At 43.2% G+C, this 144,179-nt stretch overlaps 1 protein-coding gene across 1 annotated transcript; it reads left to right on the forward strand.

Annotated features, from left to right (window-relative positions):
- Positions 1-19,218: 19,218 nt before the first annotated feature.
- Positions 19,219-78,208, forward strand: BRINP2 (BMP/retinoic acid inducible neural specific 2). Its single transcript, XM_065936955.1, has 7 exons — positions 19,219-19,518; positions 55,194-55,384; positions 56,911-57,119; positions 69,033-69,138; positions 71,888-72,124; positions 74,831-75,053; positions 77,092-78,208. The coding sequence occupies exons 1-7, from the start codon at positions 19,247-19,249 to the stop codon at positions 78,206-78,208; spliced, it is 2,355 nt and encodes a 784-aa protein (XP_065793027.1). The 5' UTR covers positions 19,219-19,246.
- Positions 78,209-144,179: the final 65,971 nt, after the last annotated feature.

Genomic DNA, 144,179 nt, shown 5'->3' on the forward strand with positions numbered 1-144,179 from the left:
CAGATATTTATTAACTTTCCTAAAAGGAAGGAAGTGGGAAACTTGTTACCACATTTTACAAAGGGCTTAATTTGTCAAAAATAGTTTAGCTAGTCAGTAGCAGTGTGAGCCAGAATGAATTGTGAATTAAGACTTTAAAAGCTTTGCTCTAGTTCTTCCTGTGAAGTCTCTGAAAGCTTTTTGCACAAGGATCTCCAGACAGTACCAGAATTGCTACAGTCGAAGTCTAAAGCTCCTCCTTTCAGTGGAGATAGAAGTTGCCGTTAAAGAATGGAGTGAAAGTATTAGTCACTCAGTTGTATCCGAGTCTTTGCCACCCCATGAACTGTAACCCACCAGATTCCTCTGTCCATGGAATTCTCCAGGCAAGAATACCAGAGGGGGTTGCCATTCCCTTCTCCAGGGGATCTTCCCCACCCAGGGGTCAAACCTGGGTCTCCTTCATTGCAGGCAGATTCTTCACCATCTGAGCCACCAGGGAAGCAAAGAAACACCATAAACAAGCAAACAAACAAATAAAATCAGCAGTTACATGACATGATCACCACAAGTAAACACCTTAACTCCTCAGATGATACTGAAGAGACCCTAGATTCAAAGCACCCCTCCTTCTGTACCAGCTCCCAGAGTGGAGGTTTTGGTGATCTGGGTAGGGCAGAGCAAGCTTTGCATCAGCACAAAGGATTGCATGGCAATAAGCCATGTCAGCTTAAGCCAGATGGAGAGAGAGTGCTCAGTAAACTCTTGCAGAATGCTGATTTTAGTGTGGGAATACCCACTTCTGGTAACCTGTCATTATTAATACAAGATGTTGGTAACATATGAGCCACCTGTAGTAATCCTAGCAAAAGAATGCAAATAATTTAGTTTGAGACCTACAGAGCAGACTCATAGTGATGAGTAAGCATGTTTCCCTTAGACAATCTTTCCAAACCATCACTGGCCTCACACCACACTTCTAGAAATGGTGCCCCTTGGTTATAAGTCCCCAAAAACTTGACTAGTGATTTCTTCGTCTACCTGGCAACCTCCCAGCTGGGTCCTGCCACCATACCATACACACTGCTCCCAACCCACCCGCCTTAGTGATGGCATCCACTTTGTCTCTTCATGCCACCCTCCCCCAACTGCCTGCAGTACCAGTCCAAGGCCCGAGGGAGAAAAAAATTGCCTTCATCAAAAAACAACTGAAAAACCACTTAGAGATGGGTTTCTTGGACCCTGCTACAGAAAGGGATAATGATTCTTTCTCAGTGTACTTATTGACATTCATTGAGCAGCATATAGTTTATTTTAGCTAGAGTTTGTGATGTAGCATCTATATTTAATTCCACAAGCTGTTGGGCAACTCATGTATTTACAAACACAATCCCGGAAACAATGTTGTTTGCTGGTCACAGCTGCATCTGTAACATCTCCGGAGCTCTGTGCTGTTTGGCAGAGCTCAGGGCATTATCACTTTACATTCTGGTCTGTGCCAAGGCCCCAGTAGGGCAGAGCTGGGGCTAAAAGTTCAGATTCTGTGACAGGTGTAGCAGAAAGCCAAGAGCGAGAGTCACTGCGAGGGCTGTGGATCACGATGGAGTTCCTCGTCAGCCCACCTCAGTGCTGCAGCCTGAACAGTGGTGGTCAATTTCTGTCATTGGCCTTGACTTCTTTCAGCTCCTCAGTCCTGAGAGAAACACTTAAACTCTCCTATGTAGACAGAGGCTGACTCCTCTGGGAAGTGAGCTGGGGCTTCAACAATGGAAGCCAGACCATAGGGAAGGAGGCAGGAACAGAAAAGTCTTCCTCTCTGGAGGGTGGAACCAGCTGTCTGCCAGGGATGTGGTGGGGATGACGAAGTCGGCTTCAGTAGCTGGACCAGGGAGAGTGGCTGGCCATAGCCAGGGGCAGGCGCCAAATGGCATGACTCAGGCAGTCTTGGTAACAGAATATATAAAGAGGGCTATATCAAGAGCTGGTGGGACACTTCTGAATTAGGCAAAGGGACAGGTAATTCTTGGAGATCTGTCTCCTGAGCAGAGCAAGGGGTGCAGGAGTCAGAAATAACAGAGTATTAAAAAGCAGAGACATCGCTTTGCTGACAAAGGTCCATCTAGTCAAAGCTATGGTTTTTCCAGTAGTCATGTACAGATGTGAGAGTTGGACCATAAAGAAGGCTGAGCGCTAAAGGATTGATGCTTTTGAACTGTGGTGCTGGAGAAGACTCTTAAGAGTTTGTTGGACAGCAAGGAGATCAAACTAGAGGATCTTAAAGGAAATCAGTCCTGAATATTCATTGAAAGGACTAAAGCTGAAGCTCTAATACTTTGGCCACCTGATGAGAAGAGCTGACTCATTGGAAAAGACCCAGATGCTTTCATTGGCAAAGACCGATGGCAGGAGAACGGGCAACAGAGGATGAGGTGGTTGGATGGCATCACTGACTCAGTGGACATGAGTTTGAGCAAATTCCAGGAGATAGTGAAGGACAGGGAAGCCTGGTGTGCTGTAGTCCATGGGGTTGCAAAGAGTTGGACAGGACAGGATTTAGCAACTGAACATCAACAACAGTTGGGTTTGGGGGGGCGGTCTAAGGAAAGAGCACTGTAACTCAGGGCATGCAGGATACTAGCAGTTGTAGGTTGTCCATCAGGGCCCAGGTTGGGGATACACACCTGACCTTATGGTTTTTTAAGATAGCACAAGGGATATATAGCTACCTTCTTATAAGGCCTTACAGACTATCTGAATGGGAGCCACAAAACTTCCCCTAAAGCAGAAGGTTTAAGCATCCTTGTCCAAGCCAAGAAATGGATTTTAGGTGAATGTTGCTTTTGTTCTCGTAAGATTTTTAGGCTTGTCATCAGTCTGTAGAAATTTTTTAAGTGAGGGTGACCAAGAGGAATTTAGGATAAACTTCTGTGACCACAGTTCCCTTATCAGATTAACATCTATGGATCTTAGGTCAGTAGGTGGTTTAGACTGTCCAAAGGACTTTTTGGGGATACCATCACTGACTTCTCTATTCTTGAGTTTCCTCTTCTGTAAAAATGGGCATAATGGCAACATCAACCTCATAAAGTATTTTAAGATTTAAGTGAGCCAATGAATGGAAAGTTTTTAGATCAATGTCTGGCACTTAATAACTAGTATCAAAATATAATTGTCAATGGTGATGATGGTAGCTCTGGAATTCATGGATTTCAGCTTGGGAAAATTTCAGTTAACCTCTGACATGAGTGAGATAAAGACAAAATGTGCCCTAGGCTTAGCACTAAGAAACCCAGGTTCATGTCCTGTTTTTGCCCCCAAATCTTGAATAATGCACTATAACTCATGGAACTTCTATGGCCCTACATTTTCTTATCAATCAATCAATGTGAAGGGGGTTCCATCAGTGGCTCGCACTGGAGAGTTACATCAAAATCTTCTTGGGTGTTTTCCAAATGTTATAAAATATACAGATGCACCCCAACCCGAGATATCAGTTATTCCTCTCTTCTACTCCTTCCTTGTCTCCATCCCACTCCTTCTTCCTCCAGCACACGTACCACACTCACACTCCAGGCCGCTGAGAACACCGGGGCCAGGTAATCTCTAGGATCTCACTCCTTGCCTCTAGTTCCATGATCTGATCAGGTGGAAATCAATCAGAGACCAAAGGCTGTAGGAAGGCAAAGGAAGCAAGTAATCAACACAGAGGCTAGTGTTGACAGGCTTTTTGGAGAACATGAGTCTCAAAGATGTGCTAGATATAGACTCACAGAGGAAAAAAAGACAGGAGTGAGTGTATGGTGAAGCCCATGGTTGGCCTATCAGAGGTCAAGTGACAGAGGCCACAGATAAAGGCAAAAGGACTGTCCACCTCTGCTGTCATTAACTAGAGACTGTTGGGGGAAGAGGACCAGTTAGGCCACTGGAGTGACCTGTAGAGACCCCGGAGGGCTAATGAGGACACATTTTTTGTGGAGATTTTATCTTCCCAGGCTTCTTACCTGTAAACAACGGTGCCCACATTGAATGAGGCGGTGGCTCATTGAATGCGGTGGTGGCTCTGGACTCTTTTGGGCTTCAAAAACCTATGTTGATGCCTTGGAAGAAACAACAGTGAGCACACACACAGCACTCACCAGGGACCAGGCAGTTTTTAGGGGTTTTACAAATGTTATCGCATTCAATGCCCATAGCCCTATGAGAAGGCACCATTATTATTGTTCTTTCCTTTCTTTTTTTAAACAGTTGAGGAAGCTGAGCCAAGAGAGGTGGAGCCAACCTGAGAAGCCAGGCGTTCTGGCTCTGTGGTCTCTGCTCATTACTCCTCCATAGAGGAGCAGCTGATGGGGGCTCGGTGCCTGTGGGAGGAAGGAAGACAGGTTTGTTCTCAGGCCGCAAGGAACTACTGGGGTGTCATGAGGAAGGAGTGTAATGGAAGTGGTTTTGAGGAAGGTTAATCTGCATGGAGATCAGGTTTCAAAGGCTTTGAAATGTGCAGCTTTTCACTTAGAGATTCTGTTTGGTCTGTGTTGCCTTCTCTCTCTTTTCTGGAGAACCCCGTGACCTCAAGGGAAGTTCTGGGTCAGAGGGGCCACCCAGGTCTGCACACGGTGACCCAGGCTTTATCACATGAGGCTCTGGGTGAGTCTGTCAGTTACCTTGTCTCCCCAAGGAAAGTGCCAAGGACACCTGGCAGGCAAGTCAGGAGCCTCTGCCACTGACAGATGAATCCGTTCTTGGTGAGTGAAGGGCTGCTTATCACACAGCAAAAACTTGTAAACTGGGGGCCCTGAGGGGATGGAGCCTATGAGGTCTAATGTCAGGAAAGTTCTGTGTGAGTATGTGTGTGTGAGAGAAAGAGGGAGGGAGAGAACATTATTCTTTTAAGCTCATTACAGGATCTTCAAGTTCTATATTTTTTGTTGCTCCCTGAAGGCAAGTATTGGGTCTATCTTGTACCGTCATCCAGTATAGTCCTTGTGCATAGAAACTGCTTATTAACTGATCATCTATTCCATGGATGGAGGTGAGGGAGGGTGAGGAGAGCTGAGTGATAGGTTTTAGAGTCGAATATGTGAGTTTGACTTCTGCTTTCTTGTGGAATGGTCTCCATCAAGTCCCTTCACCTCTCACAGTCTCTCCTCTTAAAGGTCTCCTATGAATACAAGGCCATTTAGTAATTACTGGGCTGGCCAGAAAGTTCGTTTCAGTTTTTCTGTAACCTCTGATGAAAAGCCCCAGTGAACTTTTCAGCCAACCTAATAGTCATCATGATTAGCAGTTACCTTTGCACACATCATCCTTAACGCTGTTAACGTGATTCTATGCAGGGAGGCTATCCCTATGCTTCACTTATCCTAAGTTTAGCAGTGGGAAAATGCAAAAAGTGTTCCTTGCCAGTTCCATGCCACTTTGGGGGTGGGGTTGGTGACACTGAAAGTCACATCCAGAGCCTGGAGGGGACAGTGGCAGCTGGGGTGTGACATCTTCCCCGGGTGCACACGGGGATTGATGGGCACTGTTGAAGCTCTCTGATGTGCTACCAGGAGTGTGCTATAAGGGTAAAAACACCATGGTTAGGGTCCATCGAGGCTGGCAGATCATCCCAACAAGAGAGGAGAATGCAAGTCATGAATCTGAACTGATAGCACTCCCATCCATCCTCCTCTTTGGGAACCTCCAGTCCAGGATGTTCTGTCATTTTTCTGGTCTCCCCTCCCTTTCTAGTCAAAACAGGAGGTTTTAAAAGAGGTTTTACATCAAGATGCTGTGGATGAAAAGAATAACATTTTCTGTGAGTTTGTACCACAGATGCCCTCAGATTTATTCAAGAAAACATCTCTTCAATAGAGTTGGCCAATTAACCACTCAAATGACTTGAAAACTTATTTAATGTCACTGCCTAATCACTTTATTAAATGTCACTGCTCCAACAGGCAAGAATCTCTGCTTTATCCCTCACTTCTCTTATGCTTCACTCCCTTTCTAAAACAAAGAGCCTCCTCCCAAAGAAGACTCAAATCTCAGAGCCTCATCCTTTATATTTGTCCTCCTTTTATCTGCTTTGAATTAAGGGATTTCAGCATTGGGCAGGATGAGAGGGATTATTTCACAGATGACCAAAGGGAGGCTCCCAGAGAGAAGTGACTTGCTCCCAAGGGAATAAACTTGTAAGTGGAAAAGCCTGTGTATTTTTATAGCTGTAAATCATGTAAGTGGTGCACAAAGTGAAAATACTAGAGAATAGATAGACCCAAATCTGCCATCAACATACACGATCTTGTGTAACTCGCTTATCTATTCCTAGGCTCAGTGTTCTCATCTGTTAAAAGGGGAGCCTAAAATTTGTGAAACAAAGATCAAGCATCATTTTATTATGTTTTGATTCTTAAGCAATAACTATTTGTGTACTCTATTTTCTACAGAAATAGAAAATCATGTCTGCTGGTGTTAAGGATAATTACTAACAAATTAACTATTTTGTTACTTATAGTAAAATAGCAATAGTTTAGCCATATCCTTAACTAGCAATAGCTTGTTGTTGTTTAGTTGCTAAATCGTGTCTATTTTGTGACCCCATGGACTATAGCCAGGCAGGCTCCTCTGTCCATGGGATTCTCCAGGCAAGAATCCTGGAGTGGGTTGCCATTTCCTTTTCCAGGGAATCTCCTGACACAGGGATGAAGCCTGCGTCTCCTACATTGGCAGGCAGATTCTTTACCTCTGAACCACCTGGGCTTAGCCATATCCTTAACTCCTCTAATGTGTAACCTGTCCCCTGCACAGTATTGTTCAAAGAGTCAACTCTGGCTCCCTTGCCAAGATTTAGTACCTGAACAGCTAATGTTCCAAATTCTAATTGTTCTGTAGACACACCTAGCGTGCATGAAGATGGAGACCAGCAGGAGAAGAGAAGAGAGTCCCCATAAGTCTTCAGCTGGGTGACATCTTGGTGGAGATGTGATCCTTATAAGCTCTCCCTGGAGACCACACTGTCCACTTGTCATGTGATTTCATCTGCATCTTATTTTCTCAGTTGACAAAACTGAAACCCATTGAAATCATGGCTTAGTGGACATATCTGAGCTAGCATACAAATGAAGAGTCATGCCTGATTCTACTCATACCTTTGGGCTAAGACCTTACCATTTGTGTCAGTGTAAAATTCTGTCTTCAGTTGTTGTTGTTTTTGTTGTTCAGTTGCTCATTCATGTCTGAATCTGTCACCCCACGGACTGCAGCACACCAGGCTTCCCTGTCCTTCACCATCTTCTGGAGCTTGCACAAACTCATGTCCATTGAGTCTGTGGTGCCATTCAACCATCTCGTCCTCTGTCATCCCCTTCTCCTCCTGCCCTCAATTTTTCCCAGCATCAGGGTCTTTTCTAATGAGTCAGCTCTTCGAATCAGGTGGTGAAAGTTTTGGAGCTTCAGTTTCAGCATCAGTCCTTTTAATGAATATTTAGGATTGCTTTCCTTTAGGATTGACTGGTTTGATCTCCTTGCAGTCCAAGGGACTCTCAAGAGTCTTCTCCAACACCCCAGTTCAAAAGCATCAGTTCTTCAGTGCTCAGCCTTCTTTATGGTCCAACTCTCACAGCCATATCTGACTACTAGAAAAACCATAGCTTTGACTAGAAGGACCTTTGTTGGCAAAGTAATCTCTCTGCTTTTTAATATGCTGTCTAGGTCAGTCATAACTTTTCTTCCAAGGAGCAAGTGTCTTTTAACTTCATGGCTGCAGTCACCATCCGCAGTGAGTTTGGAGCCCAAGAAAATAAAGTCTGTCACTGTTTCCATTGTTTCCCCATCTATTTGCCATGAAGTGATGGGACTGGATGCCTTGATCTTTGTTTTTTGAATATTGAGTTTTAAGCCAGCTTTTTCACTCTCCGCTTTCACTTTCATCAAGAGGCTCTTTAGTTCCTCTTCACTTTCTGCCATAATGTTGGTGTCATCTGCATATCTGTGATTATTGATATTTCTCCTGGCAATTTTGATTCCAGCTTGCGCTTCATCCAGCCTGGCATTTTGCACGTTATACTCTTAATATAAGCTAAATAAACAGGGTGACAATATACAGCCTTAATGTACTTCTTTCCCAATTTTGAACCAGTTTGTTGTTCCATGGCTGGTTCTAATGGTTGCTTCTTGACCTGCATACAGATTTCTCAGGAGGCTGGTAAGATGGTCTGGTATTCTCATCTCTTTAACAATTGTCCACAGTTTGTTGTGATCCACACAGTCAAAGGTTTTAGCATAGTCGATAAGGTGGGGGTAGATGTTTTTCTGGAATTCTGCTGGTTTTTCTATGATTCATCGTGTTGGCAATTTGATGTCTGGCTCCTCTGCCTTTTCTAAATCTAGCTTGAACATCTGGAAATTCTCGGTTCACATAGTGTTGAAGCCTAGCTTGGGGAATTTTGAGCATTACTTTGCTGGCGTGTGAGATGAGGGCAATTGTGTGGTAGTTTGAGCATTCTTTGGCATTGCCTTTCTTTGGGACTGGCATGAAAACTGACCTTTTCCAGTCCTGTGGCCATTGCTGAGTTTTCAAATTTGCTGGTATATTGAGTGTAGTACTTTTACAGCACCATCTTTTAGGATTTGAAATAGGGCAGCTGGAATTCCATCACCTCCACTGACTTTGTTTGTAATGATGCTTCCTAAGGCCTTTTTAACTTTGCACTCCAAGATCTCTGACTCTAGGTGAGTGATCACACCATCGTGGTTATTTGGGTCATTAAGATCTTTTTGGTACAATTCTTCTGTGTATTCTTGCCACCTCTTCCTGATATGTTCTGCTCCTGTTAGGTTCATACCATTTCTGTCCTTTATTGAGCCCATCTTTGCATGAAATATTCCCTTAGTATCTCTAATTTTCTTGAAGAGATCTCTAGACTTTGCCATTCTATTATTTTCCTCTATCTCTTTGCATTGATCATTTAGGAAAGCTTTCTTATCTCTCCTTGCTATACTTTGGAACTCTGCATTCTGATGGGTATATCTTTCCTTATCTCTTTTGCCTTTCACTTCTCTTTTTTTCTCAGCTATTTGTTAGGCCTCCTCCGACAACCATTTTACCTTTTTGCATTTCTTTTTCTTGGGGATAGTTCTGGTCACCACCTCCTGTACAATGTTACAAACCTCTGCCTATAGTTCTTTCTGGCACTCTATCAGGTCTAATCCCTTGAATCTATTTCTCACTTCCACTGTATAGTCATAAGGGATTTGATTTAGGTCATGCCTAAATGGCCTAGTGGTTTTCCATACTTTCTTTAATTTAGGTCTGAATTTTGCAATAAGGAGTTCATGACCTGAGCCACAGTCAGCTCCCAGTCTTGTTTTTGCTGACTATATAGAGCTTCTCCATCTTTGACTGCAAAGAATATAATCAATCTGATTTCGGTATTGACCATCTGGTGATGTCCATGTATAGAGTCTTCTCCTGTGTTGTTGGAAGAGGGTGTTTTCTATGACCAATGTGTTCTCTTGGCAAAACTTTGTTAACCTGTGTCCTGCTTCATTTTGTACTCAAAGACCAAACTTGCCAATTACTCCAGGTATCTCTTGACTTCCTACTTTTGCATTCCAGTCCCCTATGAAAAAAAAAAGGGCATCTTTTGTGTGTGTGTTAGTTCTAGAAGGTCTTGTAGATCTTCATAGAACCCATCAACTTCAGCTTCTTTGGCATTAGTGGTTGGGGCATAGACTTGGATTACTGTGATGCTGAATAGTTTGCCTTGGAAATGAACAGAGATCATTCTGTAATTTTTGAAATTGCACCCAAATACTGCATTTCATCCTCTTTTTGATGACTATGAGGGTTACTCCATTTCTTCTAAAGATTTCTTGCCCACAGTAGTAGATAAAATGGTCATCTGAATTAAATTTGTCCATTCCGGTCCATTTTAGTTCACCATTTCCTAAGATGTCAATGTTCACTATTGCCATCTCCTGTCTGACCACTTCCAATTTATCTTGATTAATGAACCTAACATTCCAAGTTCCTATGCAACATTTTTCTTTACAGCATTGGACTTTACTTTTACCACCAGACATATCCACAACTGGGCATTGTTTCCACTTTGGCTCAGCCTCTTCTTTTCTTCTGGAGTTATTTCTCTACTCTTCTCCAGTAGCATATTAGGCACCTATCGGCCTGGGAAGTTCATCTTTCTCTCTCTCTCTGGTTTTTTTTTTTTTTTTTTTTTGCCTTTTCATGCTGTTCATGGCGTTCTCAACAGGAGAAGGCAATGGCAACCCACTCCAGTACTCTCCCCTGGAAGAATCCCATGGATGGATGAGCCTGGTAGGCTGCAATCCATGGGGTCGCTAAGAGTCAGACATGACTGAGCAACTTCACTCTCACTTTTCACTTTCATGCATTGGAGAAGGAAATGGCAACCCACTCCAGTGTTCTTGCCTGGAGAATCCCAGGGATGGGGGAGCCTGGTGGGCTGCCATCTATGGGGTCACACAGAGTCAGACACGACTGAAGTAACTTAGCAGCAGCAGCAGCATGGGGTACTCAAGGCAAGAGTGCTGAAGTGGTCTGCCATTCTTTCTCCACTGGACCACGTTTTGTCAGAACTCTCGACCATGACCTGTCCTTCTTGGGTGGCCCTACACAGCATGGCTCATAGTTTCATTGAGTTAGACAAGGCTGTGGTCCACGTGATCAGTTTGGTTAGTTTTCTGTGATTGTGGTTTTCATTCTTTCTGGCCTCTGATGTGTAAGGATAAGAGGCTTACAGAAGCTTCCTTATGGGAGGTACTGGCTTTGGGGCAAACTGAGTCTTGCTCTGATGGGTGGGCCATGCTCAGTAAATCATTAATGCAACCTTCTGCTGATGTGTGCGGGCTGTGTTCCCTCTCTGACTGTGGTGGGGGTAATGGCGACCTCCTTCAAAGGGACTTATGCCAGCATGCCATGGCTCCCAGGACTGTTGTAATCAGTGGCCCTGTCAACCCATGCCTCTGCAGGAGACTCCCAGACACTCACAGGCAAGTGTGGCTCAGTTTGTTGCGGGGTCACTGCTCCTTTCTCCTGGGTTCTGGTGCGGACAGGTTTTGTTTGTGCCCTCCAAGAGTCTGTTTCCCCAGTCCTGTGGAAGTTCTATAATCAAGTCCCACTGGCCTTCAAAATCATATTCCCTGGGGGTTCTCAGTCCCCTTGCCAGATCCCTGGGTTGGGGATCCAGCAAGTTGTTCTGCAGTTTGTGGGTCATCTGCCCCATGGCTCTGTGGTGGGACCGTGGCGACCTCCTCCAAGAGGGCTTGTACCAGATGTGCTGCAGCCAGAGCCCCTGTCCCCGCGGCAGGTCACTGCTGACCCACAGGTCTGTAGGCAACACTCAGACACTCAAAGGCAGGTCTGGCTCAGTCTCTTGTGGGGTCCCTGGGTCCTATTGTGCACAAGATTTCGTTTGTGCCCTCTGAGTGTCTCTGGTGGGAAGAGATTTAATTCTAAATAATTTTGCTCCTCCTACCATTTTGTTGGGGCTTCTCCTTTGCCTTTGGATGTGGGGTATTGTTTTTTGGTGGGATCCAAAATTCTCCTGTTGATGGTTGTTCAGCAGCTGGTTGCAGTTTTGGAGTCCTCGCCGAAGAAGATGAGCACACGTCCTTCTACTCCACCATCTTGTAACCACAGTACAAGTTGTTTAAGTCACTCAATTGTGTCCAATTGGATAGCAGCACAACAGGCTTCCCTGTCCTTCACTGTCTCCCAGGGTTTGCCCAAACTCTTGTCTATTGAGTCAGTGATGTCATCCAACCATCTCATCCTCTGTCATCCTATTGTCTTCCTGCCTTCTATCTTTCCCAGCATCAGGGTCTTTTCCAATGAGCCAGCTCTTCACATTAGTTGGCGAAAGTATTGGAGCTTCAGCTTTAGCATCAGTCCTTCCAATGAACATTCAGGCTTTATTTCCTTTATGACTGACTGGTTTGATCTCCTTGCTGTCCTGAGTAGGATCTAAGTAAATGAAATTATTTGGCTTTCACAGGTAAATTTCTATTTTTTTTTTTTTTTGTCAAGAAGCTGGCTTAGCTGTGACTTTGATATACTCACATTTAGCATGGAGTTTTACTTTCACAGCCAGTTTTAGGACTAAATGGATACACTGAAGCATCATGAGGAAGGTGCAAATTGTTTTAACTTGCTGAATATTAGCGGTACCAGCACAAGACGTGAGAATCTAGATATTTAAAATTTGCTTGACAGGTTGCTATTACAAAGTTTCTAGTAATGTTATTTGTGGGCATAAACAGGAAAGGGCCAAAAGCTATTCTCTTTGAGAAGCCCAATTTTTACACAGTTGTCAATGCAGCAATTATTTTGTCTTCTTCTTCTTTTAAGGTGAAGGGACATATTCTAGGTATTCTTTTTTTTTTTTTTTTTTTTTTTAAGGAAAATCTTTAAACCTGTTTAAAACTTTTCTTTCTTAAAAAGGATTTTTTTTTTTTTTTTGTCAAAATGTCTTCAGATCCTGAGAAAAACCAGTGAAATGGAAACCATATGATTCCGAGGCCAGGTTTTTCAGAAGCGCCGTCAGCACTGAATTCAGGCGTTCTTGCTGTGCTCAGCAGACCCAGCCCGGCAATCAAAACTATTTGATTCTAAAGCTGATACTCCTATAACCAGGCAGGTTCCAGCACATTGTGAGCCCTGAAAAAGCATAATTACAAACAAAGACTTACAAGAAGCACACGTTGACTTAATATAGCTCGATTCTTTCAAAGAGCACACAGTTTTTCACACACATGCTCACACCTGTCCTTAGAAACCCTTGATTAGCAGAGGAGGGAGTGGCTGCCACCTCCCATGTTATAGTAGAGGCCACCAAGAGGCTCAGTGACTGGGCCAGGGCCACATGTCACCAGCTCAAATTGCTGTCTCTGTGAAATGCATGGAATTGATTCATCCTGTGTTTTTAAAGACTATGTAAGTGCTAGAGTTTTGTTTTTTTTAATAAAAACAAAGACCCAGCCCTGACCTTGAGAGGTCTTTAACCTGATGAGGGGTGATGTTGTAAGGCTCAATGGAGATGATCAGATGTGTAGGAAATGATCATCATCACTGCACTCAAGAAATTGCCATGCTGTGTTCTTCTCATGCTGAGAATAACCACTAGTCTTCTCCAGAAAGCACCAAGAACCCTCACAGGCATGCAGAATGGGAGAGAGGTATCATTGTCTTTTTTTTTGGCTGTGCTGTGTCTTAGTTGTGGTATGTGGAATCTTCATTATCACAGGGGAGATCTTTAGTTGTGGCATGTGGGACCTTTTTTCTTTTTTTTTCCAGTGGTGGCATGCAAACTCTTAGTCGCGGCATGTGGGATCTAGTTCTCTGACCAGGCATTGAACCCTGGCCCCCTGCAGTGGGATTGCAGAGTCTTAGCTACTGGACCACCACAGAAGTCCCTCATTGTCTTTTATGTGTCTATTGTTTTTCAACTGCTGTGTTAGGAATTACCACAACCTTAGTGACATAAAGCAATATGAATTCACTGTGTCACAGTTTCTGTGGGTTAGGAGTGCAGGTATAGGTTAACTGGGTTCTCTGCTCAGGGTGTCACAAGACTGAAATCAAAGCATCGGTCAGGGCAGCAGTTCTCTTCTGGGGCTCAGAGGTCTCTTCCAGGCTCATGAGATTGTTGGCCGAACTGGATTTCTTGAGGTGGTTCCACTGTGGTTCCCATATTCTTACTGGCTATTGACTGGGGATTGTATTCAGTTCCTAGAGGCTACCCACAATCCCTTGCAGCATAAGCCCCGTAGACCATACATAGCATAGTTGCTTGCTTTCTTCCAGGCCAGCAGGAGCCCGTCTCTCAGACACTTCACTTTCTTTTGGAGGTTCATCTGATTAAGCCAGACTCACCCAAGATACTTTTCCTCTTGATTAACTCAAAGTCAATTGATTAGTAACCTGATCATAGGAAGAGTGTCTCATCATATTCACAGGGCTTGCCTGTACTCAACAGGAGCGGATGATATGGGACATAAACAGAAGGACTCAGGAATGTTGGGGACCATTTCAGAAGCTGGCATTCTGCAGTATCCTACCCACATCAGTGCTTGTCCACCATACTGTGTTTGCTGCCTTGGCCTGCTGAATCAAGCAGCCCCAGCCCCCAGAATGTGCCTCCACCACTATGCCTTTAGATAGAGAACAGTGTTTTATAAGAGGAACTAATCACTGATGGTAGGCAGTGTTTCAGACAATGTAACGAGTACTTGTTTTCATGTTGTCAGGACTCAGCAGAGTGTCTGGCACTTAGGAGTCCTCAATTTCTGTTTCTCACGCAATGAATGCATGGATGATTAAATGAGAAATATTTTGGGCATCCTCATCAGATTACATCCCATAAAAATAAATGCCTAACCGCCCCCCCCCCCCACGTGCAAGGCTGATTCCTCCTTTTAGTTTATAGCTCTTTCCCCATCCCCTGGTTTAAAAAGTAATGCTTGCTTATTATAAAAACACTCTTGAAGATGTTTCTTCTTTCTATGGTTTTATTTTTTATATTTAACTTTTTTAATCCATCTGGAACTAATTTCCCAATATTACGTATAAAATAATCCATCCCCTACCCATTTAATCCATGATGTTTCTCTATGTACATATGCATATACACTAAGTTCTTATGTATAATGAGGTGTATTTCTGAGCTAGCTGTTCTGTTTCATTGATGTGCCCACCCACTTTGTATGTCAGTATCACCTAGTTATTGGAATTTTATTATATGTTTTAAGGTCTGGTAGGACAGGTATTGCCCCACTAATTCCTCCTTCAGCCCCTCTCTCCACCAGTTCATTAAACACAGGCCCATCTTGCCGCCCACTCTAGTACTTTTGAGAGCAAAGCTTTCTTTGGCAAAGTCTGGACATGGAACCAGATTTAGGTTCATAGTCTACCTTTGCAGCTTCCTAGCTCAATGCCTCTCAATCTCAGGAATATGTAAACTGGCAGTGAAATGTTTAGAGTAGAAACTTATTGTCGTAATGAACTGGAATAACATCTAAGAATCATCCAGTACATAGTAGATGGTCAATACCTGCCATCTGGAGTGGAGGAGTGACTCTGAAGGCCCAGGCACCTTTGCTTCTGTCCCTTCATCCTTATCAGCAGACATGGCAAATCTTTTGAGAACCTCTTGTACAAATGCTGAGGCTTGGATCTGTCAGCCTCAAGTCAGCTTTTAGGCTCAGAGTATCCAGGATTAAGACTTGGCCCAGCCTCTGGGCAGCCTCTTCAGGGTTTGCATTGGTCCAAGGGAAGTCTGGTGGTTGTGCTGAACTGGAGTCATTTCAGAGTGATCTGGGTACCTGGGGAGTGGGTGTGAGTTAAGTGCTGAAATCCACTTTACCTAACCTTAAAGGAAATGCCTGGGAATTAACACCCTTTGCTTCATCCCCAGGGAGCCCATCTCTAGATTGGCAGCCAGAGAAAGGCTTCAGTCCACAAATTACAGGTGTTGGGGATGGGAAGTCATTCTAGCACAGACAGGTGGTACTGGTGAGGGGAGATGGGCGAGACTCTGACAGCATGTGCTAGACTTTGAAGGTGGAAGACATGAATTGGATTGCAAGAGCCCCCACAGTACTGAGTTAGTCCTATGCACTTGCCGAGAGGTTTATAAAGGTGACTAGTTATCCTTAGACAAGTACAGGCACTGGAAAGCAAAGGCCTGGGGTGAGTCATAGGGACCCAGGAGTTTTGAAGGCCAAAACTTTACTTCTTTCCTGGAACTTTCCCTCCAACTCAAGAGAGGGTAAGACAGGAATACACTCTTTCATATCTTCAAGAAACATCCCTGAAGGCCTGCTGTGTGCTCTCAGGAACTAGGATAGGAGGATAGACAGCTGTGACCTCAGAGAGCTTCCATACAACACAGTGAGGAGAAAGAGCGTGACAGCCATCCTTGTGTTTCTGGATTTGCTCTCTGATGATGCCAATGAGGCAGTTTGATTTCCCACTCTAGCTATATCCCTGCATGGCCTTCTGTGAAAGAACAGATCAGATGTTCACAGCTAAAATTCAAAAGCTGGACTATTGTCTAGTCAAGCCTTTTTCTCTTCTCCTCTTTTTTTTTTAATAAAAAATATAGTTTAATCCTACATTTTTATTAATTGAAGTATGGTTGATTTACAATGTTGTGTTAGTTTCAGGTGTATGGCACAGGATTCAGTTATCTATCTATCTATCTATCTATATAAAGTACTTATGAAGTGTGTATATGTGTGTGTGCTAGCCACTCAGTCATGTCGAACTCTTTGCGACCCCATGGACTGTAGCCCACCAGGCTCCTCTGTCCATGGAATTTTCCAGGCAAGAATATTGAAGTAGGTTGACATTCCCTTCTCCAGAGGATATTCTTGACTCAGGGATCGAACCCAGGTCTCCTGCATTGCAGACAGATTCTTTACTCTCTGAACCACCAGGGAAGCCATATATATATTTGCTGTTGATCAGTCACTCAGTCATGTCCCTAACAGTCCACAACTCTTTGTGACCCCGTGGACTGACCCCCAAGAAAACAAAGTCTGTCACTTTCCATTTTTTCCCCATCAGGTTTCCCTGTCCTTTGCTATCTCCTAAGGTTTGCTCAAACTCATGTCCATTGAGCTGATGGTGCCATCCAACAATCTCATCCTCTGTTGTCCCCTTCTCTTTATGTCCTCAATCTTTCCCAGAATCAGTGTCTTTTCCAATGAGTCATCTGTTCCCATCAGGTGCCCAAAGTTTTGGAGCTTCAGCATCAGTCCTTCAGTGAATATTCAGGTTTGATTTCCTTTACGATTAACTGCTTTGATCTCCTTACTGTCCAAGGGACTCTCAAAAATCTTCTCTAGTATCACATTCAAAAGCATCAGTTCTTCAGTGCTTAGCCTTCTTTATGGTCCAGCTCTCACATCTGTACACGACTACTGGAAAAACCATAGCTTTGACTATAGGGACCTTTGTCGGCAAAGTGATGTCTCTGCTTTTTAACATGCTATCTAGGTTTGTCATAGTTTTTCTTCCAAGGTGCAGCCATCTTTTAATTTCAAGGCCACAGTCACTATCCACAGTGATTTTGGAGCCCAAGAAAACACAGTCTGTCACTTTCCATTTTTTCCCCATCTATTTGCCATGAAGTGTGAGGGCCAGATGCCATGATCTAGTTTTTTGAATGTTGAGTTTTAAGCCAGCTTTCTCACTCTCCTCTTTCACTTTCATCAAGAGGTTCTTTAGTTCCTCTTCACTTTCTGCCATTAAGGTGGTGTCATCTGTATATCTGAGATTACTGATATTTCTCCTGGCAATCTTAATTCCAGCTTGAGCTTCATCCATACTGGCATTTTGCATGATGTACTCTCATATAAGTTAAATAAGCAGAGTGACAATATATAGCCTTGATGTACTTCTTTCCCAATTTTGAACCAGTTTGTTGTTCCATATCCAGTTCTAACTGTTGCTTCTTGGCCCACATACAGGTTTCTCAGGAGGCCAATAAGGTGGTCTGGTATTCCTGTCTCTTTAAGAATTTTCCATAGCTTGTTGTGATCCATACAGCCAAAGGCTCTAGTGTAGTCAATGAAGCAAAAGTAGATGTTTTTCTGGAATTATTTCGCTTTTTCTATGATCCACCAGATGTTGGCAATTTGATCTCTGATTCCTCTGCCTTTTCTAAATCCAATTGGTACATCTGGAAATTCTTGGTTCACATACTGTTGAAGCCTTGTCTAAAGGATTTTGAGCATTACCTTGCTAGCGTGTGAAATGAGTGCAATTGTGCAGTAGATTGAGCATTCTTTGGCATTGCCTTTCTTTGGGATTGGAATGAAAACTGACCTTGGCCAGTCCTGTGGCCACTGCTAAGTTTTCCAAATTTGCTGACATATTGAGTGCAGCACTTTCATAGCATCATCTTTTAGGATTTGAAATAGCTCAGCTAATTGATATATATGTGTGTGTGTGTATATATGTATATATATAATTTTTCAGATTCTTTTCTCTTATAAGTTGTTACAAAATATTGAGTACAGCTCCCTGTGCTATACAGTAGGTCCTTACTGCTCATCTATTTTACATATAGTTGTGTATATATGTTAATCCCAAATTCCTCATCTATCCCTCCACCCTCCCCATTTGGTAACCATTAGTTTGTTTTCTATGTCTGTGGGTCTATTTCTGTTTTGTAAATAAGTTAATTTGTGTTTATTTTTTATATATTTTATATATAATTTTATATATTTTATTTTTTATATATAAGTGATATATTTGTCTTTCTCTGACTTACTTCACTTTGTATGATAATACCCACGTCCATCCACATTGCTGCTAATGTCATGAATTCATTCTTTTTTATGATGGAGTAATATTCCACTATGTACGTATACCACATCTTTATCCATTTACCTGTCAGTGGACATTTAGGTTGCTTCCATGTCTTGGTTCTTCTTAATAGTGCTTTTGTGAACACTGGGGTGACTGTTTCTTTTCAAATTATGGTTTTCTCTGGATATATGCCCAGGAGTGGGATTGATGGATGATATGGTAACTCTATTTTTTGTTTTATAAGGAACCTCCATACTGTTCTCCCTAGTAAGCCTCTTTATTTTCTTTAAGAGATAACCAAACTTAGAGAAAGGTGGTGATTTGCTCAAGTTAATCAAGCTTTGTAACAGTGATGGGACTTCACTATTCTGCCCACAATTCATCATCAGAAAAGTGGGATTTCTCTTTGCTTTACATCAAGCCTTTAGAGGCAGCACACAGTCTATGAGTCTATCACTGGAACACAGTGAACATTCACATTTTTGAGAGAGGAAGACAAATGTGGATGGTGTCAAGTTTACATAGAAAACAAAGAAGCAACACAGTGTAAGAGTTAGACCACCTGAGGTCAAAATTGTGGTTTCTTCACTTAAAAGCTGCATGAACTTAAGCAACTTTCTTCATTTCACTATACTTTATCTTCTTATCTGCAAAATGAACATGATGGTGTTGCCCATTGGATTGTTTTAAGAATTACATGAAATGTACATGGACACTTAGCTCAAGACCTAGAATGAAGGTGTATCACTAGGATGAAGGGTCTCTAGAAGGGTCCCTGCCCAGGGAGGGTTGATGTTCCCAGGCCCAGGGGGTCAGACCATGGTGTGCGACTGACATCTCCATGTGGCCCTTTTCCAGTTCCAGGAGTCCTGGAGGAGCGGCCCAGAGTGGGAGAGTGTGGCGAGAGAATGAAGACACCAACCGCCCGGGAGAAGCATGAGGTGGCAGTGCAGCGCTCGGCTTAGAGGGCTTCGGCCGGTGGCGGCGGCCCCATGGGCAACTCTGCTGGCACTAGGCCTCCCCGGTTGGGTGCTGGCTGTCTCGGCCACGGCGGCCGCTGTGGTCCCCGAGCATCATGCCTCCACGGCCGGCCAGCCGCCCCTGGACTGGCTTCTCACCGATCGGGGCCCCTTCCACCGCGCGCAGGAGTACACGGACTTCGTGGAGCGCTACCGCCAGGGTTTCACCACCAGGTACCGGATCTACAGGTGAGTGGGGCTCCTCTCCGAAGCCAGCCTGGGTCTGCACGGGTGCCAACCGCGAAGCCAGCTGGCAGACCGCAGATTGCACTAGGAGAGAGCTGGAGGAGTAGCAGGCAGGGGGAACAAGCTTGCCATGTTTTTTTCTTTTCTTTTTTTTTTTAAGCAAGAAGAAAACACATACAAGCTGGAAAACCTGCTGATGCCTCCTGGGGAACTTAGCAAAAGGGTTTCTATTTATAGGTTGTGCTGCTTATAAATTGAGGACAAATCAGGCGGCATGGAGTCAGCATGTGGCCCGTGCTGCTGCGGGAGGTCAGAGTCAAATGCTGGGGACGGGTTTTAACTAATGGGTGAGATACGTTTATGAGTTGTAATTACCTCGACTTGCAAATGAAGGCAGGGCAGCTCCAGTTCCTGCCTTAGAAGTGGGGGGAGCCCCACAGAGGCAGGGAGGGGCCTGCGCTCACCCTTGTCAACACCACAGCCTCAGCTGGCCTTGTGCAAGGAAAGGCGCTGTGTCTTCCTGCCCTCTCTCTGAATGTCCCTCAGGAGCATCAGAGCTGAAAGTCAAACACGTGACCTACCTGGTCCATCTGACTAGGCACAAATTCCCGGCTGCTGGAGCAGCACTTTAAAAGCACAAGGCTCCTGGAAATCCTCACCTTGGTGCCTCAGTGAACCTCAGCACTCCTTGGAGTGTATCCCTGAATTCAACCTTGCCCTTCATCACTGGGCTCAGTCTCTCCCTTAGTTCAACCCCTTTTCCTCTTTACACTGACCTCTTCACATTCAGATAACTCTAGGAGCTTTGCTAGAATTTTTTTTTTTTAATTAAAGACATTTACTTTTCAGTTACAGATTAGTTCCGAATGAAAGGAGTGGAGATGAACTATGAAAAAACACAAAGAGAAACAGAATCAGAAAATCACCTATTCTTTTGCCAGGTAGAGGTTGCTCTCTGTAACCTGAGTGTATGCATTCTTAGTCTTATGAACATGCTAAAGGTTTCACCCTGTCTCTGGATCTAGCAGTTTACATCTACATGCCTTGTGCATGTGAACTCACTTAATCTTTCTAACGGTCCTCTGTGGGAAGAACAATTATTCTCCCTGTTATACAGATGAGAAAACTGAGGTCCAGAGAAGTTAAGGAACTTGTCCAGGGGCACACAGCTGGTAAATGGAGATCGTATGGTATCTGCATGTGCTTTCCATATAAGAAAGAAGATGAACTGTGGTGGGAGAAGAATAAGACTTTCCAGTAGGATTAGAGTACTTGGTGTAGAATTTCACAAAGCTCTCTCCCACAGCAGAAGAGAGGCCCTTCTCTTCTAGCTGTTTGTGAGCATATCATAACAATTACACAAACAGGTTCTAACATTAAACTCCAAATCCTACCTCCTCTTTTCACTTTTCCATTCTTATTTGGAAATCAGAGTGTTCTCTCACTTGGAGGAGATGACTGGTTGATATAAAATAGCTCTGGCCTGTCTAACCGTGGGTCCCCAGAGATTATTGCTCTCTCCATTTAGGTTTGTATTCATGTAGGCACAGGTGCTTCAAAGTGAAGGTTCTGGAGCCAAATGACCTGAACTCTAATCCTGGAGCTGCAGCTTACTAGTTTTATAATGTTGGGATAATTATTTAATTTCTTTGTTCCCCACTTACTTTATTTGTAAAATTGGGACAATTATAGTGCCCACCTCTAATGGACTGATGTGAAAATTAAAAGAGTTGATTGATGTAAAACACTTAGAATAGTGCTTAATAAATACTACCTATTATTAGAGTATCACTCAATAAATATTAACCAATGGAAAAGTTACAATGAGATGAGAGCCATGGGTACTGTCTTTGCGATAACATCTGCTGAGGACGTAGCATTTGACAACTTACATTAGAAGGAGAAAAAAATGTTCTCTTGTTTTTTGTTTTTTTAATAAATAGAGAAGTGTTTCATGCTTCTCTATTTTTTAACTAATTAATTTATTTGTGGCCCTACCCCGTAGCTTGCAGAACTTCCCTAACCAGGGATCAAGCCTCTGCCCCCTCCATCACAAGCACAGAGTCCCAAGCAGTGGAATCACCAGGGAAGTCCCTCTTGCTTTCTTTTTTAAAGTGTATTAACCTTAATTCCTTCTCTCGCTCTCAACTGGAGAATGAATGAATCTTCTCTGGGGCACACTCTTACTGGTCTCGTGGACTACCAGAAGGAGCCAGCTTATTTCCAGCCTGCTTTAGAGTCACCACAGAGAATGAGCTTTCTTCTAAAGTCAGGGGTAGCCAACCGAGCAGGCCTGCCTTGAGGTGTCCTACAGAAGGGAGTCAGTGGGCCCTGCCAGCTCCCTGGTGCCAGGGCTAACATGAACAGTCTCAGGACAGCACCATTATGAGAAAAGAGACAATATACATCCTTGTGAAAACTTTCTAAATAGCTTGGCCATCTTACTCAATATTTGGTCAGCTTTTAAATTCCATTAGCCGACCTCTCAGCAGCTCCTCAAGACCTGTCAGACCAAGATCTGAGTGATCAGCCCACTTCTCAGACACTGTCTCTTAACAGGCTAGTGGTAAGAGCTATGAGAGCAGAGATCCTGTCTCTAATTCCATTTGTGACCCCTGAATGCCCACATTTGCACCACTCTTTAGCCCTCAGTATAATAAACGTTTAAGCGATCTGCCTCTCATACCAGCCCTGTGAGGCAGGTGGGGACTCTTAGGGTTCAAAGCAGTGAGTTGGACTTGTTCAAGGTCAGAGAGCTAGCCAGTCATAGCCAGAAGTAACACTCAGGGCTCCTGACTTGAAGTCTCCTGCTCATAACTCTAGACCACGCCACTTCCTTTTGACTGGTAAATGCATCTTCTTCATAATGCGCAACCTAATCAGGCACCTAAATTGAGCTGATGCAAATGTAAATATGGTTTCTTGAAACACTCTAGTGGTAATGTTCCATTCTCTCTTTGCTACAAATCAAAGTAATGAACAGTCTGGTTTTTTTTTTTTTTTTTAATTTCTTTTTGTATTAAGGCTTTAATAGAGAGATAATCATGGGATTGGAAAAAATCCAAACCGCTATGATGAAACACTTATAACTCGGAAAGAATAAATTAAAATGAAGAGACAAAGCTAGAAATAGTATAGAACAATGAGTGTGATATGGTGGTTGGAAGAAAAAAGCAAGGCCAGGTATAATTCCAAATTATTGACCTTAGTCATTAATGCCTCCATTTCTGTCTCTCTTTTAGAAAAGAAAGATCTGGGGATGTGTTAGAAGTCTTTTGAGAGGACAACAAATCAAAAATTAATAGATATCTTCATTTAAAAAAAACCCCTTTATATTTTTATCATATTCTGGGCAGAGTTTGCAAATTTTGAGAACCAAAGTAGAACAAAGCTTAAAACTAAGAGGTTGGAGTGGTACTCAAAGGTAGGCAGTGTAGAAACAGAAATGTGTTTTAGCAGGTGCATCTGGAAACATCCAATAGGACAAACTGGAATAGAATCAGATGGTGTGTTGAATGAGGTCCATTAAAAGAACCTTTCCACAGGCACCAGAGCAGTTATCGTAAGGAAAGATAATCTGTTTATGATTCATTAGGATGGAAAACAAGGGTTGGCAATAGCTTACCTGAGAAGGAAGTGAGACACAGGCAAAACCAAATATTTTGTCCATGCTGCTCCTTGTGTGGTCTGTGGACCAATAGCATTGGCATTACCTGAGAGCTTGTGAAAATTGCAGAACCTGAAGCCTTGTCCCAACCTACAAAATCAGAATATGCATTTTAGCAAGAGCCCCACATGAACCGTACAGCATTAAAGCTTGATTAGACTAAGTGCTTGGGAGATGGAGAGGAGAGCGGAGTGACCAGGGTGGGGAAGGACAGAAGGCTTCATGGTAAGGCAGCATGCTCCATGATGCACTTGAGGTAGTGAGAATATTTACAGGAGATGCTACAAATAGAGTAGTAGTCATGAGAAATTGAATTTAGGAATTATTAGTGCCAAGGCACATAAACTCATAAGAATAGATCCAAGCAGCTGGGGGGAAAGATGTTTAAAAGCAGAAAAGGCTGGAGGGCCTAGAACCAGCCTGTGGGTGCCTTGTGGGAGATGGAGAGGTGGGGAAGCAGAGAGCAGCTGTGGAAGCCATCAGACAGGGAGCACCAGAGCTGATTTATCATCCAGACCACATCTCACGGACTAACAAACACTGATTTGAATAAACAGCAAACCCTGGGAGAGGCACCATTTCCAATTAAGAGATCACAATCCACATAAATAAACGGCAACCTCAGTCTGCCTGGGCAAATCCCAGTGATTTCCTAGGTGTTCATTACGGCTGCAGAGGTAGAGAAAGGTGGTGTTATCACGCAGCTGCAGGTCACCACAAGGGAAGCCCTGGTTCTCAGGCGGATGGGACAGGCAGGGAAGGAGGTGAGTTCTGCCAGAAACACTACCATCACCTGAGCCAGCTGGTTGATCTCTGCCCTTCTCACTGGGTTTCTATTTTGGCGAGGGAGTTTCTTGAGATGGAAGAAGAGGAAGAAATAGTACAAAAACTAGAGCAAAACAAAGCAAAACCAGAGGCATTGCAGAGCGATGAGCCTAGAGACTCATCACAGGTACTCTTTCTTGGTCCATAGAGGTGAGGAGGTGGGAGGGGAACAGAATGAAGTGTCTAGAATCTACTTTCCTCAGGAGTTCACTGCTGGCTAAATGTACAGCCCAGTATCTGACATAGACTATCTAATCTAGGCTATAGACCCAGCCCAAGGACTTCACCCAAGGAATTTTCTTCCAGAAGTGTCTGGAGGTTGAGCCCTACAAGGGCATACAGGCCCTGGAATCAGGCCTTGCAGACCCTCATCCTTGGACAGCATCTCCTCTCCATCTTAACGTGGCAACATCTGGGACCAGTGGAGCCGACCTATGTGAAGGAGGAAGTGTACTGCCCACTTGGAGAAAGGAGAAAGCACATAAACAGACAAAGGCAATTCAAGAACGTGAGAAGAGCAATATCCCTTCAACCTGTTTTATTGAAGGCCAGCTCTGTGCTTATCCTTCTACAAGATTCTGATAATAAATCATGAATGGGGAGGACACAGCGCTTGATCTGGTGGAACTCACAAGACCAGTGCATTTGGAGAATGTGCTAGATGGCTCTGCACAGCAAGGTTGAGGAAAGCTGCAATGAAGTAATGCCTTGGCTGGACTCTGATGGCTGAGTGGGAGCTCTCCAGGTGGAGAGCTTGGGGAACGGTGCCGTGGACACAGAAGCGGTAAAACCAAAGGTGTGGGAGCACCAGGTGTGCTTTAGACACTGAGCAGCCAGCTCCAGGCATCCAGTGTAAATGCAGGGAAGCATGTGACTGTCCCTCCTCCACCTGTTCTGCCCCACTGCCTTATTTCTGCCATATCTTGTCCCTCCAAAATGCCAAAAGGGTCTCCTAGACACTGATTTCTTTCAGGGTGCAGTTTAAAAAGCCTCTTTCCTGAAGTGGCATGTCATTTTCCTGTATTAGCGATGAGTAAAATGAAGTAGAAGTAATTATATATCTGGAGAAGGTAGGACCAAAGGCAATTCCTTGTGTTTCTACCTGGGAAAAAATGGACTTTGAACATGCACCTGGCGAGAAAATGGTATGCTGTGCTTTGAGATCTTATAAAGCCACCTGTTCAACTGAAAATCCAGTGTCACCCATGCTTTAAAAATTGAATTTAGAGTAAGCTTCCCACACTGTGTGTTTGCTCACTTGGTCCTCTTGCAAGCATTTATGAAACATCTACTTTGTGGAAAGCATTATTCTGGGCACCATAGCAGGCTGTGAAAAAGAAAACAGGATTCTACTGATTTCCAGGAGTTCAGCTGTCCAGTTTGAGTGACAGCACACTCACGGGAAAAGCACATTAGAATGTAGCATCCCAGGCTCTGGGGAGAAGAAGATATTTAGCACATTTTCAGTGAGTGATGGATAGATTTGGTCCATGAATGCCGTATCAGAATAAATTCTCAGGATATCAGTCCAATGCTCCCCAAGGACAAAATGACTCTTGCCCAAATTTTCTCATGTCTTCTGGGGGGCTATATCCAGGTTATTCACGTGGGATTGAAATAGAATTGCACAGGTGGTCTGTGAATAGAAAATGTTAAAAAAAAAAAAAAAAAAAAAAACATGCAAAAAAGGCAGGGAAAAAGCCAGGAAGGCCAGGGGGAGAAAGCCAGTTCAGTTTTGTTTTCAGATGAGATTTGGTAGAGAGATCTTGAGTCAGTCAGGCAGAGAAAAAGAGGATTAATTTTTGCTTTGAGAAATAATTAATTTTATTCATGAATGAATTGCTACTTAGAGGCACATAGATGTAGAAAGGAATGAGGTAGGCTTCATCTAGAAACCGTCGCGACGCAGATGCAGACAGACAGGGACGCTGGCTAGCCACGTGGTCTTTTCATTTTTTTTTTTTCCCCCTCAAGAGAAGAGCTTTTTCTGGGTCAGGGATTCTCCATTTTTTTTCCTTGCTATTCAGCTTCTGCCACATTTATCCCACCTCAGGGCTTCTCACATCTCCTACAAGAAAATTATGTCAGTCCACGTTGTTTAGAACAGTGAGTGGCATGTGGTGGGGCATTTATTCACTCAATGCATGCTTATTATCTCTGTGTGCTGGCCATTCCCCCAGGGCTGGGGGCACAGCTGTGAATGAGATGCGGCCCAGGCCTCAGGGAGCTCTGCCCTCCAGGAAGGCAGACCCACAGGAACAAGTGTTTGGAAGTGGGCTGAGGTCTATACGGGCGACCAAAGCATTAGGTGTGAATTTGGTTCCCAATGCCAGTTATCCATTTTCTCCTCCGGAATTTGAAACAGGTGAGCATGCTCGTGAGGTGTTCAAAGCCAGTGGGACAGATTTATCACCATAAAGCAGGGCTGGAGATGAAGGTTTGGACCCGAGTCTGAGACAGTTGTGAGAATTCCTCTTCTCACAATCTCTCCTGACTCAAAGACAGCCTTCTGGTCTTTCAGACTGATTTGCTCATTCCTACGTGAAGCAACCAGAGAAGGCATCATTGGATACTGCAGATGGGCTGGGCAGGTGACCTCAGGTGGAGCTCTACCAGCTGAGCAGGAGAAAGCCCTGGAAGGGATTGTTGACTGGAGGGTGTGGGTGTACAAGAGACAGAAGCTTTCTGTGTACAGGGATCTCAGAGCATTGACCGTTGTTGTCACTGTTTAGTCACCAAGTTGTGTCCAACTCTGCTACCTCATGGACTGCAGCATGCCAGGCTTCCCTGTCCCTCACCATCTCCTGGAGTTTACCCGAGTCCATGTCCATTGAATCAGTGATGCTATCCAACCATCTCATCATCTATCCCTTTCTTCTCCTGACTTCAATCTTTCCTAGCATCAGGGTCTATCCAATAAGTCAGCTGTTAGCGTCAGATGGCCAAAGTATTGGAGCTTCAGCTTCACTGTCAGTCTTCCAAAGAGTATTCAGGGTTGCTTTCCTTTAAGATTGACTGATTTGATCTCCTTGCTGTCCAAGGGACTCTCAAAGGTCTTCTCCAACACCACAGTAAAGCATCAGTTCTTCGGCATTCTGCCTTCTTTATTGTGCAGTTCTCACATCCGTACATGACTACTGGAAAAACCATAGCTTTGACTATACAGACCTATGTCAGCAAAGTGATGTCTTTGCTTTTTAACACACTGTCTAGGTTTGTCATAGATTTCCTGCCAAGAAGCAGTCATCTTCTAATTTCATGACTGCAGTCACCATCCGCAGTGATTTAAGAACCCAAGAAGAGGAACTCTGTCACTGCTTCTACATTTTCCCCTTCTATTTGCCATGAAGTGATGGGGCCAGATGCCATGATCTTGGATTTTTTTAATACCGAGTTTTAAGCCGGCCTTTTCACTCTCCTCCTTTACCCTCATCAAGAGGCTCTTTAGTTCCTCTTTCACTTTCTGCCATTAGACTGGTATCATCTCAGAACCAGAGATCAAATTGCCAACATTCACTGGATCATAGAGAAAGCAAGGGAACTCCAGAAAAAACATCTACCTCTTTCAAAGGTCCACATAGTCAAAGTTATATATAGCCAACAAGCTATATATAGCTGTATAGCCGACAAAGGTCTGTCTAGTCAAAGCTATGGCTTTTCCAGTAGTCATGTATGGATGTAAGAGTTGTACCATAAAGAAAGCTGAGCACCGAAGAATTGATGCTTCTGAACTGTGGTGCTGGAGAAGACTGTTGAGAGTTCCTTGGACTACAAGGAGATCAAACCAGTCAATCCTAAAGGATATCGATCCTGAATATTCATTGGAAGGACTGATGCTGAAGCTGAAGCTCCAGTACTTTGGACACATGATGAGAAGAGCCGACTCACTGGAAAAGACCCTGATGCTGGGAAAGTGAGGGCAGGAGAAGAAGGGGATGACAGAGGATGAGGTGGTTGGATGGCATCCCCAACTCAATGAACATGAGTTTGAGCAAGCTCCACAAGACAGTGATAGACAGGGAAGCCTGGTGTGCTGCAGTCCATGGTATCACAAAGAGTCAGACACGATTCAGCGACTGAACTGTTTCATTGATTATGCTAAAACCTTTGACTGTGTGGATCATAACAAATTGTTGAAAACTCTTAAGGAGATGGGAATACCAGACCTCCTGAGAAAGGTGTAGACTACACAGTATTAAAGTGTGGGCCACAGGGCAGCAGGCTGTCACCAACCTCCCGTTTCTTCATGGGATGAGAGGGGTAAGGGGGCAAAGAAGGAAGATTGTTTTGAAAGGGCAAATGCATAAATTATAAGAAAGTATTCTCTCTATATTGTGACATAGTAATAACAATAATAAACATTGACTATATATATTGAATATTCACAATGTTCCTAGCATCTTACTAAGTGCATAATAATATGTAATTGTGCATGTGCATGCTCAGTAGTGTCCAGCTGTTTGTGACCCGTGGACTGTAGGCCACCAGACTGCTCTGTCCATGGAATTTTCCAGGCAAGAATACTGGAGTGTATTGCCATTTCCTGCTCCAGGGGATCTTTCCCAATCTGAGATCGAACCCGGTTCACCTGTGTATCCTGCATTGGCAGGCAGGGTTCTTACCACTGTGCCACCTAGGAAGCCCTAAAGCATGCATCCAGTGTGGGGCTCAAACCCACAACCCTGAGATTAAGAGTCTCATATATGTTAAAATTATCATTATGAGAAATGTACCAGGGAGATACTCTTGGTGCACATGTTTTACAGATGAAGACACTGAGTTTTAGAGGGTGTTAATGCAACTGGCAAAAGGAAGAGCTAGCACCCAATACAGTAGAGGATCTGACCATTGTATGATTATTATTGGATCAAATACACAATCTGAACCTGGGATTCTTAACGCTCCAAGAGAAATGGTGCCTTCTCTTATAACTACCTGTGCTCTCTGCCCCTCCTACTCTTCCTTCTGGCATTCTGGCAGATCTTTGGGACGGAGAGGATGGGTCTCAGGGGGCTAGAAGGTGTCTCATCCCACTCAAAGACCCTGTAGTTCTGTGTTTCCACCTGAGCTCTCCATCTGTACTTGGGCTCTGGGGAACCCTTAGTGGGAGGAAGCTACAGATGAGCCTTCCTGGAGCAGCTCACCCACAGAGAATTTTGTATGTGTCGGCTTTGCACTGTGGTGTATTTCTCTAAGGGTGCGGTGTAAATCGAATTTCTGCAAATCAAATCCTCTACTGGAGGAACACTTAATGCCGTTTCCAAAATGCAGTATCTTATTTATTTTTTTTTTCCTGGCAGTGGCTTATAAAAATCCAGTGCTAAGCCAATCTCTAGCCCCTGACTTTAGGATCCAGTAGCTACTGATTCATAAACACATGCTATCCACTTGGAAATGTCTTATATTTCAAGGAATATTTTCATCCAGCCAGAAGAAACCATGGATGATGGATATAACCTCTGCTTATTGGGCCACTTTGTAAATGTGGAGTTTCATGTAAAGACAAGATTGGTATATGCTCTGGGTCATTCCCACTTACCCTTTGTGTCCACAGTGCATCATGGAATCAGATGAAGCCGTGGAAGAGACCTAGAGGCTGGGACTCCCGAGTCAGCTTTAGAATTTGTAGGAATAGTGTGAGCAGATTAGCCGCCTAGGCCGTGGCTTAGAGAGGATGCCGGAATCTGGCAGAGCTCCTTCTCAGTACCGCGTGTTTCCCTCTGTGCTTGTTTAATGCGCCCTAGTTCTGCCACCATGCTGGGCTCTCCCCTGAGCCCAGAAATGTGCCTCTTTCTCCCTTCCCTTTGCAAAAAGCAAACAAGCTGTGGACGTCAGAATGAACACAAAGTCCCACTGGCCAGGCAGGAGGCCCTAGAGGGATTAAAATGAGGTAGCCAGAACTAGCTTTGCACCAAGCCCTTCGTTACCAGCCATGGTCCCTGGGAGAATTCTTGTCTTCCGTGCGTGCTGGCAGTGGCTGCGCCTCACTGGGGACATGCTAATGACGGAGGAGGAAGAGGAAGGAAGACTCTTTGGGGAGTGAGTTCTCCTGGACCCATAGAGGCATGTAAATACCTAATGATCCCTAGACAGGAGTCACATAGTTGGTTTGTTAGTAACGGAGGTAAACTTCAGTGTGATGAGCCAGGCTTTGCTTAGCTGTGTTCTGTTTATGTTCTAAATGGTGAGTCTGATAAAGACCACATGCAGAGGAAAGGAGACTGTCAAGTCCTTGAAGGTCAGCTTCAGTCATCAGAAAACTGATGCTCAAATGGGACTCCATAGAGGAAATGTGGCTCTAGAGGCTGATAATACATTCTTCTGCCTTCCGTTTTCACCAAGTAGGGCGATGTCCATTCTGGTGCCTGCAGGCCTGGAGACTAAATCAAAGAACCACAGATTTAGTGGTTGGTCTAGAGTAAGAGCCCAGAGCTGCAGAAACAGTGTCTGAGGATGTAGGGCAGCCTGGCAACATGGGATGGCAGAATGGAGCCAAGGTGCCCAGAACTGTGAATTAGAAGGAAAGTTTATTTTTATTTTTTTTTTTATTAAAGTTTAGTTGATTTACAATATTGTGTTAGTTTCAAGTGTATAGCACAGTGATTCAGTTACACACACACACACACCCCACACACATTGTTGTTCAATTCTTTAGTTGTGTCCCACTCTTTGTGACCCCATGGACTGCAGTATGCCAGGCTCCCCTATCCTTCACTGTATCTGAGTTTGCTCAAATTCATGTCCATTGAGTCAGTGATGCTATCTAACCATCTCATTCTCTGCTGCCCCCTTCTCCTTTTGCCTTCAATCTTTCCCAGTATGAGGGGTTTTTTTCCCAATGAGTTGGCTCTTTGCATAAGGTGAGCAAAGTATTGGTGCTTCAGCATCAGTCTTTCCAATGAATATTCAGGGTTGATTTCCTTTAGGATTGACTAGTTTGATCTCCTTGCAGTCCAAGAGACTCTCAGGAGTCTTCTCCAGCACCACAGTTCGAAAGCATCAATTCTTCGGCCCTCAGCCTTCTTTATGGTCCAACTCTGACATCCATACATGACTACTGGAGTAACCATAGCTTTGGTTTTACAGACTTTTGTTGACAAAGTGATGTCTCTGCTTGTTAATATGCTGTCTAGGTTTGTCATAGATTTTCTTCTAAGGAGCAAGTGTCTTTTAATTTCATGGCTGCAGTCACTGTCCACAGTGATTTTGGAGCCCCCCAAAATAAAGTCTGTCACTGTTTCCATTTTCCCCCCATCTATTTACCATGAAGTGATGGGACCAGATGCATGATCTTAGTTTTTGAATCTTGAGTTTTAAGCCAGCAAACTTTCCTCTTTCACCTTCTCTAAGAGGTCCTTTAGTTCCTCTTCACTTTCTGCAATTAGGGTGATATCATCTGCATATCTGAGATTATTGATATTTCTCCTGGCAATCTTGATTCCAGCTTGATCCAGCCCAGCATTTTGCATGGTGTACTCTGCATGTAAGTTAAATAAGCAGGGTGACATTATACAACCTTCATGTATATTCCTTTCCCAATTTTCCCAGTTTGTTGCTCCATGTCCAGTTCTAACTGTTGCTTCTTGACCTGCATATAGATTTCTCAGGAGGAGGTAAGGTGGTCTTGTATTCCCATCTCTTTAAGAATTTCCTACAGTGTGTTGTGATCAACACAATCAAAGGCTCTAGTGTAGTCAATGAAGCAGAAGTAGATGTTTTTATGAAATTCCTTTGCTTTTCCTAGGATCTAACAGATTTGGGCAATTTGGTATCTGGTTCCTCTCCATTTTCTAAGTCCAGCTGTCCATCCGGAAGTTCTCAGTTCACATACTGTTGAAGCCGAGCTTGAAGGATTTCGCGTGTATAATTTAAAGAAGCAGGGTGACATATACAGCCTTGTCGTACTGGTAGCCGTATGTTTGTTGCCTATGTCTATGAGTCTGTTTCTGTTTTGTAAATAAGTTCATTTGTATCACTTTTTTTAGAGTCTACATGTAAGTGTTGTCATATGGTTTTGTCTTTCTCTTCTGACTTAACTAAGCATGATAGTTTCGAGGTTCATCCACATTGCTGCAGATGGCATTATTTCATTCATTTTTCTGGGCCAAGTAATACTCCACCATACCACATCTTCCATATCCAGTCCTCTGTTGATGGATACTTATGTTTCCATGCCTTGGCTATTGTAACTAGCGCTGCCGTAAATGTTGGGGTACATGTATCTTTTTGAATTAGAGCTTTTGTATTTTTCTGGGTATATGCCCAGGGGTGGGATTGTTGAATCCTATGGTAATTCTATTGGTTTTTTTTTTTTTAAGGAACCTCCATACTGTCATACATAGTGGGTGTACCAATTTACATTCCCACCAACAGTAGAAGAGAGTTCCATAAGCAAACTTTTAAAATCATTTATTTCCTACCCAAGGCAGACAACCACTTCACAAATCCCCAAGAAAGTGATCAACCAGCCTTGGCTCAGGCAGGTCCAGTCCTGAGTGTGTTCTGAAGCCAATTTCCATCCAATAGCCCCAAACACTCTACAGATCTTTATAAAACTGAATCTCAGTTTTTTTCCTCCATAATTCTACTTGCTGGTTCTGAGTCTGCTTTCTCCTGTTTATCTAGAATAAGTGAAAATGCCTCTTCTTCACAAAAAGGTCTCCAGATACTTGAAAACAGTTATTATTCTCTGTGCTTATTTGACTTACTAGCATACTGAGACTTCCCTCCAGAGTTCTTTTCTCTCTCTTTCCCCTTCTTTCATATTATGTCTCTCAAACTTGCTTCTTGTCCTTGTTTCTTTTCTCCCAACTCTCTCTTTTCCATCTTGGACCTTCATGATCTCATTCAGGACTAAGACTTATATCCCATCACTCTGTCATCACCTTGGGCCTCTGAGTTCTTTTCTGGGTCCTGGTAAACAAGGAAAGAGATAATAAACAAGAAATTGATGTCAACCTAAGGTTTTTTTTCCTGGTTCCTGGAGAGCTTGCTTGCTTAGTCACCTTTCAAAGTGCTCAAGACTTTTGTCACAGATCAGTATCAGTTCACCATTCTGGAGTTTCTCAGACCAAGCACTTTTCCTCTGCACAGATTTTCTTTAACTTCTTGTATTCTGTGCAGTTCTTGAAAATTAGTGATGTAGGTCATGGCGCACGTCGGAAAATGTGGTAACTCTATTCAGGACTGAAGCATCAATTCTACAAGAAAAGTGGGAAATATGTTGTGGGTTTTTGTTGCTGTTTAGTTGCTAAGTCGTGTCGAATTCTTTGTGACCCCATGGACTACAGCATGCCTGGCTTCCCTGTCCTTCACTGTCTCCTGAAGTTTGCTCAAACTCATATCCATTGAGTCGGTGATGCCATCCAACAATCTCATCCTCTGTCACCCCCTTCTCCTCCCACCCTCAATCTTTTCCAGCTTCAGGGTCTTTTCCAATGGGTCAGCTCTTCGCATCAGGTTGCCAAAGTATCGGAGCTTCACCATCAGTCTTTCCAATGAATATTAAGGGTTAGTTTTCTTTAGGATGGACTGGTGGGATCTCCTTGCGGTCCAAGGGACTCTCAAGAGTCTTCTTCAGCACCACAGTTAGAAAGCATGCATCAATTCTTCTTTTTTTTTCATTTATTTTTATTAGTTGGAGGCTAATTACTTCACAACATTGCAGTGGGTTTTGTCATACATTGACATGAATCAGCCATGGAGTTACATGTATTCCCCATCCCGATCCCCCCTCCCACCTCCCTCTCCACCCGATTCCTCTGGGTCTTCCCAGTGCACCAGGCCTGAGCACTTGTCTAATGCATCCCACCTGGGCTGGTGATCTGTTTCACTATAGATAATATACATGCTGTTCTCTCGAAACATCCCACCCTCGCCTTCTCCCACAGAGTCCAAAAGTTTGTTCTGTACATCTGTGTCTCTTTTTCTGTTTTGCATATAGGGTTATCATTACCATCTTTCTAAATTCCATATATATGAGTTAGTATGCTGTAATGTTCTTTATCTTTCTGGCTTACTTCACTCTGTATAATGGGCTCCAGTTTCATCCATCTCATTAGAACTGATTCAAATGAATTCTTTTTAATGGCTGAGTAATATTCCATGGTGTATATGTACCACAGCTTCCTTATCCATTTGTCTGCTGATGGGCATCTAGGTTGCTTCCGTGTCCTGGCTATTATAAACAGTGCTGCAATGAACATTGGGGTGCACGTGTCTCTTTCAGATCTGGTTTCCTCGGTGTATATGCCCAGGAGTGGGATTGCTGGGTCATATGGCAGTTCTATTTCAAGTTTTTTAAGAAATCTCCACACTGTTCTCCATAGTGGCTGTACTAGTTTGCATTCCCACCAACAGTGTAAGAGGGTTCCCTTTTCTCCACACCCTCTCCAGCATTTATTGCTTGTAGACTTTTGGATAGCAGTCATCCTGACTGGCATGTAATGGTACCTCATTGTGGTTTTGATTTGCATTTCTCTGATAATGAGTGATGTTGAGCATCTTTTCATGAGTTTGTTAGCCATCTGTATGTCTTCTTTGGAGAAATGTCTGTTTAGTTCTTTGGCCCATTTTTTTTTGATTGGGTCATTTATTTTTCTGGAATTGAGCTGCAGGAGTTGCTTGTATATTTTTGAGATTAATCCTTTGTCTGTTGCTTCATTTGCTATTATTTTCTCCCAATCTGAGGGCTGTCTTTTCACCTTACTTATAGTTTCCTTTGTTGTGCAAAAGCTTTTAAGTTTCATTAGGTCCCATTTGTTTATTTTTGCTTTGATTTACAATATTCTGGGAGGTGGATCATAGAGGATTTTGCTGTGATTTATGTCGGAGAGTGTTTTGCCTATGTTCTCCTCTAGGAGTTTTATAGTTTCTGGTCTTACATTTAGATCTTTAATCCATTTTGAGTTTATTTTTGTGTATGGTGTTAGAAAGTGTTCTAGTTTCATTCTTTTGCAAGTGGTTGACCAGTTTTCCCAGCACCACTTGTTAAAGAGGTTGTCTTTTTTCCATTGTGTATCCTTGCCTCCTTTGTCAAAGATAAGGTGTACATAGGTTCGTGGATTTATCTCTGGGTTTTCTATTCTGTTCCATTGATCTGTATTTCTGTCTTTGTGCCAGTACCATACTGTCTTGATGACTGTGGCTTTGTAGTAGAGCCTGAAGTCAGGCAGGTTGATTCCTCCAGTTCCATTCTTCTTTCTCAAATTTGCTTTGGCTATTCGAGGTTTTTTGTATTTCCATACAAATTGTGAAATTATTTGTTCTAGTTCTGTGAAAAATACCGTTGGTAGCTTGATAGGGATGCATGCATCAATTCTTAGGCACCCAGACTTCCTTATGGTCCAACTCTCACATCCATACATCACTACTAGAAAAATCATAGCTCTGACTAGATGGACCTTTTTGACAAAGTGATGTCTCTACTTTTTAATATGCTGTCTAGGTTTGTCATAACTTTTCTTCCAATGGGCAAATATCTTTTAATTTTGTGGCTGTAGTCACCATCCACAGTGATTTTGAAATCCCCCCAAATAAAGTCTGTCACTGTTTCCACTTTTTATTCACCTATTTGCCATGAAGTGATGGGACTGGATGTCATGATTGTAGTTTTTTGAATCTTGAGTTTTAAGCCAACTTTTTAATTCTCCCCTTTCACCTTCATCAAGAGCCTCTTTATTTCCTCTTTGCTTGCTGCCATTAGGGTGGTATCATCTGCATATCTGAGGTTATTGATATTTCTCCCAGCAGTCTTGATTCCAGCTTGTGATTCATCCAGCCTGGCATTTCTCTTTCTGGGTTTATAGTGAGAGAATGAGTGTAGATTTTTCATTCAAGTGAAATGGGGGCGGGGGGAATCCTAACTTTTTCCCTCAGCTTCTCAAAGAATTGCACCTCCCACTTGATTTGATTTTGTACACCTAGACTTATTTGTGTTAAAGTCATAACCAGAATGGCCCTCATCCTGTTCTCTACTACAATTATTACATTTCCCATATTATTTGCTGTGCTTCATAGCATGACCAGTCACCTATGACTTCCGCCTCTTCCCCATCTTCCATTTGACTTGTGTGACTTTCATCTCAGCACTGCCTTTCAAAGCCAGGCTCTTCTCTCTTGTCCCAGCTTCATTTACCACTTGGCCTTTTCTCTCTTCTCTAATCCAACCTGCCTAAAATCCTCTGTTGGGCCATCTGTACCCAAAGGATAAAACCCAAGTATGCTTTCTAAACATGAAAGTCTCTTCTAAATCCATCCATTCACTGTTTCAACAGGTATTCATTGAATTCTGACCTTGTGCCACTGATCATGCCTCACCTGCCTATCCTCTGTATTTCTTCTTGCTTATCCCCTCTTTCAGTATCAGTGAGCATCTCCAGATTTGCCCAGATGCAGAAGACTTCCTAAGGTCCCATGTGTCCTTCCATGTCCCATTTCCTCTTCCAGCAAAGCTCTTGCCATTTTCTCTACCAGCTAAGCTCTAACTCACCTTTCAAACCCATATCCAAATATCACCTCCCTATAGCACCTTCTTTGGCTCCCACAGACAAGTTAGTTATTCCTACTTCTGGTTCTGCAACAACTGTTCATATTTCTGCTTTAGAACTTATTTTTTACATTTAGTTAATTATTTATTTGACTATCTCTGTTTGCTCTTCACTTGGCTCTGAGCTCCTGAAGACAAAAAACATGTATTTCACCTTTGTAGCTTTAGATCCCAGTACCATGTCTAATACATGTAGGGATGTAATAAGAGAACAAAGTCACTTACTAAGAGTAGGGTGTTCTGGGGCTGAATTATATGAAGCAGAAAGCAAGCAGGTGAAGTTTCAGACTCTACATTTATACTATGTGGGTTTAAACTGACCTACTACTTCTAGCTGTGTGAACTTGTACAAGTTGTTTTGTGTCTGAGTTTCATATTTCTCATCAATCAAACGGGTAGAATAATAGGACTTTCTCTATAGGCTTATTTGGTGATAACTAAAAAATAAATTTGGTTTATTTCAAGATAAGTGCATATTCTTCTTGTGAGGGATCTCCTGAGAATAAATATGGAAAACAACAGAGTGGAAAATCTTAGGAAGAAAGAGAAAATGAAGAAAGATTCATTGAAGAAGATATAACAAAGAAGGGGAAGCCCTTCAAACTCTTTCTACTGCAGTCTTCATGCATTAATCAAATTTATCACTTCAAATCTACATATGGTTCTCCCTAACTGTATCCTGAGTTAATTTATCCAACGATTTTATAGTTATAGATAGTCCCAAATAAATCCTTAACAGTGACAGGTGGTTTCCCTGTGGAACACAACTTATGCACCACAATCCCACAGCATTGAAGTCAAGGTCTCAAGACCAACGTTTCCATCTGGACTCACAAAGCAAGGATGAAAGATGCCCATATGGGAATGTTACTGAACTGGGGCAATATGAGAGCATGGATGTTTGACCACATAGGCAATAAAGGGACCCTTATCCAGATGCTAGTGGTAAAGAACCTGCCTGCCAATACAGGAAACATAAGAGACACAGGTTTGATCCCTGGGTCGGGAAGATCCCCTGGAGGGGGGAATGACTACCTACTCCAGTATTTTTCCTGGAGAATCCCATGGACAGAGAAACCCTGTGGGTGGGCTATAGTCCAGAGGACTGCAGAGAGTCGGACATGACTAAAGCGACTTAACACACGCAACACATACACTTATCCAGGTAAATAATAATATCAAGTGAAGATTACTTGCCAGGCTGCAATATGAGATTTCAGCCAAGAATATGGTTATAGAAATACTCCCCAAACTCAGTAGCTTAAAACAATAATCATTTTTCTCATGCAGCTCCTGTAGGTTGGTTGAGTTAGCCATGCTACAGGTTGTGCGTGTGCACAAGTTGTGCGTCTGCATGATCAAGGTGGAATTAGAGTTGGCTAACTGCTGGCACAAATGGTCCCCAAAACTCAGTGACTTAAATCATGTTTGTTTATTTTTATTTTATTTTTTTTTTTGCTCATGTCCAGTGCAACTTGTGGTTGGGTTAAGAGGAGACTGCCCCATGAAATGATTCAGAACCAAGACTTTCTGTCTATCCAGTCACTGTCATTACTTTGGGCCTCAGAGTTCTCCTGGGGGTCCTACAAAACAAGGAAAGAGAGAGAACGTGAATGATTTCACGGGCAGTCTTATGGGTTAGATCCTGGTTCATATTCCACTGACCAAAACTCAGTCATGTGCTTATGCTTAAATGCAGAGGAAGCTGGGAAAGGTATCTGTGAGTTCAGGGGGAAAATTAAATTACTTACAGAACAACTTTCCAGTCTCTTCCACAAAGGAGAGAAATGCAAGAAAAGGGGGAAATGGAGAGCCCTAAATTTAAGTTCAAAGTGTCAACTGCACAAATAGAGTACAGGAATCCTGGATTAGCTGTGGAAAAAATGTCTGAGGTTTGAAAAATGTGGAGGTGTCTGGTTCACCATTAGATTACTGTTAGCCCAGAATATTTGTCTCAAAAAAGAAATGCAATATTCAGGTGCATCAGTGAAGGGAATGTGTGTAGGAGAAAGATCACAGACTATCTTCACTTTTGAGAAAATTATATCTATTTTTGCAGGCACTGGGTCTTTGTTACTACATGTGAGCTTTCTCTAGTTGCAGCGAGCAGGGGCTACTCTCTAGTTGTGGTGTGCGGGCTTCTCATTGTGGTGGCTTCATGAGTTCAGTAGTTGTGGCACACAGGCTTAGTTGCTACATGGCATGTGGAATCTTCCCAGACCAGGGATCGAACCTGTGTCCTCTGCCTTAGCAGACAGATTCTTAAGCACTGGACACTAGGGAAGACCTATCCTCACTTTTGGTTGGTTATTATCTTTGATGAAGATACTTAAATTATCTGAGTTTCAGCTAGCTCAACTATAAAATAAGACAAGTTTGTGGTGTGTATCAGTGTATCAGTGAATTATGGCATGGATATGGATATAAAAAGATCCCCCACACTCAGTAGCTCAAAACAATCATCATTTTTGCTCACTCAGCACCTGAAGGTGGCTGAGTTAGCTATACTACAGGTTGTGTGTCTGCACAGGGGCCATTAGGTCTTTCCTCCAATGATGCTTGTTATGGGTCTCAGGCTAAAAGGCAGTATCTTATATCTACATTTTTGTTGTTCAGTTGCTAAGTTGTGTCTGACTTTACAGCCCCATGGACTGCAGCACACCTGGCTTCCGTCTCCTTCACTATATCCCAAAGTTTGCTCAAACTCATGTGCATTGAGTTGGTGATGCTATCCAATCATCTCATCCTCTGTCATCCCCCTCTCATCCTGCCTTCAGTCTTCCCTAGCATCAGCTTCTTTTCCAGTGAATCAGCTCTTTGCATCCGGTGGCCAAAGTATTAGAGCTTCAGCATCAGCCTTTCCAATGAATGTTCAGGGTTAATTTCCTTTAGGACTGACTGGTTTTATCTCTTTGCTGTCCAAGGGGCCCTCAAGAGTCTTCTCCAGCACCACAGTTTGAAAGCATCAATTCTTTAGCACTCAACCTTCTTTATGGTCCAACTCTCACATCCATACATGATTACTGGAAAAACCATAGCTTTGACTAGACAGCCTAGGGATCTGGAAGCTGTATTGAAGGAACTAAAAATAGCTAATCCAAAGAAGAGTGACCTGTATAAAAAGCAAATGCACCCAAATACCAGAAGGGCTTTCTCATTGCAACAGGAATAAACTTGTCAAATAACAGAAGGAACTGCCAGTCAGGGGGATTTCTCTTGGGGTTAAATAGATGATGGGAAGCCTGTGGATGTTTGCTGGGGAGAAGCCTGGCATGAACTGTCAGCTTGCTGAGCAAAGACGAGCACAACAGGAGGTGAAGAGTAGTGAACAAAACTATTTTCTCCTCAGTTAAGAAGATGAGCTGTGGGGAGCAGGTTTAGAGGTCAGGGCAGAGCTGGGGTTTCTGTGCCTTGGAAAACACAGGTCTTAGCTCCCTTTTCAGTTCCTTCTAGTCTCATAGATTCACTGGTCCTTCATTTCAACATGTCTGCTGTATATCCTGTTGATTCTGCAAACATAACCACTCTTAGCACCCTCTCCACACCCCTGAGCCCGGACCGTGCAGTGTGAGGTTCACCAGGGATCCCGTCCTCCTCCTTTAAGCTTGAGTCTCCCCTCCCCATTTCTCCCAATCAGCCTTAATTAAACTGTTTGAAAGCTACAGCTTGATTTTAATTAGAGCAAAATTGGGAAGATTAGAATGAAATTGGCCAATCATTGTTTACGGGCCGTTGTTTGAGAACACAGCAGGCTGCTAAATTACCTCCATGCCAGGCTTCTTGAATTCTTCCAGTGGGTGGACCGGGGGCATGGGAGCATGCGGGGCAGGCTGGCCTGCTTTCTGCTTCCGTGCCTCCTAGAGTTGCAGGGGCTGAGACATTATTTAACCAAATGTTCCTGGACTGGAGATTTTCTGCCTGGGGATTTCTTCCAGCTGCCGTGGTAAACAGGACAAAAGAATTTCCTGGGAAGTATCAACATGACAAAGATGGGCAGTGGTCTTTGAACTTGAACACAGGTCATAGACAAAGGTAGAAAACCACTTGTGCCATGATGTGGGTTGTCACCAAACTCTGCCAGTGATCAATGGAGACTTGGTCCTTTTTCTCAACTTCTGTCTCTTCATTTGTTAACCTCTAAAAAGTTCATAAAAGTCAAGTAGTGATAAATCCATTTCCTCTTTTTTGAAGTCTTTGCATTTCTAAAATTGTTGAACTTGTAAAAAATTGTGGACAATTTTCTTTTTTTTACAAAACTAAGGGAAAGCTGTATACCAATACAAGAGGGTATGGTTTTATTATAATTTCTTTTTATACCTCAGATTAATCATGTCTTATTCATTATAGCAGTAAAGACTCTAATAGCCAAGTACATTATAGTGATCTGTTGTTGAGATGGAAATCTCTTGATGATGTGATGTATTTAGAAATACTGCCTTCTTACAGGAGCCAAAGCATGATATATCCCTCAGTCTCTAAAATATCCACCTTAAGAGCATGAAACCACCTTAACTGAATCACTGAGGTAAATAACAGGCATCCTTCAATATATATATTGGCTTTGGTTGTTCTTTTTCCCGTGAATTTTCTAAGTCAAAGAATATGAGTCCTATGAAAAAGAAAACATGGTGATGTCTTAGATTGATGGATTGAGTTCTGTGAAGAGAGCAATAGCCTGAAATACAAAGTATATTGGTGGAAATATGAAAAAAGAGAAGGCTTCTTTCCTAGAATCCTTAGGAAAATCAACTGTCCAACACTCAGTGTTGACTCATGTCATATTTTCCAGTATCTAGCTAGATGGAAAAAGGCAACTCTCCAGGAGATAGGTGGGCTCTGAGAACAAAGATATTTGCATTCATCTAGAACTGGGTGGTATGTAAGAAATTTTCCCATAGTCATTGGTTGACAGTTTCCATAGACAATGTCAAGTCACAGGAAAAATGACAGGAAATCTATTTTTGTACTTGGCTTAAGGCCAATCCATCTTTTTCTCTCCAAAGTTCCTAACTATTTTATTTAATGACCTGTCCTGTGTCTTCCTTCATTTTTCAAGGAAAATCAGTTATGTATTTTTTCTTACAAGTATGGTTCATATCAAAACAGCCTTTTAGAGGATGATAGTTCAGTCCCTGTTAGCACCGCAGCCCCTTTGAATACTAAAGGTTGGAGGTGGTCACCCCCCAAAAAAGAAGTTGTTGGAAATGGATAAGGAGGGATAAGGACTAGAAAAGGGAGATATTGCTGACCACACCAGCCTCCTGTTTCTGCCATTGTGTTCAAAATGGAGCTGGAGTTGGGCATCCTGGACTTATGGGTGACCTTAAGGCCTCTTCCAGCCTCTCGGGTAGTACCAGAACCTCTTCCTAGAACTGCTGCCTGAGTGAGCAGGTGGTGATCAATGGAAACAGCATTGAATCCCTCCCTGGTAAAACCAGGCTGGATTCTAATTTAGGGAGAACAAATGGGCTCTGGGCACTCAGGGCACACTGACAATGAGACAGGATGGAACAAGCCAGCAGGGGTGCCACAGCGGAGGGGGCTGGGCTGAGCTACTCTCTCAGGATACAGGAAATGTGATTTTCCAAATGGCAGCCATATTGGTGGTCTTGGAAATGAGCCTAATTGTGCTTTCCACGTAGAGACGAAAAGACATGTCTGTGGAAAATTGGTAATAATAATCTGCTCTTAACATGAGGTCTAAGTACTACCACCCATATTGTAGGTTGTGGTATTCATTACTACTAAGTTTCAGCCCTATTGAGGTATAGTTTTGTTTTTGTTTTTAAACTGTGGATTAAAAAAAATATTGGAATATAGTTGGCATACAGTGTTGTGTTAGTTTCTGCTGTATAGCAAATTAAATCAGTTATGAAAGTGACAGAGTTGCTCAGTCGTGTCCAACTCTTTGTGACCCCATGGATTATACAGTCCATGGAATTCTCCAGGCCAGAATACTGGAGTGAGTAGCCTTTCTCTTCTTCAGGGAATCTTCCCAACCCAGGAATCGAACCCCGCCAGAATTGCAGATGAATTCTTTACCAGTTGAGCCACAAGGGAAGCTCACATATGCATATATTCATCCTTTTTTTGGATTCTTTTCCAATATAGCTCATTACAGAGTATTGAGTAGAGTTGCCTGTGCTATACAGTAGGTCCTTATTAGTTATCTTTTTTTATATAGTAGTGTGTATATGTCAATCCCAATCTTCCAATTTATTCCTAGCCCCACTATCCCCTGGTATAATGGGGGCAGAAATAGGTAAGGCTCTGGTCTTCCCAGTGGTCACATATAGTTGTGAGAGAGCTTTACCATAAAGAAGGCAGAGCACCACAGAACTGATGCCTTTGAACTGTGGTGTTGGAGAAGACTCCTTAGAGTCCCTTGGACTACAAGGAGATCCAACCAGTCCATCTTAAGGGAAATTAACCCTGAATATTCATTGGAAGGACTGATGCTGAAGCTGAAGCTCCAGTATTTTGGTCACCTGATATGAACAGCCAGTCAGAAAAATTGGAAAAATCCCTGATGCTGGGAAAGATTGAGGGCAGAAGGAGAGGGCATCAGAGGATTAGATGGCAGGATGGCATCACTGATACAATGGACATGAACTTGGGCAAATTTAAGGAGATGGCGACGGACAGGGGAGCCTGGCATGCTACAGTCTATGGGACCACAAAGAGTTGAATACTACTGGGTGACTGAACAGCTGACCTCTGGTAACCATTAGTTTATTTTCTACATCTTTAACTCTTTCAGATTAAACTATGGATTAAAAAAAAATACTTTCTCTCTTAAGGTTTCATAGGGAGGGAAGCTCATGGGTCATGACTCTTCAAGGGGGCTGGATTGATATTCTCAATTTATAAGAGATTCTCAGATTCTCAGTTTGCAAGACCAAAAAGTGGTTCTTCAGCACATTGCTGCTGGAAATCTCACCTGGATGGAAGCCACCAGCTGTGCCCTTTCCTTCTCTCATGGCTAAGAGTGCAGGACTCTGCAGGGTGGGGGACTCCTGCTAGCAGTTCTTGTTGACCTTGTGTTTACAGAGGGACACAGTACTTCAGGGGAGGGAGAGGTTGGTGACATGTGCGTCAGTAGCTGTGACCTGGGGGCATCCCTTTTCTTTTTTTTTTTTTTTCATTTATTTTTATTAGTTGGAGGCTAATGACTTTACAATATTGTAGTGGTTTTTGCCATACATTGATATGAATCAGCCATGGATTAACATGTGTTCCCCATCCCGATCCCCCCTCCCTCCCCATCCCATCCCTCTGGGTCATCCCAGTGCACCAGCCCTGAGCACTTGTCTCATGCATCCAACCTGGACTGGCGATCTGTTTCACACTTGATAATATACATGTTTCGATGCTGTTCTCTCAGATCATCCCACCTTCACCTTCTCCCATAGAGTCCAAAAGTATGTTCTATACATCTGTGTCTCTTTTTCTGTCTTGCATATAGGGTTATCATTACCATCTTTCTAAATTCCATATATATATGCATTAGCATACTGTATTGGTGTTTATCTTTCTGGCTTACTTCACTCTGTATAATGGGCTCCAGTTTCATCCATCTCATTAGAACTGATTCAAATGTATTCTTTTTAATGGCTGAGTAATACTCCATTCTGTATATGTACCACAGCTTTCTTATCCATTCGTCTGCTGATGGGCACCTAGGTTGCTTTCATCTCCCGGCTATTATAAACAGTGCTGCGATGAACATTGGGGTGCACGTGTCTCTTTCAGATCTGGTTTCCTCGGTGTGTATGCCCAGGAGTGGGATTGCTGGGTCATATGGCTGTTCTATTTCAAGTTTTTTAAGGAATCTTCACACTGTTCTCCATAGTGGCTGTACTAGTTTGCATTCCCACCAACAGTGTAAGAGGGTTCCCTTTTCTCCACACCCTCTCCAGCATTTATTGCTTGTAGACTTTTGGATAGCAGTCATTCTGGCTGGCGTGTAATGGTACCTCATTTAGGTTTTGATTTGCATTTCTCTGATAATGAGTGATGTTGAGCATCTTTTCTTGTGTTTGTTAGCCATCTGTATGTCTTCTTTGGAGAAATGTCTGTTTAGATCTTTGGCCCATTTTTTTTTGACAGGGTCATTTATTTTTCTGGAATTGAGCTGCAGGAGTTGCTTGTATATTTTTGAGATTAATCCTTTGTCTGTTGCTTCATTTGCTATTATTTTCTCCCATTCTGAAGGCTGTCTTTTCACCTTGCTTATAGTTTCCTCTGTTGTGCAAAAGCTTTTAAGTTTAACTAGATCTCATTTTTTTATTTTTGCTTTGATTTACAATATTCTGGGAGGTGGGTCATAGAGGATTTTGCTGTGATTTATGTCGGAGAGTGTTTTGCCTATGTTCTCTTCTAGGAGTTTTATAGTTTCTGGTCTTACATTTAGATCTTTAATCCATTTTGAGTTTATTTTTGTGTATGGTGTTAGAAAGTGTTTCAGTTTCATTCTTTTACAAGTGGTTGACCAGTTTTCCCAGCACCACTTGTTAAAGAGGTTGTCTTTTTTCCATTGTACATTCTTGCCTCCTTTGTCGAAGATAAGGTGTCCATAGGTTCGTGGATTTATCTCTGGGCTTTCTATTTTGTTCCATTGATCTATATTTCTGTCTTTGTGCCAGTACCATACTGTCTTGATGACTGTGGCTTTGTAGTAGAGCCTGAAGTCAGGCAGGTTGATTCCTCCAGTTCCATTCTTCTTTCTCAAGATTGCTTTGGCTATTCGAAGTTTTTTGTATTTCCATACAAATTGTGAAATTATTTGTTCTAGTTCTGTGAAGAATACCATTGGTATCTTGATAGGGATTGCATTGAATCTATAGATTGCTTTGGGTAGTATACTGGGGGGCATCCGTTTTCATTTACAGTTTTCAAACTGGGAACAGCTTATAGCCATTTAGTATTCAAATAGGAGGCCCTTTTTCTTCAAATCCAGAGCTGGCCTACTCCCCAAGCCCTGCTGAAGCTCCCATCGCCTGAGGCTTGGCACTCAGCTGCCAGTTTAGCTCTCCTATCACGGGCCCCTTTGGATCCCAGAAAATCCCTAAACTCATGTACAACCAGAAGCATCATGTATTGGCAATCTGGACCAATGTGTTAAGCAGTTTGAGACAAAGATAACTACAATCACTTCTGCTAGGTCACTTCAGTTGTGTCCGACTGTGCAATCCTAGGGGCTATACCCACCAGGCTCCTCTGTCCATGGGATTCTCCAGGCAAGAATACTGGAGTGGTTGCCATGACCTCCTCCAGGGAATCTTCCCAACCCAGGGGTGGAACCTGAGTCTCTTATGTCTCCTGCACTGGCAGGCAGGTTCTTTACCACTTTGGGAGAAGGAAATGGCAACCCACTCCAGTATTCTTGCCTGAAAAATTCCACGGACAGAGGAGCCTGGTGGGCTACAGTCAATGAGGTTGCAAAGAGTAGGACACGACTGAGCAACTTTACACTCTCTTTACCCATAATACAACCTTGGAAGCCCAGTCTGGATCATATCTTCCCTAAACTTTGTTTTGGTTATTAATTATTGTATGGGTGTGCTAAATCCTTTGACAGAAATATGTGTGATTCACTCTAGGCTAATTTAAAATGCAATAGCAATGGCCTAAACTTCTGTTAATTCCAGCACCTTTTGGAAGTGCTGGATGAACATCTTTGCAGGCAGAGTCCACACTGGAGAGCTCTGGTCACCCTGATTTTGCCCTTTGTGTAACTGCCTTTGCTGCTTTAAGGGTCCTTTCCATATGGGCTTCCCTAGTGCTTAAAATGTTTGCTTTCTCATACTGTTGACTGTGAAACAGACACAGTAGGAGAAGATTTTAGGAGAAATGGCTAAATTGAAATGGAAATTTACTTGATGTCTTAATTGAAACAAAGATGATGGCTTAATTGAAGTAGTATGTGTTAATGTAATTGATATATAGAAAACATCCTTTTCCTAGGGAAAAAAAGAGCCTTGATTATTTTATTATGGGAAAAAAAAAACCCACTACTAAATGAAAAATTGGAAATGAACATTTACTCTTTGAATAGCTCAGGCTGCCTTCCCGTATTGCCTTCTGAGGTTTTCAGATGCTGGAAAGAACCAGGTTAATAAGCTCTGTAAGCACATTTTTTACCACTTTGGCTCAAACTCCATTCACAGATGTTTCCTCCATTATTTTGATTCAGTGAAGGGCCCAAAAGGGCAGGCAGGAAACTCAGTGAAGTAGGAGGGAGGACCACTGGGTGCCCTCGCAGCCTGAGCCTCCCTGCAGCCAGCAGAAGCCTGATGCTTACTTCTGATTCGACATCCTACCGGTTTATGGAAGAGGTTTTTGTTTGTTTGGGGAGAGCATTTTTCTCCAGTGAAATTCTCCTACCACTTACACACACACACATACCTGCCTGCACACATGTGCTTCCACTCACATGTGGAATTTCAGAGGGGAGGTGGTATAACATCTTGGTGAATACTGTGGATCTTGGGGCCAGGCAGCCTGTGTTTAATTCCTGACGTTGGGTATTACCTACTGGGCAAATTATCTGTGCCTCGATTTCCTTGTCTGTAAAATGAGGATAATTATATTTTATCACTTATAGGGGTCTTTTGAATATTATATTGGTTAATACTTGCAAGATACTTGGAATGCCTGGCGCATGCTAAGAATTCATTAAATGTTAACCATTATTTTTTTATTATTGGCTCATAAAAAGCTTCCTAAGACAGTATCATTCATTTTCTAAGTCGTTTGTTATTCTGTGTTATGATATCCAGAGCAGTCACAGGAACTAGATTCAGGCCTTTGTCTCTGACTCCTTGCATGGTACCCTGGGTATAGACTTGATTTTTTTTTTCTGGGTCTCAATTTTCCCTCCCACAAATGCATGTATTGAAACTACCTTTGTCCAAAAAAGGTTTTGCCTTGCATGATGCTTTGGATATATAGTACATCCCTGTTTAGTGTAGGTAATAAAAGGAAGGAAGTGTTCTGGGCAATGAAAATATCTTTGTTAAAAGATAGTAAACACTTAAAAAGAATTAGAATAAAGTAAAATACACTTAATTGAAAGGACACAAAGGAAAACAGTGTTATAGAAACAGCAGTATGGTATTGACCTGGGTTTTGATCTCAGCTCTGCCACTTACTGTGTGACTTTTTGCAAGTTATCAACTTCTCTGGGTCTCATTGCTATGATTGTCATCATAATCATAGTTGCTGTTAATAGCACCAAGAGAGGGATGGGACACTAGATTTTGTTCTGGTTCTAATGCCAAATGGTTATATTGCTTTAGAGCAACTAATTCTGCTTCATGGTTTTCTTATGATGTAAGAGGAATGGAAGAGATGGTCTCCACTTCTGTGCAGGCTGGCATGTGGTGCTGCTACAAATGCATCATGGACAGGTGTGTCCGTGTATTGATGCCCTCAGCCCTTGGGCGACTGGGCAGGGTCTGGGGTAGCAGGACTACCTATGCTTGCCTCCACTGGCCCAAGAAGCCGCACTCATTGATCCCAGTTCAAAACATACAGAGAATTTTTAGTGTACACAATGACATGAAAAAGATTGGCAAATAGTATTCAAATGTTTCTTCTAACGGTCCCAGTTTCCCTCTTGGTAGTCCTGCGACATCAGGCAACTTACTAAGTTTTCTGAATTTCACTATATTCAACTTACATGAGATACAATCAGATCTTTGGTTTGGTTTGGATAAAATATGTGATACAATAAAATACATCAAGTCTCATGTTGGACAGAAGATTAAGACTAAGGAAAAATACAAAACTTCAGGATCATTGCCTCTTTGGGGATCTTTAACTCTGTGAGTATGGCAAAAATTGTTGTTAGACATAGTGTAGAGGATTGGAGCTCGTGATCATTAACATTGAGTATAAAGCACAGCAGAGTCTGAATGGGCGCTCTGTACTCACTGGACTTGAGTGTGTGGACTGTGGACAGTCATCGGAAGTTGTCCATGTCCACTGACAACAATGGAAGAGGACCCAGACTCAGTTTACCAAAGCATAAGAAAATATCAGTGCCTTGATTTATATATAAGAAGTCACAGAAGTATGCCCATAAGTTACGTTTTTATATATCAAATTTAATTTTCTCATTGATAAGCATACACATTTAGAATGCTTTATGTTTACTTCACATCAATCACTAATTGCTTTTTGTTTCTATGTATTCTCATCCTGTAAATTCTTGTATCAAGTTGTCAATAATTTGCAAACAACTGGAGGATTAGGAGAGCTGTGATAAATGAGAAATGATTGTTTATTCTAAGTAAACAAAATAAATGAGATAATCAACAACATCTATTGAATATCTACTGTTGTTCTGTTTTGGAACAGCTAGCATTATTTTATTGCTGCTGGATAAGATAGAATCATTCCTGCCCTCACAAAGTTTATGCTCTAGTGGGAGAGAAAGAGAATTAAAAATATATATTGTTTCAGCTAGTGATAAGTGCTAAAAAGATTTATAAAGCATAGAGACAGAGAGTGAGTGATGGGTGCGCCCTTTTGAATGGGGTAGTCAGGGCAAATTTCCTGAAGGAGATACTAGTCAGCAGTCCTGAATGAAGTGCACTGAGCAAGCAATGTGACCACCAGCTTTTATTTACTAAATTTAATTAAAGTGGGAGCCACCTCTTTTTTAAGATGGTTTAATCTTTCAGTGAGGGTGTTTCACCATTGTAAGGAACCGTGGAAAATAGAAGAGTCCTTGTGGTTTTCACCCTTTAACAACTTAATAGAATAGAAATTGATAGGATAGAAATTCTTTGTTATTTAATAACATCTATGTGTGGTCTTTAACAAATCAGGGACAATTGTTTGGTGCCAGAAACAAACAACATCACCAAGATTCATGTCAAGGAGTTTATTGCCTATGTTTTCTTCTAAGAGTTTTGTAGTATCAAGTTTTAAGTTCAATTCTGTAATCCATTTTGAATTGATTTTATTTTTTATTTTTATTTTTAGGGGTCCAGTTTAATTTGTTAGCATATAGTTATCCAGAGTTCCAATTATCATTTCCATTATCTCAAAGAAGACTATCTTTTCTCCATTGAATATTTTTGGCTCCTTACATGTGTGGGTTTATTTCTAGGCTCTCTGTTTTGTTCCTTCAACCAATGTGTCTATTTTTTAATGTCAGTATCATACTGTTTTGATTACTATAGCTTTGTAGTATAATTTGAAACAAGAAGTGTGATAGTTCTAGTTTTGTTCTTCTTTCTCAGGGTTGCTGTGGCTGGTCATAGTATTTGGGGGTTCCATACTAATTTTAGGATTATTTTTTTCTACTCTGGTAGAAAGTAGTAAAAAATGTCATTGGAATTTTCATAAGGATTGCAATGAATCTGTAGGTTGCTTTGGGTCATATGGGCATTTTAACAATATTGATTTTTCCCATGCATGAACATGGAATATTTTCCTACTTATTTGTGTCTTCTTAATTTCTTTCATCAGTGACTTACAGTTTGCAGTGTTTGAATATTTTACTTCCTTCGTTTAATTTATTCCTAGGTATTTTATTCTTTTTAATGCAAATGTAAATGAGGATTATTTCTTTAAGTTCTCTTTCTGACATTTCACCATTAGTTTATAGAAATGCAACTGTACTTGTATATTTTTGTATCCTCCATCTTTATTGAATTTATTAGTTCTAACAGTTTTGGGTAAAGTCTTTAGGGTTTTCTATTTATAATATTATGCCACCTACCAATAGAGACAATTTTACTTATTTCTGATTTGAGTGACTTTTATTTCTTGCCTGATATTTCTTGATAGTGCTTACAGTACTATCTTGGATAAAAGTGATGAGAATGGACAATGTTGTATTATTTCTGATGCTAGAGAAAAAGCTTTCAGCTTTCTACCATTAAATGTGATATTTTCTGTGGGCTTGTCATTGATGGCCATTTTAATGTTGAGGCTTTCCTGGTGGCTCAGATGGTAAAGAATCCACCTGCAAAGCAGGAGACCTGGATTTATCCCTGGGCTGGGGAGATCCCCTGGAGGAGGAAATGGCAACCCACTCCAGTATTATTGTCTGGAGAATCCTGTGGACAGACGAGTTTGGTGGGCTACAGTCTGTGGGGTCATGAAGAGTCAGACATGACTGAGTAACTAAGCATGCAGGCTTGCACTTGTTCCTTCTGTACCCACTTTTTTGAGAATTTTTATCATAAATGAATTTTGAATTTTTTCACATGCTTTTTCTACATCTATTGAGATAATCATATGATTTTTATCCTTTATTTTGTTAATACAGTGTACCACATCGATCCTTGCATCTTTGGAATAAATCCCATTTGATTAAGGTGTTTTATCCTTTTAATGTACTATTGAATTTAGTTTGCTAATATGTTGTTGAGGATTTTTTGCATCTATGTATACTGGGGATATTGGCCTGCTATTTTCTTTTCTTATAATGTCATTGTCTGGTTTTGGTATCAGGATAAAGGTGGCCTAATAAAATGAGTATGAAAGTTTCCCTCCTCTTCCATTTTTTTGAAAGAATTTGAGAAGGATCAGGTTAATTCTTCTTTAAATGTTTGGTAGAGTTTGCCATTGAAGCCATCTGGTCCTGTACTTCTGTGCACTGGGGATTTTGTTTTTGGTTTTACTAGTAATTTGACTGTTAAGATTTTCTATTTCTTAATGATTCTGTCTTGGTAGGTTTATCTATCCCCTCTAGGTTGCCTAATTTGTGTATAATTGTTCATGGTAGTCTCTTACCCTTTGTGTGGTATCATTTGTAATGTCTCTTCTTTCATTTCTAATTTGAGTCTTTTTTTTGTTCCCCCTTCATTTAGTTAACAATTTGTCTATTTAACCTTTTGAAAAACAGTCTTTAGTTTCATTGGTCTTTTCTGTTGTCTTCTTAGTCACTATGTCACTCATTTCCACTCTGATCTTCTTCTAACTTTGGGCTTAATTTGTTCTTTTTTTCTGGTGCCTTGTGGTATAAAGTTAGGTTGTTTATTTAAGGTCTTTATTTTTTCTTAATGTAGGTATTTGTTGCTATAAATTTTCCTCTTAGAACTGCTCTTAATACTTCCCACAGGTTTTTGTATTTGTGTTTCCACTTTCATTTTTCTCAAGATTTTTTTTTTTTTTTATATTCTTTGATCCATTGGTTGTTCAGGAGCCTGCTGTTTAATCTCCATGCATTGGTGAATTTTCCAGTTTTCTTTTGGTAATTGATTTCTAGGTTCATACCATTGTGGTCAGAAAAGATGTGTGATATGATTTTATGAAGGTTTGTTTAGTGGCCTAATATATGCTCTATTCTGGAGAATGATCCATGTGTGTTTGAGAAATGTATTCTGCTGCTGAATGGGATGTTCTATAAATAAATATCTGTTAGGTCCATCTAGTCTAACATGTAGTTTAAGTCCAGTGTGTTTACTTGCTGATTTCTGTCTGGGTGATCTTTCCATTTTGAAAGTGGGGTACTGAAGTTGCCTTCTATTATTGCATTGCTGCCTATTTTTCCTTTCAGATCTGTTAATATTTGCTTTCCATATTTAGATGCTCCTATGTTGGGTGCATAAATATTTATAAATGTTATGTTTTCTTGATGAATTGATCTCTTTATCATTATGTGATGACTTTCTTTGTCTCTTATTATAGTCTTTGACTTTACACCTGTTTTGTTTTAAATAAGCCACCCCAGCTTTCTTTTAGTTTCCATTTGCATGGGACATCTTTGTCAATCCCTTCACTTTCAGTATAGTCCCTGTGTGTGTGTAGTCATGTCTGATTCTCTGCGACCCCATGGACTGCAGCCTGCCAGGCTCCTCCGTCCATGGGATTCTCCAGGCAAGAATACTGGAGTAGGTTGCCATTTCCTTCTTCAGTGGATCTTCCCCACTCAGGGATTGAGCCCAGATCTCCTGCATAGCAGGAAGATTCTTTACTGTCTGAGCCATCAGGGAAGCCCCACTATTAATATATGTGTCTTTAAAGCTGAAGTGAGCCTTGTATGCAGAACATGGTTGGGTCTTGTTTTTTTTGTTTTTTTTTTTTTAGTAAGCTCCTCTATGTGTTTGATTTGCTGTCCAGTCAATAAGAAGTGAAATCAAGCAACTGTTCATTATACTGCAGTGGGATTTGAGATAGAAAATACTTTTCACAAATACCCTACTTTAATTAAAGTTTAGCATTTCCCGCACAAAGGAAATAAATGATAATGCACTATTATGAACTTGTCTGCTTAGATAAATAAAGCCACACAGTGGGAATTTTAAAAGGTTTTGTGGGAACCCATGAATTATTAGTCATCCCTTTTCCTTTATTTCTCTGGTAATGTTTGGAACATTCCCCCTCTCTTTAGTAGTTTCTGGAATTAGATAGGAAGATTCTATAGCCTCCAATGGACATGCTCTTTATTTATTTATTCTGAATTATTTTTTTCTGTGGCCTTGTCATTTTTGCTTCATAGATTTGGAGGGAAGGTTTGGCACTGTTATAAAGAGTAGATGAGTGAGAATGTTAAGACTTTTCATGTTGTGGTTTTCTAAGGCAGTGGAGCCGATCCTTTCTACTATAATTTGGGAGGCAGTGGATAAGAACTCCTTTTTTTTTTTCTTTTTCTTTTTACTAGTGGATATATTCATTTAAATTTCATCCTTTAAAATACAAATATTTCGGTGAGGAGAAAAGCATGAATATTAACATTCCAGATGGGACTAGAAAGGAACTTTGCCATCATCTAGTATAAAGGTTCTTAAAATGCATATCCCCTTAGTTTTTTCAAGATGTCCATGTTGACATTGCAGTAAATGTGCAAAAGCTATGGTGAATGAAACTGCTGGCATCTTAAATTGAATAATGGCAGTCTTACTCAATGACACGGTAGTCATATATTCATCATTACATACTTGAACCGAAATGCACACACATATACATGCATGTCAGCTTCACGAATGCCCCTGAAGCAGTAAAATCTATTTTTATTGGATCTTGACCATGAGTTCATGTCTTTTTAATATTTTGTATGATAAAGTGAAAAGTACACATAAAAGCATGTTTGAGGTTACTGAATGGTGGTCTCAGAGAAAAATACTTTTCTGATTGAGTTGAACTAGCCTTTTTTTTCATGGGATGACTGAATTTTTCTTGAACAACCAAGAGACAATCTATAGTTATGCAGATTGTAGTGTTTGGCAGACATTTTCTCAAAAATAAATAAATAGAAGAATGAAACAAGCCTGCTTCTTTAAGGGAACCAACTGACAGTATTTATTACCAGTGATAAAATGTAAGCTTTCAAATGAAAATTAGAATTTTGGAAAACTTGTATTTGTCATCATAAGCTTGACAGCTTTCCAATATTTAAGGACTTCTTTGATGAGATTTGTGGCAATATTAACAAATATGTTTTGATATTATATAATAAAATATGTCAAAATATGGAAGATCTGAATAACTCAATGGTCCTATATTTTGCAGATGGATGACCAGTATATGATGTTTCAAAATCACAGAGTAAAAAGATGCATTCACAGTGCAATATAGAACACTGGATTTTAATGTGACTGAGAATGAAAAGTTTATTGGTATAGTTTCAGAGTCCACACTGTAATTAACCTTTAAGAAAGTAAGTTTGTTGAGTGTAGTGTGGTCCCAAAGAAGAATATTCACAATTATCACAACAGATTGAACACAGAGTACAAGATGCAGCTCTCTTCTGCTAAGCCAGAAACTCAAGAGATTTGCCAAAAGGCAAAGAAAATGCCATTCTTCTTACTAAATCTGTTTTGCTTCAGAACATACAGTGATTGTCATACAAATATGTTATTTATATTACTTGTAATGGCTTTATTTCTGTTGTCTTATAATGAAAAAAATGGATTTAAATTTCTCAGTTTCAATTTCTAAAGTGGTAATTATCATTAGATATAAACCACATGAATACAGGGGGCTCTTCATTTTTAAGAGTGTGGTGGTATCCTGAGACCGAAAAGTTTAAGAACTGTTGTTCTAAACCAATCTTCTGACTTTACAAACGGGTAACAGAGGCCATGAGGTGACTCATCCACGGAGTTGCAATTGTGACTAGGTCTTATTTCTGCTTCCCTGGTGGCTCAGATGGTAAAGAATCTGCCTGCAGTGCAGGAGACCCAGGTGTGATCCCTGGGTTGGGAAGATCCCCTGGAGAAGGGAATGGCAATCCATCCCAGTATTTTTGCCTGGAGAACCCCATGGATAGAGGAGCCTGGTGGGCTACAGTCCATGGGGTGGCAAAGAGTCGGACATGACTGAGTGAATGCACTTTCTTTCATTTTCCTATTTCTGCAAACCACTTTCAATATTTTCATCGTTTGTTTTTCCCCTACTACACACTACTACCATGACTGTCTTTGGGAGAAGGGAAGCCACTCTCCAATGAGAAAGCTGAGTGGAAGCATATTCTGGGAGGTCAGCTGGGGTAGGGCTTTCTTATCACCTGGGAACGAGAGGCCAGAGGGCTTCTTTCAGGCAGCGGTGTCTCCATCTGCAGAGATGTGCGCTGAGAGGAGATGAGGCGGTGCTAGTGAAGGAAGAGACACACCTGCTCCCAATTTTATTCCTCTTGTCCCAGAATACAATTGAGCTTTTCCTTGTCTTTCCCTCCAGGGAGTTTGCACGTTGGAAAGTGAACAACCTGGCTCTGGAAAGGAAGGACTTCTTTAGTTTGCCACTGCCTCTTGCCCCAGAGTTTATCCGGAACATACGCCTCCTGGGAAGGAGACCCAACCTGCAACAGGTCACCGAAAACCTGATCAAAAAGTATGGCACTCACTTCCTACTTTCTGCCACCCTCGGAGGTAAGCAGTATCTTGATCCTACCATCCTACACTCACTGGTTGCCAGACCATTGGAAATAGCTTTCTAACACCTGTTGACTACAGCTTCGATACTTTTCCTAGATCTTTTATTCTTCCTGTCATTTTTTTGACTGGGAAATGTTCTCATTCTGGTGCATTTGTCAACAGTATAATCTCTTGACATCCAATTTCATTGCCAGAACATTGCTTTGCTTATAAGCATCCTCCTGGGGAGGAGGTTGTGGGGTAAGGAGGTTGGGGGACAGACGTCTACAAAGCACTTGCCAGCAGGGGGCGCTCTCAGTTTTCTTTTGACTGAGCCATCTAACCCTGAAGTTTCTCCATATCCTAATATTGGCTGTGGCTACAGCAGTCAGTATGTGTGCTCAGCCGTGTCCAACGCTTTGTTGACTCCATGGACTGTAGCCTGCCAAGCTCCTCTGTCCATGGGATTCTCCAGGCAAGAATACTGGAATGAGTAGCCATTTCCTCCTCCAGGGGATCTTCCCAACCCAGGAATTGAACCGGCATCTCCTGCTGGCAGCCCAGGTGGCACCAGTGGTAAAGAACCAGCCTGCCAATGCAGGAGACATAAGAGACCCAGGTTCGATCCCTGGGTCAGGAAGATCCGCTGGAGGAGGAAATGGCAACCCACTCCAGTATTCTTGTCCAGGGACAGATGAGCCTGGCTGGCTACTGTCCACAGGGTCACACAGAGTTGGACACGACTAAAGCGACGTACCACACATGCACTCCTGCATTGCGGGCGGACTCTTTACCGTCTTTCTGAGCCACCAGGGAAGCCCAGACACGTAGGCAAAAAAGTAAATGTTCGTTAAGTCCCTGATCTCTCTGCTTCCACTCTGTAGAGATTAGTAACCAGTCAAACAGAGTCCAATGATTCTGGGCTGGATGGAGGCAAAGGTGGGGTGGAACAACCTCTGGCTCGGACCCAGAGCAGAATTGAGAGCTGGAAAGAGGCAGAGTTCTCTCTGTCCTGGAAAGAAGAAAGGAGGATTTATTATAACATCTAGCTCACTGTCTTCTGGACTACAAAGAAATACTCCAAGGGTTCAGGCCAGCTGCTGACATGTCGTAGGTGTTGAGCGTTTGAGGGGGAGAAGGGAGGTTGAGCTTCAAGGCTTTTGCCCTTTCTTAGGGAGCAGAAATATCCACGGTGATTCTTTATAAACAACTTGAGAGAGAGAATTTTATCTTCCCCATGGAGGTAGATTGCCTGAGACAGAGATCAATAGAGGATGTTAAATGGATACGCTGGAGGGGCGGGGGATGAGCTTTGGGCGCTGACGGAAGTGGGGAGGAGGAGGCTGGCCTCTCAGGCAGCGGTGCCATTATCCTGTGGTGCGGTCTGATGAGGGCGTTGTGGTGGGGATGGGAAAAGGCTGTCAGCAGGGGCCCCAGGCGCCCTCTCAGCTCAGTCTCTGGTGGAGGAGGGTTTCATGTTCTTACGGGCAGGGCTCGGGGAGCTGAAGGCCTCACCAGGGCGCCCGTGTTGCTTGCTGTAGGAGAAGAGTCCCTGACCATTTTTGTGGACAAGCGGAAACTGAGCCGGAAGTCAGAGACGGCAGGAAGTGCCTCTGGGCTCGGGGGCAGTGGGAACAGCTCCGCCGTGTCCCTGGAGACCCTGCACCAGCTGGCGGCCTCCTACTTCATCGACAGGGAGAGCACCCTGCGGCGGCTGCACCACATCCAGATAGCCACGGGCGCCATCAAGGTAAGGGCCTGAGAGGTCCTGGGGGAGGGAGGGCAGAGCGGCAGAGACTCCGGGCGCAGGCCTGGCTCTTCGGCAGCTCCACGCCAGCCAGGCCTGACTGAGGGTAGTGGGAAGCAGCTTTCTGATGTGCTCACAGCCCTAAAGCCTGGGCAGAGGCTTCCTTCTGCAGCAGACAGCCTCATGGCTTCTTCCCTAAGGCAGGCTCTGGAGCTGGAGCTCTGGAGCTTCCCTAAGGCAAGCTGGAGCTGAGGGAACCTCAGTGAAAGGCAACCTAGGCCACTGCTTTCCAGAGCTCACATTGTAGTGGGGAAATGAAGACAATAAACTTGGAAAAACCAGCAAAGTCATTCCAGGTTATGATATAAAAGGAAAACTGAGTCATAGGTATAGGTTTCCTGAGGCAAGAGGGGCACAGCTAGTATTAGCCAGACTGGTCAAGGGGGACGGCACTTGGGGTTTAGACTGAGGTCTGAATCCCTAGAAGCCAGCTGTGTGTAGATCTGAGGGAAGGGTGTTCAGGCGGGGGGAATGGTAAGTGCTAAGGCGCTGAGGCAGGAGCCAGTGTGGTGCCATGGTGAAACCCAGGACTGCTGTGACTGCAGAGAGGTGAGCAAGAAAGATGCTGGTACAAGACGACGTTCAGAGGTAGGCTGGAGCCGGATCACATGGCTGTGATAAGACTTTTAATATAAGTCAAAGTGCAGTAGAAAACAAGCAGAGGAGTGGTGTGATTTCATGTATGTTTGAAAAGCTCAATACTTCCTATGATTTCAATAACTATACCATCCATCCCATGTTCTCTAGAAGACTTCTAGGACAGTTCATGTTGTATAAGGGAAGAGAAGAGTAGTGATGATACTTGAGATCACCGGAGATTCTACTTCTAAATATAAAGTGAGGCTGTTGAGAATCAATCTTATATTCTGCTTTTATCCCACCCAAGACTCACAAAGAAGTTTTGTTCATTTATTCAATAAGTATTTAAAAATTTTTTAAATTTTATATTAGAGTATAGCTGATTCACAATGTTCTGTTAGTTTTAGGTGTACAGCGAAGTGATTTAGTTATACACATTCATATATCTATTCTTTTTCAGATCCTTTTCCCATATAAGTTATTACAGAGTATTGAGTAGAACTTCTTGGGCTGTACAGTTGGTCCTCTTTGACTGTCTGTTTTACATATAGCAGTGTGCATATGCCAGTCTCAACCTTATCGAACACCTATTATGTGTCAGGCACTCTTCTGGGTACACTGAGATTCCAAAAGTGAGTTATGACATATAAGGTCCCTCCCCTCATGAAGCTGAAATTCTAGTGGTGGAGACATAATTAAAGACATAGATAATGTCAGGTGGGATTATTGGTAGAAAGACACAAAGTCTGGGAAGAGTATAGAGGGGTGATGGAAACATGGTACTTTAGGGAAGACCAGATCAGAGATGTGAGTGAGCAAGGGCGTGAGTCACAAGGGTATCTTGAGTGACTGCACTCAAGACAGAGCAGGGAGGGAGTGCAACTGCCCTGAAGTGGGAGAGTGCTTGGTATGATCCAGGAGCACCAGTAGTGTAGTTGGAGTGGGGTCAGAGGAGTGAAGAGGCAGATGAGGCACCAGTGGTTGCAGGGGCCCGATCATGAGGGCATTGCTGATGAGAGAAGGGGGTTCCTGGAGCCCAGTGTACCCATTACTGCACTGGCCACGATGAACAACAGTGACTTGGATGAAGTTGGTGCAATAGTGCTGGTGTGAAGTTCCCAGGTTCAGGTTATACTTGATGGTAGAGCCTATCCAGGGTTAGCTAAGAAACTGGAAGAAAGCAGTCAAGATTAATCACACAATTTTTGGCCTGAGTAACATGATAAACAGTGGTTTCATTAACTGAGATAACACTGAGGCGAGGTGCCGACCTGAAAGAAATAAATCAAGAGTTCAGTTTTAGACATATTGGATTTGACATTCCTATTAGATATCTAACAGGCAATTGACTATACACACCAGGATTTCAAGAGAAAGGTCGATATTGGAGATGTAAGTTTGGCATGCAAATATATCCACAAGTGTAGTTGGTATTTAAAACTATAGTAAAGGATGAAGTGATATCACTTGAGGACTGAATGCTGCTGATAAACTGGACCTAGGGCTTTGGATCATGAAGCACATCAGTTTTCAGCAATGGGCCAAACAAGGAGGATTCAACAAAGGAAGCTGAGACAGAGCATAAAGGTAAGAAGAGAACCAAACTTGGATTACAAAGCCATATGAAGAAAGGGCTTCACAAAAGAAGGAGCAGGCAACTGGAGCAGGCAGATTTCGAATATGACCTTCAACTTGGCAATGTGGAGGTAACTAGTAACCTAGATAAGAGTAGTTTCAGTGGCATGAAAGGTATAAAAGGCTGAGTAGAGAAGGTTCAATAGAGAGAGTGGAGTGAGCATTAGAATCTTGGAGACAGTCCTTGAAAGGTTTTGCTATAAAGGCAAATAGAAAAATAGGTGATAGCAGGAGAGTGATGTGGGATCAAAGGAGCTTGTGGTTTTGTTTTAAAAATGGGAGGTATTCCAAGATATTGGTATGTTAATAAAAATGACTCAGTAGAGAGGGGGGAATTCATGGTGCAGGAGAGACAGGAGATGATTGCAGAAGCAATTGAGGAGGTGAGAGAGGTGGTTATTCCAGGCATGAGTGGTGTGGCAGGTCTCACATGGGAGCACAGACACTTCATCCTTTGTAGCACAAGGCAGTACAGAGCAGAGCACACATGCAGTGAGATGACAGATGTGATGGTGGGAGGATACGGATGTTCTCTTCTGACTTATTCCATTTCCTTGATGAGACAAGCAAAGTCCGTGGCTAAATGGAAGAAGGAATTGCTGAGAAAAGAATGTATGAAGTGGTTTTTCAGAGAGTTAAGGTTATCAATTGACTAGATAAATGCAGTCAATTGTTGAGGGGCACAGAGGCCTACTTGAGGCCCATGGTCATAATTATTACATGAGGCCAGTCAGCAGAGTTGTGAGTTTTATCACCTATATTCAGCCCTTCATGTTCAGACAAGCATGGGATAGATGGAGAGTTGAATTAAACCAAGATATGTGTGTGTGTGTGTGTGTGTGTGTGTGTGTGTACAGATGAAAGAGAAAAATAGGCAAGAGAGTTGAGAGTATATAGAAAAGAGTGATTACAGTGATGGATCAAGGGATTTGAAATCATTAGGGGATGATAGAAAGTGAAAAGTTGACCAGGTCAAAAGATTGGAAGTCTAAGTAGGTTTGATGACTTGTTACAGGGAAGAGACTAGAGGAGGTACAAGTGTGTGATGTTTAATATTGCAGTTACAGAGGGTCGGGTTCTGGGGCATGACCATAGGTGTGGGAGGCTAAGATGGGGTTCACTGGAGGACAAGATGAGGAGGTGGGGAGACCAGGGTATTAAAGGATCACCTACATGGATGCTGAAGTCATCAGGAATGATTCAGATCTGTTTGTGGTAAGAAAGATGGTGGTAAGCAAGCTAAATTCTGAAAATCCTTAGTGAGGGAGAGGGAGTAATGAGAAAAATAGACCATGCCATGGAGGGGTAGTGAATGATAGTCCTGACGGGTCTGACTTTGGAGGGGCCAGAGAAGGTTAGAGAGGAAGGAAGACCATTGGTCCAAGAGAAGACTGCAGGGGAAGACACGTCCTCAGAAGCTGCTAAGTTCTGCTTGGAACAAAAAGGTGAGGTGGACTCTTGAGAAGAGATAGAGGTTATAGATGTTCTTGCTGAGGACTGATCATGAGATTCTGAGGGCATGATGAGGCATAAGTGGAGAGGAGGGGTCAGGTTATGGGATGTCCAGGGGGTCTGGAGTGAGAGTCTGAGAGAGGAGGAAGATGGATGTTCAGGCAGACTTAGGGTACATTTTGGAGGCTGGTATCTTAGCTTAAACTGATGAAAGAAGGACTGTAGTAGCACAGAGTGGATTTTACTAAGAAGACAGAACTATGTAGAAGCCCCCCCTCTCTTCAGCCCTCTAGTGGGCTGTGTTAAAGTTGAAGAAGAATTGGTCTTATCCATTCGTGAAAGGTAGGCCTGAATGAATAACTCCATAGTCCCATTAATGTCCCTTTCTAACCTTTGACCTGACCAACTTTTCTCTTTCAAAATCATTCCTCCAGGGCCTCGTTGCCCATCTTAGATCTCTAGATCCATCACTAGAATCACTCCCTTGCATGTAATATCTTCAGCTCACTCATTGCCTCCTCTCCATGCTCATGGCCATTCAGAACGTCATCAACTCTAACCTGATCTTCTTGCATAATTAGTCTTCCCATCCACATTCTCCCCTCTGCTCCCTGATTCATCATCTATGCTGCTTGCATGAGTACAAATCATATCATTCCACTGCTTAAAATCCTTCAGTGGTTCCTGACTATACATGGGGTATGGCTCAAAACCACCATCTCCCATCCAGGGAGACAGTGTCATGCATGGGAAAGAACCCAAGAGTCTGAGCTCAGCTCATGGCAAGGCTTTGAACAACTTACCAAACTTCTCTGAGCCCCAGTTAGTTCCTTCTAAAATTGTTGAACAATTAGAATAATTTCTACTGTGAAGGATTTCTGGGAAGATCTAGCAAGAAAATATGTAGAAAGCATGAGCAACTGGACCTTGAAAAGGAATAATTCTTCTGTTTCACAAGATGGGAAGGCAATTGAAGACCTACTATGCCTGTTGTCTTCTTAGTTTTAGCTTCAAGCAATCCTTTTACACTCTTCTCAACCCTTGCTTCCCCCTCCCCCTGCCACAACCCTTCATTAGCATTTATACCATCCTCTGTGTCTCCCTTCCCCAGTGCTTGCTCTTTTTTGCTTGCAATGGTTGTCTGTTTACCTGAGTGGCTCTTCCTACCCCCTCTTTGTTTGGCTCAAAAAGGTAACCCTTTTGTGAAGCCATTCCTGACTCCCAAGGTAGCTGGTATTTCAAGCATGCCTGCTTTATAGGGATTGTCATTTGAATTGAGTGTTGGTTAGCAAGAGGACCTCTGAGATTCTGAGGTCCTTATGGGAGGGACTGGGTCTTAGGCATCTTTGGTTCTCAGTAGGAGTACAGAGCTTGCCACATTATGGGTCATGAGTCAAGGTCTGTTGGGTGAATGAGTTACTGACCCCACTTTTCACAAAGGTTAGGCTCTTCTCAGTGTGTGTGCAACTGCATTTAAGCATGTTCAGTTGAAAGGAAGAGGTAGCTTGAATGTCAGGATTGTTTGTTAAGAGGATGCTGGTGAAGGATACCACAGAGCTCTTAAGAACAAGACACTGGATTTAGTGTGGACCCATGGGCATAGTAAAAGGACAGTAACACTCCCAAGATGCTCTGTTTCTTGTTGTAACACATCTCTACATTTTCATCTCTACCTGCTTCATCTTCCTGCTTCTCTAGTTCAAGTTCTTTCCTCTGTTTATTCTAGACTTTCTGTATGCCAGGGACTTCAGCCTACACTTAGTTTTGTCTTGCTCTGAAGCTGGCCCTGGCTGAACGTTACCTTTCTGTTTGTCTTAGTCAGCGCCATCAGGACAAAGACCCCTCTCTCGTTCATTGTACCAGTCTTAGTTCCTGTTACATAGTAGGTGCTTTAGTTACTCTGAATTTCCTAAGTCTCCATAATCACCCCATAAGTTTCCCCTCCCCCACCCAGTATCATAGTTCTGAATTCCCCAGAAAAAGAACCTGGGTCAGGATCCACCCTAGTCCAGCACAAGGGGTGGGGGTTATGTAACCTCAGCCATGGCTCCCTGGACTCACCTCTTTAGCGAGGTCTGTGGGTGACAGTGTGAGAGGTGGGCAGGCACTCAAATCCTGTCCGTTATAGCGCCTGTAGATGCACATCCTAGAACTAGAGTTGCTGTCCATCTCCTCCAAAGAGGGCCACCATCCTCAGAAGCCTATTCATGGAATTCCTCAGTGACAGGTGGGAAGATGACTGTTCAGCTTCCACTGGGCTACTTAACCTGGAGTTATTTCTGTTTGGGAGCACCATGGGTGCTCCCCATGGGGTATATAGTTCAGAGAGCCATGAAAAACAAGGCATTTAGTGTCTTATTCCACCTCTCACTATAACCCACAGTCCTTGCTTAAGGGCATACCCTAGACTACGGAGCAAAGGGAGGTGTTGGCATCCCATCCCATGGCTCTGCTCCCTCCATATGATTGACTTGGCCAGTCCATCCTGATGGTAATGGTGTCCCACTGGAGACACCTCTTTGCCTTAACACACAGCACTTGCAAATCCAGACAGCACCTCCACCCCATGCCACACACCCGCCCCCCACAGTCGCACACCCTTTCGAGCTCAAACTCTGCTGCTGTGCTGTAGCCCCTGCCACCTGCTTCCTCTCCTGAAGGCTCCTTTACAGGGGATGAGCTGGCTTCCAGCGCAGTCATTCTGGGTGGAGGTAGGTGGGGGTGAGGGGGTCTGCCCACCTGCTCAACTTTGGTGAAGGAAAAACCCTTGAGTAAATCTGCCAGTTTCTTGTTTCTGTAAGCAGAGGCACTCTTTCTTTCTGCCCTTTGTCAGCAACTTCTTTTCACTAACAGCAAGAAAGAGGCACCCTACCCTGTATTGTTTATCCAGCACATGACTGAGACCCCACTGAACACCCCCGTCTGGTGCAAGGTTTGCCCTGGGCAGTACGTACCTCTGTTACAGGACGTGTCACATTAGACTGCAGCTGTTTCTACGCCTGTCTCCACCTTCCCACACACAACTTTGGGGCTTAGGCAGCAGGGACTGTCATACGCATACAGTTCCAAGTCTCTTCATAATGTTGGGTGTGTGGTGAGACACTTATTAAAATTCCTGATAGGGGATGGCAGGCTACCTGGTTTAATAGGAGATGAACTTCCTCAAGTGCGGAGACCAGGGACTGGATTTCAACCTTGATATTTACTATTCCTGTGACCTTGAGACGTTAGTTATTGAACTCCATGACCTGGATTTACCAACTATTTGACTCACCTGTGCGGGACTAAGATTCAGCTGATTGGGCCACATTGGTTATTAAAATATTAAATACTTCCATACAGAGCGGTGAGTCATCTTCGCCTGGTCTGCAATGTGCCACTCTAACCACCTTTATCCCTCCCCTGGAGTAGGGGAGGGATAGTAACCCAATAGTAACCAGAGGACTGATGCACCTTGGGATCATTGCAGCTCACTATGGCCCTATAGCTGACACCTCTTCTGATTAGTGAGCACACTCCTGTCCTCCCTGCTGATACACACTGCGGATAACATTGTGAATGTCACCCCTTACTCTACTGTAGGATCGGGTAACACCAGATGATATGGTTCACATGAGAACACTTTGCAAACTGGAAAGGGCTGAATACAGATTCATCCTATCCATAATTCCTGGGAAGGGACAGGAGCCCAGAAGAGGGCAGGGGCATATTTTGTAGTTGTAGCTCGTGTGTGCGTGAAGTCACTGCAGTCATGTCCAACTCTTTGCAGACCCTATGGACTATAACCTTCCAGGCTCCTGTGTCCTAGAGATTCTCCAGGCAAGAATACTGGAGTTGGTTGCCAGGTCCTCCTCCAGGGGATCTTCCCCATCTGGGAATTGAACCTGTACCTCTTCTATCTCCTGCACTGGCAGGCAGGTTCTGTTTGTCACTAGCGCCACCTGGGAAACCCCAGTTGTAACTCACCCTCTACTTAATTGAAGGCTGAGGAAGGGCTTGGTGGGGAGTCTGAGAGGCTCATGAGCTGCCTGAAAAGAGCCCCCACACAAGCTTGCATGGACCTCAGGATGGCAAGAGGGAGCGGTTCTCATAAGCATCCTTAAAGTGACTTGTCCAGATTCCTGCCTGCAGCAGCCTGGGGTTCAATTTGCAGCTCTTTGAATCCCACACACTCTCAGCCGTGCTTCTCTGGCCAGCCCTATCGCTTACAATTAGAAGCCCATTTTACTGGAGCTTAGCTGTGCAGCAAGCCAGCTGCCCCCTCCCCCCCCCCCCAACCAGGTAGGATGAGAGCAGCCAGGGAGTGAAGGGCAAGGGGAGGAGGGCAGGCTCACCCGAATGAGGGTTTGCACAATCCGGCATTTATGGAAAATTGGATGTGCTAATGAACCTGAGATCCATCAGGGCTTTCTGAAGGCAGGACGGTTTCTGTCAACAGACCAATTAGCACACAATTATTTTCTCTTTCTGAAAGCTTATCTGAGGCTCTCTTTGAGCTGCACTTTCCATTACCTCCGCCGGCCCTCTTTATAATCCACCAAAGCTGTCTGCCTCTTCTACAGGGAGAGACACAGGGTTTCCCGGACCAACCTGCCAGGGACTCTGGGACTTTCATCACTCTGCAGGTTTGGGGGTCCTTGACTCATCCTGCTTGTCAAGTCAGTGCTTAGGTGCCATCTGCAAGAGGACCGTCTGCAACTCCCCTCCTGCTTCCCACCTCCTTGCTTCTCTGGGAGGTCAGAGGTGACTCAGGGTAGAGGAGCCATAGAAAGGGCAGTGACTCTGGGATCTGGTAAAACCTGAGTGAACCTTCCTCACTGCTGGAGATCTGGCTTGAATCATTCCCTCTAACAAGAAATGAACAGGGGGAATCGCAGTTTCTGTCTCTTCCTCTTTCCCATCCTTGTGCTGCAATTAACAAAGTAGAGCTACACAACACCCTTTCAATGACTCACCTAATTGATTGTTCTCTTTAGAAATGACCTTTGGAAATGGGCAAGTAAAGGTCAGAAAATTGCATGGGAGCCGGCCCCAGAATGTTTAACAAGATGGTGGTGGGGTTCGGGAAGGGGACAGATGAATTGGTGGTAGAGAGGGAGGGACAGGGGTGGAATGAAAGAGTGGAAAGTTGCGGTGCTCTGTTCACCCTCTCAGGAGTTGTCCTACTTCTGCATAAGGCATGTAGCTTTCTCCCTGCATGGACCTGATGCTGGTGAGTGTTCAACTCGGGAGTGGGTGGATAGAAAAGCCAGTGCAGAACTCAGTGACACTGTGGTGGCCTGCTTACCTGGAGGCGGGGACAGGCAAACCTCCCAAATACCACACACCCCCATCCCACTCTTTCAGCCCACTCCATTCCAAGAGAGACAGGCTTCCCCGAATAGCTGGGCTAGTCCTTGGCCACAGCTCCTATAGGAATTTTTGCACCAAATAGATAAAGAAAGCTTTATCTTGAAATAATCCTGGTTCTGCCTTCCCACTACAGTAGCCAGCGACCAACTCAGTCAATACAGAGACATTATTCAGCACCAAGTGCCCACCTATGGAGGGAGGCAGGCTCGTGTGTAACACGGGGATTATGTCAGTATAACATGTTTCCACTTGTCTGTAAACTCCTTATGGTAGTGACTGGCTCACTGTGAGTTTTGGATTCTCCTGGAATATTTCATAAATGAATAAATGAATGAATGAATCAAATGAATCGTAGCCCTGCAGCTGACTCTGTGACCTTGAAGAAATCACTTAACCTATCTGGTCTTGATTTCCTCATCTGTAATCATAATATCTAAAGTCTTCTGATACAATGCATAAAATAGATAACTTGTGAGAACCTACTATATAGCACAGGGAACTCTATCCAATGCTCTGCGGTGACTTAAATGGGAAAGGAAATCCAAAAAAGAGGGGATATGTGTATATGTATAGCAGATTCACTTTGCTGTACAGTAGAAATTAACACAACACTGTGAAGCAAATATATCCCAATAAAAAATAAAGTCCATATAATTTGTCTTATACCATGTTCACCTTCTGCAGAGAGGGTAGATCACTAAAGTGTTTTGGATGAGCTGGTCTGTTGACACTTGTTTTTTAGAGTGATGTTGTCTATATGCGTTTAATTCCATTGTCTGCAGCCCTTTGATATGCCCTCACAGGAGACACTGGGGCCAGGGACTGAAGTCTGAGGATTCAGAAGTCAAAATCCTATCTCATCTACACAATAGCTCTGAGTCTTTGGGCCCAGTTTCTTCCTAAACGTTGTATCTTTCCCTGAAACATGATAGTAGTTCGATCTGTCTCAAGAGTTAGTGTGAAGGTTAAATGGGATGATCTTGGAGGATGAGCTTGGAAACTGTAGAGGGGTTTCCTGCCTCCATCATAGCCTTGATCCTATTCCCCATCCAGGCTGGGTCTTGCTGCTTCTCATGCACAGGGTCTGTTGCTTGCCCTGTAGTCTTTCTCTTCCCTCTTATCCTTTAAGACCAATTTATGGATCACCTTCTCCATGAAGCCTTCTCATACTACTTTAAGCAACAACATTTTTTCCCTTCTCTCTCTTCAGTGTATTAGTATCACATCATCTCTCATTTACTCTGTTCCATGTGTAGTTTTCAGGACTAACTATACTAAGTTCTCTTTAATGATGTCACTTATACTTTGGAATTCACTGTGATAACTGGCAGAGTGGCAGACACATTACATCTCACACTTATCAAGCCCATATGTTGTAGATCATGCCGCCCCTTCTTTTTCTGAGAGTACTTCCCCTCCATTCTCTTCCTGTCCATGTTTTACTCATCTTGAAGGAACAACTCAGTTGCTCTCTCCTCTGAAACTTCTTCCCTTGCTTAGAACTGCACTTTCCTCAGGGCTCATTACAACATGTTACCTCTTCTCCACTAGGAGGTGTATCAATCAGTTGGATATGTACCTGTCTTCCCACAGGTTGTAACCTCCTGGAGGACACACAATATACCCTGTACATCTTTGTGCCCACCTCTCCACCCCTCAAAGCCCGAAATATATTACACACACTCTAATTTATTGAGTACATATTAGGTGCCAGCCACTGTGTTAATTGCTGTTAACAACCTCATGAGCAAAATAACTATGAGCTTACCTCTGTGGAGCCTTTCATGTGTGGCGGACTCAGGTTTTAAATACTTGCAGGAAAGGATGGAAAACTCCAAGTCATCTGCTTGCTGCAGAGCAGAGGTGCCTGGAGCTAGGAGAGAAGGTCAGAGGTATCAGAGCCGACTTCCTTGAAGAACTCTGAGAAAGGCACTCTATGAAGGTTTGATAAATTGCAGGGAATTGAACAGTGGCTACCCAATAAATACCAGTTGATTGGTTGATTGATTGTTGGCAGAGCCTTCAGAGATCCTGAAAAGAAAGGGCCTCAGGTCCCCATCAGTCTTATTACATAATTATTTCAGTGCATTTAAAGCTCCCCATTTTTCATCTTATACTTTAAACATCAGGGAAAAACCGATAGCCCAACTTTATAATATTTTAAAATGACTCTGTGGTGTTTTGGAATATTACATAGCTATAAGAGATTATGTATATTTAATATACTTATTAAAATATGCAGTAAGCCCGTGGCTGATTTTCTCTAAGGACGTCTCAGTGCCGAGGTGGGACTTAAATGTTTAATATTAATAATAATACTCATAACTCATATTTCTCTAGTGCATTTCATCTTCAGGATCCCTAAAGCCTGTGAGCACCACATCAAGTGGCTACAGCTGGGCTGGCCAGTGGGCTGACAGCATCTGCATCTGGCCTCCTGTCTTCCTCTGGGGGAGGAGATGGGAGAACTCCAGTGTGGAGGCTCAGCTTCCTCGTCCTACACTGAGTTTCTTTTTTTCAGACACAAAGTCCCCCTGGGTCCTCTGAAAGGCTTTCACTTCCGGACAGCTGCTGCCGCCAGCCCCACACCACTGATATTCCCTGTCTCAGAACAAGGGGAAAAGTGGCTTCATGCTCCCAGGGTAGGAAGAGCCATGTCCTTCCTTGGGCCAGTCCAGGACAGGACACCGAGCCTGAGAATGGCTGACCGGAAGACAGAAGTGCAAAGGGAAAGTCTCTGCTTGTTGTCTAAACCCACCCTTCCTTCTCTAGGTCACGTGTCTAAACCCATCCTTCCTTCTCTAGGTCACATGTCTAAACCCATCCTTCCTTCTCTAGGTCACGGAGACCCGGACTGGCCCCCTGGGCTGCAGCAACTACGACAACCTCGACTCAGTCAGCTCCGTCCTGGTCCAGAGTCCGGAGAACAAGGTGCAGTTACTCGGTAAGGTACCCTGTGATGATTTTCACACTTCCCATAGCTAGTTTAAAAAAAAAAAAAAAAAAAAACAAGGTTTAGATCACCTAAAGGAAAAGGTCCCATCTGCCTCATTTGGCTAGACCCTTCCAAAGACAAAAACTACCCCTAGTTCTGGGACCTATAATTGACAACTTTCCGTCACTCTTTGGAGAAAACTTCTGATATGGTTTACTTTACACCTCAACCATTGCTCAAACCACTCGACACCCGAATCCTCCTACCTCCTAGTCCTGCCCCAGATCTCTGTCACTATCCTATAGCAAGAGCACTCCCATCCTTCTGTGCCTTGATCTAGCTGGGCAACCTCCCTTGTTGTCCAAAGAACCCTCTGCGGAACAGCTGATCTTTGCAGAGTGATCATGGGACATCGTCTCTAGCTCGACTAAGAGCTTCGCAAAATGTGGGACTACTGGTTATCCTGAGAATGGTCCCTACTTTTTGTTACTAGTCTGCATCCTTCCATGGGAGATCAAAGCCAGGAGACGAGTTTGAAAGGAATGGGAGCCTCAACTGGGGACAGAACAAGCAGAAACAGAAAAGCAAAAGGAACAGGAAATGACACTAGGTCTGGAGGCTGGGAGATAAGGGGATGCACTCAGGTGTCCCCCAAGCATCCCCCGGGGCAGAGCTATGTAGATGGAGTCAGAGCTGTTTGGCAGTGGGGAATGTTCATTCTTCTTAAGGCCTAACTGAATTGTACTCTGTTTAAGATATGATTGTCTTGGTATTATAAAATCAATAGCCCTCACCTAGGATCTACGATGACAAATTCCAGCCAACCTGAGTTAGACGCAACCCCTGAATGCTTTAAGCATCAAGAAACATAATAAAAAAGGAGGAAAAGCCTCCTTTCTTTAAAGCCTCGCAATGCAATGCAATTAGCATCCCTCTTCTCCTAGGTCCCTGGATGGCCTGGGTTTGTTTCTGGAAATTAGCGATGAGTGAAGTTCAGAGTGTCTGGTGGTTCATTTGGAATGGTTTATGCCATTTAATTTTATAGCCCATCACTCATGCAGACATTGCTCAGGGCACTTATTTTATAGCAATAGGAAATGTTATGGGGAGGAGGAGGGTGCTAATGGGGGAGGTGAAAGGAAAGGGCTTGGAGAGGGGTGAGTGTGGGAAGCAAGCACATGTGGACAGGGTACATGGGGAGGGCTGCTCAAGCGCCACTGCAGGGACATCGTCAAGAAAGGAAAACGTAGGAGCAGTTCTGGACAGGAGTAGATCTCAAACAAGAGCAACAAACATCCACTGCAGCTGCAATTCTAAGTTTTATTTTAAGGTCTGCTGACACCGGGATACATCCTTTGGACTCTCTGATTTCCTGCCAAGGTCAAGGGTGTGATGATAAAGAGCCGGCAGATATTTGATGAAAGGGGAGCCCATCCCATCCAGAAGTCCTCTTGTCTCTCACTGTCCTGTCATAATGTCTCCTAGGGTCCCTATTCAGGGGGCCTCCTGTGGGTCTGATCTCGAACCTGGCCAGCTTGCATCCCAAGGTGTGCCTATGATTCATTCACCTCTTCATAGGCTTCCAACAGCCACCTTGTCTGGCTAGAAGCCAACTAGGAGTCTATCCTGCTGCTGATAAACCAATATCCACCACTCCAGTGGTGCTAGTGGTAAAGAACCCGTCTGCCAATGCAGGAGACACAAGAGACATGGGTTATATCTCTGGATTGGGAGAAGGGCATGGCAACCCTCTCCAGTATTCATGCCTGGGAAATCCCATGGACAGAGGGGCCTGGTCGGCTATGGTCCATAGGATTGCAAAGAGTCAAACATGACTGAAGTGACTTCGCAAGCAGGCACCACAGATGGATAGGAAAACTGAATCTTGGAGTAACTGAGTGGATTATATTCAAGACCAGAGGAAGCTAATTAGAAAAGAGAGCTGAGAGGCATTCATATCTAACTTGGGGCATCTACCACCACCTTGCTTTCAAATCTCCTCAAGAGTGAAAGCCTGAGGTGGGCAGCCAGTCCCAGTTGTGCGGTAGGACCCAAGGGGACAAGGGCACAAGCTGGCTTTACTAGCACTGTGCCTTGGGCAGACCGCTGTGCTCATGAGGATTGGACTTCCTCACCTGTCAGAGCCTCGGTATGACCACAAGTGTTACCTGTGGTCATATATGGGAAGTATTACTTGGTGTCATACCTGGCCACTACATACCCACAACACCTGTCCCTACCTCCTAAGCAGGGCAGCTTCCTTGGTCTACAGGGCTAAGGTGGGAGGCCCAGGAGGGTGAGCATTTAGTAATATCCTAGGAGGCCCGCTGCTCATCTCAGAGAAGTTAGAGATAGAATGGCTCTTGGAGGCAGAGCGAAAAGTCCAACAAGCCTTGATGATTTTCCCCCATGAGGACTCTAAGCTCTTCCTTTATCTGAAATACCATCGCATTTCCATCCTAGAAATGCTGACGTGTAGCCAAGAAGCCCGTTCATATGATAGGCACGTTCTCAATTTGACTGATGTGAGGGTTCAACTAAGCCCTGAGCTTTGATGTACCCCATCTGTCACAGGGATAGCAGTAACCCTCTATCCCACCCAGCTTAGCAGGATCAGGCCTGGGGTGCCCATCCTTGAACCCAGGATGCTCAAGTCAGCAGAACTCCAGCCGGGGACTCTGCAGCCTCGGGTGTGGGAAAGCGAGTATCCACTGGTCCCTCCCGCCCGGCAGTTTTCCCTGATATATCTTTTCCTTAGGCCTGCAGGTGCTGCTACCCGAGTACCTGCGTGAGCGCTTCGTGGCTGCTGCGCTCAGCTACATCACTTGCAGCTCCGAGGGTGAGCTCATCTGCAAGGGGAATGACTGTTGGTGCAAGTGCAGTCCTACCTTTCCAGAATGCAACTGTCCTGACGCAGACATCCAGGCCATGGAGGACAGCCTGCTGCAGATCCAGGACTCCTGGGCGACTCACAACCGGCAGTTCGAGGAGTCAGGTGAGCAGTGGGTTGGCCCAGATTTCCTCCCTGTGAATGGGAGGAGGCCATGAGGTACTCCACGGGACACTCAGCTTGGTTCCTGACTCAGCCACGTCACTGGTCTGTGACCTCCAGCAGGTTATATCACTGCCCCAAGTCTCAGTCATTTTCTTTTGTTGTATATGCAAATAGACCTAATACCTACCAAAGAGATGCATTTCAAGGACCTAATAAGCTAAGGTAAATATAATCAAGCCCATAGATCTCATCTATCTTATTTGCCACAGATACCACAGTACCTGCACGTTAGGTGCACAGTGAATATTTGTTGAATGAGTGAGGTGCATAGTATGTTTCTAGGAGTCACTAGTTCATGCTGGTGATTGCTTAGTGCAAGTATAACTGATATCAATGTCACCTTGAGACTTAGATTCAGAGGACTGGGTTTTGAGTTCTTATTCTGTGATATGGATTGAATGCTTGTGTCTCCACCCCCCAATTCATATGTTGAAAATCTAATGCCAAAGGTGATGGTATTAGGAGGTGAGGGCCTGGGGAGGTGATTAGGTCATGAGAGCAGAATCTACATGAATGGGACTGGCACTCTCATATAAAAGGGTTCCCAGAGAGATCCCTTACCTCTTCCACCATGTGAAGACCCAGCAGGAATTTGGTCATTTTCAGCCCGGGAGAGGACCTTCACCAGAACCTGGCCGCAGCCTCTTGACCTTGGACTTCCAGCCCCTGGAAATACATTTTGGTTGTTTATAAGCCATCCATTCTGTTGTATTTTTGCTGTAACGTCTTGGGCAGACCTGGTACTCTCTATTACTGACCCTTTGTATGACTTTGATGTAGCCATGCAGCCACTCAATGCCTCCATTTCTTCATCTGTAAATGTAGGAAAATGATAGTAATCAGTGGATGGATGACTCATATGGAACAATGTGGATAAAATTATGAAGAACTCTGCATGATATACATTTCACTACTACATGAATAAAAGTTATGTGGATATGTCTCAGAAAACAATATTGGATAAAACAAGACAAATGAAGAAGGCTATGTGTTACATACATATTTATATTTATGTAATACTTATATATAATAATAGAATATAATAAATTATTAACATAATGCATATTTAGTACTATTTACTTGATGTTTAAAACCATACTAGCCAATACTTAATATTTTCATGGATAAATATATTCATAGAAAATGTTAAAAAATATATGATAATGATAAAGAAAACATTCAAGAGAGTAGTTACATCTAGATAAAGACAGAGGGGAAGTTTAGGGCCTTCAAGTATATTTGCTTTGCCTATTTCTTCCAAAAAATCTGAATTCAATATAGCAAGATGGCAAGATCTAGGTGGTGGACTTGTGGGAGTTCATTTTGTTATTTTCTGTGCCGTTTTGTATACTTAAGTGTTTTATAAGCAGAACTATGCACGTACTACTTGTTAATGTCATTACTAGGTGTGATTTTTCCAGTCATCTGGGTGGGGGATGAAGAACCAGGGGCTGGAGAAATCAGAATGAATGGAGGACCCAGGCACTGCCAGCTCAAGTCTTAGACAAGGTATTCAGTAGCTGAGGAGAATAGCAACCCTGGCTGCATTGGACCAGTGGTGGTGGCATCAGGCTGGTAGGATGGGTAGGTAGTTAAGATGGTAGTGGGATGCTTGAGTATGTAGGCAAGGACTCTGGGCTTTCAGCATTATGAATTACTTCTAATGAGTGAAGGAGAGCTATTTGGACCCCTATCAGGAGACCTGATGGCTGCAGGTCCTTAGTAAAAGCAGATTTGTGGACAAAGATCTGAGCATGACTTCAGAAAACACATTGTTCCCAGGAAGCTCTGAGGAGAACTCAGACTTGTAAGAGCTAAGAACCAGAAAGCACTCTGCTTCTGGACTAACTTCGAAAAAGTATGCATATCTAGCCAAGGTGTGTGTGTGAGTCGCTCAGTCATACCCAACTCTTTGCACCCTCACAGACTATAGCCCGACAGGCTCCTCTCTCCATGGGATTCTCCAGCCAGGAATACTGGATGGCTTGCCATTCCCTTCTCCAGAGGATCTTCCCGTCCCAGGGATCGAACGCTGGTCTCCTGCACTACACACAGATTCTTTACTGTTTGAGCTACAGGAAGTCCTTAATCTGGTCAAGGGGTGAATCTCAAAAGAGAGGAAGGATGTGCTAGAGTCAGAGAGAAGGATGTTGGGGGAAGAGGCTGGTCTCAGAAACTGAAAGCCTTCTAAGGCTTCTGAGGTGGGTGTTCCGTCTTCTGTGCCCACATTTGCCAGTCTTGCCCACCCTCACCTTAATCAGTGCCTCACACCTTCCCTAAGGGGGCTGTGGTGTGATCCAAGAAGGTTGTGCATAATTTATAAGGAGGTATTAATGGCAAAAGAGATGCGCCCCAAGGTCACTGGCCACATGGGTGGTGACAGAGGTGTGTTTTGAAATTCAGAAGCATATTAGAGATAGGATGGAGGGGGAAGAATCCTGGAGCCTTATCTTGTGGTATGTCAATCATTTCTCAATAAAGCTGTTTAAAAAGAAAGAAATCAAAAGTCCTGGGAGAATGGTGTGAAGCCTCCTGCCTCATACAGTGATGGATGGGCGAGCTGGGTCTTGGGGGCAGGGGTGGCTCTTGTCCACCCAGGGTCTGAAGGGCACCCCTTCAGCCCAGCCCGTGTGTCCTTACCCACAGAGGAATTCCAGGCCCTGCTGAAGCGACTGCCAGATGACAGATTCCTGAACTCCACAGCCATCTCACAGTTCTGGGCAGTGGACACCAGCCTCCAGCACCGCTACCAGCAGCTGGGAGCCAGCTTGCGAGTGCTGTTCAAAAAGACCCATCGCATTGTCCGCCGGCTCTTCAACCTCTGCAAGCGCTGTCACCGGCAGCCCCGCTTCCGTCTGCCCAAGGAGAGGTGAGCGCCCCTGTGTCTGAGCCAGAGCCACACCGCCCATGGCAGTGGCTGAGGCCCTGGAGGGCCCCTGCCCAACACGGCAGGGCTGGGCGTGCTGACACAACATGTGGTCTTTCAGAGGCTCCTGTCATCTTGACCTACTTGCGCTTCATTCTCAATTATGAGATGTGTCTGAAGTGAAAAAAAAAAGAGAAGCTAATTTTACTTTTATATAAATTATAGTCGATTCGAATGTTACTCTAATAATACTCTCATTCTCACTCACTCATTTCCATTTTAATAAGTCTTTGAGGAAAGGAAAGGGTGGAGTTAAAGCTCACACACTGATTATGTGTGATGAGAAACACACGGTAGATCATTTCCAACAGCAGCTCTACTTTGAGTCACAGGAGCGAAGGGAGCTGAGGCCCTGTGTCCTTAGGAACAGACGGGGCTGGGTTATCACTGGCCTTCAAGCATCCGTCACTCATTCATACATGCATTCAACAAGCCTTTGTTGAGTCTGCCTTGTATGGCCTAAGATTAAGCAGTGAGGGTACTTGTTAATTGGAAAGACATAATAAATATATAGGAACATCAAAACTAAAAATTATTACTATGCAGCAGCTATGTAAATTCATGTTGTGTGCTCAGTCGCTCAGTTATATCCGGCTCTTGTGACCCCATGGACTGTAGCCTGCCAGGCTCCTCTGTCCATGGGGATTCTCCAGGCAAGAATACTGGAGTGAGTTGTCATGCCCTTCTTCAGGGGATCTTCCTGACCCAGGTATCAAACCAGCATCTCTTACGTCTCTTCCATCAGCAGGCAGGTTCTTTACCACTAGCTCTACCTGGGAAGCCCAAATTCATGTTAGTGATAGTGAAAGTCGCTCAGTTGTGTCCGACTCTTTGTGACCCCGTGGGCTATACAGTCCATGGAATTCTCCAGGCCAGAATACTGGAGTGGGTAGCCTTTTCCTTCTCTAGGGGATCTTCCCAACCCAGGGATCGAACCCAGGTCGCAAACACTGCAGGCAGATTCTTTACCAGCTGAGCCATAAGGGAAAAACATAAATCAAAGACATGTCCTAATAATATCAAAAGTCCAAGAGAAAAGCTACCTGGGAGAAGGATGTCTTGACCAGATTGTCCAGGAGGAGATGAAAGTGGCCTGGTGCTTGTGAGCCAGAGCGTTCCAGGAGAGGGTGACGCCCTCACAGGATCCCAGAGGTGCACCTCTAACTGAGGCACAGGTGACAAGGGACACATGAGTGGAAAGGACAGACCAGCAAGGGCTTTTGAGAAAGGTTCTTTTTCCCCCAAGAAATAGTTAGGAAATGCTTACCAGGCACCAGGAACAATCCTAGTTTCTGAAGATGTGTTGGTGAAGAATGCAGTGTCCCTGTTCTCATGGCATTCAGAGAGGGGAGCCGTCTCTGAACAAGTCAATGGTAATCAAACAGAATCCATTTTGATACTGATCGTGGCTGTGGATCACATCAAAGCAGCATGATATGACAGAGAGGGGCTGGGTGGTGCTTTTGAGGGGAGTCACGGAAGACCTCTTTGAGGAGGTATCATAAGACCTGAAATCTAAATCTTAAGAAAGGGAGCCAACCATAGAGAAGTCCTGTCCCTGATGGGAGAGTTCTAGAAAGGACAGATCTACATTGTGAAGAGGGAAAGAGGTGGGCACATCACTGGGAGGTTTGGAGAGCCAGTTGTTGGAAGATCTTCGTAAGAGGCTGAAGACTAGATTGGATATGGAAGACGCTGAGCGCTTCTGTAGGCTTTTGAATGAGGGAATGAGGTGGTACTTGGGAGGGATGAGTGCACATTTGATGTCAGATCTTTCTGATGCTGAAGCATCAGACACCCAGCTCCAGGCCTTGCTGGTCTTCCCAAAGTGGTACAGTAAAGGGTTTCCATCATTCAGAGAACCTGGGGCTTTTATCTGCCTCATCAACTTCCCTATTAGTCAGCCTCCTGGCACCCTCAGGGAAGCAGCAGTGTGTGGCTTCCTGTGACTCTTGTTTCATTTCTGTCTCCCCTCCCACAGGTCCTTGCCCTACTGGTGGAACCGTATCCAGTCCCTCCTCTACTGTGGGGAGAGCACCTTCCCCGGCACCTTCCTGGAACAGAGCCACAGCTGCACCTGCCCCTACGACCAGTCTTCCTGCCAGGGCCCCATCCCCTGTGCCTTGGGCGAAGGGCCCGCCTGTGCCCACTGCGCCCCGGACAACAGCACCCGCTGCGGGAGCTGCAACCCGGGCTACGTGCTCGCCCAGGGGTTGTGCCGCCCTGAGGTGGCCGAGTCCCTGGAGAACTTTCTGGGGCTGGAGACGGACCTGCAGGACCTGGAGCTCAAGTACCTGCTGCAGAAGCGGGACAGCCGCATCGAGGTGCACTCCATCTTCATCAGCAACGACATGCGTCTGGGCAGCTGGTTCGACCCCTCCTGGAGGAAGCGCATGCTGCTCACCCTCAAGAGCAACAAGTACAAGCCTGGGCTCGTGCACGTGATGCTGGCCCTGTCCCTGCAGATCTGCCTCACCAAGAACAGCACCCTGGAGCCTGTCATGGCCATCTACGTCAACCCCTTCGGGGGCAGCCACTCTGAGAGCTGGTTCATGCCCGTGAGTGAGGGCAGCTTCCCCGACTGGGAGAGGACTAACGTGGACGCAGCCGCCCAGTGCCAAAACTGGACTATCACCTTGGGCAACAGGTGGAAGACCTTCTTTGAGACGGTCCATGTGTACCTACGGAGCCGAATCAAATCCCTGGACGACAACTCCAATGAGACAATCTACTACGAGCCCTTGGAGATGACCGATCCCTCCAAGAACTTAGGCTACATGAAAATCAACACCTTGCAGGTCTTTGGTTACAGCCTGCCCTTTGACCCGGATGCCATCCGGGACTTAATTCTCCAGTTAGACTACCCATACACGCAAGGTTCCCAGGACTCTGCCCTCTTGCAGCTCATTGAGCTTAGGGACCGGGTCAACCAGCTTTCTCCACCTGGAAAGGTCCGGCTTGACCTTTTCTCCTGCTTGCTCCGGCATCGGCTCAAGCTGGCCAACAATGAGGTGGGCAGGATCCAGTCTTCTCTGAGGGCTTTCAACTCCAAGCTGCCAAACCCTGTGGAATATGAGACCGGCAAACTCTGTAGCTAATGGGGGACCCACTCCAGTGCCGGGCAGGGAAGGGACCCACAAATCCAGGGTGTGGAGATCATCCAAGCCCTCACCTTAGTGCCAACAGGGTGCTCCCTGAAGACTGTCAGCACCCAGCAGATGGGACCTCAGGGCTTGGACTGAAGCAGGCGGGAGAGAGAGAAATGGCCACTGCACATATGCACAACGCATGTGCCCACACACTCACACACACACACACACACACGCACCAGGAGGCGACCACTCAGCAGCCCTGAAGCTGTAAAGTCGGTGCTTTCTCAAATGAATGCGGTTGAAGGAGAGGAGCCAAGGGAGAGATTCAGTAAAAGAACCAGCCAAACCCAGCAACACACAAATCCTTGAAAGTGATTCTTATCTTAAGAGAGCAAGACGGAACAAGAACGGGAGGGGTAGGAACACTGCCTCCCCCTCTGTGGGGTCACTTTTGTATTCTTTTTAACCAGATTTCTTAAAATGGCGCTGTTTCATGATTCCCCCACGTTGGTTCATTCTTTTTTGTACGCTGCCTCCACTGAGCTCTCCAGACACGGACTGCTCCTCCAGCGGGCTCCCTTGGGAAACAGGCAACACCCAGCGGACCGCTCAGGGCAGGCAGGCAGCCGTGTTTCCCACCTGCTCCCTTAGCTCCTCTGCTTCCTTGACCTCCCCAGTTTCAGGGCCTGGCTGCCTCCATGTTCTTCTCATGGTCCAGCCAGAGCGCCTCTTCCAACAGCATCTGTTTTGTCCAAGAAAGCAGCTCTGTCAAGTTAGAGACCATGTATAGGGAATTTTTTTTTTAAGAAAAAAGAAAAAAACAAAAATATTTATTTTGTGATTGTTTTTCTTGTCAATCAGCTCCAGCCACATGAACCTATGAGGTAAAACTGACCTGGTTTAATACATATATTTTTTAAAAAAGACCTTTTTTAGGGGGAAAATGAGAGCAAAAAGAAGAAAAGGATAGTTTCCTGGGCTGCTTGGATTGTTAAAAATTGCTCTGTGTGTGACATGTGGGTGTCCCATGGATGGAGGATATTGTGGTGTAGGAGGCTGGGTGATTAGTGAACACACAGGTGAAGGCATGTCTGGCTTGACTGTGTGTGTGAGAGAGAGAGAGAGAGCGAGGTTGAGATGGAGATTCGATAAAGGATGGAGTGAGGCAGAACTCTTCCAGAGAATTATCTGGCTCATCCCACACCTTTTATCCCAGGTGCGAGGGCTGACACAGGTCCTGGAACCACGACCACCCACTGTCAGGAGAAGAGTATGAAAGCTCTTACTTTTCAGGAAAACTGCAGCCACTGGTCTAGGGTAGATGCCTGCTGGGGGCGGGGGAGCTCCCCTTTGCCCACCATGCTGCGGACATCAGGAGAATTTTCCATACTCTGCATCTTGCGGTCTGGGGTCTCCCTTTGCTAAAATCAGGAACCATGCAGCTATGGCCTTGTTTTTCTCCATTCTGTCTGATGACTACTTCCCCAGCCTAAAAAGCAGGTTTGACATGAGCCATACAGAATAATTCATCATTCTCCCTTAGTGCCTCCCTCAGGTGGTATGAGAAGCATTTCATAGCAAATCTTTTGGAGAACCAATTCCCTCTCTATTCTCCACATGATCCAAGTACAATGCGTAGGCATGACAACCCCCACTTTATTCAGGCAAAAGTCACCAGGTACATACTAAGTACCTCATTCCCTACCTCTGGTACATCTCGGTTGGTACAAAATGAACTGGGAGACACAAAGGATGGTCATGTCTCTCTGCCCAGAGCCGTCTACATTTATTGTTGTATAGAGAGAAGAATTCAGCATTCTATTACTGTACCATCAATCCAAGAAGACCTGAAATCCTTGGTAGACATAAGCAGCCTAGGGCATTTCTTTCTTTACAACTCCCCTGAAGGCTTTTAGTGTAGAAATCTGGAGTGATGGAATGATATGGGGACGAATGCAGATATTGGGTGCCTAGTAATGCTTCAATCACTGATTGCTTCAGGGAGTTTGTATCAAGTTCCTCTTCTGTGGAACGTGGAACCAGCAGATGTCATTTTCATCAGTGGGGGTGTTGATGTGCCAGAGCAGTGTGCTTTTGTTGAGAAAGGGATTGCAACTGGTGGTAAGGCTTTGATAGCTTTCCTGGATGGGGTTTGAGAGGTGTAAGGCAGATAGGAGATTCTGGTTGTCTACATGCCATAGGAATGGGTGGGCAGAGGGTTTCACCCACAAATGAAAGGCACATTGTGGATAGCAATGTTCAGAGTGTGGAGGACAGCAATTGAGAAAGTGTTGTGCACAAAATTAGCAGTTGGATCCTCAGTAGCATGAAGGTCATTGTCCCAGTGGAAACTGAGTCAGTACATGAGGGCTCATGTCCCACCTGAGCCAGTGTCCCAGCTGAGGGTGGGGGAGACTTCAGCTCTCAGTCTCTGCATTGGAGAGCAGACCAGGGAAGAGCCCACCTACAGGGTTATTAGGAAGGATGCTACATCTCCTTATCTCAGACTCCTTGTCTTAGGAAAGCTCTGGGAAGATTCTGGTGTGACATGGTTTTAAAAATACATGCATTCAGTTACAAAAATTTCCACATCTTGCCTGCTTCAAGGTTTAAACCATGAAGCTGAGTGTATCAACTCCATCTAAAAGTAGTATTTGTTTTTGTTGTTTGGTTGCTAAGTTGCGTTTGACTCATGCAACCCCATGGACTGTAGCCCACCAGGTTCCACTGTCCATGGAACTTACCAGGCAAGAATACTACAGTGGATTGCTATTTCCTCCTCCAGGAGATCTTCCCGATCCAGGGATTGAACATGCATCTCCTGCATTGGGAGGCATACTCTTTACCGCTGAGCCAGGGAAGCCCAAAAGTACTATTACAGGTTGATAAGTATTTAGGAGTGTCCATCTGAGCCAAGAAGTAAGCACCATATTGATAGAAGGTCTAAAAGACATTACTAATTATAGTAGTAGACAATTTTATATTTGACCTACTCACCTGTTATCTGTGATGGATGCCTGTCGCCTCTGCTCTGAGACAGTGATGGGGTACCTGGTGTAGAGAGCTTGGATCAAAGCAGCAGACCAAAGACTCAGCTTCTAGAAGGCAGGTGGGAAGAAGAGGGAGAGTAAAGGATGTGTAGGTTTTCTTACGAGGCTTTTAAAGCCTTGAATTCAGTATGTGTTTCTCAGACAGCTAGGCTGAAAAATGCCATAATAAGGAAAGGCCATCCCCAAATGTTTGCCTGAAGAGTCTACAATAATCAGAGGATGCGACTTACCTAGTCTCAGACACAGTTGCAAATAAAGAACTGTCACTAATTAATCAGTACTGGGTTGTCAATGTTGGTGAACTCATTGTGGAATTAAAAGCCAAATCACAATTCAGTTAGTGGATATAACAATTGGAAATTCAAGTGTTAATTGTAACCCCTGAAGAACTAATACATCAAATGCTAGTCTGCCCTAATACTTGAGACTAATACCACTAATACTAAATTATATATTTAACATCTTCTGCTGATAATATAATGCATACTCATGCATCCATAGCCAAAAAGCAGAAATGAAGATTGCTTCTAATACTGGGTATCAGATATAGTTCAGATCTGGTTCCTGATATGAAATATGAAAATAGTGAAAGTTTTCTAAATTTCACTAAATATGAAAAACGTGATCATGATGGGCAGAACTGCCTTGAGTGGCCAGAAGACATTGCCTACATGGTATCTTGCCCCAAAATAGCACTTCTAGTATCTGTAATTTCATCATGTAAGTTTATTCTCTTACATACAAAAGAGACCTTTTTGCTATTACATTTTGTTTAAAAATAAAATACGCTGAGGAAGAAATAGTCAAGTTTAGCTCAATGGCAAACTAGAGGGTTAGATTTTTGGAACTGGAAGTTTTTTAGAGGTCATCCAGTCTATTGATTTCTGACATGAGGAAGAGGTGACAGAACTTTCCCAAGGTTGTATCTATTAACAGAACTAGGAATAGCAGTCGAATCTGCTTTCTCTACCTCTCTCTCTGCCAGTAAATGACATCTGCATCTTGGGAGATGACAAGGACCCAGTTCAGGGCTTGGAAGTATGAGGGTGGAGAAGCAAAGACCATTTTCCAGAAAGCAGAAGAGGACTACTGAAGAGGCAAGAATGGGACTTCCCTGGTGGCCCAGTGGTTAAGAATTTGTCTTGTAATGCAGAGAACGCGGGTTTGATCCCTGGTCAGGAAACTAAGGTCCCACATGCCACAGGGCTACTAAGCCCATGCACTGCAACTAGAGAAACCCCTGTACACTGCAATGAAGACCCAGCACAGACAAAATAAGTAAATAGGTGAAAGAATCCTTACATCTTTCCCTGGGATTGTTTCTAGCAAAAATAATCAGTAGCTATAACAAGTGAAAGAAAAGACTGAAGTTTCTCCCCTGGGAAGCTCTAAACACAGAGTAGACATGTTTCCATCTGAGATGGAGGGATGAACTTTCTAGTTCCCTGATGACTCTATCAGCTCAGTGGTTTTTAATTACAGCATCCTGTCACTAATTAGACTTTGAATATCTTTACAAATCTGATAGTTTCTGCAAAACATCTTCCATGTAAAGGTTAAAGGCATCTGGGTACCACTAACTTCCAAAGGCCTTAAACTATATAATCACCATGGCAACACTCTGCTGTGCACTAAGAGTCCTTGCTTCTTGCAGAGGAAGAGCAAGAGACTGTGGACCGAAGGAGCCATCCAAGACACAAAACTAAGGCCTGCGCTCCAGATCTGGAAAGATAAGATGGGGAAATTCAGGTGGTATGACTAGGCTGAAGACACATACCTTTCTTCTGGTTCTGCCACCAGCCAGTTCTGTAACTGTGGACAAGTCACTCCATGTCCCTGGGAGTTTGTGTCCCTGTGGATGAGGGAGTTGGGTGTGCTCTGCGGGTACTGGGGAAACTTCTAGGGCTGTCCTTTTATGGCATTCAAAGCAGGGTGATACAGAAGACACATAAGCCATCCATCAGACAGACTTGATTCCCATGTTGGCTCCACACTTATATTTAAGTGACCTTAATTCTTAGTTTACTCCCTTATCTTACCCAACAGCTTCATCCCTACCTCCCTAAGGTTTTTTTTCTCTTTCTGAACACTCACTTCTCAGCATACTTTCATTCCGTACTCTCCAACATCCAGGATATTTGTGCAACCTTCAGTTCTCTAAAACTCAAGTCCATTACTTCTCTCCCTCTCTTCTTTCCTCCTTCTTTTATATATTCATCTGGGTCATGAAGAATCACACAATATAAAGTGAGCGATGGGGATGCATAAATCAATCACAGTGGTGCGTTCCCTAGTAGAGACATGCAGTCTTGATGGAGCACAGGAAGGGAGCAAATCCCTTCCTGGATGATACATGGGTGACATCTGTTATGAACCTTCTTATAACTATGGAAGCAATACTCCAGGTCTCCGGATGATCTACATAGTTATGAGGCAAAGACTGAGCACCTAACCTCCCCTCTCAGAGGGCAGAGAAGAGCAACGACAGAAGCAGAGCCTCACTGAAGGCTCACACTTCATCAGGCTGCTGCGCTTATTTGCAGCTCCTGAGCCCCATGTCAGCAGCTTGTTACGCACTCCAAGACACTCACAGCACTGCCCTGGGAGATCTGTTTGGTGGAGGAGATGCCTCCTCCCCTGGAGGGTGAAGAGTTCTAAAATCAAGGCTCCCCGACTTTAATGTGTGTATGATTCACCTGTAATTTGAACTCAGCTGGTCTGCGCCCAGATTCTGTGCTTCTAAGAAGCTCCCAGGTGCTGCTGCTGAGCTGAAGATCATCCTTGGAGGAGCACTCTTTTAGAAAGGATGTCTGTCATCCTCGTGCAGTGCTCAGGACTCAAAAAAAAAAAAAAAAAAAAAAAAGCCTCCAAGAAAGAAGAGGGGCTAAGGAGGCAAAGGGTCAATGGTGTGATGACCTTGCTTATGAAAATCTTAGAGCTCCCTTAGCCTTTAATCTCTCAACTGGTTATGAGGCAGACGCCTGACCTATATATACTGGTAGTCTAAGGAAAAAAAAAGAAGAGAGAAAGGAGAAAGGAAACGTAACTAAATCAAAATCCTGTGGGCTGAGAGCTAGCCTGCTTGTGAATGTATTTACAGGTAAGCAGCCTCACAGACTGGCTGAATCATGCTGGCTGAGTAAAAGGCTTTTCCCCCCAAGCCTATCAGAGTAAATCTGTTCAGAAGTGGGATAGGGAGTACCTGTCACTCTACAGAAACATACATCAGATGAGATGATTAAATCTGCAGCAGCAATGTGCAAGCACCCAGAGGCCCCAGACGTTAGACTGCTAAGGTGCCATGCCACCTCCAGGCACCTAATCTAAAAAATAAAATGAATTATTTCTGCTTTTCAATTCTGTCCTCCTCTCCTCCAGTCTGTGTGATTACTGCCCTTGCATCATTAATAAAAACAGCCACCAGGATTTATGTAGGGTCATTCTTCCAAGGATCTCAAACTTGGAGGAATGCATAAATCAGTGTTATTTATTGAGCATTTTCAGATAGGAGAAGTGGGGAGTTAAAAACACCCATGTATTTAGTATGTACATTCCCTTAATTCAAAAATTTTGCAGATGAATTGTAGAATGAAATGTGGGAGAGGCTATACAGCTAAGTGAAAGCAGAAGCTGGACTTAGCATGCTTTCGGCAGTCAGGCTGCTTTGGTTCAAATCCCATCCCTGTCATTTACAATTGTGAAGGGTGGAATATGTCATTTCATCTGTTTTAGCCTCAGTCTGCACATCTGTAAAAGAGGGGCGATAACTGTGTATATATCATAGGATGTGGTGATGGTCAAATAAGTGTGTAAATTCTATAAAGGGTAGAGTAAGCTCACAGCACAAGTTGTATTAGATGTGCATTATCATTTAGTTGCTAAGTTGTGTCCTACTCTTTGCAACTCCATGGACCACAGCCCCCCAGGCTCCTCTGTCCATGAGATTTTTCAGACACGAATACTGGAGTGGGTTGCCATTTCCTCCTCCAGGGTATCTTCCTAACCCAGGGATCGAACCTATGTCTTCTGTATGTTCTGCATTGCAGACGGATTCTTTACCTGCTGAGCCATCAGGGAAGCCCAAGCTCACAGCACATACTGCATTAGACAGTTTCTATGTTTAGAGGAAAGAAAAGGAAAGGGAAGCAAAGGAAAAGTAAAAGAAATATTCATACTACTCACAGACAAACTTTGTCCTCGAAACAGAGAAATTTATCATCTGGGGCCCTTACATCAGGGTCACTGGCTAATATAATAGAAAGGTCTTCAATGACAGTTTTGTGGCAGACATAGATAAGTCATTCAAACAGATATTTCTTAGATAAATCCTCTAAAAAAAGCAGAGAATATAATATTATAGCATCACTTATCACCAAAATGCCCGTGCTGACTAGGTTACATGGCCCAGGTACCTTGTTTCTGATGATATAAATTATTAGAATGATAGAGCTTGAAGCATCAGAGAGAATGGTTAGTTAACATTCCCATTAGACCGTCTCTTTCAAAGAGTACATTTTAAGTGCACTTCTAGCAAGTACCGGATTGCAGGCAATTCCTAGTTGAATTCCGTGATGGAAAACCAGGATATAGTACTGCCATAATATTTTTAGATACAGACATGAGGGAGGCAGTGTCTCCTCCAGTTACGTTAGAAGTAGAAGACATATGCAGATAGACAGAAAGGTGGGGAAAGTGGTACCTAAGAAGCGGTAGCACCGTGAGCATAGGCACGTATTCCTGACACAGTGACAAGTCAGCCTGATGTTCACATTCCAGACCCATCCTCCTGCCCTCCATTCTTTTTTTTAAAAACACCAGTTCTGGGACTTCCCTGGTGGTTCAGTGGCTAAGACTCCATGCTCCCAATGCTGGAGGCCTGGGTTTGTTTCCTGGTTGGGGAACTAGAGAGATCTCACATGCCATGACTAGAAGATCCTGCATCATGCAATGAAGATCAAAGGTCCCATATGCTGCAACTAAGACCTGGCACAGCCAAATACATAAATATTAAAATAAAATGCTAGTTTTATTGAGATATAATTCACATACTATAAATTTCACCTCTCTAAAGTGTACAATTCAGTACCTCTTATTCAAAAATTTGTGCATCAAGCACCACTCTCTAATTCCAGAACATTCACCTGACCCAAGAAAGAAATCATGTAACTATCAGCAGTCACTCTGCATTCCTCCCTGACCCTCAGTCCTTGACAATGACTAATCTCTCTACTGTTTCAGTGGATTTGCCTATTTTGAACATTTCATATAAATGGAATCATATAATATGTATGATTTTCTTTTCACTTGCTTGAGAGAAACCTTTGAAGCACACACTTTAAAATTTTGATGAAGTCCAATTTGATTTCTCTTTTGTTGCTTTGGTGTCATATCTAAAACTCTACTGCCTAATCTAAGGTCATATAGATTTATACTTGTGTTTTCTTTTAAGACTCTTATAGCTATTACATTTAGACTTCTGATCCATTTTGAGTTAATGTTTGTATATAGTTTGAGATGGGAGTCCAACTTTATACTTTCACATGTGTATATCCAGTTGTCCCAAAATTTGTTGAAAAGACTTTTCCCCCCATGGAATTGTCTTAGCACATGTGCTAAAAATTTATTTATTGACCGTATATGTATATCTCAATTCTATTTGATTGATCTCTATGTCTATCTTAATGCCAGTACCACACTGCATTCATTACTGTAACTTTGTACTGAGTTTGGAAATCAGGAAATGTGTGACCTCCAACTTTTTCTTTGTCAATATATTATGACTATTCTGGGTTTTTTTGAAGTTCACCTTGTCATTTTCTATAAAAAATACAGCTGAAATTTGATAGGAATTGTGGTGTATCTGTAAATCAATTTGCCCAGTATTGCCATCTTAACAACATTAAATCTTCTGGTCTATAAATATGGAACGTCTTTCCATTTAAATTTTTAATTTAATGATATTTTATAGTTTTGGTCTTAAATTCTCACACTTCTGCTAAATTTATTCCTAAATATTTTATTCTTTTTGATGCTATTATAAATGGGTTTGCTTCCTTAATTTTGTTTTTGGATTGTTCAGTGTTTGTACCATATATAGAACTAAAATAGATTTCCATACATTGATCTTACAACCTGAAACCTTGCTGAACTAATAAGTTAACTAATTTTTTGTGGATTCTTCAGAATTTTCTATTTACAAAGGCATATCATCTTCAAACGTACTCTTACTATGCCCCTTATTTTTAATGATTCTTCTTCAGCCAATGCATTCTTGCTTTTGCTGTCAAGATGCATTCTTGTTCTTGTTGCCTCCTGTGAAGGCAAAATAATTTTTTCTTTATGATCCTACTGGGAGCACCTGAGAAAATTGTTTTACTGCAGAGTCAGATTGGTCTATAGAAAAATATATCACTCTTAGCACTATTTGTGAGCACACAAATGCATCCAAAGGGCTTCCCAGGTGGCTCAGTGGTAAAGAATCTGCCTGCCAATGCGGGAGATGCAGGTTCAGTCCCTGGGTCAGGAAGATCCCTTGGAGGAGGAAATGGCAACCCGCTCCAGTATCCTTGTCTGGAGAATCCTATGGACAGAGGAGCCTGGTGGGCTTCAGTCTGTGAGGTCACAAAGGGTCAGACACAACTGAGCAACTGAGCACACCTACACAAATGCATCCAAAAGCTAACATGATGAAAGAGTGAGAATAATCAATACTCTTAGCCCATCTCCAAAGTTCTCAGCTGCCTCCAAGAACCTTTCAACAGCAGCAGTGACCAGATCAGCATGGGAAACCACACACACAGCCTCCGTACTTGTTCCCATGACTGTTTAGTTCACGCAGCCATTGTGCCAGCGCTAGAGTGACAAAAGACAGACATTGGCTTTGACCAGCTGACCAATTCATACGTCTAAATGTTTAGTATCTCTCCCACAGTAGAAGCTCTCTGCTGAGCATTAATACATAGTTCAAAAACCTTCACACTTCCTGTTCACTTCTACAGATCCATCCACACACCTGTTTTCTAGACTTCTTTGTCTCTGATCTTTCAATCTTTCTCCTTCTAGGACCGTGACCAGCCAACCATGCCATTCATGACTACCTATGAGTTTCTCTATATTTTTATCTCAGACCACTTCTCTTTGTACCAGAAGTTGATGACCTATTGACTGCACCTGACAACAAAATTCTTCTCCCTAAGAGGATTTGCCCTCATCACGATCTATCACCACCACCCTACAAATTAAGGAAGGCCTTTTAATTTCTCTGTTATCTGGTCATAAAGGCCTTGCATTAGGCCACAGAGGTGAGCTATGGGAGGTAGACTAGTGCAACACTGGTGGATGCCACTTGGCTCTGGACACCTCCTCAATTGGCTTACTTGTACTCTCTTAATTTTGTTGGTTCCCAATCTTGGATGTACCACATCCACGTTAGAGTGGACTCCTGTGGGACTAGGCAGCTCTGACTGAATCCAGCTCATGATGGATACTCTGGTCAGTGTCTTTGGGATCTCATAGTGAGAAGCTCTGTACTTACTAAAGTCAATTAGCACACCAGAAACTGCTTCCTAAGGCTGACAGTCCTCTGCTGTAGATGGTAGGGACTCTCTTCAGAACCCTAGAGGTCCATATTGTGATTCTTCTATTTAGGTTTTCTATAAACTCTACACACTATCTTCACCCACCATAGATGCTGTTGGTCTTATAGGGTCTTCTGGGTCATATGGCTCAAGTGTCAAGACCAATGTACATGGCCTGGCCCTTCTGATGAGTTTTCCTGACTGAGACACTATTCTAATGTCACTCAGTAAACAGGGCAGCAGTCCTGCTAGGGATGGAATACGCTCCCTCTAGAACCTGAAAAGGCTACTAACATTTATGCTGTCTTAGTAGCGGGAGATATAATATCTTGTTTAATTTGGAGAGGATGGTCTCGCTTTCTTCAGATCCAAACTTTTGGATCCCTAAATAGTTCATTAATGTTCTGGGGTTCTGAAGCTTTCATCTCCACCCTCCAGCACACATCTGATTTGTCAAGGCTTCCAACATATCTGCTATTTCTTGCTCATCTAGTCTGATTAGCATGGCACTGTCAATATAATGGGCCAACACGATCCCTACCAGCAATATTATAACACAGAGAGTCAAAGTATTAATATAAACTGACACAAGACCATAACTGTATACTTCTGACCGTCTCACATAAATATGAACCGTATCTGGTCCTCTTCCTACAGGGATAGAAAAGAATGCACTCATCAGATCAATGGCCACTTAGTATGTGTTGGAGGCTATATTAATCTGCTTTACTAAAATCACATCTGGGGCAGCAGCTGCAATTGGAGTCACTATTTGATCTGCATCATTCAGTTGCAATTCATTCTCTTTTTGTGTGGGACATTCTACTGAATTAAACGGGGATTTGTCACAGACTATCACCCTTGTGTTCCTTACCTCTTTTAAGATAACACTAATGTTTACTATTCTCCCCAGGTTGCAGTATCATTGTTTTATTTACTATCTTGGCTTGACTAGAAGTTGCAGAGACTTCCGTCCAGTTTTTACTACTATATTTCATTGTTGTTGTTCACTTACTCAGTTGTGTCCGATTCTTTCGACCCCATAGACTGCACCATGCCAGGCTTCCCTGTCCTTCACTGTCTCCTGGAGCCTGTTCCAACTCATATCCATTGAATCGGTGACGCTATCCAGCCATCTCGCACTGTGTCATCCCCTTCTCCTCCTGCCTTCGCTCTTTTCCCTATATCTCTTACTCTATGGATTAAAGAATGAATGCAAAATCCAAGGATTTCTGCCAAATGCCAAGCATGCTAATTTCAATTATACCAGCAGATGACCATCAGGTATATCATTAAATCCTGTAGACCCACTGTGAGCCAGACCAAGGATTCCAGAATTTCATTTATTCTCTGGCACATACAGAATCCTCAAATTGACCTCTGAATTCAACTCTAACAGAAAGGCTCTTTTGCCATATTGAAGACTTTGGATATTTTCTTCTACCTAATGCATGTCAATAAGTAAAACAGCTATGGTCTCTGAGAGAAGAACTAGAGGAGGTTTCAACTGAACACAATTGCGTGATTCCTTTTCACAGGGATCCAGCATCTCTTTCTGCCTTTGGTGTTCTGGTTCTGAGAACAGACTCCAGTTTGGAAACTTGAGGACTTCTCTGGTAGTACAGTGGATAAAAATCCACCTGCCAGTGCAGTGGACATGGACTTGATCTCTGGACTCAGGAAGATTCCACATTCTGCAGAGTAACTAAACCTGCATAACTTAACTACTGAACCCACACTCTAGAGTCTACCAGCTGCTTCAACTACTGAGCCCTCACACCACAACTACTGAAACCCACGTGCTCTAGGACCCACGTGCCCTAGGACTCGCATGCTCTAGGATCCACAAGCCACAACTACTGAGCCTGTGTGCTGCATTTACTGAAGCTCATGCACCTAAAGCCTGTGTTCTGCAACAAGAGAAGTCACTGCAATGAGAAGCCCGTGCACAGCAATGAAGAGTAGCCACCACTTGCCACAACCTAGAGAAAGCCTGCACATGGCACCAAAGACCCAGCACAACAACAACAACAAAAAAGTTTGGAAATGACAAAATAAACATGAATTTTAATTTGAGAAGTTGCCTGCATCCCTCCTATCATCCATCCTAGATACCTTTTGTATATGTTAACTAAGAAATATCCCCTTTGTCTAATTGTCCCCTAGCTTTCTTCTGAAAACATCAAGTACCCATTAATATTTCCATAGCTCTTTGGAAGTTAAATTCCCTCTCCAGCCCAATCCAAAGGCCCTTGGATTTTGCCATATAATGTGGCATCTATGGGCATCTTTCATCATTACAATAATTGCAACTACCTTGCTTCAGAGGGTTTGAGTGAACCTTTATTGTTTGGGGGTCTAGTTAGGCTATTAGGAAGTCCAGCTCTACAGTAGTCTCTCATATCATCAGCCTTGATCTATAGAGAACTGTCATCACTAAGCTGATATGACTTTCACCAGTGTATTCCTTATTGGGATGACACTTGGAGTATCATTCAGGCCCTCTCATGGAACATATTCAACAGGTGGGCTTCCAACCTTATATAGTATATGAAGTCTCATGTGCCAACTTCCTTGAAACTTTTGATCTGTTCTTTCAACATACTCCATGGAAATTTTAGCATTTCTACTTCACAATACACGTGCGTAGCAATTTTCCAGATCCTAAAGTCCTTCTTTAGTGACCAACCTTGACAGCATATTAAAAAGCAGAGACATTACTTTGCCAACAAAGGTCCGTCTAGTCAAGGCTATGGCTTTTCCAGTGGTCATATATGGATGTGAGAGTTGGACTGTGAAGAAAACTGAGCACCGAAGAATTGATGCTTTTTAACTGTGATGCTGGAGAAGACTCTTGAGAGTCCCTTGGACTGCACGGAGATCCAACCAGTCCATCCTAAAGGAGATCAGTCCTGGGTGTTCACTGGAAGGACTGATGCTAAAGCTGAAACTCCAATACTTTGGCCACCTCATGTGAAGAGCTGACTCATTGGAAGAGACCCTGGGATGCTGGGAGAGATTGGGGACAGGAGGAGAAGGGGACGACAGAGGATGAGATGGCTGGATGGCAGCATTGACTCGATGGGCATGAGTTTGAGTAAACTCTGGGAGTTGGTGATGGACAGGGAGGCCTGGCGTGCTGCGATTCATGGGGTCTCAAAGAGTTGGACATGACTGAGTGACTGAGCTGAACTGAACTGAAAGTCCTTCTAGCAATAGGTTGGTAACATCTCTTAAGTCTTCTTTTTTTCATTTATTGTTATTAGTTGGAGGCTAATTACTTTATAATATTGTAGTGGTTTTTGCCATACATTGGCATGAATCAGCCATGGATTTACATGTGTTCCCCATCCCGATCCCCACTTCCGCCTCCCTCCCCATCCGATCCCTCTGGGTCTTCCCAGTGCACCAGCCCTGAGCACTTGTCTCATGTATCCAACCTGGGCTGGTGGTCTGTTTCACCCTTGATAGTATACTTGTTTCAATGCTATTCTCTCAGAACATCCCACCCTCGCCTTCTCCAAAAGAGTCCCAAAGTCTGTGTAACGATAATCTCTTAGGTCTTTACAAGGGTGTCAAATCATGTAAAAAGAAGACTGTTCCTGTATTGACAAACTTTGATTATCTAATCTTATGTTCTGTCCTTCTAGATCCAGGACTCCAGGGTTCAATCCCATGCATTTGGTATCAGCAACTACAAGTACCCATTAGCCATACCTTACAGATCCTTTGGAATATGCCCTTTCTCTTCTATAGCAGGCTTAGCACATCTCTAGTCTGGTTTACTGAGATTCAATCTTCCTTATTGGATTGGTTGCCAAGAGGGGTGCTGGGAGTGATCCTGAGGCAGGCAAGCATTGCCTTATGAAGTGCAGGTCTCATTTGAGGTCTCTGCAACATCTTCAAGCAAAGGCAGGGATACTGTCTTCTAACAAGGCAGAGGGGAGGAGGGGACCTCTGAAGGCCCAGCAAGTCAAGGTCTTTACTGTATCTACTTAGCCCATTTCAAGTCTCAGCATCCTTCCCCATTAGGCCCTGTATTTGGCACAGAGACTTACTGAGGCTGAGAATTCAATCCAATCTGAATCTCTGCTACTTTAATGATCAAGTCCTGAGCCTAGGTTTTTATTCTCTTGCTACGTACTCTGGTTGTAAGAGACTAGAATTTCTCTAAGTGCCGCTAAGAAGGCCCTCTAGCTTTCAATGTTTTGTCTTGAAACGGTGATTAATCATTTGAGCCTGTCATTATTTATCTTTCAAAAATCAATGGTGCTCAGCAACAGCCACCCAATTCCATGGTCCTTATAATTACATTTCCCTTATCCCTTCAATCATGAGAAACACTGCACCAGGGTATGTATCCCTTTCTATGGATAGCCCATATCATTCTACTGCTGGTGATCGTCTTAACAATTGCACAGAAATTTCCCTGATTCTAACAACTGTACTGCCACAGCATCTCAGGGGTAAATTCAACTCTATCTACTATCAGTGATGGGTTTTTCCTTGCCAGAGATCCAATGACAGACCTATCTCCAAACCCATTTTGAAAGTCAGTTTCCTACAACTGCTCTTTGTAACAATGAATGCCTAGATTAGAAGCTGCATGCAGAAGCTTTAATGGGAGCAGTTCTAGAGGGATACATATACAAGCAAGTGGAGATGGAAAGTTTGAGCAGAAGCAGCAGATGACATGATGAGATTGTCCCTGATGGCTCAGACGGTAAAGACTCTGCCTGCCGTGGGGGAGACCTGGACTCGATCCCTGCATTGGGAGGATCCCCTGGAGAAGGGAATGGCTACCCACTCCAGTATTCTTGGCTGGAGAATTCCATGGACAGAGGAGCCTGGCAGGCTACAGTTCATGGGGTCACAAAGAGCAACTAACACTTTCACTTTTCAACTGAGACCTAAGCAGACTCTATGAGGAGTTTTGGAGCTTGAATGGCCTTTCAGAGCTGTCCCAAATTGAGGTAAGACAGCCAGGCTTTTAAATCTCTAGGTAGACAGTCATTAACCACAGGTTACCCAGAAGGAGCTATGCATGGGAGGAGGCATAACTTTGGTCAAGGCAATTCCGAGTGAGAGGCATAACTGTGATCTGTGAGCAGCCAGTAGTTAGTACCGCAAGAAGCAAGGGGATACATCATCAACCCTGAAGAGGGAAACTCCGTGGCACATCACAGCATCTGTTACAATGACATCTCTATTATCAACCAATCAGGACCACTGCCTGCATTTCACAGTATCTTACTAGACTGGCATCTCTACACCCTTGCAGCTATAGTTGTTTATTCTAGACATTCAGAGTGCTTACTTTCCCCCCAGGATAGGTTTTTAAAGTAAAAAGAAAATACTCTGCTGCTATAGTACCATCACAAAAGATCCACTTGGCTGGATCCAAAAGATACTTGGCTGGCAATAGGGGTCCTGGGTGTGATCATTACAGGCATTTTTGCCAGAAACATTTTTACTGTAAGCGTTTCTGACACAAATATTTTCACCACAACTAATTGGACATAAAGTGATTTAGTTGTAAAAAAATAAAATAATAAAACATAAAAGAAGATCATAATGAAACATTAAAAATGAGTAACAAAATTAAAAAGACATTTTACAAAATACAAAGTATTTGAATATATTTTAAATGGGTAAAAATTCATGGCAAGATTGTGTAAATAACTGATTTCATTTTGTGGGTTGTCTTCCAAGTCTTTTGTTCCTAGTTTTTATATATGTGTTTGTGTATTTTGTGTGTGTGTGTGTGTGTGTGTGTGTGTATGTATATATATAAACATTTATTTTTTGCTCATTGATTTGCCTCCTCATTCAGCATTGCACTTTTTCTTTTTTGCTTAAATTTCTTCCTTCATTAAGAAGACGTATCAGTTTTCCAATACTAGGATGAATGTTTGTAACCAGCTTTTTACTGTGTTGTGAAAGCCTCTGAACTGTTGTTTGTCCTTAACATCTTGTCAATGAAGGGAACTTCATAGGCTCTTCAAAGTTCTATGGGAAATGTAGGTTCAACCCTGTGTCTTCGGGGCCCTTGGTTTCTCTCTCCTCCAACATAGTGAGTTTCAAAATAAGAAAGCAGTTTGAACTGTGGTACTGGAGAAGACTCTTGAGAGTCCCTTGGACTGCAAGGAGATCCAACCAGTCCATCCTAAAGGAAATCAGTCCTGAATATTCATTGGAAGGACTGATGCTGAAGCTGAAACTCCAGTACTTTGGCCACCTGATTTGAAGAACTGACTCATTTGAGAAGACCCCGATGCTGGGAGAAACTGGAGGTGGGAGGAGAAGGGGACAACAGAGGATGAGATGATTGAAAGACATCACTGACTCAATGGACATGAGCTTGAGTAAACTCCAGGAGCTGGTGATGGACAGGGAGGCCTGGCGTGCTGTAGCCTATGGGGTCGCAAAGAGTCGGACACGACTGAGCAACTGAACTGAACTGAACTGAACTTGGGGGTGGTTCATTGTCACTTGACAGCTGGATAAAGCCATCAATAAAGCTGCTAACTGGAAGAAATACTAACTCATTTCCATCAGTTGAAACCAAACTGTCAAGCCAAAACCCGTCAACCAGTTATCTTCTACAGCAAAATTGCCTTATGGCCAATTAATTATGTGGTGACAATGTTCGCGGCAAAGATGCCTATGGCGAAAGTTCCTAGAACCCTAGATGACAACATAGTGCCAGTTAGTGATGGAAGACTAGACCAGCCCACCACTCTGTTGGCACGCTGGTAGCAGCATTTCCTTCCCTTTCTTTGGCTCAGAAACTGATAAAATAGGTCTGGACTACAGAGAAAAAAAATATAAATTGGTATTTCAACTTCTTGACCATGACATTTTGCTGATTAATAATCACCTTGAAACTACAGAGCATTGCCCTCTAATTAAAGTTGCCCCTCTCCTGCAGTCTTCTGACCCTCAAACCTCCAGGGTCAAGTCAGAGCCCGAAACTGTCCATTTTATTCTCATCAGAGAAAGAGAGAGAAAGAAAGAGTGACAAAGACCGACTAGATGTTAGCAAACCTTTTCCTATTTCTCCTTCACACATAGTCTATATGTTTTGCCAGCCTCCTCAAGTTAAGTGCACCCATGTGCCTGAATTGTGGACAAAGGAATTGGGCAGAGATGATGCACCTCCTCCCGTGCCTGCCCCCATGGACACTCCACAAATGCATTTCTCTTTTTTCTTTCCTCTCCTATGAGAAGGCAGGAAATTGTTCTGAGGGCTGAAGGTTAGAGACATGACATGTAAGGTCTCCTTGGAAGAAAGTTGTCCAGGGAAACTGCTCCTCTAAATCAGACTATGACACAATCATTTGTTATGCTATATCCCAGTGGAATTTGGGGGTTGCTTGTTACAACAGTTGGCTTATACTGACTAATACAGAGATAAGCAAATTCATGTGAATCAGAGGGAACCCAAGGGAACCTGAGCTGTACATCTCTGCAGCTCTAGGTGTTTATTACTTGGTCACTTTTAAAAATCCTCAGCACCTACCCAGTGACTTCAGCTGATCAAAATCATCATTTTGGAAATGAACAAAGATTCATCTGAAAGTTACCCTGGTGGAAAGATGAGGTAAGTTGGACTTTCCTGTGATGAGAAGGGTCTTAAAGCAGCTGAGATTTATGTGTAGCCCCTGTCTTACTCTTTGGACACCGCACAAGCAGATGGAGTTCTCATGGAGCACGGAATGACCTATCTTCTCTCCATCCTACTCCCCACCCCTTTCTTCAATATAATCAACTCTGTCTGGAAGGCTGTATCTTGCATCTACCAGGAAAGTTTTTTGTTTTTTTTTTTTTTAATAATTCCGAGGAACATAGATCTGTTCACAGGGTTTTGGCTAGGGGTATTCCCCAAGAAAATACACGTTTATCAACCTAAGGCAAGGAAAGTGGACTGCAGGGAAACACTATTGCACTTAGCCATGCCAGGCTGACACTCCACAGTGTTCGTACTTTTCCAATTAAGCTGTTCAGTTCTCAATCATCTGGAGCTGCTGCCAACTGCTGGCTGCTGATAGTTAGAGTGTCTGCTGCCCAGAATGTCAGCAATTCCACTTTTCTGCCTGTCCTGGATTGGCTTCATGTACTCTTCCAGCCTTTCCATGACAGTCAGGAACAAACCTCCCTGCACTTGGGTGATATCAAGGGAGACACCTTTGATGGTGCAGTGGGGTTACTGTGCCATCATTTATTTTAGGGACCGCAGTCTATGCATGTTACTGCACCATTCCGGTGCTTTAAAACCCCACCTTATTCAAGTCAGATGTCAATTCTTATTTCTGAGAGAGCATACAGCTTGGGTTGTGGGGAGAATGTTGGCTGAACCTACTTTCCCTGTCTGCCTGGGCTGGTGCTTTATATGTGCTCAGCTGCTCAGTCCTGTCTGACTCTCTGTGGCCTCAGAGGCTGTAGTCCACCAGGTTCCACTGCCCGTGGAATTTTCCAGGCAAGAATACTAGAGTGGGTTGCCATTTCCTCCTCCAGGGGATCTTTCCAGCCCAGGGATCGAAACTGCCTCTCTTGAATCTTCTGTATTAGTAGGCAGATTCTTTACCACCAGTGCCCCCTGGGAAGCTTGGTGCTTTATATACATCATCTCAAAGATTCTTTGCATCATCCAGGAAGGTAAATGCTATATCCTGATTTCACACACACAAAAAAGAAACTAGGAGAAGCTAAGTCACTGGACAATCTATCACCTTCTCTCCATTTCCATTAGCAATACCCTGGATTAGAAACCTATCATCTTCCCCCAAACCTTGTAAAAGCTTGCTTCAGTTTTTTAGCATCTGGAGTCCATCCTTGAGACATGCATTATTCAATATTGTAGCCTTGGAGCCACTAGCCAGCTACCGAGCACTGGAAATGTGGTTCTTCAGAACTGAGATGTACTATAAGCATGAATTACACACTGGATTTTGAGGTCTTGATACAATAAAAAGGGCATATAAAATATCTCATTAATAATATTTAATATTGATTACGTGCTGAAATGGTTATAATGATTATATTTGAATATGTCAAGTCAAATAAAATATTCAAAGTAGTTTCTCCTTTTCCTCTCCCTTTTAAAATGTGGCCACTACTAAATTTAAGTTTATACACGTGGCTTGCATTTGTGGTGTATAATATCTATGAACTGGATGGCACAGAAGTTGACCAGAGTGTTCTGTTTGAAGCACAAACAGAACATGTTACTCTCCGGCTTCCACAGCCAGTGGCATAAATCCCAAGGTCATTGCCAAGATTGACAAGACCCCGCCATATTCTGTGTCTTACCTGTCTCATGTCTCCTCACCCTCCACCTTTGATTTCATGCTTCTGCTACCACAACGAGGGGGGTCATTCTTCACTCACATCGTAATGTTTCTAGCGCCCCTGCTTTGTTTATCTTCTTCCTTCTGCCTGAAATAACTTTCTCCCTAAGAGACCCCTGCAAGACTACTTCCTGTTCATTTTTTCAGACTTAATGACTCCTTCCAGAAACCTTCTCTAACCCTTCTCCTTACCTCAGGGCCAGACCTAGGGTAAGGGAAGCAGGGCCCCTATAGCACAAAATTTAAAAGGGTTCTTCTACAAATCTAAGAAGAATGCCTCCTTAACCCTGTTGCCCCAGATACCCAGCTGGCCACAGCCTCGCCAGCCCTGCATCATCTTGGATATTCTCCCTCTTGGAGTAACATCCCTATGTAAGTCTTTGGCTGTGCTGTAGCAACGTCTTAAAATCATCTTTCAATGTGACACAGGGTCGTGAAAACAGAATTCTTTCTGTGTTTCCCATCTTTTGTAGCAGGGAATAGACTCCAGCCTCCAAGACCTTTCCTGAGTTCCAAAGGGCAGATTCAAACAGTTGTTAATCAGGAAAAGGAGGCAATGCAGAGACAAGGGAGGAGCAGCCAAGAAGCAATAGCGCAGCCTTGGGCAGGGTCCTGGTTCCACCGCAAGGGAGACACAGAACACTGTCTGAGCTTTTCTGAAGAACTCAGGGAAAGCCGATTGACCATACTCTTTGCAGTCAAAGATGGAGAAGTTCTACACAGTCAGCAAAAACAAGACCGGAGCTGACTGTGGCTCAGATCATGAGCTCCTTATTGCCAAATTCAGATGTACGTAGAAGAAAGTAGGGAAAACCACTAGACCATGCAGGTATGACCTAAACCAGATCCCTTACTATTATACAGTGGAAGTGACAAACAGATTCAAGGGATTAGATCTGATAGACAGAGTGCCTGAAGAACTATGGATGGAGGGTTGTGACACTATACAGGAGGCAGTAATCAAAACTATCCCCAGGAAAAAGAAATGCAAAAAGCCAAAATGGTTGTCTGAGGAGGCCTTACAAATAGCTTAGAAAAGAGAAGCAAAAGGCAAAAGAGAAAATGTAAGATATACCCATCTGAATGCAGAGTTCCAAAGAATAGCAAGGAGAGATAAGAAAGCCTTCCTTACTGATCAGTGCAAAGAAATAGAGGAAAATGATAGAATGGGAAAGACTAGGGATCTCTTCAAGAAAATTAGAGATACTAAGGGAACATTTAATGCAAAGATAACCACAATAAAGGACAGAAATGGTATGGACCTAACAGAAACAGAAGATATTAAGAAGAGGTGGCAAGAATACACAGAAGAACTACACAAAAAAGATCTTCATGACCCAGATAACCACGATGGTGTGGTCACCTACCTAGAGCCAGACATCCTGGAATGTGAAGTCAAGTGGGCCTTAGGAATCATCACTACGAACAAACCTAGTGAAGGTGATGGAATTCCTGCTAAGCTATTTCAAATCCTAAAAGATGATGCTGTGAAAGTGCTGCACTCAATACCTCAGCAAATTTGGAAAATTTGGCCACAGGAATAGAAAAGGTCAGTTTTCATGCCAATCCAAAAGAAAGGCAATGTCAAAGAATATTCAAACTACTGCACAATTGCCCTCATCTCACATGCCAGCAAAGTAATGCTCACAATTCCCCAAGCCAGGCTTCAGCACTATGTGAACCAGGAACTTCCAGATGTCCAAGCTGGATTTAGAAAAGGCAGAGGAACCAGAGATCAAATTGCGAACATCCATCGGATCATAGAAAAAGCAAAAGAATTCCAGAAAACCATCTACTTCTGCTTTATTGACTATATCAAAGCCTTTGACTGTTTCAATCACAACAAACTGTGGAAAGTTCTTCAAGAGATGGGAATACCAGACCATCTTACCTGCCTCCTGAGAAATCTATATGCAGGTTAAGAAGCAACAGTTAGAAATGGACATGGAAGAACGGACTGGTTCCAAATTGGGAAAGGAGTACATCAAGGCTGTATATTGCCACCCTGCTTATTTAACTTATATGCAGAATACATCATGAGAAATGCCAGGCTGGATGAAACACAAGCTGGTATCAAGATTGCCAAGAGAAATATCAATAACTTCAGATATGCAGATGACACCACCCTTATGGCAGAAAGTGAAGAGGAACTAAAGAGTCTCTTGATGAAAGTAAAAGAGGAGAGTGAAAAAGTTGTTTTAAAACTCAATGTTCAAAAAATGAAGATTGTGACATCTGGTCCCATCACTTCATGGCAAATAGATGGGGAAACAGTGGGAACAGTGAGAAACTTTATTTTCTTGGGCTCCAAAATCACTGCAGATGGTGACTGTAGCCATGAAATTAAAAGACGTTTGTGCCTTGGAAGAAAAGCTATGACAAACCTAGACAGCATATTAAAAAGCAGAGACATTACTTTGCCAATAAATGTCCTCTGGTCAAAGCTATGGTGTTTCCAGTAGTCATGTATGGATATGAGAGTTGGACTCTGAGGAAAGCTGAGCACTAAAGAGTTGATGCTTTTGAACTGTGTGGTGTTGAAGACTCTTGAAAGTTCCTTGGACTGCAAGGGGATCAAACCAGTCAATCCTAAAGGAAATCAGTCCTGAATATTCATTTGAAGGACTGATGCTGAAGCTGAAGCTCCAATACTTTGGCCACCTGATGGGAAGAGCTGACTCATTGGAAAAGACCCTGATGCTGGGAAAGATTTAAGGCAGGAGGAGAAGCGGATGACAGAAGATGAGATGGTTGTATGGCATCACCAACTTGATGGACATGAGTTTGAGCAGGTTCCGGGAGTTGGTGATGGACAGGGAAGCCTGGCGTGCTGCAGTCCAGGAGTTCACAAAGGGTTGGGCACGACTCAGTGACTGAACTGAACTGACTGGAGAACTAATACCCCCAACACACAGAAGATGTTAATACTTGATGAAACATTTAATTCCAGAGAGATGGTATAGTGTGATATCCTTGAGAACCACAGAAGCTCATCCGGAGACCACCTGAGGCTAGATAAAGGAGTTCACGCCCGGCACCAAACCTGACCTTTATCAGCAACCCTGTCCTGCCCTTGACCCACTGCTATAAAATGCCTCACCAAAACCTCTCGGGTTGGCTTGCACAATTTTGAGGGCACAAGCCCACTATGTCCCTCTTTGCCTGGCAAAGCAATAGTTATTCTTTTCTGCATTGCCCAAAACTCTGTCTCCAAAATTCAATTTAGCACTGGTACACAGAGGCTGAGTTTTTTGCATTAATCATTACTGAAACTCCAGAAACCTGCTTTTCACCAAAACATTGTAACACTCATGAAATAAAATTTTGTCCTGAATGTCAATCTGTTGTTTTTCAGGCACTGTGCTGTGTGCTGGGGATTCAATAATGATGTTCCATGCCCTTTAACAGCAATAACAACAAAATCACAAAATCTTGTTATACATCCTCCACTTTCCCATTTGGAGGAGAAATTTCCCAGGTTTGAAACACTGACTACCCGTGAAACCAGCTGACATACAAATTTCCAGGTCCCATTCCAGAGTTTCCGAGTCTAGGTTTGCTGTGAGTTCAGATGTTCCATAATCAAATTTAGAGAAACATTTCTCTCCTACATCCCTTCATCCACTTATTTATTTGCTCATTTGACTATTATTGAGTGCCTACTCTGTGTAAGTCTTTGTGCCAGAGGCTGTCAGGGAAAAACAGAGATAAATCAGGGAAGAATAATGTCTTATATAAGACTCCTATAGTTTATGAAATGTCTCTGTATGTGTATTTTGTTTGCTCAGTGGATTAAGGATTATCTCCCTCTTAGAGATAAGGCTTATTTGCTCAAAATCACCCATAAGTAGGTAGTGGGAACTAGGATGAAGGTCACATAGTCAGTAGTGGGGACTGAGACCAAGGTCACAAAATCAGTAGTGGAGACTGGGATCAAGGTCGCAGTGAATAAACTGGGGACTAGGATGAAGGTCACATAATAAGCAGTGGGGACTAGGATCAAATTCACAGAGTCATTATGTAGTGGGAACTGCAACAGAGCCCAGCTAGGTCTTCCCAATTGACACAAGAGTCTGCTGTCGAAAGCTGATCTTGCTGTAATTTCAAACCTAGGAATTTGGGTCCAGCAGAAAGAAAGGGAGGAGAAAGATAGAGGGATCCTGGAAGCTGGTGTGTGTAGATGAGAAAAGGGAAAGGCCAGCTCATCCCTGTAGTGACTGCCAGCTAACCCGAAGGCTGTTACTCAGTCCTGAGGTGACAGGGGTCAAAGGTGGGGTCCCTGCCCCTGTGTTCCTGGAGTGAGCTCTGGAAATCTCTCAGCTTCCTCTGCACCCCTGCCTCCTTCACTTCCACCCTCCCTAGTTCTGAGGCACCTGTCCTATTTCAGCAAAGAGAGGGTGTCTGCAGAGGTCCTGACTCCCCCTCACACAGCTCCCTTCATACCCTGAGCCCCCTGCTTCCCCTGGCTGACCACAGACTGCAGGACACACCCCGGCCTCACTGCCCACGGGTTGGCAGCCAGCCCTGTCCTCTCCCGGGGCTGGGATCCCAGGGCTCTGGCTGTCAGTTAAGCAGCCTTGACGGCTGACAGCTTTCCGGAGCAGCCGGAGCCCAGTTAGCGTTCCTTCTCTTTTTTTTCTGCTCTTCCTTTCCTGGTGTTGTTGCAAGACTGGAAGCCTGACTGGAATTTAAAGCAAGGCTTTGGGATAAAAATGTATGCTAGCACCAAGCCTTGCTCTCCCAGCCTCCCCCCTCAGATTGACAGCTGCCCACATTCCGGGTCTGAGAACAGAACGCCTGCAGGTTGTTAGAGGAAAGGTCTGCAGCACGAAGGAGGTGAGCGGTAACTGAGATGCCTGAGCAACCCTCTCTGTCTGGGTGCTAGTTGTCTTTTTATTCGGGGTACAGGAGGGGTGGGAGTCCTCCAGGGAAGTGTCTGGAATCTGTCCTTCAGGTCCCCAATCCCCTTCCCTCTCCTGAAGTCTGGGATGCCAAGAGGCACCCGTGCCTGCCCCTAATCCATCCTACTCATGTTACCTGTCTGTTCCCCTATCGGTCTGTGCTTACGACAGATAGATAAATAGATGGATAGATAAGAAGGAGCTTAGATAAACTATCCTATTTACATCTCCGGGTCCAATCCATCAATCCATCGTTCTGTCTATTGTGTTTGTGCTCTCTCTCAATCTGCCACTTCAGCCCCCATTAACCATTCATCTGTCTTCCTTCTGCCCTATACTTTCACCTTCCACCCCCTATTTCCTGGTATCAGAATAAATCCAAAGCTGAGACTCCATGAGACATGTCCTTCCACTCCAGTTATCCTAGAAGGGTGGCCATGGCCGCTGACACTGGTGCTTCCTAGGATGTCTCCCTTGGGACATATGAAAATAGCTCTGTGAACAGTCTGGGAGACAAACACCAAGGGACTGGTCTGATGCTGGGCTGGTCCCAAATTCACAGATTTACAAATAGAGCCAAAAGTTGCTTAATCTAGGCTCTCTCGGGATCAGGAAGGTGGTGGGAGATGACAGTGGGTTGGGGTCAGGGAAGAAAAGGAAGGCTTTGTATATTTGTACACAAAACAGTTTATCCCCTTTCAAGTGATTTGGACAAATTGGGTAAAGTGAGAGAGAAGGAGAAAGAGAGAAAAAAGATGGGAATTTTATAGATTTCATAAATGGTACTATTTGTTGACATTCAGTTAATTTCTTTAGATCCTCTGAACTTTAGATTTCACTGCTAACAGCATGAAGGGGCTATTTTGAATGACTGCATGCATATTAAGTTTCTTCAGTCATGCCCAACTGTTTGTGACCCCATGGACTGTAGCTCACCAGTTTCCTCTGTTCATGGGATTTCCCAGGCAAGAATACTGGAGTGGGTTGCCATTTCCTCCTCCAGGAGATCTTCCCAACCCAGGGATCAAACCTGTATCTCCTGTGGCTACTGAATTGCAGGTAGATTCTTAATGATTAGATTTCCAGAAAATGGAGTGAAAATTCATGATACTAATGGTATATACAGATATCAATAATTTAAAAGAAAGGTTGAAAGAAAAAGAAAAAAGAAATGCCAGCCTCATCTAATCAAGAGTCTCTTCCATATGTAGCTAGGTGCACACACACACACATGAAGTAGAGTATCGTGCCTTTTCCTAGGGCCAACAGGTATCTAATTACATTTGGCTCAGACAGTGCAGCAAATCTAAAACTTCTCATTGCCCTTACAAAGACCATTACAATCCTGTTCCAATAAGCTATCCCAGGATTTGAGTCCATAGTTGATGGCCCCGAGGCCTTTGATGCTCACACATCCCTCTGTTGACTTCTGGATGGACGTAAGCAAAGGAGGGCAGGTTACAGAATCTACTCTGTCTAGAAACTCTTTTTAACAAGAACACAATGAGATATGGTAGACTTTGTTTAAACTGAGAAATATCAATTCACTGATTAGCTCAATCCCCTGACACACAGGTCAGAGATATGGGTCCACTCCCTTGCTCCCCAAAGGGTATGATTTGCCACAAGAGGGCAGCACCATTCGACCCTGTGAAGTTCCAATCAAGGACCCAGAGGAACAGGGACAGCAGGGCTCCCAGCTGCTGCAGCCCCATTCCAGCAGAGCCCCTGACAGCTTCTAGAACTGCCTGGAGACCTGCTTCCCCGTCACCGTTGGAGACTGCTGGTGACAGGTGAGCAGAGCATCCTTGGGACAGAGGCACAGTAAAGACAGGAGGAGCAGAGCTGGGGGAAGCCCTGTCATCCTCTAGGGCTAGAGAGACTCTGAGAAACATCTGAGGCCCCGCTGTAGCCCAGGAAAATAAAGTTCAGCTAACATTTCACTCATCCACCATGTAATAGACATTGGCTGGCCCAGTCTGGGAGAATGTGATATTTATTTATAAGCCAACAGGGAGAATATCGGAAGGTGTCAATAAGTAATTATGAACCCTGAAGAAGAAGGCCCGTTCCCTAAGCCAGCTAGATGAATATATGAAAGGAACTATTTTTTAAATGGGAGAATATTGCTTCCACATACTTTATTTTAGAATAAAAAATTCTGAATAAACATTATTTTAAGAAATAAAAGGGAGAGATCTAAGCCCTACATTTCTTGATTCTGACGCTAGGAAAATCATTTAGGGCTCCTGACTTCTATTTAGTTTATTTGTGAATGGGGAAATGAGGCTGATGTTCCCTTACCTTTTTGAGGACTGGGTCTCTTGAGGCCCCTCCCAACTGTCTGATCCATGAATCCGAGGCATTCAAGATTTCACCACTCAAGGGAAGAAAAGCTTCCTTCTTACATTAAAGATAATCCCTGGAAAGAGAAAAGCAAACAGTGAAGCAGAAAGGCAAGTCGTCTTATGTCTCTACTTATTCAAGTCAAAAAAGAAGAAATCAAAGGCTTTAAATCATGGGCTTCATGTTGACTAAGGAGCTTCTGAAAAGGAATACAGTGGAATAAATTAGCACTGTGCCAGGCACATCGTAGGTACAAAATAAATGTCTGTATGAAGGGACAAATGAATGAATACATGAATCATGAAGATGCACTGAGCTGTGGCTGACTCATATGACTACTTGATAAAAAGAGCATCTCTAGTAAAGGAAGTTGCAAAAATTCCATGGAGATCTTTAAAAAGAAATAGACTATTTAGTGTGATGCTTTAGGAATGGTTCCATAGGAAGATAGTGGGAAGGCTTGATTAGTATATGGACAAGTTGTATCACATCTCCCAGGGAACTTAATAAAAGTACAGGTTCCCGGGTGCCGCCTTGGATCTACTGAATCAGAATCCTCAGAGTGGTGCCTGGTAACTGTATTTAATACACTTTCAGCTGGTTCTCATGTAGCCACCATTAACAGTTCCCAGATCAGCACTGGGGAGCCACTGTTCTAGATGACATCTCAAGGGCTTTTCCAAACCAAGGATTCCACAATTGTGTCAAACTGACACTGGTGGTAGTGATCCAGGCAAGAGAGTTCATTCATAAGCACACACTAGATGCTAAGTATTGGAAATATAACAGTAGATAAGAAAGTATAATCAGGTTTCTATGGTCTCTCGCTGAGTAAAAACAACCTGACCTCCAGAGAAGACCAGGAGAAATCTACTCCCACCACCATCATTATCATCAACCAATAGGACAGGATTTTTTTTTTTTTCAACTTTGGGTCTCAGAGAACAGAAATAATTGGTTAGATTATATAAACTTTCACATTTAATAAAGTGCTTTTACACACAGCAGTTACATGCTACAACGAGGCAGCTATGGTTATTATCCCAATTTCATATATGAGAAAACCAAGGCTTAGAAAAGTTTAATTACTTCCCCAGCATCATTTAGCTCTTATGTAGGAGGACCAGGAATCCAATCCAGGTTTTGAAACTCCAAATACAATGCTATTTTAACTATTCCCTAGAGACACTTCATCTGTGGAGTTTGGCTTAGATGTCCCTGTGAAATTGCTGATATTTTTTTCATATTTTATCTGTGCAATAATATCATCTCCTAAGGCAAGGAAAGTGCCATCTTCCTCAGTAAAATAAAACCTATATCTACAAGGAGAAGGGCAGCAGGACAGATTGGCCTTCATTTTTCCCCAAGATTCATCTTCCCTTGGTAAAATTTCTTAAAGTGTGTTCTTCAGAACACTGATTCTACAAAAATTTCCTGAAAAGAGGGTTGTTTTATCATAGAGGTTTAAGAAACACTTCACAACACTTGCCTCATCCTAGAGATGCACACTGCTTATAATGTAGTCTGGGCTTTAGTATCTTAAATGGTGACCCTATGAAAAGATATATTCACTTCCAAACCCCTGGTGCCTGTGAATATTACTTAATAAGGCAGTGAAGTGAAGTGAAGTTGCTCAGTCGTGTCCGACTCCTTACAACCCCACAGACTGACTATAGCCTACCAGGCTCCTCCATCCATGGGATTTTCCAGGCAAGAATACTTGAGTGGGTTGCCATTTAAGGTGTGATTAAATTAAGGATCTAGAGAGGAGTAGTTTGTCCTAGGTGGGCCCTAAATGCAATCACATATATCCTCATAAGAGGGAAGCAAACGGAGGTTAAATACACACACACACACACACACACACACACACACACACACACAGAAGATGCTGTGAAGATGGAGAACAGAGAGATTTGAAGATGCTATTGTTGAAGATTGGAATGATGTGAACGTAAGTCAAAAAATATGGACACCTACCAGAACTGAAAGAGGCAAGGAAAAGATTCTCTCTTAGAGCTTGTGGCGAGGACACAGCCCTGCCAACACCTTGACTTCAGGTCAGTTATACTGACTTTAGACTTCTGAGCTCCAGAACTATGAGAATGAAAGTCACCAGGTGTAAGCAATTAGTTACAGGAGCTATAAGAAACTAGTGAAAAAGCCTTGAGGAGTCTTGCTAGGAGTCAACTCATTTAAAATGCTTTACCCAGCATTCCCCAAACCTGGTTAGCCATGGCGCTCTTTTTCCCTACAAGGCTTATTAATATCCAAACGGAACTCACATTATATGCAACCCACTTTGGCAAACACCGCCTAAGGGAAATCTTTTGTTAATTACCAGGGCCACCGCTGCTCTTCTGGGGACAGAGCTGCTCCTGCTTCATTTTCTGACCAAACATGAGCCAGGATACTGTCCTGCCAACTCTAAAGCACAGCTAAAACCAGGGGGAGTATTTAAACAAGACTTTCTGAAGGCTGGGGACAACAAAAGGGGAATGCCAAGAGAGCTATAAACATAAAACTAGATGATGATGCTGCCAAAGAACCTTGCAGGGAGGGTCCATCAGGGTTCCCTGATGGGATATTGCCTTGCTTAGCTTCTCACCAATGGCATAGGGCTGCAAATATAAACCCAATACCCTAGAGCATCTTGAAATGCCTCTAGGCTTTGCTCTAGAGAGAAAAACCCATGTGTAAAGAAAGAGGTGCTCTGTGCTGACCTAGATGGTGGGGTGGGAGGGGAGAGGGAGGGAGGTCCAAGGGGGAAAGGATATATATGGCTGATTCAGTTTGTTGTACAGTGGAAACTAACATTGTAAAGCAATTATACTCAAAAAAAAGTCTTACTCTATAGCACAGGGAACTATTGATATATTCAGTATCCTGTAATAAATAAAAATGCATGGCATGGGGTGGGAGATGGGAGGGAGGGGACATATGTATACCTATGGCTGATCCATGTTGAGGTATGGCAGAAACCAGCATAATATTGTAGTTACCCTTCAATTAAAAATAAAGAAAAAATCATAATGAAAAGACTATGAAAAAGAATACATATATGTATATATATAACTGAATCACTTTGCTGTACACTAGAAACATGACATTGTAAATCAACTATACTTCAATAAAATGAATTTTTTAAAAAAGAGTCTGTCTGAGATGGCTCTTCTGCAATAAGCAAGACTTATTCAGTGTTTGTTGGGTCTTGCATAATAACTGTGTCCAACTATGGTGGGGTATCTTTGGTAGTAGTGCAAGAGATAAACATGGCAGAAAGAAATGCAATCCACTTCTTCCTTTCATCTAATTCTAGATGACACCCTCATCTCCACCATGTATCTGTGCATAATCAAGGACAAAGTCAAAACACAAGGCATAAGGTCAGTGTGGTTGTCCCCCAGCCCAGGAAGGAAAAGCCTCCCTCTGGTTTTGTAGGAGTTACATACAGAATTGCAATAATGAGAAAGATGTGTTTTATTATAGCCCCCATTTCCAGCCTTCCTTCTCTAATATCCACTTGTTGTTATGACTATTAGCATTATTTTACACATCTCTTTCACATGAATGGTTGGCTATAAAGCAGCACCCGTCTTGCGTTATGGCCATTTGCCTTATGTAGACCATTAAGACTTTCCCATTCAAGCAAGGAGGCCTAGCTTTATTTTTAAATAAGAATGTGCTATGACTTCAAGACATTTGTACACTCCAGCTGGAAGGTGTCCGGCCTTTTTGTGAAGGACAAAGGACTTGGTGTCCTGGCCACTGTGTCACTGAGCATGACTTTCCAGCAGCCGCTATATGAGTTCTCCTGGCTATGGATTCTTAGGAAAGCATTTGGAAAGAAAGCAAGGAACAGAGCAAGATGACTTCAAGATGGAAGAATGTTTACAGAAGAAGGGACCCACAAAGGACATGTGACAGACACAGAAGAAAAGAGGCTGCAGGGCTCAAGGGGCCAGGTTTCAGAACAATTACTTAAAGCTAGGCTGCCCACGCTCTTCACTGAGCTGATTCCTCTTGACAAGGAAGAGAAAGGGCCCACGGAGGGGAACAGACTTATTGTCTCCACCAAGCTGCTGAATATTCTATGAATGCTCCTTTATGATAGGGAGAATGGCCATGTGAACTCGATTGATATTTGTAATGTGCAGAAGCCAGCCTCCTGGTAATAGACTCTAAAAGCATTCACAAAAGCCTTAGCAAGGGGCACTGAGAGGCGTGTGCATCCCTTCTTGAGATCTGAATGGAATCCTTTTTTCAAAGAGTGACCTCGGGCTCCTGGAAGGCCATTTCACCCCCAGAAGCTACAGAATTGCTTTATTAATAAATCTGAACAGGTCAGCCCAAGGGGTACATCTTTAAAGAAGATTCTATAATTTCCATTCAATAATGGGAGAGGAAGCCACTTCCTCCTGCCAGGGTAAAGGAGGGCAAACTCTCCAGGCAGCCTCAAGAAGGAAGGAGAGTACATTTTAGGGGCGGGGAGGGTGGTGAGAGAAGGAAAAAATATCACTCTGGAGGTCGAGCAGCAGGCAACCCCTCCCTCTCTGGCTGAGCACTTGGCAGCTTTTGGATGAGCCTCAGAACGGTGACAGCTGCAAACAGGTGGATTGGTGCAGATAAAAGAACCCACCCTGCCTCTGGAAACGTGGAAACACTCTCCACTAAGCTTTATATGAGGCATTTGTTCTCTCCCCATCATTGTCTCTGCCTTTCTGAAGCCCTGGATGGAGCCAGTGTCATAAATACCAACATGCCAATTAGAAATGTAAGGTTGTGCCAAAGTCCGTGGGTCTGCAGTGGGCCAGTGATGGAGGGAAGACAATTGAAATCTAATGGACCCCCCTGGGGATCACCTGCCTCTACACACTGTTTCCTGCCATCGTCACCAACCCCAAATGGGACAATCTGACAGGGAATGGGCTGTGCAATCCGCAGACAGAGTCTGCGCCATATGGAGCAGGCATTCCAGTTGCCCATTGCAATACATAAAAACAGTTCAGGATTCTAACTCGATTTCCCTGGCAATCGAGTTTAACTATCACTGGGCTCACTCTAATCGGATTCTGCTGCTGTATTTATTAAATATAAGTTGCTAAACATATGGCTCAAGGGATGGGTAATAGGATATGGAGTCAGGCTTAGCAGGAGGATCATTTTTCAGGTCTGCCCCCCAGGTATTCAAGGCAGGCAGTGTGAAGCAGCTTACCACTGCTCAGAGCCAGCGAAGAATGGCTCTTCTCTGTCGTGGAAGTGGGTTCTCTTAAGGCTGTATGTAGATGGTTAGAAGTTCCAACTAAGGAGGTCAAGGTTATGGGTTCAATTCTGGTGTCAGATAGCTTTGTTTCCTCTGTATTCAGTTAACATTTTAGTGAACAACTATTATATACCATGCCCAGGGCTAGGACCTGATGATACCAAGCTAAGTAAATCATGACCGATATGCCTGCCCAGAAGCTGCTCAGTCTTAACATAGGAGAAGGACAGAAAAATAGACATTTTACTCTAGTGTGGTTTGTGTTGTAAAATAAATAAATAAATGTGCACAGATTGATATGTTTGGGAGCCAAGAAAGGGGAGTAATGAAAATATAATGTTTCACATCAATTATACAGAGCTTTACCTGGTGGCTCAGTGGGTAAAGAATCTGCCTGCAATGCAGGAGGTCTGGGTTTGATTTCTGGGTTGGGAAGATCCCTTGGAGAAGGGCATGGCAACCCACTCCAATATTCTTGCTTGGAGAATTTCATGGGTAGAGCACCCTGCCAGGCTATAGTCCATGAGTCACAAAGAATCGGACACGACTAACACTTTCAGTTTCAATTACGGTTTACAATTTCTAAGCCTAACACAAAACATGGAAGCAGAGGTGTGTTTTCTTCACAAGGGAAAGAACTGGTATCAGCTGTTTTAATTGTCCAAGGTCACACAGACATGAATCACCATCATGGGAAAACACACTGTTCCCCTGAGCCTTGCTAACCAGTTTACACGTGTGAACTGCTCATCACACACCGAGACCCTGTCGGCCGATCAGAAAAATTCCTTCTCAAGGCTCATAGCTCAAATCCCTCACCAATGACTTGCAGCAGCAGCTTCATAGACTAAGGTAACCCATTTATTAACTATCTGGATGGCAGCCCTCATTATTTATAGCACCAAAAGGCAGAACCCAGAATCAGGAGAAATGCATTGAGAAGTATAACTGTGAAGAGTGGCAGACAAACACACTTGCATATTCCTGTATCTCCCTGAAAATCCACAAATAGGTTGATTTTTTTAAAGGCGGCATTTGGTCATAAGAGTCAAGAAAAGTAAAGTGAGGAAAAAGGCCACAAAACTTTAGCTCTAGAGGGAGTAGTTGAACAAGTGGCAATAAACTTAGCATTTCAGAGAAGGGCAAAAACAGAGTTTGCCATGAAAAAGTTCAGAAGCAAGCAGGTCTGTACCCCTGAAGCCTAGAAAAGCCCAGGAATAGCAAGCAGTGATACTTTCAGAAGTGGGAGTACAGACAGGGCTAAAAGAAAAAACAAGCATTTGTTAAATGACTTTGAAAGAAGCCGATAAGTTCCAGAGCCCCTCTCTTACTCTGCAAAACTAGGCAACTGCTAACCCCAACCCAGATGTGGTCAGATGTGCAATCTGTGAAGAGATGCTTCTAGCTAAGGAATACGAGGCTCAGCAGAGGCAACAAGCCAATGTGTGGAACACAGAGGCCTGTAGGAAAGCCAGCAGAGTGCCCTGGAGCATCTGGCCCCTTACCCGGCTCAGGGTCAAGGACTCTGGCTATCAGGTTTAGACCCCTACAGCCCAGGCAAGAGATTAAGCAGCCTAAGACCTATACCCTTCAGGAGCTCTACAACAAAATGTCCAGATTACCCACGGTGAAGCCCACCTATGCACAAGGCAAGTGTAAACACCAGACTATCAAATCATCATGTGAATTTCTCACTGTTACAAGATCCTGAAATGTTGGAGTAAAAGCCTCATGAAAAAAAAGAGAGAGAGAGAGACCAAAACAAACAAACAAAAAAAGCAGAGACAAAGCAGGAGGCATAAAGGAATTTTCAAGGAAAAAAGCCCCTGTAATTAATATTTGCAGAAAGATGAAAGAAGAGATAACATATATAATAATAAGAGCAGACATGTACTGAGCACTTACTATATGCTGGGCAAGTACTCTCAAAGTAACTTATTGAGTCCTCACGCTAACCCTGCATGAAGTGGATGCTGTTACTATCCCTATTTTACAGTTGAGAAAACTGAGACACAGAGGGTGTAAGTATGTTGTCAAATGTTAACACAGCTGGTTAAGCAGTTGAGCTGCAGTTTTCACCCGGGCAATCTGCTTGTTCAGTTTATGAGTTCAACCATCATGCAAACTATGCTGCTCTAAGAGGCCATAAAAAGGAACATTCAGAGAACAAAAAAGAGTTACTGGGAATTAAAACTACAATTGCAGAAATGAAACATTCATTACTGAAAAATAAAGTCAAGGAAATCTTCCGGAAAGCAAAACACAGAGATATAGAACGAGAAACAATAGGAGGGAATATGTAAGAACAAACAAACAAAATAACTCATTTCCCTGCCCCGAAATCTATAGGATCAACCCAGCAACCCCATCTGAAGGAAAAGGGGAAATAAAAAAAACAAACAACTAATGCTACAAAAAAAAAAAAAGAGAGAAAAGTGAGAGGAAGAAATTTTTAGAGAAGTAATTTGAGAAAATTTTCCAGAACTCAAAGACCTGAGTGTCTAGAATGAAAGTACCTACTAGAATGAAAAAGGACATACAGACACTCTCTTACGAAATGCCAGGGTTTCTGGGAAAGTGATAAGATCTTAAATGCTTTTCAAAAAGAAAAAAAATAGATTAAATGTTAAAAATTGGGATTAAAAGCAATCAGATTTTTTTGATAGTCACATAGGCAACTAGAAGACAATGGATAGATGAGTTCAAGTTCTTGAGGAAAAACTATTTCAAATAGATTGCACTCAATCTATGAGAATAGAATAATGACTTTTTTCAGACATAAATGTTATCTAAAATTTATCTTCAGTTCGTGTACCCTTTTTGGAAAACTACTGTGTAGATTTGAGAGTAAACTGAGAAAGAGGGGACAAAAGGGGTCTAGGGAATCAGGGACCCCAGCACAGGGGAAAGTGTCATTCCTGTATGCAACTGTAAGTTAAAGATGCTGTCAGGAAGACAGCTGGAAGCAGGTCCAGAGAGCAACTGTCTAATGGCAGGAGAGGATGCAGGCTCCAGGAAGGATGCTTCCCAGAAAAAAGGAGTGACAAGGAGAGATTATACCCCATGTGTTTTGAAACATTTGAGAGGGGGTCTAGTTGGGAGATGAATTAAAGGTAGTTGCATATATAACTGATTGAAAGGATAACCTAGTCAAAATACTCATCTCAGGGAAAAAACTATAAGAAAAAAAAAATCCTAGTGTTCTATATGACTCAGCAGTATAAGCATCTTATTTATAACTTCACAGTAAGTAAACAATATGTACTGATCCTATGAAAAGTCATGATATTCTTTCAAATCATCCCACACTGTCCTTCTTCCACTGAGTCCAAAAGTCTGTTCTTTTATGTCTGTGTCTCCTCTGCTGCCCTGCATGTAGTACTGTCGTTACCATGTTTCTAGATTCCATATATATATATGTATATACACACACATACACATATATATAGTAACATACAATATTTGTTTTTCTCTTTCTGACTTATTTCATTCTATACAATAGGCTCTAGGTTCATCCACCCCATTAGAACTGACCCAAATGCATTCCTTTTTATAGCTGAGTAATATTCCATTGTGTATATATACTATAACTTCCTTATCCATTCAATAGGAAGAAGGAGAGGGTGGGATGATTTGAGAGAATAGTACTGAAACATAAATACTACCATATGTAAAATAGACAGCCAGTGGGAGTTTGATATATGATGCAGGGCACCCAAAGCTGGGATTCTATGGCAACCTGGAGGGATGAGGTGAGGAGGGAGGTGGCGGGGTGGTTCTGGAAGGAGGGGACAAATGTAAGCCTATGACTGATTCATGGTGATGTATGGCAAAAAACAGTACAATATTGTAATTACCTGCCAATTTAAAAAAAAGTCATAACTGTAGTAGGATAATGAAGGGAAGAGGGGTGTGTGTGTGTGTATGCACACACATGCATGCTTGTGAGCACATGTGTGCATATGTATATGTATGCATCACAGAGTTAAATTTCAATTTTTAGTACGAGTAAAATCAGTAGATTATGCATACCTTTGAAAAACTAGCAGTGTAAGCATGCTGTTTAAAATTACTGAGGTAACTACCAAAGGAAGGATTAAATAATTGAAAGCAAAAATTGTCTCTGGGAAGTAAGAATTTGGAGCTGGGGCAGGGCAGTGAGGGTTCTATTCTAAACCTCACAGAACTATGTGGGCTTTCTGAATCGTGCACATCTTGTTAAAATTAATTTTTTTTTTTAAGAAAAAGAACAATAATTGTCTTATTGAGGGCAGTATCCAGTGGACACTAAAGAGTCACTTTGACTGGACCACTACAGCTTCTTTTGTGAGAACACTGCTTCCAACTAGTTACCAGGGAGCTTCTCTGTGCTGAAATTCAACCCTCAGTGGACTGGAGCTTGCTGGGCCTGGGTGATCTCATTTCTGCCAGCCACAAATGCCAAGAAATTCACTGCTAATGGATCCTGGGGGACGCAACAGGAAACACTGGGATAAGCAGGATTTCACTGTGTGTGAATCAGAGCGAGCCTGGCCTGCTTTCCCAAAGGATAAAGGGTTCTTTTCACTCTAACTAGGATTTTTTTTTCCCTTTCAAGGCAGGTTGTTTCACAGCAACCACAATACTAAGGAAGAAGGATTAAGGTTTTGAATGAAATAGGGAAGAGGTTACTTTTCTCATTGGCCTGAGCCCAACAAGGTGGACCAGCTCTGTTCTTAACCTTATTAACCAGTAGGTCAAACAGCAAAGATGGAATTTCTATAATGGAATGAAACACTAAGGATAGGTATAAAAGCAGCCAATGAGGTTTACACACTAATGGAGGGACAGGGAATGCACATGGGCCAGGCACACAACTGCATGCATATAACCACAGTAGGGTGACTTCAGAGCCGTAGGAATCATCTAAGACATTTAACTTAAATCCTGAAGGACAGCATTTCCCCTGGCACATCTGGTTTAGCCATAACTGGATTAAAACTGAAACAGCTCTATCTTATCCATCTCTGCTATGATCTCTGGTGGGTGCTTTTGGTTGGCACCATCCAAAAGGAAAAATATTGGTGAAGATTGTGAGGGATTTCACCCATCAAAAGCCACAGTCTTTTTCCATCTCATTGCAGCATCTTATTTCTTCGTTTCTGCCTTCTCTAGACCACACACACAGTGAGGTACTAATCCAAGGAGCTGTTGTGGAGGAAACACCTTATTTGGTTTCAAGTTTCCAAATGAAGGGACCTCATTTGGTAATGCATAAATTACCAAATGTGTAAGCCTCCTGGCCTCTGCTTTCAGGAAGAATGACCTCTTTGTTTGGTGGGTTTGGGAGAAGGAACTGCCCTATGGATATGGTCTAGTCTTTTTTTCCTCTCTTTTGGGGTGAGCAGCCTACTCAATGGCAAGACTCATCCTCTGTTTCTCCATGGGGTAAATTGCAGATCCAGGTCCAGGAGGGCTTCCCAGGTGGTGCTAGTGGTGAAGAACTTGCCTGCCAATGCAGGAGACATAAGAGATGAGTTTGATGCCTGGGTGGGAGGAGGGCATGGCAACCCTCTCTAGTATTCATTCCTGGAGAATCCCATGGACAGAGGAGCCTGGTAGGTTACAGTTCATAGGGTCAGGAAGAGTCAGACATGACAGAAATGACTTAGCACACACACACATTCCAGTGGGATGCTGGTATCTTTAAATCAGGCTTGGGTAGGCAAGTTTAATTCTGAGGTGTATTAGCAAGCCCCTTACCCAGAGAGCCAGGCCATACCCTCTAATCTGCCCTTTTTTTTTTTTTTAAGCAATAAAGCTTCCATTTTTATCTCCAACTGCCTACCATTCCCTCATCCTTCAACAGTATCACATATCTCCCACCAGGCTGCCTGCTGCTAGTTTCTAGAACATAGCAAGCTGTCTCACCCTCTGGGCCACTGAGCCTGCTGTCTCCTTTGCCCTCATGGTTTGGAACTCCCTCCTCACAACTCTTTTTGTGACTGATTCCTTACTTTTCAGTTCTCCCAGGGAGGTCTTCCCAAACCACTCTATCTCGTAAACCTATCTCTGCTCATTTTTCTTAATCATGGCTCTCTGTGTGTTGTCCTTATGGTGCTAATGATAGCATATATCCTTACATATTTATTGATGTGTTGTGTTAAATCTGCCCTGTATGATGAAAACTCTGTGGGCCAGGGGCTTTATCTTATTCTTTATTGTTTCTAGCACCTACCATAATGCCTTGCACATAGCAAGTCCTTTGTAAGTATCTGTTAAATCAATTAATGAAGTTACTGTTTTCTATAAAAGATTTTTTTTTACACCTTTAGGTATTAAAGAATGGAATAGCTCTGTTTCCTAATATTGGTCAATAGCTCAACAAATAATACTCCTCCAGGGATCTCTTTCCCTCTGCGCTTCATTAAATCACCAGTCAGCTCCTGATCAACGGGATGTTGATCGCAGTGGGGCTTCCCAGACTAGCATGTGAACCTGGCTCTTACCAGGGACATTTTGACTTATCTGTTGCCTTTCTTCAACCTGTGACATGAGTTCTCACACAGACTGTATTGAGCTTCTACACAATCCAGGCACCATTTCAGTTATTATTTGCTGTGTCATTGTATTCAAACATATTTTTTGTTTCTTCACTCCTCTCACATTCAAGTTTGCTTTTGTTACTGTCTCTCTGTCCAAAAGGAAGCAGTAACACTCCCTTCTCAACTCTTCCTTCAATTTAGAGATCATTTCTTCCTTGGGATTTCTCCCTCAAGGCCTCATGGCACTCTGCATTTAAAAATTAATATCCGTATACCTTTAAAACTTTTTATATTTTGATAGAAATAATCCTCATCCACAGTCTAGGTGGATTCTCTGGAATTTTTAACCACAGTTCTAGGAAGAGTCTATGCCATGTCTTATAGAGTTCATGAGTAAAACTGCAGCTAGAGGATACAACTGAGGTTAAAGGGCCACCTCTGGATCTAGAAAGATCTATGACCATCTGTCTTAGATGGTCCTGCCAGGACAAAGACAAGGGACAAAACCAGTCATGGGAGGTTTCGTTCTCATGAGAGTTTGAGTTTAGCCCAACTATACTTGACCTGTAAGGCTCTTAAGTAGTTCAGTCATTCTTAGACTTCCCTAGTTTGAGATGTAAAGTTTATAATGGTTTTACCCATTGTGACTCATTGCCTTAAAAGCATTCTGCCTGTGAATCATATTTATATATAATCATATATATATATATATATGAATCATAAAATATATATGGTCATATATGAGACTTATTTAAGGCAGAGCTGTAAATGGCATTTGAAAATTATATCTCCAATTGCAAGTGGTGTTCCAAATTAGAGTATTCTGAATTTGGAGTGTTTTCTTTCATCTCTCCTTCCTGAGAGGAGAGGTCTAGGGACAGACTGCTGTCAGAGTAGACTTTTTTGAATTTCAGGAAATTCTTATCCTTTTTACCCTGAATTTCCTTGGACCTGGGCAGCCCAGAGTCTTAAACAGATGATAGTATGGAATATTCTGATTTAATACACAAATGGGCCTAAATGCTATACCTAATGATGTCTAGGTAGCCTAAGAAAACTACTGGCTGGGTTCATGCTCTACACATGAAGAGAACATGTAGCAAGATAAATGTATTCATTTAGTTTTTCCTATTTTACCTTAATTTTTACTTTTAATAATAAATAGCTTCTAATAGTTTGTGAACTGAGTCTATTTATATTTTGTCCATGCTGTGTCTAATATTATAGACAGGCAAAAGCAATATCTACATTGTCTTATGTAATGTTATATAAAATCCCCTGGAGAGAGGAGCCTGGTGGGCTACAAAGAGGAGGTTGCAAAGAGTCAGACATGACTTAGCTACTGAGCACACATTCACATACATATGTATATATACGTATATAACATGTACTTATCTACATATGTATACATATATACACACAAATTGAGGGATAATCCTATAATAAATATTTGAGTCTAATAACATGTCCCTATCATGGCAATTTGATCTGACAAAAAAAAGATACTTTGTCTCTCATTTATTAAGATTCATTGTTTCCTATTTATACATGTTGGAAAATGTTCTGTGGTAAGAGATACCAGCTTATGGAAAACAAATCTTAAAAGGAGAAGGTATGCCTGATGATATGCTTAAGTTAAAACTGTTGCTAGAGGCAACCTGAGTCACTGATCGCAAATAAAGTACTGATCAGAAAGACAGAAACTTGAAGGACTTCCCAGGGTAGAGTGGAGAATATAAATGTCGCTGTCATTTCAGAGGAAGTGGTCTTGAGGCTCTGTTATGCGGCTTTTCTCACCCTTTCTATGTCAGCCTAGCCTATGGGAGAGAACACACAGGTGTCAGGAAGAACATGAGACACAGATTTAAAAGACAAATGAAGTTCGTCCCTCTAATTTAAAAGCAGTTGGGTTGCTGGTAATAAAGAGCTAGAGACACAATCAGGACTCAGTTTCTGTCTTTCCTCAACCACTGTGCCCTGTGCCATTCCTGAGGAGTGAGATCCAAGAACCCCCAGTGCCTAACACTAGAAGTGGTGTAAGCCACACGCTTCAGGCCTGCTCAGAGCAGTTCATGCTCTAACTGACATCCTATGAAAAAGGGGACTGCAGAAGAAAGATCCCCAAAGAGATGAGTAGACTCAGACCGCAGCTCTATAAATTCCTTGACTTGGGTCGATTATATCACATCACCCCTTCTTCACTATGGGATGGGGTGAGCCAGGGGAGAAGCTGGTTGAGAAGACAGCTGGTTACTCCTGAGCCGAGCATCTAGCTCTAAACTGCAGACAGGGTGAATAGACCAGTAATAAAGGGGGCAAAAGAAAGGAAATCCCTGGATCTCTGGGAGTCCCACCCAGCCCCTGAGGGGTTGCTGTTGCAAAAAGATTCCAAAGTAATATGCCAGTTCTGAAGAATGGCACCATGATGGGATTCAGAGTTCATTACAAAGGAAGGAGGCAATTTTAATCAAGGTATGAGGATAAGATGAGAATTAGATTACCATAATTTGTGAGGAATGTTCCCTAAGAGCCTGTTCTTTCTGATTAGATGCATCATCAATAAATTAGAAATTGATAGTATAAAGTTTCTATATTATTGCCGTAAGTGTATGATTACTTTCATGTAAGGAAAAATTTCTAGGATGTAAGTAATTTTGTCTGGCAATGTTCCAGGCACATGGTAGGTTTACTAAATATCCACTGAATTAATGACTTGCTAAATGAATAAGGTCTAATCTGTATTTTTAGCCTCATGGTTTTATGACCATGAGTAGCCCAGAGGCTTAAACAAGTGATCATATGGAATGTTCTGATTCAATACACAAACAGGCCTAAATGATGTACCTAATGAGGTCCAGGTAGCCTAAGAAACTACTGACTGCTTCATTAATTGTCAGCAAAGTAAGCAAAGTGCCAGATGGGAAGAAATTGAAGTATTAGCAAATAATACTGGCAAGGGGTTTGTGGGTTTGTTTTATTTTTGTTTGTGTTGAACAAGAAATATACTAACAATGGTTTCCCCAATGGCTCAGTGGGTAAAGAATCTCTGCAATGCAGGAGACACAGGAGACTCGTGTTTGATCCTTGGGGAAGATCCGCGGGAGAAGGAAATGGCCACCCACTCCAGTATTCTTGCCTGGGAAATCCCATGGACAGAGGAGCCTGGCAGGCTACAGTCCATGGGGTCACAAAGAGTCAGACACGACTGAGTGACTAAGTACATACTAATGATAAGTTGTATAAAGGTTTGTATTATTATTCTAAATGATCAGGAGAGCCAAAAGAAAAAATTATCTCCGAAGTCCTACCTTATTTACTTGGAATTTATCTTGGCTTCTGGAGCATTTTCTCATATTTAGAAGTCTGAAACAGTGGAACTCTTTCTTATAATATCCCTTGACTCATAAGTCATAGGAGAACTAATAACACTCTAAACTTTTCTAAAGAGTTTAAGGCAATATTCATTCTCTAGCATCAGGAGATGAGCATATGGGTCCAGTGGGCTTTCGGAACCACCTCCTCACTGACAAGGATGGACTTCACTTCTAGCCAAGAAGAGAATAGAGGGAGCTGACACAGGCTTTCTATTTTTTACTCTAATGAATGCTATTTTCATTTGTGTTAGAGAGCAGTCCCCAAGAAGACTAGTGACAAGATGAAGGTTCACTGGTTTCCTTTTTCCCTGACAGGTTCAAAAGTGCTGTGCAGGTGGCAAATTAGACTTGGCTTCCCATTAATTGGTAGGAAGAAACTTTCTCTCCTGCTGTTCAGATTGTCATTGGATCCTTTAGCACACACTGAGGTTTTGTGAAATTATCATTATTATATTTATCACTGCCTCTGCTGGTGCTGTAGGCAATATTTCAGAGAAAATGATGAAGGGCTGATATCAGTTAGAGCCCTTCAAGTAACTAGAAACTGGAGATAACTCTTGGTGGGGTGAGGAGAAAACCAGCTGATATAAATTCTGAGCTCTCTTTGGGTAAAGAACTTATTCTATGGTTGTCCTTAAAGACTTAAAGAAAATTAAAAAGTTTTGAGATGATGATTAGTGTGTAGGCAGCACAGTGTTTTATCTCTCTTTTGTCACTTGAGCTACAGAGCAACCCTAAGAGGGGATTATTCTTTGAACCCTTTGATGTAAGGGATTGGCCCAACTTTACAGCTTGTAAGTGGAAAAGCCATTATTCAAGCCCACTTCATACCTGGAAGGACTACAACAAAGCGAACCACAGAGATAAGAGGATTGGTCATTCCTTTCTAGGACTTTCCAGCAGAGTCAAAAACCTACATGGTGAAACCAGACAGGATTCACACCCAAGAAGGACAACTAAAGGGAGAACAGAAGAGAATGTGTCTTTCCAAAGGTTAATGGTCCTTTCCATGGAATTCAGGGAAGAATTTCTTCTTAATAGACCAGCCCTACCTCTGCTGTGGAATTAAAAGCATGAGAGTGCAGAACATATGTAAGTGTTGAACATTATGATGATTTTGTAACATGTTGAGTTGGCTAAACTAAACTACATTCCCTAGAATTCCTTTTCTAGTATGCTTCTGGCCATGGTGGGCTACAAAGGAGATTCTTTCAGGAGAACTGGAGTGTCAAAGGGAGACAGTAGCCATTTTGTTACATACAAACATCCGCTCCCAGTTATTTAACCAAACATATCTTAGATGCTACAGTGAAGGGGTTTTTTAGATGCAATTGAATCCCCCAAATCAGTTGATTTTGAACCGATGAAAAGCAAGAGTATTGTGGATGGGCCTGACTGAACTAAGTGGAAGCCTTTTGAAAACTAAGCCCTCCTTGAATAGCAAAGATTCCAGGCAGTAGAGAAAGTAAACAGTAAAATAGCACCACATTCTGAGATTTCTACACTCACATCATTGTTGCAGATCTGCCAACTCACCTCATTGACATGAAGCAGCAGCTGGAGCTACAATTGCTCTCTTCCTTCCTGATTGCCTGCCCTGTGGACTTCAGGATTATGAAGCCAGCTCCTATAGTGCATAAGCCTATGTCTTGTAGCTAATCATATATATATATATGATTAATACACACAAACATACATAGATATACACAGCTACACACACATGCCCCTCTGGTGGCACCCTGATACAAACACTGAGAGACAGTAGAACTATAGCACATTTGAAAACCATTTCTGTCCACCAGCTAAATAGGCGTATAGACAGAGTTAAGTTGACAGGAGAGGAGAAGACACTGACTGGAACAGTATTCTAAGAATAAGTGGGAAAAATTAATATAAATTCATATCCAACAGTGACAGAGAGCAGGTTCTTTAAATGGAACAACACATTGTATTAGTCTGCTCAGGTTGGCATAACAAAATGCCATAGACTTAGTGGTTCAACCAATAGAAGTGTCTCATCTCACAGTTGTAGAGGCTGGAAGTCCAAGGTCAAGTTGCTGTCAAGGCTGGTTTTAGGAAGAGGCTCCTCTTTCTGGCTTATATACAGCTGCCTTCTCATTGTGTCCTCTCATAGGCTTTCCTTTGTGTGATCAAAGAGACAGAACTCTTTGGTTTCTCTTCTTCTGCTTATAAGGACACCAATCTTATCTGATTAGGGCCCCACTCTTACAACCTCATTGAACTCATTATCTCACCGAAGTGAGGTAACCTCACTTTCTGTCACATTGGAGATCAAAGTTTCAACTTATGTACTTTGGAAGGACACAGTTCAATCTATAATGTATATCTTGTGAACAAAAAGAAGAAAAATGTTTCCAAAATTAGGATAGTCATTCCTACTAAGGATTAGCTAATTATTGGTAGAAAGAAGAGTTCTTCTACTGTTTACATTGTCAGTGGGTAGTTCAGCTCACTTTTTATTCAACTTCTCTCCTGCCCTCTGGTTTCCATCAACTGGGCAGAATGTCTTTGTCTTTTCTTTAACAGATTGTATGTCAATACCAGCTTCTTCATTGTTTTTCCAAAGAAATCCTGTTTGTGTTTGTGAGTAGATTTTATTGAAGAACCATAAGAACAACAGAAAGCAGAGTTTATATGTCACCCCCTGCCCCATAGCAAAGTACCTCAAGTCTTCTTACCAGATATAGCTCTCTTATACTTCCACTGTGGGCCTCATACAGAATTCCCACACCCGGAGTCATCCCTTTTTTCCTCTAAAGTCCCATGTAATTCTGCCCCTAATTTGAATACTTCACCAGGCCATTGTTATGTAATATAACATAAATTTGAAGTCTCATCTCACCAACCTAAGTGATTCGTCAAATGCACAATGCGCTCCTTTGAAGAAGTTCTGGTAAAACATAGTTTCTCCTTTTGCTTGAAGAAAAATAGAAGTGTTCGAGGAGTTCGAGGCCTGTACAAGACAGCTACACTCCATCAAAAGGACACCCCTAAATGGATGACTATGACACAGCTCGTTAGTCATTGGTGGAGGTGGGATGATTCAGGCAAGGGACAGGGCGGAGGAAGAGGCGGACTTCAAGTGACCCAAGACAAGCTGATATTGTTTCATGAAGGCCAGATTAAGTTCTTTAAGAAAGAAGAAATAGGGATTCCTTGGTGGTTCAGTGGCTAAGACTGCACTCCCAAAACAGGGGCCCAGGTTCAACCCCTGGTCAGGGAACTATATGCCACAAGCCTCAACTCAGAATTCACAAGCTGCAATTAAAGATCCCCCGTGCCACAAATAAGACCCAGGGCAGCTAAATAAATACTTTTTTAAAAGAAAGGAAAAAAACACAGCAAACCTGGTGTCATTGTAGTCATGGCTCCTAATCATCAAAGAGAAACAGGCACTGTCTTGACAGCCTGTTGGGACATTTGGGCTCACAGCATATCTCGTGCAGCTCCCTCTTAAAGAAAGCTCTCTGCTGCTCATAAAAATGACCAAATTAACGCAGCAGCAAATTAATAATTGAACATAACTTTGCCACAGCACCAAAGGCCTAACATTTGTCTGCTGTCCTCTTGGGACATGGCCTCTCCACGCCCTTCCCTCATCTCACTACACAAGTACCTCTTTCTGGATCTCACTGAGAACCGTAGCTTGTGGAACTCTGATACTTGGGTGTCTGAAAAATGTTTCAGCATTCAGTTTAGGAGAGACAACATGATGTAACAGGGAGAGTTTGGGGAATAATATATGAGAATGTGTTTTGTTAATGAATGAGAGAATGCATGCACATACATTGTATTTTTAATGAGTCAGGAGCCAAGGGTACTAGTACCTTCCTCAGAAAGTCATTTTATCTTTGGAGCACTGAGTTTCCTTATTTGTAAAAATGGTATTATTTAACTAGATGCTTTGCAAGATCCCTTCTGAATGAATAATGACCATCATCCTAGTGATGACTTGCTATTTATTGCATGCCCAACATACCAGGGCAGTCTTCTAACCCTTGCACATGTACTATCTCATTTATTCCCCCAAATAAACTTATTAAAATATTATTATCATCATCCCTATTTTTCAAATTGACAGAAGCTCAGGCACACTTGCATCAAGTAGCTTGTCTAAAGTCATTCAGCTAAAGAGAAGAGCTAGGATTTTAACCCAGCAATGTGGGTTGCCTACACTCAGCCACTATGCTAGACTGCTATTATGAGTATGTTTTAATGATGTGCTCTATAGAAACAAAAACAAACAGATAAAAAGAAGCTTTGAGATTGCCAACACAACATGGGTAAACAGTCAGTGTAAAACTGGATATTTTAATGGTGGTGGCAGATTCTTCACAACTCATGTTCTTCTCTAGGCTTCTTCTTTTTTTTTCTGTCTTCCCTCTAGGCTTCTTATAACTAACATGGAACAGCTGACCTAACGTTAGAAAGCACAAACTTATGTTGTGAAACAGGCAAAGCTAACTGGCCCACCCAGGATTGAACACTTGACCTTGGGCACTTGATCATTTGGAAATATTTCACTTCCTATTTGGGGCAGCTATTTGCTCATGCTGTGCCTGGAAGACCAGGCTTTGAGATCATCAGCACAGACTGTGTTGATGGCCTGCTCGTGGGCAAATGGCTTCTTGTCTCACCTTCACCTTGGGAGCCATCTGAAGGTACAAAATACAATTCAAAAGGGGCAGCCTTTCACTCAGTGCTTAGAGACAGCTCAGAGCATCAGCTTTGGGTTAGCTCTGGTCCCTACTATAGCTGAGCACATTTTCCATACATTGAATGGCTTGCCCCTTCTGCCTGCCAACTGCTAACCCACTCACCCTCCAGAATAGCCATTCACATCGACTGATCCCGCTTTGAACTTGTGTAGTACTGTCGGCTCTGCATCAGAATTTAGTGCCTGATTTTGAGTTTTATCCTACTGCTCTGTGGCTGTTTCATGTGTCGTCAAATCTTATCTGCACCAATAGGTGCCTTGAAGAAAACAAGACATACCTCTTTCATTCTTCTGTAGTACCTGGGTCAGTGATGTACCAGAACACAGTTCTGTTACCACCAGCAACATATTTGCTGGATTAGATTGAAAAGAAGAATTGCATACAGGGATCATCTTTTGGAGAAAAAGCTTTAGAATTCAGGAGTCTTTGTAGAAATGAGAACTCCTGGTCATTTGCGTGTAGGCGACTATGGGCCTAACTCTCTGTTGTCACAGTCACAATTGCCATTTCTTCAGATTGCAAAATCAACAAAAGTTTTTAAAGGATAAATGTCACCTGGGAATGATACTAGCACAAAAACTTGGGACATGAAACAGCCAGCCATGGTTAACTCAATTCCAATTAGGCTGGTAGAAAGCAAGCAGAAAGTTAGATCCCCATGGGAATCACCTCAGGAAGGAACAAAAGGTCAGGTCTAAAGAGGGAGTCATTCTTGGACAACAATACAGAAGGTGGGAAGGCAGGAAAGTAGGAATGCCAAAAAAGGAAGGGAGAAAGCCATCAGAAACTGTGTGTCATCAGGTCAACCTTTGGGGATGGCTCTTGAGTATATTTCTGTGATGACAAGGGCATGTGGAGATCCAAGACATTTTCTCCAGCAGGAGACACCAGATAGTATCTCATCAATTCATAGTCTAAGGAGTCAAGGAGTTTGCTTGTGTTGTCTTGATCTGATTGGCATTCTAGGCTGCAACAGAATAGTGATGTCTTAATTTGAAGAAACTGCTTTTCAATCATCCATCTCTTTCTGTAAAGCCATTATAACCATGGTTCTCAAAGAAGACTTACTGGGTGGAAGGGATGTTTGTGCATTTTCCCTTCCTGAAGTTTCCTAGGGTGGATAGTGGAACATCCGATCTGCTCAGTTGAGTGTGTATATCCTCAGAGTACAGCAGAAGAGAGACTATTTGATTGCTCCTGTCAGGGTATGTGTGAGGTTGACTGTGAAACAAATGTAGGCAGTCCTGAGCCAAATGTCCATTGCTGTCCAAGGCATCTGCAAGGCACATTTGTTTTTTGGCCGTGATGGAAAGGGGTTGGCTGTGTCTGTCGTGTCTTTCTTTACAGCTCTGATCCCCTGAGCTAGAGGAAGGTGTTGCCATTGATGTCTTTCCCAGGTAGGGTTTTTTGGTTTTGTTTTTTGTAGATTTTATGCATTGACAGCCTAAAGCCTTGAGTAAGGAAATGATTCTTTAGGAACAAGACAAAAAAGCTTTTTTTTTGTCTGTGACATTTAGGACATCAGGCAGAATGGTCTTTCCAGATAAAGTTGGCTGGTGATGGGAAGAGTGGCATCTACGGGTCATAAAGCACCATGTCTGTACATATTTCCTGCCGACAGGCACTTACTCCGTGTGCCAATCCCATGTGTTAATGTCACTACTTCCTCCTCCATGGGGCTTCCAAGGCTTCTTTGCTGAATAATTCTGCCTGTGGAGCTTCTGTTGGTAGAACTGGGAAGGAAAACTGTGCTGACATGAACACCTTCTCCAATGAGTTTATTTTTTTAGTTGGCTATTTCCAAATATTTAAAATTTTCTAACATGCAGCAGGAAACGGTAGAAAGAAAGAAAGAAAGAGCAGTTAACTACACATTATTATAATCTTTTTTTTTGCTGGATTCAGAACTTAGAATTTGACTGGGTATTGAATCTGGTGCTAATGCATACATTTAATAAACTTTTTAGAATACAACAATAGAGACAAGAAAGTCCCAAGCCCCTAGAGGTACCAGAGGGGTCTCTGACTAAGTGAACACAAATATTATCCAAGTGCTGGAAGAGGAGTCGGCTTCCCAGGTGGTGTAGTGGTAAAGAATCCACCTGCCAGTGAAGGAGATGTGGGTTCAATCCCTGGGTACGGAAGATCCCTTGGAGAAGGAAATGGCAACCCACTCTAGCATTCTTGCCTGGAGAATCCCATGGCCAGAGGGGCCACAGGCCACGGGGTCATAAAAGAGTTGGACACAACCCTGCGACTAGACAACAAGAGGAGGAACATGTGGTCAAGGTGACTTGGCTGTGGATGGAGATCTCTGCTCCTCTCTGTTAACCTTGTCATAGATCCCAAAGCTGCGTCCTTCTCGACCCAGGGCATTACCGTGATCTTTTATGACATGAGGAAATATACACAAGAACATTCTTTTTAAGTCCAAACTAGAATTATCTCCTAGGGGTTTGGTAAAATAAATAGTTTGGGTTATTTTGGATGGGGGTAGGGAGAGCAGGTGTTTTCTCACTTTTTACTTGACACTTTCTTTCTTGTAAGAGGGGAAAAAGGTTACAGAAAAGTGAGAAAAAATATGAGCTTGTCTGACCCACCCTTCCCTCCAGGTATTGGGCAGCTGTAAATCTGGATTGAGCGATGGGTAAAAGAAGTCAGTCACTTTCAGTGATTTTTGTAGTATATCATTGTGATCAATGATTTTTAAAATTGTTTTCAATTTTATATGCTTTATAACTTTAGGTTAGGTTTTTAAAAAATGAAATATAGCACAACAAATTGAAATGTATGGTTTTTTTCTTAAGTGGAATCAGTGTGAATCTTTAATAATATTAAACAAAATTTATCACATCAAAAAAAAAAGTATATCTTTGGGACGTCTCTATGAAGTCCTCCTCAGGGTCCACAACTCAGAATTGCCTTAGTCTAAAAATACTTCATAACTCTGATGCTACAAGGGCAAGAATTCAGTCTGAGGTAGAAGATTCTGAAGAAAAAAGAGGTGCTTTCAATTACAGGGACTGCTATTACAAGAAAGATGGCGATCATAGGTTCTCTATTCCTAATGATGAGAAAATGAATTAAAAAAAACACTTGAATAAAGAAAAGCTATAGCTAGACATAAGGAAGAATGAGCTAACAGTGAGGTTTGTGAAAAATGAGTCAACAACGGGTATTTTCCTGTTTCCCTTCTTGAACAGTCAGTGTATGGATTAAAGACACCAGTGTCTCATAGGAAGCTTAGGGGTTTCATCTCAGTGCATGGAAGGGACATGTCTAAGCAACCAAAAAAAACAAGAAAATAGTGCAAATGTTCACAAACTTGGTGCCAGGACAAAGCATCCCCAATCCCAGAAACAGTGATACAGTGGGTGTGGGGTGGTCTCTGGAAATCTATACTGCTTTTGAAGAATGACAAAACTTGTGAAGCACAGATGTAGTGCTGAAATCTCTGACTTAGGTGCCGGGAGCCTGGGTTTGTGCCCTAGTCTGTCCCTAATTCATTAAATGATTCTGACAAGTAGCAGTTTCTTTGCCTGGAACATCCATACTTCATTTGGTCCTTCTGTCCTATGAGAAAAGAGCTGAAGAAGGTTTTCTAAGGTAGAAAAGCACTTTAGAAATCTGATGACATATTCTTTTTATCAAATTTTACATCCCTCATTAATCACTCTCCCAAATTAATCAGAGAAAGCCATCTCTTCCCCCAGCTACTATGATACATGGGATTTCAAATCCACAGATACTAATTAGGAGTCTGCCCTGTGTGCACACCTGTAGAACCCAGTCTGCTACTTTCCACTTTGTGATCTCAGGGAAATTATTCAAATTTTCTGAGTTTCTGTAACCTCATTCGTGAAATGGAGATGCTTTTCCTTGCCCACCCCCCACCCTGGTTGTCATGAGGATAAAATCTGTAAAGTTCTTGCTACCCTTCATAGCAGTCTGAGTTTTCTCGCCCACAAATCCTTTCCTTCTCTTTCGATATTTCCTTCTTCTACTTTTGAATGTGACTGTCTTGTGGCAGAGACTGAATGGCAAAATTGGACTGGAAAAAAGTTAAAGTTAACAGAAAATTGCCCAGAATTAACAGAAACAAGTGTTTTACTTTCTCCAAAAGCGATATTATATATATATATATATATATATATATATATATATATATATTTGAGAAGGAAATGGCAACTCACTCCAGTAGTCTTGCCTGGCAAATCCCATGGATGGAGAAGCCTGGAGGGCTAGAGTCCATGGGGGTCACAAAGAGTTGGACACGACGGAGCCACACACACACACACACACACACACACACACACACACACATATACACACACATGTATTGAGGAAAGAGTCAGTGGTGCCTGTCCCTGGGTGTGTGGTGAGGGACATAAAATTCCCTTGGAGTTTCTGCAAACTCAACTTCATTGAGAACTCAAGGCTCTTGAGCAAACAGGACACATGGAATTTCTAGAGGTTCCTGTAATAATGTTTAAAAAGCAGACATATATTCAGTGAGGTCTTTTCTGGCCTCAGCTCTGGAATGATTCTTGCCCTTTTTCTGTTAAGAAGGAACTTATGGGAGAAAATAGAAGCTGTATTGTCAGATAGAAGAACAATGGAACCATGTTTTAGGTGGGATTTTAAAAATTACTGCTATGAAACACTTCATTCCTAAAAATCTCTGGCATCAACAGAGAATAGATACAGCAGGTGCCTCTGGAAACATAAGTTTTCTTTTTTTTGGCAGTGGGGTGGGTGAGTCCTTGTTTAAAATAGGTTAGTGATATAACTGCAGTCCTCAAAGAGAGTATAATACCCAACCAGAGATCGCCTACTCTTTTCTTTTATTGCAGACAAGCTCAACATGATGGGAGAAATGTCCTTGAAGCTTTGAACTGAGAGTGTCTTCATAGGTGGAGGTGGCATTGCTATCTGACAATCAATTGGGCACCTGAGAAGTTGTTTTTGAAGCCACCCTTGTATCCCAAATGCTTAGTGGCAGAAGAGATCCTGTGGCAGAGGCTGGCTGGTCACTTCCCTGAGTCTAGGGGTGTGACAAGAAGCCCAGACTCTCCAGTGTGACACCTAAGGGCTTTCCTGATATGCCTCAGGCTCTCCTCTCTAACTTATCCTTTACTTATCCTCTTCCACAACTCACTGTCCCCCTCACCAAATGAATGAATAAATGAGTGAATCATTTCCAGCAACTCCTTAAAAGCAAAAATCCAACCCTTCCCTGCCTCCATCTCTCACAACTCTACATTTGAAAGATGGAACTATGGTACTTTGTTCTAGAACCAAGAAGTTTTGAGTGGTAAGGATTTGCTGACAAATGGTCCTTTGAGTTCTTGTGAGATAAAGATTCTAATCCCACTACCCAACCACAGGTATAGAACTTATCTGTGTGCATGTGTGCTTATTTGCATTCAACTCTTTGTGACTCCATGGACTATAGCCCACCAGGCTCCCCTGTCCATGGGATTTTTCAGGCAAGAATACTGGAGTAAGTTGCCATTTCCTCCTCCAGGGGATGTTCCTGATCCAGGGATTGAATTTGCATCTCCTGAATCTCCTGCATTGGTATGTGGATTCTTCACCACTGAGCCACTTGGGAAGCCCTTACCTATGAGTGTAGAGTAAATATTTGTGTCCCCTCAAAAATTCATGCATTGAAGCCCTAATCCCCATTGCACTGGCATTCGGAGAAGAGGCCTTTGGGAGAGGCATTAGAGTTACGTGAGGTTATGAGAGGATCTCATGATGGGACTACTCCCCTTATAGGGAAAGGAAGAGACATGAGATCTTTGTCTGCCATGTGAGGTACAACAAGAAGACAGCTATCTGCAAGGGAGCCCTCCCCAAACAGAACCAACTATGATAGCAACTCGAGCTCAGATTTCCCAGCCTCCAGAACTGTGAGAAATAAATTCCTTTCGTATAAGCTGCCCGGTCTGTGGTATTTTGTTATAGCAGCCTCAGCAGACTAAGATAGAAATTGGTATTGATCGTGGGGTACTGCTGTAACAAATACCTTACAACGTGGATGTGGAACTGGGTAGAGAGCAGGAACTGGAAGAGTCTTGAGGTGCATGCTGCAATATAGAGCCCATATTGCCTAGAAAGGAGAGTTAAAAGTATTCTGATACGAGCTCAGACAGTGTGGGAACAACGAGCTTGGCCATATTCCTTGAAGGCTTTGAGATCCGCTCACATCTATGACTCCTCTGCATGGAGGCCCTTGCATAGCATGGGCAACAATGGAAAAGCAGAGGGACTGGATCCTCCTCGTGCTGGATGCAAAGCCTGGCTTCCAGGTGCTAGCTTTGATAGGGGGATAGTGTTCTAGAAAGCTAATTTGGCATTGGTTTACAGTCTGGAAAATAGAAAATTCTAAATGGAAAAAGAGAATTCCTGGGGAATCCTGCAAGAGATAAAAGTGGGGAAAATTGAGAGAGGGGGCAAGTAAAGGAATGAACTCTAAAGGAGAGCCAGGGACTTCCCTACTAGTCCAGTGGCTAAGAATCCACCTGCCAAGGTAGAGGACACGAGTTCAATTCCTGGTCAGGGAAGATCCCACATGCTGTGGGGCAACTAAACCCATGCACCACAACTACTGAAGCCCATGGGCCCTAGAACCCACGCTCCGCAACAAGAGAAGCTACCACAATGAGAAGCCTGTGCACCACAACTAGAAAAAGACTGCACACAGCAATAAAGACCCAGTGCAGCCAAAATCAAACAAACAAACAAATAAAACGTGGAACCATTTTATTGTGTGGTGTTTTTGAGTTGTCAGATGGCTCAGGTCTACTGCCATTAGCTGAGGGTGGAGGGGACTCATTTGCTAATCTTTCCTGCCACCAAACTCCACCCTCCAACTTGTTATACTACTTGTAGTCAACCGACAAGTAGCGCTGCCTCTTTCTGGCACATTAAGCATTATGCTAAACCTTATGGGTCATATAGAAAATATAGGAGACATAGGTATGTACCTAAGTTTCTAGCCTCACAGAGGGAAAAGGGCTCATTCCTGTGTAAGCAAGCACTAGAAAAACAGAAACAGTTTGAGACGGTACAGTCCACAAAATGCTGTAGATGGCGGTTCTTTGTTGCATATTAGAACTGGTTGGGGGAACTTTTAAAAATCTTGAGCCTAGGCCATACCCCATCGAGGTGAAATCAGAATCTCTGGGAGTAGAACCCAGACATCAGTATATTTTAGTTGCCCAAGTGATTCCAGTGTTGTACAACCAAGTTTGAGAAACCATACTCTAACTGAAAAACTAGCTCTAACAGAAAAAAATCCAAGCTGTACATTCATTAGCTCTGTAATCTTGGACTGCTGCTACTGCTGCTAAGTCGCTTCAGTCGTGTCCGACTCTCTGCGACTCCATAGACGGCAGCCCACCAGGCTCTGCCATCCCTGGGATTCTCCAGGCAAGAACACTGGAGTGGGTTGCCATTTCCTTCTCCAATGCATGAAAGTGAAAAGTGAAATTGAAGTCACTCAGTCATGTCTGACTCTTTGCGACTCCATGGACTGCAGCCTACCAGCTCCTCCATCCATGGGATTTTCCAGGCAAGAGTTCTGGAGTGGGGTGCCATTGCCTTCTCCGAATCTTGGACTAGCCAATGATAATTCTGGGGCCTGACTATTCCAAAGATTTTTGTAAGTCCCATGAAGAGCACTTTATGTCTCCAATGATTAGCATAATGACTGCCACATAGAAAGTACCCAATAAAGATGCATTTATTTGAATGGATAGTATTGGAAGAGTTATTTAATAAGCTTGCAAATTAATAACAGTACTATTTGCAAAAGATGGTTTAATGATAATATCAGTAGTAAAGGTTGTGATGATTCAGATTCCAAGGTAAACAGTAGAGTTAAGGCCCAGAGTTTAACGTGGTGGCTATTCATAATGATGTACCACACATGTTTGCTAAATTGAGAAGTGCCTTGGGTGGATTGGAAGAATCAAGAGTAAAGCCTTTTAGTTCACCTTGGGAAATTATCTGCTTCATTGCTCTGGTCTCTGTCCATCTGTCCATGTACCACTGAGATGCCAAGCCAATAAGCCTATGGCAGATGTCCAGGAAAGTACAGAGTATATGGAAAAGCTAGAGAGATGGGGGAGGGAGAGGAAAGGAGGGAAAAGACAGGAGTTGGAGGGGTGGTGGGTAGTAGGAGGTGAGGATTTTTGGTAAAGGAGGAAGAGGAGGGTATGACAGCATACCAAGAAGGAATTAAGACAGCTTGGGAGGATGGAGAGTGATGGAAGAGACAGTGAAATGCTGGCTGGGCCAGTGGTTCAAGGCAATGAGATGACAATAAAGATTTGACTTTATGATGATTTGAAGGCCCCAGGAGATGAGCGCAGAGAAGAGAGGAGGGGACTTGTCAAAGGAGCTGAAAAACCATAAGAATTCAAAGAACGTGTCTATATAGCCCACCAAGAGCAGGTCAGGTTTTACTTTCCTGGCACTCTGAAAGCCTGAAGGTTGTTAAATTGCTTTCCATTCCTGAAAAAGCCCAGGCAGGCAGCTCCCTCCGGGACTCGCATTAACCCTCGTGCTCCACTGCCAGACACACGAGCTCACTCCACTGGTCTGTCTGCAGTCCTAGCCTAGCAAGCACGATCAAACTTTATGAGGCTTGTTACAAGCAAATTACATGGGAAGCTGCAAAGGTTTGGAGGGAGGAGGATGGCAGTGGGGGGCCAAGTACACTGCTGGGAAAGGGGCGCCAGGGTAGGGATACTGGGCTCAGCCTCCACTTGGAAGGCATTAGAGCCCATCACGGAGCAGCTGGCGGCTCCCGCCTCCAGGGCCCAATTTTCCAACTGATGACTTGAGCGTTCACACCTGCACTGGCTGGGACCGAGGCCCTCCTTCCGCAGAGTTAATGGAGCAAGCAGAACCGAGGAACACTTTTGGCCACGACAACAATTTCCCTCCTCCTTGGCCCCACCCTCTCTACTGGCAGAGCAGGTTTCTCTCCAGCCCCATGTCAGCTTCTCCTTCCAGGCCTCTCTGCTGCTGAGGTGTGCAGTCCCCACCCTGACCTCCCTCTCCACCCGCTAGGCAGCCTCAGAGAGACCTGCTCCAAGACACACAAGAATCTCAGCACCTCTCCCCTGAGATGAGCTGCTGGTCTCACCCTTCCCCAGTGGCTTCCACTTCCCCTTCCAAACTTACAGACCCGAAACTATTCACTGGACTTTGTCCTGCATAGCACAACCTTGGACAATTCTGCTTACTTTTATTTGGCTTCCTCAATATAATCTGCTGGAAAACAGACTGGGGATGGAATAACTACAAATATCCCTGGAGCTGGGATTCCTGTGGCTCAATGTAGCTTTTACAGAGAAGCAAAAAAAAAACTCACGCAGATAATTTTGCTTGAACATTTTCCTATAGGAATTGAATCTTTGGAGAGTCTCTGCAACCAGGGTTCCTCTCTCTTCAGCACTACACACTTGTGTGTGTGTGTGTGGCTTCCCAGGTGGCGTAGTGGTAAAGAATCTGCCTGCCAATGCAGAAGTCGCTAGAGACATGGGTTCAATCCCTGGGTCAAGCAGATTCCCTGGAGTAAGAAATGGCAACCGACTCCAGCATTCTTGCTTGGAGAGAGTAGCCTGGTGGGTTACAGTCCAGGGGGTCACAAAGAGTTGGACATGACTGAGCGACTGAACGTGCACACATGTTGTGTCAGCACACATGTGTATACACACACACACACACACACACACATGTTCAAATGAAAACATGGTCACTCACAATCTTGCTGGAGCAGGACCAAATCAGAGTGTCCAAACAGGACTGATGGTTTTGGACAATTTAGGAGATGGATGCAGGGTAAGTTCAACCCTGGGCAGTTTTGGACAGATGCTTTAGACCAATCTGAGATGCAGGAAACCAGGGAAGCAGAAAAAAGATGCTATGTGAATGATGTTATATAAATTTTCTCTCCCGGCACAGCCTGAGGTGGTTAGATGCTGTTTCTATCCAATGGGAGCTCCTTATGCTCTCCCACTAACGCTGGAAAAACATTCACTTAGCAGGCTTGTCCAAACAATTCCCTTTTTAATTCAGACATGATGAACTGCAGGGGGGAGGCAGAGCCCCAGGGCTGTCCACCTCAATACCATCACTCCTGACAGGGCACAGAGCCTCGCGTCCACCTCAGTGGTCCATTAAAAAGCCTGATGGGGAAACTGTGCTTATGGTCAGGTTTCAGAACAGGCGGGAAGCAATTAATGCCTTTCCCCACAGCCCCTTTCCTTCTATTTTCTCTCCTTCCCAACGCCCACACGATGCGTGCTCACAAACCCAACTCCATCCCTGGCCTTAAACACTCGCTGACAACAGCTCTTTCTCTGGCACACCCAAGCTCCTTGCGCGGTGGTTCTCTCGGAGCACAGCTTGCAGGAAACACCATATTCGCACGTGGACCTCTCCGTCTCAGATCACATCCAGACCCACAGACTCTTCCTTCTTTTTCATCCACACCTTCGTCTAAACAGGTTCTGGTGCAGCAGTAAAAAACTGCCTGCCAATGCAGGAGACAGAAGAGACACGGATACGGATTCGATCCCTGGGTTGGGAAGATCCCCTGGAAAAGGAAATGGCAGCCCACTCCAGTATCCTTGTCTGGAAAATTCCATGGACAGATGAGCCTAGGGAGCTACAGGCCATGGGGTTGCAAAGAGTCAAACACGAGTGAGCACACAGCACACATTCATTTGCCATTTCGTCTCCCTGACCTTGAACCTGCTTCCATCTTCTTTTCATACACAGTCGTTCAGAAAAACAGCTCTGCCTCTCTTCCTTCCCTAACCCAACCCTCCACCATGGCTCTGATTTCCCTCCACCTCTCAGTGGCCAATTCAGCACCTGCCCACTCGCCTCCTGGAGCTCACAAAGCTTCTATGCGAGGCAGTCTTATAACTATTTCATTGCTCCCTCTCTCTCTCTCTCAATATATTCCTGTCCTTCCAACTGAACTAGATTCCCCTGAGTTAAAAAACCTGCCTTTGGATTATGTAACAAGTTCCTTGGGGAATACATGAGGATCCAGCCAGTCAAAAGTAAAGCGAACTGCCAAAAAAAAAAGAAAACTATTAAAAAAAAAAGTGGCTAGTTTACACAGGAACCTAATTAGAGAGAGATCTAGTTGGTGGAAAGTAGTGGGAATCAAGACAGTACTAGGTTGGAGAATGTTCCTTTCTTATCCAACAGCCATTTTGCAAGCATTAACAGGATGAAAAATGCCACTGGGGAGAATAGGCATCTTTGAATACCTAATATGTGCTTTCCGAGGTACAGCAACTGTTCAAATATAGCAGTATTCACTTCAGCAATACAAAACATATACCACAAGTGTGATTAATTAGCCAGAGACGATCTATACCATATGCTATCAGACAGTCACTATTATGATGAAGTTTAATAACATGACATATTGCACTGTGATTAATATACATTCGATTATTCAAATATGGCTGTGCTGTGCTTATAGTTTCTTTGTAAGAAATGGAAATCATTGTAACACGTTTCACACATATTTCCATATATAACTTTATTTTTCTGTGATATTTCAAGAAGTTGGATATTGTCCCCATGGGACTGCTCAAACAAAAATCTCGCGTACATTGGAAGCAGGCTGGCTTCCAAAAAGAGCAGTGTGAGATGTACCTATGAGGAAGGCAGGTGGCTGAGGGGCAGGGCAGAGCCAGAGAGAGAATGGAAAGGCCTTTCTGTTTGGGTCTTTGCAGCACTGGCCCCCTCAATTTTCCAGAAAAGATACATAATAACAAAGAACTGCTAAGCACTTCTTGTTGTGGGAAATTGAGACTATTAAATTCAATCGACAGGCCAACATTTAAGATGCTATCTAGTGCAGGGGTCAGCAGATAGCAAATCTGCCAGGAAAGGGGCAGATAGTAAATTTTGTTGATTTGGGGGCCATATGGCCTCTGTCACACCTGCTCAACTCTGCCGCTGAGACACAAAGGTGGTGGTAGTCAATAATCAAAGGGTAGAGCCCCACTCCAAGAGAACTTTATTTATGGACACTGATATTTGGATTTCATATAATTTTCACACGGCGCCAAATATTATTCCTCAGTTGATTTTTTTTTCATTTAAATATGCAGAAACGATTTGTAGCTCATGGGCTGTGGAAAAACAGGTGGTGGGCTGGATTTGGCTCATGAGCTGCGGTTGCTGACTCTGATTTCAAGTGTTTTATTGCAGACGTTTACTGACTCTCTAACTACCCCCCTGCCCTGTCCTCTTCTCTCACCCCCCTCTACTTCTCTCTCTTTTCTTTCTCCACCTCCAGCTTCTGCCTGTTTCACCTCCCAAAGTTATCAAGGTCATCCTGATATGCCAGATACTGTATCTATGGAATCCTTTTCTGTCTTTTCTCTTTCCAAAGAGTGGGGATTTCTGTTATTTCTTCTAGGGGAAATTAACACTGAAGAGATGCCTTTCTAGACACACTTCTCAAAGAAGCTGCTTCTTCTCACCTCCAGAGAATGGGAACTTTTACTCCTGTTTAGGAGTGGGGAGGGAGCAAAAGCCTTCACATACCTTCTGTCTTAGCATCAGCCATGTTTCTCTACATGTTCCTACCAGACAACAACAGCCAGCCCTTCAGGAAGTGCGTGGAGAAGGATGGGGACCTGGTCAGTCATTTGGGCCCCTGAATAGGGACTGACGAAGCATAGGTACTATCACCCACATGTGTGTGTTAGTCGTTCAGTTGTGTCCAACTCTTTGCGACCCCAGGGACTATAGCCTGGAAGGCTCTCTGTCCATGGAATTTTTTAGGCAAGAATACTGGAGTGGGTTGCCATTTCCTCCTCCAGGGAATCTTTCCAATCCAGAGTTTGAAACTGCTTCTCCTGCATTGGCAGGTGGACTCTTTACTGCACCACCATATGGGCAGCTGCTCCCCACGCCAGTCTTACCAATCTTCAAACTGTATCAAACCATGTCCCATGCCAATTCCCTGCTGGGGGATCCCTGGAATCCAAGTTGACATTCATTCTGCACCCGAGAGCTGGAGGTAAAGTGAAGACATTCAGAGGCTCACTGTGTCTTGTCTCTGAGTTCTCATCCAGAAGCATAGAATTGACATTGGAAGTGGACCTCCAAGCAACATGCATGTGAACTTTGCATGGGGTACACTTTTGCCTCAGGCCAACCCTGACCTCTATAGGCTATAATGAGTTAAATGATATGTGAGCAGCCAAGCAAAGTGCTAAATTGCCCCCAATTTGCAAAGAGGGACACTGAGGTTCAAAATCAGGAAGTAAAATGTCCACAGTCACAATGTGAGATACAGCTGCTGTAGAAAATCACAAAGACTTCTCTCTGTCACCAGTCCTTGGTCTCTGTTACTTTATTTGTCCACTGGGAGCACTCTAGCATTTCTATAGCCATGACATTTGCCAAAACGCAATGGCACGAGGTCAATTAACGTCATACACAGAGCACCCCCTCTTCCACCCCCAGGTTCTGGGAATGGGAGAAATTCGACTAGATCTAAAACAAGCAAAATCACTGAACTAAAGACAAATACATGCTGTAAACAAAAAGTCTTCGTCCCTACTCTGGTGCTGTCCTTCCCCTGTGATCTATGTTTTCTGGTTCATGATACTTGCCTGTGAGAAGCCAATAAGCAATGGGAGGTTCCTGAGAGCTGGAGAAAGTCTGAACACGTTCACAGCATTTTAAATCTCTCTACATAGTCTGATACCACTGCAAGCCCACACTCTCCCTCCAACTAGTTATTTTTAACAACAGCAAAACAACAGCAGCATAGCTGTAGGGATGGGCAGCCGGGAAGCGCTGTACCAACCGCCAAACCTCCCTTCTGCCTGCAAGCAGACAAGCAAAGCATTCTTCTTTTGAATGAGAACTCATCTCTCCAAGGGCCTAGAATCCATATCGGTATTAACCAACTGGTCATCTACCCAAACTGTTGGAAAAACAAAAGTGTCTTGCTACTCTGCATTGCAATTGCAAGAGGTCAAGGTGGATTTAATCAAAGCTCGCATCATGTGAGCAAAAGGCAGGAATCAATATAAGAAACAAAACTGATATGTAGAAAGGGGTAATGATTGGCCAGTGTATAGTTACTCTGAATCAAAGCACATGATCCTGTGAAGAGCAGCTAGGATTGCCAAGATACACCTGAGAAGATCCCAGCAGGAGTTTGCAATGATATTCCTCTACAGTGTGAGTTATATGTTAAGCAAATGTCCTCAAATATTTCATGAAATAAGCTATCAAAAGCCAACTGTTGACCGTGTGTGCTTTCCTTTGAAAGAACCAGAATGTATTATATGATTAGTTCAGAGGCTCGATATTTAGGACATGGAGGAGGAGATATGGGTATGCCCAAATCACAACTTAAAAGATAAGACTTGCAAGGCCAGTGGAACAGAATTATGCCTAAGCACCTCTTTAAAGAAATGGTTCTAACATTTAAGACCCAAATGAGAATGCAGTTTACTTTTGGACAATGTGGAACCCCACCCCTCCATTTTCCATGCAGTGAAAATCTGAGTTACAGTCTGCTGTGGGCATCTGTGGTTCTGCATCTACATATTCAGTCAACCTCAGATTGTGTAGTATGCATTTAGTGCAAAAAAAAAAAAATTCACTTGTAAGTGAACCCACGCAGTTCAAAGTCATGTGGTTCAAGGGTTAACTATACTTAATAAATTCCTCATGGGAACATTTCAATTGATTACAAAGCCAGCAATGAAAAAATGTTGACATGAACAAAAACTCTTGTCTCTGCCATCAATTAGCTTACAGTCTAATATGGAAGCTGACATGAAAATAAACAATTACAGTACAACACAATTAGATAATATCTACAAAAAAAGGCATGAAACGGAAATAGCTACCATTAGTGCTAAGCTCAGCAAGTGACTTAGGGACAGATTATTTATATTATTTATGTAAAATTTAAAAGGTATGAGAGTCTAGGGTAAGTGCCTTAATCTTCCTAGGAAGGTCAGGGAAGGCTTCTTAGAGGAGATACTACTTAAGTTTTCCAAAAAGGCATGCAGGCTGATCCCAGACAGAAGAGACCACACACACAAAGGCACGGTGACACAAGAGCATGGTGTATACAAGCAGTTAATAGTAGATCAGAGGCTCCTGGAGGAACTTAGCAAAGTGAGAATCTCCCCTATGTGGTTCTTCCCTCTAAGGACATTTGTTGTTGTTCAGTCTCTAAGTTGTGTCTGACTCTTCTGTGATCCCGTGGATTGGGGCCCACGAGGTTCCTCTGTTCATGAGATGTCCTAGGCAAGAATACTGGAGTGGGTTTCCATTTCCTCCTCCAGGGGAACTTTCTAGCTCAGGGATCGAACCTGTGTCTCCTGCACTGGCAGATGGATTCTTTACCATTGAGCCACCTGGGAAGGACATAAGTGATTCTTTAAACCCTGACTACTTTTCTCCAGTAGGAGGCATGGGTATCCCTTGCATGGATGGCCTCTTGCAGATCCATGAATAAGCTCTCCATACCCTGTTTCCTTACCTGTTCTGCACCCCTAGCTGGTGATGATCTGTCCTGGTAGAAGCATTAGATTATATGCTGTTTTTCAGCCAGTAGGCAGAGATAATCAAGCTATTTCAAATCCTAAAAGATGATGCTTTGTAAGTGCTGCACTCAATATGCCACCAAATTTGGAAAACTCAGCAGTGGCCACAGGACTGGAAAAAGTCAATTTTCATTCCAACTCCAAAGAAAGGCAATGCCAAAGAATGTTCAAACTACTGAACAATTGAACTCATCTCACATGCTAGCAAAGTAATGCTCAAAATTCTCCAAACCAGGTTTCAATAGTATGTGAACTGTGAATTTCCAGATGTTCAAGCTGGATTTAGAAAAGGCAGAAGAAACAGAGATCAAATTGCCAACATCTGTTGGATCAAAAAAAAAGCAACAGTTCCAAAAAAAAAAAAAAATACACCTCTGCTTTATTGACTATGTCAAAGCCTTTGACTGTGTGGACTACAAAAATTGTGGAAAACTCTTAAGAGATGGGAATACCAGACCACCTTACCTGACTCCTGAGAAATCAGTATGCCGGTCAAGAAGCAACAGTTAGAACCAAACATGGAACAATGGACTGGTTCCAAATTGGGAAAGGAGTATGTCAAGGCTGTATATCACCACCCTGCTTATTTAACTTATATGTAGAGTACATCATGCGAAATGCCAGGCTGGATGAAGCACAAGCTGGAATCAGGATTGCCAGGAGAAATATCAATAACCTTAGATAGGCAGATGATACCACCCTTATGGCAGAAAGTGAAGAAAAACTAAAGAGCCTCTTGAAGAAAGTGAAAGAGGAGAGTGAAAAAGTTGGCTTAAAACTCAACATTCAGAAAATTAAGATCATGGCATTTGGTCTCATCACTTCATGACAAATAGATGGGGAAACAATGGAAACAGTGACAGACTTTATTTTTTGGGTCCCCAAATCATTGCATATGGTGATTGCAGCCATGAAATTAAAAGATGTTTGCTCCCTGGAAGAAAAGCTATGACAAACCTAGATAGCATATTAAAAAGCAGAGACATTACTTTGCCGACAAAGGTCTGTCTAGTCAAGGCTATGGTTTTCCCAGTAGTCTTGTATGAATGTGGGAGTTGGACCATAAAAAAAGCTGAGCATTGAAGAATTGATGCTTTTGAACTGTGGTGTTGGAGAAGACTCTTGAGAGTCCTATGGACTGCAAGGAGATCAAACCAGCCTATCCTAAAGGAAATTAGTCCTGAACATTCATTGGAAGGACTGATGCTGAAGCTCCAATATTTTGGCTACCTGATGTGAAGAACTGACCCATTGGAAAAGACACTGATGCTGGGAAAGATTGAAGGCAGGAGGAGAAGGGGACGACAGAGGATGAGATGGCTGGATGGCATCACTGACTTGATGGACATGAGTTTGAGCAAGTTCTGGGAGTTGGTGATGAACAGAAATGCCTGGCGTGCTGCAGTTCATGGAGTCGCAGAGAGTCAGATACAACTGAGCAGCTGATCTGAACTGAGACAGCCACAGGCCAAGCAGTACTGCCACAAACTTGCCCCACGCACAACTTTGACCACAGCCACGGGAAAACATGCTCCGAGAGCCTGTTCAAGTTGCTTCAGTCGTGTCTGACTCTGTTCAACCGCATAGATGGCAGCCCACCAGGCTCCCCCGTCCCTGGGATCCTTCAGGCAAGAATACTGGAGTGGGTTGCCATTTCCTTCTCCAATGCATGAAAGTGAAAAGTGAAAGTGAAGTCGCTTAGTCGTGTCTGACTCTTCATGACCCCATGGACTACAGCCTACCAGGCTCCTCCACCCATGGGATTTTCCAGGCAAGAATACTGGAGTGGGATGCCATCGCCTTCTCCCTGAGGGCCTAGGGTCCAAGCATATTTACCAACTGTTACATCTAACCCTTACCTCTAGAAACCTGATATTTCTGTTGACTAGGAAAGCAGCATTTTTAGAACAGTCTGATGCATTGGGAAGAGCAGTGGATTAGAAGTGAGGAGGTCCAGGGATATCTGTGGGTCTACCATTAATTAGCATCATTTTTCTGCCTTGTAACTCTTAACCTCTCTGGACCTTGGTTTCCACATCTGTAGAATGGATGGATTGGCATAGGTCACTCTCATGGTCCTTTCTAGCTCTAAGATTCTGAGTTACTATTACTCAGGGAATACAATGGGCAGAGGTTGTCACTAAACGCACAGTTCAGCCAGACTCTGTCATGAAAGATTATTCTAGAACAGGGGCTGGCAAACTACAGCCCATGGATCATACTTGGTCTGCAGTCTGTTTTGGTACAGTCCACAGTCTGAAAATGGTTAGAACATTTTTTTTAAAAAATTGAAAATAAAACAAAAAAGAATATGTGACAGAGACTATATGTGACTCACAAAGCCTAATATATTTACTATTTGGCCCTTTACACAAAAAACTTTGCTGATCTCTGCTCTAGAATACCGAGAAACTGTCCATATTGCAGGCTTTAGCTATTTAATGTTCTTGCAAAACAGTTATTTCCTAACTTTTCTTAGGTTATGTGGCAGATTAAATATGGTCATAATTTTTTTACATTCTTCCCATTGGTCTGTGTCTCTGCCTGTTGGCTCTGGGGGGGATCTGTGACTCCAATAAGACACGGAGGACATGTACTAAGTCAGTGTTAGGACCAAGGCCTTGAGAAACTGGCAGGTTCCTCTTTCTGTTTCTTAGGACACCCTTTCTGGGAGCCTGAAATTCCCAGAAAGGAGACATCTGTATGTATGAATTGAAGCCACCAGGGCCCTCCAGACTGGCCCATCTGCTACCTGCCCACCACCAAGGATCCTCGGTCAGCATCACATGGAACAGAAGATCTAGCTAGTCAAATCTTGCCTAAATTCGTGGCCCACTAAACCCGTACATGTAATAACATGACTGTTGTATAGACCCTCTATGTTTTGGGGGAGTCTGTCACATAGTAAGAGATAACTGGAATAGGACCAGTGTGCGGTGCTAATGAAATACACATCAGGTGCTTCCTCTGTCTTGGGTGGCACCCTGAGTCTATATTTTAATAAGGCCCTTTAGGTGATTCACATTCTCAAACAAGTTGGAGAATTAATCTTCACAGTGACTCTATGATTTTCTGAAATATGCTTGGGATCATGCATAAAAGCACCTAGATTCTTCTGTTGTACTTTCTGGAGGACTCTAGGTAAGGCCTGGGTGTGACCATAGTCCACTGCCCAATACTAGTCACTCCAAGACACTGAGTCCCTTCTTTGGACAGAACAC

This window comes from Muntiacus reevesi, chromosome 5 (genome assembly GCF_963930625.1).
Source record: "Muntiacus reevesi chromosome 5, mMunRee1.1, whole genome shotgun sequence".
In the NCBI taxonomy this organism is placed as follows: Eukaryota; Metazoa; Chordata; class Mammalia; order Artiodactyla; family Cervidae; genus Muntiacus; species Muntiacus reevesi.

Bases quoted from the DNA above. Each gene is read 5' to 3' on its own strand.
- BRINP2 (XM_065936955.1), top strand. From the start codon at position 19,247: ATGAGGTGGCAGTGCAGCGCTCGGCTTAGAGGGCTTCGGCCGGTGGCG. The intron at 57,120-69,032 runs GTAAGGGCCTGA...TTCCTTCTCTAG, and splicing joins TAGCCACGGGCGCCATCAAG to GTCACGGAGACCCGGACTGG. The intron at 75,054-77,091 runs GTGAGCGCCCCT...CCCCTCCCACAG, and splicing joins TTCCGTCTGCCCAAGGAGAG to GTCCTTGCCCTACTGGTGGA.